Source organism: Sinohyriopsis cumingii, chromosome 14 (genome assembly GCF_028554795.1).
Source record: "Sinohyriopsis cumingii isolate HCF-2022 chromosome 14, ASM2855479v2, whole genome shotgun sequence".
In the NCBI taxonomy this organism is placed as follows: Eukaryota; Metazoa; Mollusca; class Bivalvia; order Unionida; family Unionidae; genus Sinohyriopsis; species Sinohyriopsis cumingii.
The window spans coordinates 120,087,740-120,231,918 of NC_142974.1; the positions used below are offsets into that span (position 1 = coordinate 120,087,740).

General features: G+C 38.0%; 1 protein-coding gene across 1 annotated transcript; it reads right to left on the reverse strand.

Annotated features, from left to right (window-relative positions):
* Positions 1 to 53,271: 53,271 nt before the first annotated feature.
* Positions 53,272 to 98,566, reverse strand: LOC149784712 (V-type proton ATPase subunit H-like). The gene is made up of 14 exons (XM_089932740.1): positions 98,429 to 98,566; positions 85,919 to 86,000; positions 82,460 to 82,565; positions 77,106 to 77,195; positions 74,534 to 74,647; positions 71,597 to 71,701; positions 70,884 to 70,981; positions 69,753 to 69,863; positions 68,668 to 68,752; positions 65,344 to 65,522; positions 63,636 to 63,761; positions 59,802 to 59,903; positions 57,670 to 57,783; positions 53,272 to 57,081 (listed from the first exon to the last, which is right to left on the reverse strand). Exons 1-14 carry the CDS (start codon positions 98,484 to 98,486, stop codon positions 57,006 to 57,008), a joined length of 1,446 nt encoding a protein of 481 aa, XP_089788866.1. The 5' UTR covers positions 98,487 to 98,566; the 3' UTR covers positions 53,272 to 57,005.
* Between the last annotated feature and the right edge of the window lie 45,613 nt (positions 98,567 to 144,179).

Here is a 144,179-nt window from a genome sequence, read left to right on the forward strand (position 1 = left end):
CACAAACACGATGGAATCGCCTTGACTTTCTCGCAAGAGGCTGTACGCCGATTGCCACTCTTTGTAACACCACACGATTCGTTGAGGGGGTCGATCGATCAAATGATGTTTATGTTCGATCAAACGTTTGACGAATTCGGTTTTGCCTGAACCGCTAGGTCCAGCAATGAGCATGTTAAAGGGATGGCGAAGATACAAAGCCTCCCAACTGTCACGATCTAAGTGTTCGTCGATGACTTTGACAGTAGAGGAAGAGGGAGCAGAGACAGCAGAGGTAGCCATAGTGTGAGAAATGTCACTTGTGACACGAAAAACAAACAAGACAAGAGTTTATATACTTTTTCAGAACACGTTTATTGAATGTTTTTTTCAAACATGAATACGAAAGACAAAAATACATAAAAGCCAAAGGCTTAAGTACAAGAATGAAAGGCACATGATAACCATGAACGTGGAATAAACACAAGTGTCTGTACAACATGTTTTGGGTAAAGTTCTAACCAGTTCTATAGTAGGGGGTAAGGTCACACAAGTGTCCTCCCGAAAGGGTCTTTCAGGCCTGTCCACGACAGTCCTGTCCTGGGTGACGGGTTCTTCTGGCACCGTCACTAACACAGGTTGAAAAGTAACTTTTTTCCTTGAATAACTCTCGTGCATACTGGGCCACCTCTTGTGTCCAAGCCTCAAAACCCTGGTCTCGGTGATGTCCAACATTTGACTCCTAACCAATCTGGTTTCTTCTTCGTCAACGACATGGTAAGTTACTTCAATGAAAAATGAACTATCGATCTTGCCTAGGGTTCCTTTTCATATACAGACAAATACCGACGTGACCGTACGGTAAGGTGAAGTGATTGGGAAGTCGCACTCGCTTCTGGTATACAATTTGATAGACTTTTTCCAAGGGTCGACTGACGATGTGGTGAGTGGGTAAACGTACAATCTTGTTCGGTTGATAGGTGGTCACTTTAAAGTTTCCATCCTCTCCCGATTGCAAGGCTTCTTTCAATACCCCAAAGTTGACCACTCGACTGGTACGATGATTCAGAGTCAGTCCTTTCACTTTGCACGTCGTGTGCACTTCTCCTTGTTTGTCCCGGTATTCGTAGCCGTAATTTTTGGGACCACCACTGACGAAACTTAGAATCTTGTCGTCGGGATGCTCGTCTGTCCAGGCTCCTAAACGGTCTCCTTCGATGTCAGGGTTCTGTTGACTCGGGTGATGGATGTAAATGCAACTGTCCGTGTCAAAGTACAGGACGCGTTCTTCTAACAGTTCTAAAGCTTCGTACAATTTTAAGCGAGCATGAGCTGTCACGTAAGCCGCAATGATGACATTTCCAAAAGGGTCGTCTTGTACAAAGTCCAGATCTTCTTCGTAATTGACCAAGATCAAATCCTCTCGAACGACGTCCACGTGTTTCATGTATTTGGTTTTGTCGTGAATCATCTGGAAGTAGCGGGAAGGTTCTGTCAAATATTCCGTCTTGGGTAAACACGGTCGTTGTGCCATTTTACCCCACAAGCAATTTAACATCACTTTGGCAAACGATCGCCTGCCTTCGTTTTTTTCGATGTGGTCTAAAGAGATGCCTTCTTGTGCATAGTATTTCTCTTTGAATTGTATTTGGTCTTCGGGAGTGTGACACCAGGAAGGATAGCCGCTGGCTTCTTGTTTCAGTTTCAAAAAGGCATCCACGTAGTCGGCGAAAATGCCTTTCTGAGTAGGGTCACCCTTGTGGTACTGTTGTGTCTTGGGAAAGTGGCAAATTTCGTACACTTCTAACAGTTGGTATCCCATGTCCAGAGCTTTGAACAATTCCACGCTGACCCAGGTTCCCGTCAAGGCACGTTCTTCCTGGCTGTGATGGCAAGGTTGGTCCTGGTTGCACGTTTCGGCACAAGTACGGCACAAGGGAAACATCAGTTTGCCTTGACAATGGTGAGGTAAGACGGGATGGTATAGGTTCGTGGGAGGCAAAACTTTACACTTGATCAAGCCTTCGTATTGTCGAATGTTTTTCAGGTCGATGTGTTCCGTCAACAATTGCGGGTGCCCTACGGGAAAGCGACAATATTTGCACACGTAGGGATACAGCGAACACACGTCCAAGTATTTGATTTCTTCTCCTTTCTCTTCGTCGGCTTGGTACAGCAAACAGGTGGCATTGGTCCTTCCTCCGTACAAACTATCCCTCGGGTTCAGCGGGTCCATGAACTGGTAACTTTCCACGAGGCGTTTAAACTCGGGATCGGTTTTCAAACGGTGATCGTACTCGTGTTCCCACATTTCCACCACTTGGTATCCTTGCTGTTCTAACTTTAGGCGTCGCTGACAAGTGTCCTGGTACAAGTCTTCCATGGTTCGTTGCAAAAACTGATTTTTAGTGTCACGATGAGGGTAACAGACGGGACATCCGTGAAATAAGCACCCGTTAAACTCGTACACGATCTTGGGGTTTTCCAAGTCCCAGCCATCTACCGAATACGTTCCGATGGTCTTTTCGCCTCCTCCGTTGCGGGCATGCTGAATCCATTTGTCTTCCTTGTCGCACAAGTAATGTAACCAACGTAGGGCTTTGACCGAGTATTGACGCTTGACATAGTGGGTCGTTTGAGGACTGATGACAGCCACGGTGTTTTCAGGCATGAATCGTTGGCGGTACACTAAGGAACACGCTTTGGCAATGGTGCAAGCTTCTTTCAAAGGATCGACCCCTCCGTGTTCCATGAACAGTTCTCGAAATTTTCCACAGCAACGTCGTAAAATGTCCACGTCGGAACGACAATACTTTAACATTTCTTCCTGAAAGTCGAAGGGGTCAGAGGCATGAGCCTGGTACCAAGCGTAGAAAGCTTCTCGTTGTTCGGTACGCATGTTGTCGGGGTCGTAATAGTGAGCCTCAGGTAAATGGGGTAGAACGGCATGTTGATTGGCTTCCGTATTGAAAAAGTGTGGAAAGTACCCTTTAGCCATTTCTGTCATTCCAAACGTTTTAGGCATTCGACTCAAAGGAATGGCTAAGTAACTCATCGAATCTTTAAACTGTACTTGTCCCACTTGCATGAAAATGATTTTGGCTCCGTTCAAAGTGACTTTAGGACGTTCGGTGCCTTGTTCCGTATAGTATCTGAGAAGAAACTGTCCATCGTATCCGGAAAAATTGTGAGCCATCACTGTGGCATGACGATGACAATCTCCGTAACGTTCGATGTCCTCTTGGCTCCACGTCTTGTCGATGGGGTCTAAGACCCATTGGGCAAAATCGGTTAACGTGTTTGGTCCCCGAAAGATTTTTTCACGCCCTCCGGGAATCTTGCTGCAGTGAGGGCAATGACTGAAGATAGGTTCTTGAATGCACTTCTCGCACGCTCGATGAGCCACGCAGAAATTAGGAATGTGAATGCCGGTCTCTTGCATGCATTCGAAATCGAAAAAGATGAAATTGCCTTTCTTCTTGTGACCGTCCTCTTTCTCTAGTGGGGGTTGGTATTTTTGCACGTAGCATTGGTGTTCCAAGTCCACGATGCGGTGACAAATGTGACATTTTTTTTTTCCTGAACATACGTGTGCCTTGGTACTATTGGTACGTATGCATTGTCTACACGTTGGGCACAATCTCAAGAGTTGACAAGCACATTTCTGCTGTGAACCTTGCGTCTTCAGATGTTGTTGGTAACAGGTAGGACTGACAAACGTGCGCAAACAAGTCGAACAAGGCACTGGTCCTTCGCTCAGACAGGGTGGAGAGGCCAAACATCCTGGGCATTTCATTCCACAATGCTTGTGTTGCTCTCGATTGTTATAACCATAGTCACATTTCTCACAATAATAACTGTATCCCAGGAATCCAGTGATACTGGTAATGGTATCGAAATGGTCATCGTGATGATAGACATGAATGTATTTTCCGTCCTTAAAATCTTGGCCTCGAAACAACAGAGTTCCACGCATTTCTTGAGGGTGCACTTTCAAGGTGTAACGTGGAGCTAGGGCATCTTGCAATTTTTGCATCTCAGGAATGCCACAGGGTGTGTCTTTGGACAGTCCGGCTTGTTGTAACAGGAGTTCTGCTTCATTTCGTTGTTTGGCTCGGTCGGATTGTTGAATAGTGTTCCAGGTTCTTTTCCATTCTACCGTGTCGTTCTTGTTGGCATAGGTTCGTCCCACCACGATGGCACGGGCTAAACACATCTGGTCTTGAGGGTTGTTAATTCGGACGAGACTCTTTTTGGTGTTGCGAAGGTCGTCCACCAATAACATCTTTTTGTGTCCTGTCCCTTGAGGAGGAGAGACGTGGGCCATTTTCAGTGTGGCTTTACCATCGGTGATGTCAAACTGGTCATTAGATTGTTGCACCTGTTGTATCTTGTCCATGACTTTGGAAGGGGTCAGTTCTGCGGGTCTGCTAAACTCGATCCAAACAGGGGATTTCAAACCGTCGTGATCTATGGATAGTGTCAAGCGATCGTCTTCTTTGGCTTGACATTGTCGCTTGAGTGCGGTGAGCAAAGAATCCCACATCTCGGTGATAAACCCTTCTGCTTTCTCCAATGGTACGTCGGCCTTGAAATCTTTAAACTTCACCGTGTAGGTGTAAGCCGTGGTTCTAAATTTTCTAGAGGAGCGCTTTTCCGTCTCTCGAATGGAATAGTACTTTTCAGGGTTGACTAAGGGTGGTGAACTTGGTTTAGAGGGTTCGGATTCTGGTTCACTCATGTCCTCTTCAAAATCACTGGCATGAATTTGTGCCAAGATTTCAGCCCTGGTACGAGGCGATAGATCACGTTTCTGCCTCTTACTTTCTTCCTCTTCTTCTTTCTTCTCGAATGAATAGGATCGTTTCATCTTGAGTGCAAAACGTCAAATGACTCAAGTTTAAACACCATAGACTAATTTATAGTCTTGGCAAACCAGCGTATATAAAAGGGTGTGTGTCTTGTCCTTTCACTATTCATTTCACTCTCAAGCCGAGCACAACGATGGAAGAGACTACCCAGATGGAACGTTTCGTCAGAGCTTTGCGAGGGGTCATTAGAAAATTCTCTTCAGACCAGCCGACGGACTACTCTCCTTCCTTTCGAGATAAAAGTCAAGATACTTGCTATATCTGTCAGAAGAAAGGGCATTGGTCTTCAGAGTGTCCAGACCGTCAAAAAAGAAAGAAAACAGGGGCTAAAAAAGACAAAAGTCAAGATACCTGTTATTATTGTAAAGAAAAAGGACATTGGTCTCCAGATTGCCCAAAAAAGAGACAAGAGGAGTCAGAAGAAAAGAGGGATTCTTCAGAAGAAGAGAGGGATTCTTCGGAAGAAGAGAGGGATTCTTCGAAAGAAGAGAGGGATTCTTCAGAGGAAGAAGAGGAAGAAAAAAGACAATTCTATTTAAAAGAGGCAAAGAAACAGGAGAAGAAAAGAAGAAGGGAAGAAAATGAGAAAAAAACGGTGAAGAAATTCAAAAAACAGAGAGACTAAATAATGAGAAAGAAGAAGTGTACGAACTTTTTAAAGTGTTCTGTGGTGAATTGTGAATTGGATTGTAAAAAATGGATAAAAGAATACATGAATGATATAAGGTAAGTGTCTTTGAGTTTTGATTTTAAAATAAGAAACTACACTCAAGCACTCATACACAGACACGTACTATAAGGGTAAAATGGGTGGGGTTTATTTTTGAGTTATTGGCAAATTGAAATTGTATTTCTTTTCGAGAAATGTGGGTGGCCCTGAAAAGGGCCTTTTTTCTTTATGGTGTAGAAGTGAGTTTAACCAATCAACTTTAACTGCCTTAAGCCTTTGCCACGGCCAAGGCCTACTTCTGATGATTGGGTTGAAATCACTAAGGGTGGTAGGACAGGCTTAGTCACAGGGTTGGCGTGTTTAGCTCGGGAAGGTCGTATTCTCTTCGGTCGTGATAAAGAAGTCTGATACATTTGTTTCAGACTTCTTAACTCCGCTAAAATGTCCAACAGTACCGTAGCCGTTTGATTTTCACCCTCTTGTTTCTTTGCTGCTACTTCTTCTTGCTGTTGTTGCTGTTGTTTTTTTCTTACCTCTTCTTGTTGCTGTTGCTGTTGCTGTAGGAGAAAAGCTTGTTCCGCTTCCTTTTGTCGTTGCATAAATTTCTCCAATTCTTCTTTCTGTCTCTGTCTAAAATTCTCCATTTGCGGTAATGAAGAAGGTAACGAAGGTTCCGGAACAAATTCTTGCGAGGTAAGAAAATCCACAAAATCCCAATGTACCTCTTCTGAAAGTAAGTCCGGGATCCCTTGGGCAGTCTCCCCTGCTGGTGCACCCCAATGGATCGTTTTCTGAGTTTCCGTCATGTTGAATCACTGTCGCATAGATTGACTGCACACAAGCGCTAACGAATCTATATAGACCACGTGACGTCACAGACTGCTCTCTTCGGATTGGATGCGAGCTGACTGAATTTTGTAACGCGTGTTCGGATTGGTGAATGAATTCAATCTGTTTCAATCCTTCCTGTACCTATAAATAAGCGCAGTTCACTGCATTGATTCACCTATTCTCGTCGCTTCAAGATGTGGACCACAGTTGAGTCATCCACCCTTGTGTCTTCCATGATGTTTAGGACGGACATGCTCATGTATGTCAGGTCCAAGTGGACTGTTGTTGATAGGACAGATACTAGTCAATGGATGAGGAGAGTTTACATAGAAAGACAAGGATGTCTCAAGAGGGTACTTGTGTATGGACCGGCAGTTAGAAGGAGTTTAAGAAGAAGAAGAAGAAGATGTGACAGATGCCATCTATGTTAATATTAATATTAACATAAACCCAAAGGTCCTTTTCAGGGCCAGCCATATTTCTCGAAAAGAGATAGCCTTTCCATTGCCTACCCCTTTTTTAAAAAAATTTAAAAAAAAAAAAAAATCCCATGTTCAATTTCCCTTGACGCTATAAAGTCCCATCCTGTTTAAATTCCTTTGACGCTAAACCGTCCCACGATTTTTCTCCATGTTAATTTCCCTTGACGCTAATCTGACCCACGATTTTTCTCCATGTTAAATTTCCCTTGACGCTAATCTGACCCAGGGGTCTCTGTAATGCTAATTCCCATTGACGGTAAAGTGCCCCCATTTACTACTGATATTAAATATTTACAATCGTTATGAGTATATACAGTCATTAATTATTCTCTGAAAAGGTAGAGCACACACCTGAAAACACGTTCTCAGTAGTGAAAGGGGCCACCATAGGGACAATGGGAATTAGCATTACAGACCCCCCTCCCCCCCCCCCGGGCCACTATAGGGACTATGTAAATTTAACATGGGAAAAATTGCTGGGCCACTATAGGGACAATGGAATTTAACATGGGAATAGATTTTGGGCTTGTTTAGGGACAAGGGGAATTTAACATGGGAGAAAAAAACTACTTTAGGGACAAGGGAAATTAACATGGGAAATAGATTTTGGGCTTGTTTAGGGACAAGGGGAATTTAACATGGGAGAAAAAAACTACTTTAGGGACAAGGGGAATTTAACATGGGATTTTTAAAAAAAAAAATTAAAAAAGGGTAGGCAATGGAAAGTCAATCTCTTTTCGAGACCTATGAGTGGCCCTGAAAAGGGCCTTTGGGTTTATGTTAATGTATCCATTAACATAAAGGGCACCGCATTGGTCTTCTTCTTGTCCTTAGGCTGCGTCTCACTGTAGGACCGTAAATCAGGACTCTTTTGAGGCATCCTTGTCTTTCTACGTAGATCCGACGTATCCACAGACTGGTGTCTGTCCTGTGGACAACTGTCCACTTGGATCGGACATACATGGGTATGTCCGTCCGGAACATCATCGAAGACACAAGCGTAGAAGATTGCACATCGGTCCACATCTTGAGGCGCCGAGAACAGGTGAATCAATGCAGTGAACTGAGCTTATTTATAGGTAGAGGAAGGATTGAAACTGATTGAGTTCATTGACCAATCCAAACACGCGTTACAAAATTCAGTCAGTCCTCATCCAATCCGAAGAGAACAATCTGTGACGTCACGTGGTCCATATAGATTCGCTAGCGCCTGTGCGGTGTCAATCCATGCGACAGTGATTCAACATGACGGAAACTCAGAAAACGATTCATTGAGGTGCACCAGCAGTGGAGACCACCCAAGGGAACCCAGACTTACTTTCAGAAGAGGTGAATTGGGATTTTGTGGATTTTCTTACCTCGCAAGAATTTGTTCCGGAACCTTCGTCACCTTCATTACCACACGTGGAGAATTTTAGACAGAGACAGAAAGAAGAATTGGAGAAATTTATACAACAACAAAAGGAAGCGGAACAAGCTTTTCTTTTACAGCAACAACAGCAAGAAGAGGTAAGAAGAAAACAACAACAACAACAACAAGAAGCAGCAGCAAAGAAACAAGAGGGTGAAAATCAAACGGTCTCGGTACTGTTAGACATTTTAGCGGAGTTAAGAAGTCTGAAACAAATGTATCAGACTTTATCACAACCGAAGAGAATACGACCTTCCCGAGCTAAACACGCCAACCCTGTGACTAAGCCTACCGTACCAACCTTAGTGATTTCAACCCAATCATCATCATCAGAAGTAGGCCTCGGCCGTGGCAAAGGCTTAAGGCAGTTAAAGTTGATTGCTTAAACTCACCCCTACACCAAAAACCAAAGGCCCTTTCCAGGGCCACCTACTTCTCTCGAAAAGAGATACACTTTCAATTGCCAATAATTCAAAAAAAACCATTTTACCCCTATAGTACATGTATATGAGTGCGTGAGTGTACGTTCTTATTTTAAAATCAAAACCCAATAACTTACCTTATATAATTAATGTATTCTTTTATCAATAGTTACAATCCAATTCACAATTCACAACAGAGCACTTTAAAAAGTTCATACACTTCTTCTGTCTAACTGTTTAGTCTCTCTGTTTTTTTAATTTCTTCACCGTCACAGTCTTTTCTCCTCTTCCTCCTCACTTTCTTCCCTTCTTCTTTTCTTCTCCTGTTTCTTTTTCTTTACTTGGCTGCTTTCTTCCTCTGAAGAATCCCTCTCTTCTTCTGAAGAATCCCTCTTTTCTTGTGACTCCTCTTGTTTCTTTTTTGGGCAATCTGGAGACCAATGTCCTTTTTCTTGACAATAATAACAGGTATCTTGACTTTTGTCTTTTCTAGCTCCTTGTTTTCTTTTTTGATGGTCTGGACACTCTGAAGACCAATGCCCTTTCTTCTGACAGATATAACAAGTATCTTGACTTTTATCTCGAAAGGAAGGAGAGTAGTCCGTGGGCTGGTCTGAAGAGAATTTTCTAATGACCCCTCGCAAAGCTCTGATGACATGTTCCATCTGGGTAGTCTCTTCCATCGTTGTGCTCGGTTTGAGAGTGAAATGAATAGTGAAAGGACAAGACACACACCCTTTTATATACGCTGGTCTGCCATGACTATAAATTAGTCTATGGTGTTTAAACTTGAGTCATTTGACGTTTTGCACTCAAGATGAAACGATCCAATTCATTTGAGAAGAAAGAAGAAGAAAGTAAGAGGGAGAAACGTGATCTATCGCCTCGTACCAGAGCTGAAGTCTTGGCACAAATTCATGCCAGTGATTTTGATGAGGACATGAGTGAACCAGAATCCAAACCCTCTAAACAAAGTTCGCCACCCTTAGTCAACCCTGAAAAATACTATTCCATTCGAGAGACCGAAAAGCGCTCCTCTAGAAAATTTAGAACCACGGCTTACAAATACGCGGTGAAATTTAAAGATTTCAAGGCTGAAGTACCGTTAGAGAAAGCAGAAGGGTTCATCACCGGAGTGTGGGATTCTTTGCTCACCACACTCAAGCGACAATGTCAACCCAAAGAAGACGATCGCTTGAGACTCTCCATACAACACGACGGTTTGAAATCCCCTGTTTGGATCGAGTTTAGCACCCCTGCAGAATTGACCGCTTCCAAAGTCATGGACAAAATTCAACACGTACAACAATCCAATGACCAGTTTGACATCACCGATGGAAAAGCCACACTGGACATGACCCACGTCTCTCCTCCTCAAGGGACTGGACGCAAAAAGATGTTATTGGTGAACGAGCTTCGCAGCATTAAGCGTAGCCTCGTCCAAATTTACAACCCTCAAGATCAGATGTGTTTAGCCAGGGCTATCGTGGTGGGACGAACCTATGCCAACAAAAACGACACGGTAGAATGGAAATGAGCCTGGGAGAGTATTCGAAAATCGGACCGAACCAAACAACGAAGTGAAGCAGAACTCCTGTTGCAACAAGCCGGACTGTCCAAAGACACACACTGTGGCATTCCTGAGATGCAAAAATTGCAAGATGTCCTAGCTCCACGATACACCTTGAAAGTGTACCCTCAAGAAATGCGCGGGCCTCTGTTGTTTCGAGGGAAAGACTTTAAGGATGGAAAATACATTCATGTCTATTATCACGATGACCATTTCGATACCATTACCAGTATCACCGGATTCCTGGGATACAGATATTACTATGAGAAATATGACCATGGTTATAATAATCGAGAGCAACACAAGCATTGTGGATTGAAATGCTCAGGATGTTTGGCCTCTCAACCCTGTCTGAGCGAAGGACCAGTGCATTGTTCAACTTGTCTGCGCACGTTTGTCAGCCCTACCTGTTACCAACAAGATTTGAAGACGCAAGGTTCACAGCAGAAATGTGCTTGTCAACTGCTGAGATCGTGCCCTACGTGTGGACAAGCCATACGTACCAATAATGCCAAGGCACACGTATGTTCAGGAAAGAAAAAATGTCACATTTGTCACCACATCGTGGACTTGGAACACCAATGCTACGTGCAAAAATACCAACCCCCACCAGAGAAAGAGGACGGTCACAAGAAGAAAGGCAATTTCATCTTTTTTGATTTCGAATGCATGCAAGAGACCGGTATTCACATTCCTAATTTCTGCGTGGCTCATCGAGCGTGCGAGAAGTGCATTCAGGAACCTATCTTCAGTCATTGCCCTCACTGCAGTAAGATTCCCGGATGGCGTGAAAAAATCTTTCGGGGAGCGAACACGTTAGCCGATTTTGCCAAATGGGTCTTAGATCCCATCGACAAGACGTGGAGCCAAGAGGACATCGAACGTTACGGAGATTGTCATCGTGATGCCACGGTGATGGCTCACAATTTCTCCTGATACGATGGACAGTTTCTTTTGAGATACTATACGGAACAAGGCACCGAGCGTCCTAAAGTGACTTTGAACGGAGCCAAAATCATTTTCATGCAAGTAGGACAAGTACGGTTTAAAAAGATTCGATGAGTTACTTGGCCATGCCTTTGAGCCGAATGCCTAAAACGTTTGGAATGACAGAAATGGCTAAAGGGTACTTTCCACACTTTTCAATACGGAAGCCAATCAACACGCCGTTCTATCCCATTTACCTGAGGCTCACTATTACGACCCCGACAACATGCGTACCGAACAACTAGAAGCTTTCTACGCTTGGTACCAGGCTCACCCCTCGGACCCTTTCGACTTTCAAGAAGAAATGTTAAAGTATTGTCGTTCCGACGTGGACATTTTACGACGTTGCTGTGGAAAATTTCGAGAACTGTTCATGGAACACGGAGGTGTCGATCCTTTGAAAGAAGCTTGCACCATTGCCAAAGCGTGTTCCTTAGTGTACAGACAACGATTCATGCCTGAAAACACCGTGGCTGTCATCAGCCCTCAATCGACCCACTATGTCAAACGTCAATACTCGGTCAAAGCCCTACGTTGGTTACATTACTTGTGCGACAAGGAAGACAAATGGATTCAGCATGCCCGCAACGGAGGTGAAAAGACCATCGGAACGTATTCGGTAGATGGCTGGGACTTAGAAAACCCCAAGATCGTGTACGAGTTTAACGGTTGCTTATTTCACGGATGTCCCGTCTGTTACCCTGATCGTAGCACTAAAAATCAGTTTTTACAACGAACCATGGAAGATTTGTTCCAGGACACTTGTCAGCGACGCCTAAAGTTAGAACAGGAAGGATACCAAGTGGTGGAAATGTGGGAACACGAGTACGATCACCGTTTGAAAACCGATCCCGAGCTTAACCGCCTCGTGGAAAGTTACCAGTTCATGGACCCGCTGAACCCGAGGGATAGTTTGTACGGAGGAAGGACCAATGCCACCTGTTTGCTGTACCGAGCCGACGAAGAGAAAAGAGAAGAAATCAAATACTTGGACGTGTGTTCGCTGTATACCTACGTGTGCAAATATTGTCGCTTTCCTGCAGGACACCCACAATTGTTCACGGAGCACATCGACCTGAAAAACATTCGATAATACGAAGGCTTGATCAAGTGCAAAGTTTTGCCTCCCACGGACTTGTACCATCCCGTCTTACCTCACCATTGCCAAAGCAAACTGATGTTTCCTTTGTGTCGTACTTGTGTCGAAAGGTGCAACCAAGATTAGCCTTGTCAGCACACCCAGGTTTAACGGGCTTTGACGGGAACCTGGGTCAGCGTGGAATTGTTCAAAGCTCTGGACATGGGATACCAACTGTTAGAAGTGTACGAAATTTGCCACTTTCCCAAGACACAATAATACCACAAGGGTGACCCCAGTCAGAAAGGCATTTTCGCCGACTACGTGGATGCCAGTAGTAAGGTGGGTCACCCTAGCATCAATGGGAATTATCATTACAGAGACCCCTGGGTCACTCTAGCCTCAATGGAAATTTAACATGGAGAAAAATCGTGGGTCACTCTAGGCTCAAGGGGAATTTAACATGGGAAAAAGTCTTGGGTCACTCTAGCCTCAAGGGGAATTGAACATGGGATTTTTTTAAAAAATTTTTTTAAATTTAAATTTAAATTTAAATTTAAAAAAGGGGTAGGCAATTGAAAAGTCATTTTCTTTTCGAGAAATGTGGGTGGCCCTGAAAAGGGCCTTTGGGTTTCTTCTAACACTTCCACTTCTTCAACCATCTTCTCGCTTTTGTCACTATTCCTGTCTTCTTTTTCTCCTTTTCTGGCATCTAGTCAGGATGACCTAGAGCTCTAAACTTTTCCTGAACTTTTATCCAATTCTGATTCAACCTCTCAAACTCTGCCTGTTTCTTTTTGTTTTCCACATCTTTTCTTTCTTCCCTCCATTTCTCTTTAATCTTCTCTACTTCTTCCTCCATTACTTTTCTCATCAGATCTTCCCCTTTCTTCACCTTTTCCAATCCCCATTTTACATTTCTCCACTCTGTCCAGTACAATATTTTTTCTAGGAAGCACCGGACTTTGATGAGATTATCCAGTGCTTCCTTCAAACTTCCCACTCTGAAGTAAGGTGGGTTAATGAAGCCTCTTGACTTATTGACTTTTTCTTCAATCATCCCTGCTATGATATCTCTTGCTGTCTTTAGGCCTTGAACTTGACTCGTTACAAAGTCTTTCATATCTCCATGCCTCCATTCCTCTTCTATTCTTCCTAAAACATATTCTACATCCATTATCCAGAAATAGATGTCTCTCAATAGATTAAATAGAACTGATACTTGAGTCATTTTGTCTCAGTTATTCCTTAGAATGGTTCCAACATCAAATTTTGTGGGTTCTTATACTTAAAGCGCGTACGTGAAGGAAAACATCCCCCTAAAACATAAAATTGATCTTACCTAGATCATGACCAAACAACGCGCGGACGTGAAGGAAAACATCCCCACTTTTCTCATTTCATATAATAAAACCCAAACTATACTCTCCACATACGCTAAGAAACAATAAAGAAACTACTATTCACACAAACTTTACTTGAGCAGTTACAAACACAAACACAAACACTCCCACTATTAATAAAGAGTTAGTGTTTATATTCACACTACTCTACCTACACACATTGGCAAATTGATCGTTATTTCTTTTCTTGAGTATTGGGTACCCCTTAAAAGGGCTGTTTTTTTGAACTCCAGATGCACCTATCTAATGATGGCACCTTCCTGGCCTGGCGCCACACACGCATCTTCTTCCCCAGTCTCCTTTCACCTTTCTTCTGGGGAGCGCAGAGGGAGGATGATTCGCTTCAACACCCCAATCCTCTGTCTCGGGAATGTTGTACGACATCCTCTCTCCTATTTTCTTTTCCTCCTCTTCCCTCTGTCTTCTCTCCTCCTCTTCCTTCTTTATTCTTTCCTCTTCTACTATAGCCTCCGCGGCCAGTTCATTTAACAGGCGCCTGACATATTCCAGATGTATCTGGAGTTCAAGAAGTTTGCTTATTCTGCTATTCATTTTTGGTGTTGATCAATCAACAAGGGTAGTTAGACTGCCGAACGAGTTTCAATTTATAGTGAAAGCGCGGACGTGAAGGAAAACATCCCCTAAAAACATAAAATTAATCTTACCTAGATCATGACCAAAAAACAATGCGCGGACCTAAAAGAAACACTCACTCACTTTTTTAATGCTACCCATCACTATTTTAAAATTTTTTATAAATCACTTCAATAGACTATTTACATACGCAAAGCAATCTAACCCCAAATGTACACTTCAAACACCAAAAAAAACATGATTTTAATCTACTATCCACACCAACTTACTTGAGCGCTTACAAACACAAACACACAAACTCAAAAACACATACCCTCACATTTTTTAAGAAAGAGTTAGTGTTTATTTTCACACTACTCTACCTACACACATTGGCAAATCGATCGTTATTTCTTTTCTAGAGTATTGGGGTAGCCCTGAAAAGGGCTGTTTTTTTTGTTTGCTATGGCAATCTTTTTTAGTTTCTAAGAATGCGATGTCCTCTGAGGATAGACTTTCTGGCGATAGGTCTGCTTCTTCGGAAAGAGAAGAAGACCTCTTTGGTGTCGATACCACAATCGACAAAGCCTCTGTCAGCTTCAGGTTGCTGCTGCTGCTGTTGTTGTTGTTGCTGCTGTTGCTGATGTCTCTGAAGTCTGTACTTCTCTGTCCATTCATCTTTTTCCCTGTTCATTTCTTCTCTGAAGAGCTCTTCTATCAGGTCTTCAGTGACTTTTAACATTCTCACATTCTCTATTTCTTCTGGCTTCGGTATCAGACTGTGTCTGACCCTATGCAAATTCACGTAGGCTTCGTTGAGCCTAGCTAGTTTGGAGCACATCTTCTTAGGAGGATGAGTCGACAATGGATGGGTAGACTGGAAACAACCCCGGTTCTTAAAGTCAAAGCGCGGACGTGAAGGAAAACATCCCCCACACGGTTTTCGAGCCGCAACGTTCAGTGAGTGTCATGAGAGGGATAGTAAGAAATGAGCATCAATCCAACATTCTTAAAGCTAAACAAAAGACAAAGGCATTTTTTTCAAAACACAACATTTTTTATTCAAAAATCACTTAACACTAAACAACAACTCTAACATTTTTAACAATAATCCAACAATATAACATCAAACAATTTTTTCAAATCACAAACATTTTTTTCTCAATTGACAATCTACTTTAAACAGGGCTGACAACGTTGTGAATGAAATTGTGATTTCCACTGTTGGAAATCATTAAACCATTGATGGACACTACGTTTCCTAGCTTGAGACAAAAGATAAGCATAATGGTCACAAAACCATCGATCTACTTTCACATCGTTTCTAGCAGAAGAACGAGGATCAAAATGAGTCACTAAATGTTCTAAGGAATAGCCCAGGCTGCGATGATGCAGAAAATACACACAGTACTGTCCACACACCAAGGAATCTGTGCCTTGTAATTTCACGTTATTGAATCGGGTAGTCTGAGCATTTCTTCTCATAAAGTCAATGATATCGTCTTCCAAAGGGGGCAATCCGTACGAATCGAAATATTCCACACATCCTTCTTGAGGAAATTAGACGGCTACCCAGTGGGTTCCTGGGAGATGACTGTCGTCCGTGTTGATTACGTAAGCTTGATGGTCTTTAGGTTTGCGATGAGGGAGTTCATCTTTAGCACAGACGACAGGATTCCAAGAAGCCGTATACGAACTGTGGTTCAAAAGGTAATAAAGTTCCCAGGTATCCATGTTTTGTGTGTGCTTTTTTTCTTCTTCACAGGTAATAATAAGTCGTCAATTCGATCCTGACTTTTTGCTTGAAAATGTCTGACGAATAAACGGTTATTCGTTCTGTTTCCTCACTCTGATTCAGGAGAGCTTCGATACGATGGATCTCTTGAGTGGTTAATGGTGGACAAGAATGTTCACGCAAGTCTTTATACCACTGATGCAACACGTCTTTGTTCGAGATGAGACTCCAAGCTTCGTCCAGATACTCGTCCAATTTTTCTTCTTGACTCAACATCAGGCATTTATCGTGTTGAATTTGACTGGGATGATCGTTTTGACATCCATAGCAATTTTTCTTGATCAATTCCGTCATTTTTTCCACCAAGTGTTTGGCAAAACAGGAGACTAAATGGGCTTCTTGTTCTGGCCATCTCGACTTCATCATGATCACTTCTTCTTCCACAGTCTCCTCACATTTCATGTCCAAAGTTTCTCCACTAGGTAAAGAGGGACAACAGTCTTCGATGGTTTCTAGTAATCTAGGATGACTTCTCTCAAACTGTTGATTTCTATCGTATTATCGAATTCTGCATACAGGATGACGTTCACCGTTTCATCAGGGTCTCGGTCTTTAAACTGAATTTCCACACGAATCTGGCCGGATTTTATAGGGTGGAAATGTCCCTCGTCGCTGCCTTGGTCTGGAGTGAAATCGAAAGCCCACAAAGCGTAGCCTCCTGCATAATCCTCGTACGTAATACCGTGATTGGTATTGGTTCCTAACTGTCCGGTGGCTTCGTACAGGGACAAGTACGATCTCAAGTAATTCTTCTTGGTAAAGTCAGATTCAAACGGTCGGGTACACAAGGTTTTGCCATCGCGACTGACTTCGATTTTGGACACGCCAAAGTGTTGAAAGTAGAAAGGATTTTTTTCGGCAGCTCCGTTGAAGGCTGTATTCTCGACGATACCAACGATCAAACGTTTGGGTAGCTGTCCTTGGAACAGATGATCTTCGATCATGGATCGCTGTCCCTTGGGAATCGTGAAGGTTTTCACTTCCACGCGTCGTATGGGATACTTGGCGGTCGTTCTACTCAACGTCTGACTGATGTCGTTTCCCACTTTAGGTAACACTTCCACACGGCGTACGTAGAGTCTGGCCTCTTGGATTTTGGTTTTGTAACCGTCACTATCAGCCAATAAATGGAAAGCGGCACTGCTACGATTCAGTCTCAGGCGGACATCCACCCCGTTCAGCAAATACTTTTCTTGCAACCACATGTCCAAATGCAAACGATCCATCATTTCTAAACTTGTGTCGACTCCCGTGATTCTCTTTCTTCGTTCTACAAATCCATCATTGTTGTCTTTCTTTTCATCAGTTTCAAATATTTCAAACTTGGTAGGTTCTTCAGCTTCCCATACCACACAGGCATTGAGATGAGTGTTCTTGGCATCTATTCCGTACGTCAAGAAATTTTCCAAGTAGGCACGATAAGGGTAAGTATCCATGCTGCTACTGACCAGTTTGTTATTCAAGTACAAGTCCACTCCACTGAACAAGGAATGCATGAAATTGTTGACGGGAGCTACTGCTTCATCGTCTATAGCACCTCCAGTCTTATCTAGAATTTTGACTTTCAGGTACAAGTAACTGCTATTCAGATCGATGTAATCTTCGGGCTGTCCTTTGATTTCAAACTCGATGGGAGCGGAATCAGTCAAAGAGGAGACGGGGTGAAATTCCACCCACTGGGATTCTTGCATGGTCATCATGGTGGGGGGCATGACAAACAGATCCAGTTCCGACTTGGAACAAGCGCAAGACTCTCGGTGCATCATTTTTTTTGTTCTTTCTCAATAATCGAAAACGTCTAAGTCTCGAACGGTTCTTCTTTTCTTGGCCTTTCTCGCTTGAAGTCTGGTGAAAGGGTGTTTTCTTCGTCGTCTCTTTCTGCCTTGTCCTTGCTGAATGCCTGACTCTGTAGCGTGCAGGGCATTTATAAGTGTGTCTCGTCGGCCTAAAATGTCTTTGCCCGTTTGCAACAAGACATTTTTGCCTGCCCTCATGAAGGCTTCTTTAGGGTTTTGTTTGTCGATGATGACATTTTGGAGAAATTCTTTGCCTTGCGTCAGTGCCGCATCTTTCAAGGCGTGCAATCCGCGTGTCACCATCGGTTTCAACACCGGGGGCACCGAACGAAACGCTGATTTTAACATGTCTCCTAAACCGTGTCCTCGCTGTCGTGCAAGCCCTCGGTACACTGGATACATGACTTACGAGTCGTGAGAGAACCGTTTTCGAAAATGGAGTTTCACCGTGACTTTTCCTTTGGTGAATGGAATATTTTGTCCCAAATCTCCTTTTATAGCAATGTTGACCGTGTCCAAATACGACTTGCTGACAGGCAAATAGAGAAGGATGGACAAATTCGCGGTGGACGTGATAAGTGTTCCCACCTTCCTCGTCAGCGTTCGTGGCAGAATCCACTTTGAAAGGAATGACACGCAGTAACGGTACGGAGGTGTCTCCCACCACGTTGTACTCCACCACATCGGAATACACGTACATCAAATTCAGTCCTTGATTTAGTTCTACCGGGGCACGAAATAACTTGCTAAAAGACTCGTTGTCGTAAACGATGGGTAATTCGTTTTTCTTCATCATGGTCATTCTCATGTCCATGTCTCCGCCCAACATGTCAAACAATTCAGGACAAAATAAAATGGGCACGATTTTACTCCCGTCAAATGTCATCGAGAAGCGACGAGCTGCTTTGTGGTATTCCATGGTGACACTTTTTTTGGCATCCTCCAAAGCTTTCAGAAACACGACATTAAACCTGGAGGCTATGGTGCTGACCAAATGTTGACCACTAAAATAATAGCCTGGAGGAATGAACAAGTGATAGGTGGTGTACTTTTGATTTTGTGTACGGGTTTTCTTGTCATATTTGCCCTGGGTATCCAAGCACTGTTGCACTCGCTCGTCATAAACTTCCACATCAAATTTATTTTGATTGGGAAGGACATTGAGGACTCGGGTCGGGTGAATGATTTCTACTAAAGCCACTTCCCAATGGGCTTCGTGATCTAAGGGGATGGCCTGAGGTAATTTGGCCGTGTAACAGCACAACGTGTTGTGGGGAAACACCTCCATGGAACTGTCACTGGGTAAGGTTAAGTAAAATTGGTTTTGGTGACTCATAATTCCAGAGTTCTGTGGCTGTCCGAGGGGTTACTGGACGTCAGAGGCGTGTCTCCGCCCAAAATGGGGTTCTGGTTGTTGTTGTTGCAGTGGTGACTGACACTGGCACTGGACACAAGGTTCCCGTGGTTCCTGTTCGAAGTGAATTTCAGGGAGAGATTGGGAAGCAGGTAACCGATGCAACTGCTCAATAAAATGGTCCACAATTGTTTGTCTCCTTGTTGCAAACTCAAATTGGCAATGGCTGCCCCGATGACACAATACACCACGAAGATTTGGCAGAAAAAAACGATTTGCGTTTTAGGCACACGTTCTCCACACCACACCCACAAGGGTTGTTTTTGTAAATCTTGCACAGAAGAACTGGGTGAAGGAGGAGTGGTCGACGTAGCTGCGTCTGTGTGAAAGGGCATGATGGTCACTTCTTTTTATAGTCGATGACTTGCGAAGCGTCGATCCAAGAATCAAAACTGGGTGGATATCCTTTCCAACGTACTTTGACTTCTTTGACACGTCGTTTGCCCACTTTACGGGTTCTGCGTTCGAGAATGCTTTCGATGTCGTACACGTCGTCTTCTTTTTTGGTGACACGTTGTAACTCGGGCAAATAAAACGTTCCTTTGAGCACTCCTCCGTTCATGTCTTCCAATTTATAGACGACAGGATGACGGCCATGCACTCGTCCAGTGACACGAAAGAGTTCGGTCGTCCAGTTAGGTAAGTAACCTTTGTCGAAAGTGCGTTTGGTTTTGCCCATGCGCACCCAATCTCCTACGGCCAACATTCCACTTTTCTTGGGGACAGCCCTCGTCGGGGACGTACCGAACAGGCGCTCAAACACCAACACTTCGTTCTCGGGAGTCACGTCTTGCGGGGCACGTCCGATGCTTCGATGGTAAGATTGGTTGTACGCTTGCACCAGGTGCGGTAAGATGTCGATGTACTTCAGAGTGTGGTGATGCGTAAAATATTTCCACATGCGTTCTTTCAAAGTGCGTTGAAAACGTTCCACGATGCTGGCTTTGGTTTCAGGATTCTCGGTGGTAAAAAAATGAATGTCACGTTTCTTTAATTCTTTTTGGAAAGCTTGGTTCAGAAATTCGGTGCCTTTGTCCGTTTTCCATCGAAGAGGGTGACGACCGCTTTGTTTCAACACCCGTTGCAGGGCTCGCACTAACTCGCTGCTCGATTTGGAAGTCAAGGGCACGACCCAGGCAAATTTGGAAAAGACGTCGATGACACAAAACAAATATTTGTAGTCACGATTGTAGCTGGCCAAATGAGAGACATCGGCTAAATCGGCTTGCCATTGATGATCGATGCCTTCCACTCGGGTGCGACTTCTGGCAAACTTGCGTCGAATGGGTTTGTGTAAAGTGTAGGTAGCTTGTTCTTGTAACCATCGTTGCACTTGAGGTAAACGGAGACTTTTCAATCGAGTTTTGGCAGCACGATACAATTTTTGAACTCCTGCGTAACCTGCAGGATGAGAGGGATCGTAGTAAATGCTGGCTAAGACTTTTTCCATTTTTTTGTGTTTGTGTGTTAATAAGACACCCACTCTTGGAGGATGATACTCTTTTTCTCTTGGGGTACTTTCTTGGATTGCAATGCTTTGCGTGTGCGACCGGCAATAGGTGTTGAAGAGGAGGATGTCTGAGCGGGGGATATCGGTTCTTGTTTCACTTCTGTCTTCACTTCTGTCTTCACTTTCTTTTTCTCTTGTGATGAAGAAGGGGTGGCCATCATCTTTTTAATCCATCCAATTCTGGAGGTAGGTGGTGTTGTTAACTTGCGTACTTTTTCTGGTGGAGTTTGAAACCCTTCTTCTTCTTCTTCTCCTTTTTTTGTCTTGGTCACTGGTACTGGTGGTACTGGTACTGGTGATGGTGCTGGACTTTTCATCAAGGTCTTAAAATCTTTCAGAGTGGGTAGAACTGTTTCGTCTAAAGCTTTCTGGTGAAAGAGTTGCAGTCGTTGCAAGAGTTGACCGTACTTTTGCGATTTTTCTGTTTCGGACAAATCTTGGCGATCCATCAAGGACTGCAATTCGTGTTGTAACTGGGACATCTCGCTCAAATTGGGATTGGGAGGTAAATGCGGGGTGCGTTGTTCTTGCCACCAATGGTATTCCATCCATCGTTTGTAAGGCACTAAAGCTAGTTTTCGTCCTTCCATGGGGTTGTCAGGGGTCGATTCTGAGATCTTGGGACTTCAGAGGGCCTTTATATCTTGCTCCCACCAGTCCTCCCAACATGGTTCCCAAGACTCCTTTCAGTATGGGGCCTAACAAGAGAGGTACAATACCTCCACGTTGCACTAACATCTTCTTTTTTTGACGAATGGGAATTTTCTTTTGAACCATTTGGCGAAGAACGTGACGATGTTTGCCTAAGCATTGTTTCTGGTGTTTGGACAAAGGAATCGTGTCTTTCAAAACGTTCAAACAACATTCGCACACGGTATCGATGACCTCTTTGGAGGCCGTTTGAATGAGTTTTTCTCGTAGGGGTGGATAAGCTTTGGACAGGACAGATAACATGTCCCCATGTTTGGCTAAACGTGGTGGCAGTCCTTTCCTTTTCTTTCCTTGGGGTTTTCTGGAGGGTGACATCTTTGAGTCTTCAGGAGCACCAAAAAAACACTGATACCCTACTTGGTCACAGGCCTTTTTTTATACTGGAACGCGTCGCCACTGATTGTCTTTACGTCGTATCAGTTTGAGGACAGGCATGACACGTCGTGCAGGGGTACGTAACGGACTAAATCGAGCCAGTTCTTGCTTGGACAAATCCAGTAAACTTTGTAACATGCCCGATCTTTCTTGGACTTTGATTTTGGGAGAAGGTACTTTGTGAGCAGCAGCCACTGTCACTAAATTGGAGGGTCCTGCCACTGGGGAAGTTCTTTTTGGGGTCATCAACGGAGAAGTTCTTGGTGTGATCAACGTCTCCAAGTATTCTTCAGTTCTGGGTGTCATTAACGGAGAAGTGGATAAACGTGAGGCTGCCGGAGACGCAGTCACCGCTGTGGCAGGTCGTGGTTTGCGAGTGTAAGGTTGCGTCCTGGCCGAAGTGCCTCTCTTGCGACTAGTTTTCTTCTGTGGACTTTTCTTTTTCTGGGGACTTTTTTCTGTTTCTTTTTCTGGGGGCTTCTTTTCTTTTTCTTGGGTGGTGTCTGGTCAGAGGAGGGTCCTGCCACTGGAGAAGTTCTCCTTGGGGACCTGGTCTTTTTCTTTTTCTTCTTGGGGCTTCGTTGGACTTTTGTCTTGGGTAGCACTTTGGGGGCATTAGGATCCCATCTTAAGAGTGAGCGAATGATGACCCCTCCTAGAGTACCGCTCCCTCCAGGTTTCAAAATGATTTGTTTTTTGGTTTGAGTGTCGATGCGGGGATCGGCCAGTTGGACCAAAGCGACTTTGTTTCGATCGAAAAAGCGTTTGGTTTGATGAGGAATCTGAATGATTCCTTGGAGTATTTGACGCGCCGTCACCGTGAACCATCGTAAGACTTCTATGAGACTAGCTTCTAAAACACGAGCTCGTGTTTGTGGATTTTTTTTCTCGACTGATGCCATACAAGGCACAAATCAATTTGACGGGAAGATGCGACTGAAGGGACGTCATGTTCACACTGTGTGAGACAGACGAAAAAGGGTCTGAGGTTTTTATAGATTTTTTTATGGAGAGTGAAATGAAGTCGAGGACGGAGACGTGTACAGGACAGGTCCTCCGTCTTGGCACCAGTGGTGAAACAAGTGGGGACGAAATCGCAAATCCTCGGGAGTCGTAGGTTTCAAATCGACGAGTAAATAGGCGTGTGGTGTTTGAGTGGCATCGTCGTACGCCTGAGTCAGCCAAGTCGTTCCTAACTGTTTGGCTAAGACTTGCACTTGCGATTTATCTCGAGGGCTTTTAAACAAGACCACGTAATGCGCATTGAGACTGATGGTGCGATGGGCTTTACTTTGTTGAAACAAATTTTGGGTGATGTAAACGACACTGGCATTACGGTGATGCCCTTTGCGCGTGAACCACAATTTAATTTCTTCTTCGTCTTCTCCTAACATGTCGTCGAAAATGACCAAATGGGTTTGACGGGAGTCAGAGACGATGCCGTCGTCTTCTTTAGGAATGCCTTCCACAAACACGATGGAATCGCCTTGACTTTCTCGCAAGAGGTTGTACGCCGATTGCCACTCTTTGTAACACCACACGATCCGTTGAGGTGGCCGATCGATCAAATGATGTTTATGTTCGATCAAACGTTTGACGAATTCGGTTTTGCCTGAACCGCTAGGTCCAGCAATGAGCATGTTAAAGGGATGGCGAAGATACAAAGCCTCCCAACTGGCACGATCTAAGTGTTCGTCGATGACTTTGACAGTAGAGGAAGAGGGAGCAGAGACAGTAGAGGTAGCCATTGTGTGAGAAATGTCACTTGTGACACGAAAACAAACAAGACAAGAGTTTATATACTTTTTTCAGAACACGTTTATTGAATGTTTTTTTTTTCAAACATGAATACGAAAGACAAAAATACATAAAAGCCAAAGGCTTAAGTACAAGGATAAAAGGCATATGATAACCATTAACGTGGAATAAAAACAAGTGTCTGTACAACAACAACATGTTTTGGGTAATGTTCTAACCAGTTCTATAGTAGGGGGTAAGGTCACACAAGTGTCCTCCCGAAAGGGTCTTTCAGGCCTGTCCACGATAGTCCCGTCCTGGGTGACGGGTTCTTCTGGCACCGTCACTAACACGGGTTGAAAAGTAACTTTTTTCCTTGAACAACTCTCGTGCATACTGGGCCACTTCTTGGGTCCAAGCCTCAAAACCCCATTCTTTCCAGGCACGGACATCTGTCCAATGGGGATGTAAGTCACAAGCTACACACACATCGTCATACACGTCTTGGGTAGCTAAAAGTTGACGAATCTTTTTTTTCCTGTTGAGGTCGAGAAGTATCCAGATGAAAACGCAAGGCTTTGAGCAAAAGGAGTTTTTCGTGACCATTTAAGGCCATTGAGGTGGTAAGTACTGATCGTAAAGAGTCCACAAAGAATCGGCTGGCAAACGAAATCCCAGAAAACAAGTCACTAAGACACACACCACTTGTCGACACAAATTGAATGGATACAGTTCTTGTAATAATCGATGGTAATGATCCACGGTTTGAATATGGTCATTGAGTTCCTTCCACGGAATCTGTTCAATAATATGTGACATAATCCGTGGCATGGCAACTTGATTTTATAGTGTCTTTGTTTCGGAAGCAATAAAGGTAATTTCTAACTAAACATGTTCGTTCTCCAATAGGGAATTTAAATGTTACATACTGTAACTGAAACGTCAGAGTTTGTCTAGATGTTTCGTCTTTTTCTAAGCAGATTCCATGTAACAAATGTTGGTAATCCTTTAACTCGTCTTCCTCAATACGTTGCAGTAAGTGAATCTCGAAGTAACCAAAATTACGAACGTCTAGTCCATCATCATCCCCAAACTGAAAGTGTTCAACAAGGTCTGACCACTGAAAAAATTTCTGACGAATTAGTCCTCTTATACCATTCAAGTACCAGTGGTTAAAGATCTGGTGACGTAACGGATGCAATTGTTCTTTACGTTTCACTTGTATTTTCACCAGCTCTCGGTAAATCCTTTTTCTCAACTCCTCAGGCAAGCCCAAAATGTTCTCTTGTAAAGTATCCATAAGTATATACACTGTTTTTGGAATCGTTGGGTGGTGACCAATAGCCTCGTTTAACTTTGTGCCTAATGTAATATCCACTCATAATCAGTCTTCTTGTACTTTGGAACAGAGCATAATTTAAAAACGGACGAATCACTTTGAGTTTGCGTTTCACTTGTATTTTGATCAGTTCTCGGTAAATGCGTTCTCTCAACTCCACAGGCAAAGCACGAATGTTCTCTAACAAAGTATCCATGAATAGGTCATACTAAATCCTCTTTGGTCTGACACAAGAAATGTACTCTTTGCACAAACATGGTTTTACTTCAGTGTCGAATTTAAATCGTTTAGTCACTAATTTGCATATTACAATTCGTTCAGAAGTTTCCTCTTTCACTAAGTTGACATTGTGTTCAAGATGTTGGTAATTCGTTAACTCTTCCTCTGGAATTCGATGCAGTACGTTTACAATGATGTAGGTAGAATCGTCCATAACAAACCAATCCTTTTTAAAACTAGAGGATCGTCGATCAATGTCTGTCCGATGGAACACTTTCAATTGAATCAATCCTTGTATAGCCTTCAGGTACCAGTGGTTCAAACACCGGTGACGTAACGGATGCAATTGTTCTTTACGTTTCACTTGTATTTTGACCAGCTCTCGGTAAATGCGTTCTCTCAACTCCACAGGCAAAGCACGAATGTTCTCTTGTAAAGTATCCATGAACAGATTATGGTAAGAAGTTACTTCAATGTCTCGGTCCCACTAAGGGTAAGTAATGACAATTCGGTGACCATCGAGCATGTTCTACGTAGGCCGAATCTTGCGGTTCCCAGTGGTGAAGTGATACACCGCAACTGAAGCACTTGACTTTATCTCCTTCGCCCAAGTAGAAAAATCCGGCTCTGGCTAATTCTTCGGGGGTCGGTCCTCCCAGATACTTAGGCCATTTTCCTTTGAACGATTGAAGACGATTTTCAACGTCGCAGTATTCCGACAAACGCACAGGAAACGAATATTCGTCTTTCACAGGTTCGTTTCGATGAGGATTGAGTGACATGGGCAGGAGTTTGCTCAGGGCTGGATGACATTCGTAGGGGGGTAGACGTGAAGGTGAACATTCCCCTTTAAAACGAAGCCCAGTAAAATGTCCAAGAGGACGAGCGGCATCACTTTCGCATCCCTCAGGTTTGACACGCACAGCATCTTTTTCCATGATAGGGGTAGTGACACTAAAGTTCCCATGATGCTTTACGGCATCGCTCAGGTCACAGCGTACAGCATCGTACCCATCGCAAGGCTCACAATCGCATTCCACTTCAGAAGCCTCACACTTGAATTGTGCCTTTCTAAACAACTTGTTCTGTGTTTCTCTGAAAGTATTCATCTTGTTCGCTCGGTCTTGGTAGTCACAATGAACTATCGATCTTGCCTAGGGTTCCTTTTTATATACAGACCGATACCGACGTGACCGTACGGCAACGTAAAGTGATTGGGAAGTCTCACTCGCTTCTGGTACACGATTTGATAGACTTTTTCCAAGGGTCGACTGACGATGTGGTGAGTGGGTAAACGTACAATCTTGTTCGGTTGATAGGTGGTCACTTTAAAGTTTCCATCCTCTCCCGATTGCAAGGCTTCTTTCAATACCCCAAAGTTGACCACTCTACTGGTACGATGATTCAGAGTCAGTCCTTTCACTTTGCACGTCGTGTGCACTTCTCCTTGTTTGTCACGGTATTCGTAGCCGTAATTTTTGGGACCGCCACTGACGAAACTTAGAATCTTGTGGTCGGGATGCTCGTCTGTCCAGGCTCCTAAACGGTCTCCTTCGATGTCAGGGTGATGTTGAATCGGGTGATGGATGTAAATGCAACTGTCCGTGTCAAAGTACAGGACGCGTTCTTCTAACAGTTCTAAAGCTTCGTACAATTTTAAGCGAGCATGGGCTGTCACGTAAGCCGCAATGATGACATTTCCAAAAGGGTCGTCTTGTACAAAGTCCAGATCTTCTTCGTAATTGACCAAGATCAAATCCTCTCGAACGACGTCCACGTGTTTCATGTATTTGGTTTTGTCGTGAATCATCTGGAAGTAGCGGGAAGGTTCTGTCAAATATTCCGTCTTGGGTAAACACGGTCGTTGTGCCATTTTACCCCACAAGCAATTTAACATCACTTTGGCAAACGATCGCCTGCCTTCGTTTTTCTCGATGTGGTCTAAAGAGATGCCTTCTTGTTCATAGTATTTCTCTTTGAATTGTATTTGGTCTTCGGGAGTGTGACACCAGGACGGATAGCCGCTGGCTTCTTGTTTCAGTTTCAAAAAGGCATCCACGTAGTCGGCGAAAATGCCTTTCTGAGTAGGGTCACCCTTGTGGTACTGTTGTGTCTTGGGAAAGTGGCAAATTTCGTACACTTCTAACAGTTGGTATCCCATGTCCAGAGCTTTGAACAATTCTACGCTGACCCAGGTTCCCGTCAAGGCACGTTCTTCCTGGGTGTGCTGACAAGGTTGGTCTTGGTTGTACGTTTCGGCACAAGTACGAAACAAGGGAAACATCAGTTTGCCTTGACAATGGTGAGGTAAGACGGGATGGTATAGGTTCGTGGGAGGCAAAACTTTACACTTGATCAAGCTTTCGTATTGTCGAATGTTTTTCAGGTCGATGTGTTCCGTGAACAATTGCGGGTGCCCTACAGGAAAGCGACAATATTTGCACACGTAGGGATACAGCGAACACACGTCCAAGTATTTGATTTCTTCTCCTTTCTCTTCGTCGGCTTCGTACAGCAAACAGGTGGCATTGGTCCTTCCTCCGTACAAACTATCCCTCGGGTCAGCGGGTCCATGAACTGGTAACTTTCCACGAGGCGTTTAAACTCGGGATCGGTTTTCATACGGTGATCGTACTCGTGTTCCCACATTTCCACCACTTGGTATCCTTCCTGTTCCAACTTTAGGCGCCGCTGACAAGTGTCCTGGTACAAGTCTTCCATGGTTCGTTGCAAAAACTGATTTTTAGTGTCACGGTCAGGGTAACAGACGGGACATCCGTGAAATAAGCAACCGTTAAACTCGTACACGATCTTGGGGTTTTCTAAGTCCCAGCCATCTACCGAATACGTTCCGATGGTCTTTTCACCCCCTCCGTTGCGGGGATGCTGAATCCATTTATCTTCCTTGTCGCACAAGTAATGTAACCAACGTAGGGCTTTGACCGAGTATTGACGTTTGACATAGTTGGTCGTTTGAGGACTGATGACAGCCACGGTGTTTTCAGGCATGAATCGTTGGCGGTACACTAAGGAACACGCTTTGGCAATGGTGCAAGCTTCTTTCAAAGGATCGACCCCTCCGTGTTCCATGAACAGTTCTCGAAATTTTCCACAGCAACGCCGTAAAAAGTGCACGTCGGAAAGACAATACTTTAGCATTTCTTCCTGAAAGTCGAAAGGGTCCGAGGCGTGAATCTGGTACCAAGCGTAGAAAGCTTCTCGTTGTTCGGTACGCATGTTGTTGGGGTCGTAATAGTAAGTCTCGGGCAAATGGGGTAGAACGGCGTGTTGATTGGCTTCCGTATTGAAAAAGTGTGGAAAGTACCCTTTAGCCATTTCTGTCATTCCAAACGTTTTAGGCATTCGGCTCAAAGGCATGGCCAAATAGCTCATCGAATCTTTAAACTGTACTTGTCCCACTTGCATGAAAATGATTTTGGCTCCGTTCAAAGTCACTTTAGGACGTTCGGTGCCATGTTCCGTATAGTATCTCAAAAGAAACTGTCCATCGTATCCGGAGAAATTGTGAGCCATCACTGTGGCATGACGATGACAATCTCCGTAACGTTCGATGTCCTCTTGGCTCCACGTCTTGTCGATGGGATCTAAGACCCATTGGGCAAAATCGGCTAACGTGTTCGGTCCTCGAAAGATTTTTTCACGCCCTCCGGGAATTTTGCTGCAGTGAGGGCAATGACTGAAGATAGGTTCTTGAATGCACTTCTCGCACGCTCGATGAGCCACGCAGAAATTAGGAATGTGAATGCCGGTCTCTTGCATGCATTCGAAATCGAAAAAGATGAAATTGCCTTTCTTCTTGTGACCGTCCTCTTTCTCTGGTGGGGGTTGGTATTTTTGCACGTAGCATTGGTGTTCCAAGTCCACGATGTGGTGACAAATGTGACATTTTTTCTTTCCTCGACATACGTGTGCCTTGGCATTATTGGTAAGTATGCCTTGTCCACAGGTAGGGCACAATCTCAGGAGTTGACAAGCACATTTCTTCTGTGAACCTTGTGTTTTCAAATGTTGTTGGTAACAGGTAGGGCTGACAAACGTGCGCAGACAAGTCGAACAAGGCAATGGTTCTTCGCTCAGACAGGGTGGAGAGGCCAAACATCCTGGGCATTTCCATCCACAATGCTTGTGTTGCTCTCGATTGTTATAACCATAATCACATTTCTCACAATAATAAACATATCCCAGGAATCCGGTGATAGTGGTAATGGTATCGAAATGGTCATCCTGATAATAAACATGAATGTATTTTCCGTCCTTAAAATCTTGACCTCGAAACAACAGAGGTCCGCGCATTTCTTGAGGGTGCACTTTCAAGGTGTATCGTGGAGCTAGGGCATCTTGCAATTTCTGCATCTCAGGAATGCCACAGGGTGTGTCTTTGGACAGACCAGCTTGTTGCAACAGTAGTTCTGCTTCGTTTCGTTGTTTGGCTCGGTCCGATTGTCGAATAGTTTTCCAGGCTCTTTTCCATTCTGTCGTGTCGTTCTTGTTGGCATAGGTTCGTCCCACCACGATGGCTCGAGCTAAACACATCTGGTCTTGAGAGTTGTTAATTCGGACGAGACTTGTTTTGGTGTTGCGAAGGTCGTCCACCAATAACATCTTTTTGCGTCCAGTCATTTGAGGAGGAGAGACGTGGGCCATTTTCAGTGTGGCTTTACCATCGGTGATGTCAAACTGGTCATTAGATTGTTGTACGTGTTGAATCTTGTCCATGACTTTGGAAGGGGTTAGTTCTGCGGGCCTGCTAAACTCGATCCAAACAGGGGATTTCAGACCGTCGTGATCTATGGATAGTGTCAAGCGATCGTCTTCTTTGGGTTGACATTGTCGCTTGAGTGTTGTGAGCAAAGAATCCCACATCTCGGTGATAAACCCTTCTGCTTTCTCCAATGGTACGTCGGCCTTGAAATCTTTAAACTTCACTGTGTAGGTGTAAGCCGTGGTTCTAAATTTTCTAGAGGAGCGCTTTTCCGTCTCTCGAATGGAATAGTACTTTTCAGGGTTGACTAAGGGTGGTGAACTTGGTTTAGAAGGTTCGGATTCTGGTTCACTCATGTCCTCTTCAAAATCACTGGCATGAATTTGTGCCAAGATTTCAGCCCTGGTACGAGGCGATAGATCACGTTTCTGCCTCTTACTTTCTTCTTCTTTCTTCTCGAATGAATAGGATCGTTTCATCTTGAGTGCAAAACGTCAAATGACTCAAGTTTAAACACCATAGACTAATTTATAGTCATGGCAGACCAGCGTATATAAAAGGGTGTGTGTCTTGTCCTTTCACTATTCATTTTACTCTCAAGCCGAGCACAACGATGGAAGAGACTAGCCAAATCGAACGTTTCGTCAGAGCTTTGCGAGGGGTCATTAGAAAATTCTCTTCAGACCAGCCCACGGACTACTCTCCTTCCTTTCGAGATAAAAGTCAAGATACTTGCTATATCTGTCAGAAGAAAGGGCATTGGTCTTCAGAGTGTCCAGACCGTCAAAAAAGAAAGAAAGCAGGGGCTAAAAAAGACAAAAGTAAAGATACCTGTTATTATTGTAAAGAAAAAGGACATTGGTCTCCAGATTGCCCAAAAAAGAAACAAGAGGAATCAGAAGAAAAGAGGGATTCTTCAGAAGAAGAGAAGGATTCTTCAGAGGAAGAGAGGGATTCTTCTGAGGAAGAAAGAAGACAGGTGAAGAAAAAGAAACAGGAGAAAAAAAGAAGAAGGGAAGAAAGCGAGGAGGAGGAAGAAGAGGAAAAGAGTGTGACGGTGAAAAAATTAAAAAAACAGAGAGACTAAACAAGGAAACAGAAGAAGTCAATGAACTTTTAATTAAAGTGTTCTGTTGTGAATTGTGAATTGCATTGTAACAATGGATAAAAGAATAAATTAATGATACAAGGTAAGTGTCTTTGAGTTGTGATTTTAAAATAAGAAGATACACTCACGCACTCATACACAGACACGTACTATAAGGGTAAAATGGGTGGGGTTTTTTTTTGAGTTATTGGCAAATTGAAATTGTATTTCTTTTCGAGAAATGTGGGTGGCCCTGAAAAGGGCCTTTTTATTTTGGTGTAGGGGTGAGTTTAAGCAATCAACTTTAACTGCCTTAAGCCTTTGCCACGGCCGAGGCCTGCTTCTGATGGTGATGATTGGGTTGAAATCACTAAGGGTGGTACGGTAGGCTTAGTCACAGGGTTGGCGTGTTTAGCTCGGGAAGGTCGTATTCTCTTCGGTCGTGATAAAGAAGTCTGATACATTTGTTTCAGACTTCTTAACTCCGCTAAAATGTCTAACAGTACCGTGACCGTTTGATTTTCACCCTCTTGTTTCTTTGCTGCTGCTTCTTCTTCTTCTTCTTCTTGTTTTCTTCTTACCTCTTCTTGCTGTTGTTGCTGTAAAAGAAAAGCTTGTTCCGCTTCCTTTTGTCGTTTTATAAATTTCTCCAATTCTTCTTTCTGTCTCTGTCTAAAATTCTCCACGTGTGGTAATGAAGGTGGCGCAGGTTCCGGAACAAATTCTTGCGAGGTAAGAAAATCCACAAAGTCCCAATTCACCTCTTCTGAAAGTAAGTCCGGGTTCCCTTGGGTGGTCTCCACTGCTGGTGCACCCCAATGAATCGTTTTCTGAGTTTCCGTCATGTTGAATCACTGTCACATGGATTGACACCGCACAGGCGCTAGCGAATCTATATAGACCACGTGACGTCACAGATTGTTCTTTTCGGATTGGATGCGGACTGACTGAATTTTGTAACGCGTGTTTGGATTGGTCAATGAACTCAATCCGTTTCAATCCTTCCTCTACCTATAAATAAGCGCAGTTCACTGCATTGATTCACCTGTTCTCGGCGCCTCAAAATGTGGACCGATGTGCAATCTTCTACGCTTGTGTCTTCGATGATGTTCCGGACGGACATACCCATGTATGTCCGATCCAAGTGGACCGTTGTCCACAGGACAAACACCAGTCTGTGGATACGTAGGATCTACGTAGAAAGACAAGGATGCCTCAAAAGAGTCCTGATTTACGGTCCTACAGTGAGACGCAGCCTAAGGACAAGAAGAAGACCAATGCGGTGCCCTTTATGTTAATGGATACATTAACATAAACCCAAAGGCCCTTTTCAGGGCCAGCCATATTTCTCGAAAAGAGAATGACTTTTCAATTGCCTTCCCCTTTTTTAAATTTATATTTAAATTTAAATTTAAAATAAATTTTAAAAAAAATCCCATGTTCAATTCCCCTTGAGGCTAGAGTGACCCAAGACTTTTTCCCATGTTAAATTCCCCTTGAGCCTAGAGTGACCCACGATTTTTCTCCATGTTAAATTTCCACTGAGGCTAGAGTGACCCAAGGGTCTCTGTAATGATAATTCCCATTGAGGCAACGGTGACCCACCTTACTACTGATGCCTTTTTGAAACTGAAGCAAGAAGTCAGCGGCTATCCTTCCTGGTGTCACACTCCCGAAGACCAAAAGACATTCAAAGAGAAATACTATTATCAAGAAGGCATCACTTTAGACCACATCGAGAAAAACGAAGGCAGGCGATCGTTTGCCAAAGTGATGTTAAATTGCTTGTGGGGTAAAATGGCACAACGACCGTGTTTACCCAAGACGGAATATTTGATAGAACCTTCCCGCAACTTTCAGATGATTCACGACAAAACCAAATTCATGAAACAAGTGGACGTCGTTCGCGAGGATTTGATCTTAGTCAATTGCGAAGAAGATCTGGACTTTGTACAAGACGACCCTTTTGGAAATGTCATCATTGCGGCTTACGTGACAGCCCATGCTCGCTTAAAATTGTACGAAGCTTTAGAACGCGTCCTGCACTTTGACACGACAGTTGCATTTACATCCATCACCCGAGTCAACAGCACTCTGACATCGAAGGAGACCGTTTAGGAGCCTGGACAGACCAGCATCCCGACGACAAGATTCTAAGTTTCGTCAGTGGCGGTCCCAAAAATTACGGCTACGAATACCGGGACCCACAAGGAGAAGTGCACACGCAGTGTAAAGTGAAAGGATTGACTCTGAATTATCGTACCAGTCGTGTGGTCAACTTTGGGGTATTGAAAGAAGCCTTGCAATCTGGAGAGGATGAACACTTTAAAGTGACCACCTATCATCTGAACAAGATTGTACGTTTACCCACTCACCACATCGTCAGTCGACCCTTGGAAAAAGTCTATCAAATCGTGTACCAGAAGCGAGTGCGACTACCCAACCACTTTACTTTGCCGTATGGACATGTTGGTATAAAACATTGGTTGTAAGCGGATAGCCACCAACCAGAAGGATGACTTCGCCACAGCAAGAATCGAGTGAGAAACCCGATGAGAACTCCAAGTTCAAAGCCTACCATTTTCCGGTTTTCTTGCCTGACTATTGTGATTGTGCCCGTCGATTGGACACGCTTCAAGCATGGCCTACGGATAGGAAAGGATTACCGTCTTCACATATTTTAGCTAGAACAGGATTTGTCTACTTGGGACCTGAGTCAGGATTGGGATGCGAAGTACAGTGTTTCGCTTGCGGACTGAAGTTGCGAATGGATCTATGTATCTACAAAGATTCAGCTATTCTGGAACATACTCGATGGTCTCCGTACTGTCCTTACCTTTCTATGGCCTTTCCACCCATGACACTACGGTACAAAGATGACGGCACCTTAGAGACGGTACCTTCCAAACCTAAACATAAAAAACATAAAAAAGGAACGATGTACAAGCTTGAGACTGCATTGCGACTAGTATAAAAAGGGACTATGGTCAAGATCGATAGTTCATTGTGACTACCAAGACCAAGCGAACAAGATGAATACTTTGAAAGAGACATCGTTCCAGTTTGGGGATTGTAAAAAAGTTGTATCTTCCTCTAGTGTGACTAATATTGGATGGATAAGACCCAGGCATTGCGACGGAAAATGTCCGGAAGGAAACTGCGATTGTCCATGTGGTTACCATTGTAATTGCGTAACTGAGTTTGCAGACGAGTGCGATTGTGAGCCTTGCGATGGGAACGATGCTGTACGCTGTGACCTTAGCGATGCCGTAAAGCAGCATGGGAACTTTGTTCTCACTACCCCTATCATGGAAAGTGATGCTGTGCGTGCCAAACATAAGGGATGCGAAAGCGATGCCGCTCGTCCTCTTGGACATTTTACTGGGTTTCGTTTTAAAGGGGGATGTTCACATTCACGTCTACCTCCCTACGGATGTCATCCAGCCCTGAGCAAACTCCTGTCCATGTCACCAACCCCTCATCGAAACGAACCTGTGAAAGACGAATATTCGTTTCCTGTGCGTTTGTCGGAATACTGAGACTTTGAAAATCGTCTTCAATCGTTCAAAGGAAAATGGCCTAAGTATCTGGGAGGACCAACCCCCGAAGAATTAGCCAGAGCCGGATTGTTCTACTTGGGCGAAGGAGATAAAGTCAAGTGCTTCAGTTGTGGTGTGTCACTTCATCACTGGGAACCGCAAGATTCGGCCTACGTAGAACATGCTCGATGGTCACCGAATTGTCATTACTTACCCTTAGTGGGACCGAGACATTGAAGTAACTTACCATGTCGTTGACGAAGAAGAAACCAGACTGGCTAGGAGTCAAATGTTGGACATCACCGAGACCAGTATTTAAACTTCACTTGAAAAACGATCTTGAGTCATTACCTAAAGAACTGCAAGAGAGGATTTACAAGGAAGTTTGGCAGGGGATTACCAGAGTGAAATCTCAATGGGTCACTGTAGAACTTTTGTGCCGAGAAATTCACAAGAGGAAAGTGAAAAAAGTCAACCAGTGTGTTAGATTTCTTTGGGTCAAGTGTGCATTCGTCCTATTATATCACTCTAGACCGTTTACATCAAAAGAGTTCAGTGACATTCTTGGACGTTACCCTGAATGGCAGTGGTCAGAAATTACTCACTATGTGGATTACTTTTGCTCTAGGAGAAGATTGTGCATTGTACGGACTGACCTATTCATGGATACTTTACAAGAGAACATTCGTGCTTTGCCTGTGGAGTTAAGAGAACGCATTTACCGAGAGCTGATCAAAATACAAGTCAAACGTAAAGAACATTTGCATCCGTTACGTCACCAGATCTTTAACCACTGGTACCTGAATGGTATAAGAGAATTGATTCGTCAGAAACTGTTTCAGTGGTCAGACATTGTTCAAAATTTTGAGGTCGCCAATGATCGACATGTTCATAATTTTGGTTACTTCGAGATTCACCTAGTGCAACGCATTGAGGAAGACAAGTTAAAGGATTACCAACATATTTTACGTGGAATCTACTTAGTGGAAGAGGAAACTTCTAAACAAACTCTGACGTTTCGGTTACAGTATGCAACATTTAGATTCCCCTATAGAGAACGAAGATGTCTGGCTAGAAAGTACGTGTATTTCATCCGAAAAAAAGAGAATATAAAAACAGGCTGCCATGCCACGACTTATGTTACATGTAATTGAACAGATTCCGTGGAAGGAACTCAGTGACCATATTCAAACCGTGGATCATTACCATCGATTATTACAAGAACTGTATCCATTCAATTTGGGTCGACAAGTGGTGTGTGTCTTATTGACTTGTTTTCTGGGATTTCGTTTACCAGCCGATTCTTTGTGGACTCTTTACGAACAGTATTTACCACCCATTCAACATGAAAGTGGTGCCTTTAAATTTTCACGAGAGACTCCTTTGCTCAAAGCCTTACGTTTTCATCTGGATACTTCTCGACCTCTCCGGGAAAAAAAGATTCGTCAACTTTTAGCTACCCAAGACATGTATGACGATGTGTGTGTAGCTTGTGACTTACACCCCCATTGGACAGATGTCCGTGCCTGGAAAAAAATGGGATTTTGAGGCTTGGACCCAAGAAGTGGCCCAGTGTACTCGAGAGTTGTGATCCTTCCTTTCAACGTCCAAAGAAAAAAGTTACTTTTCAACCAGTGTTAGTGATGGTGCCAGAAGAACCCGTCACCCAGGACAGAACTGTCGTGGACATGCCTGAAAGACCGTTTCGGGAGGACACTTGTGTGACCTTACCCCTTATAGAACTGGTCAGAACTTTACCCAAAACATGTTGTACAGACACTTGTTTCTATTCCACGTTGATGGTTATCATGTGCCTTTTATCGTTGTACTTAAGCCTTTTGCTTTTATGTATTTTTGTCTTTCGTGTTCATGTTTAAAACATTCAATTCACGTGTCCTGAAAAAAGCATATAAACTCTCGTCTGGTCTGTTTTCGTGTCACAAGTGACATTCCTAACGCTATGGCTACCTCTTCTGTCTCTGCTCCCTCTTCCTCCACTGTCAAAGTCATCGACGAACACTTAGATCGTGCCAGTTGGGAGGCTTTGTATCTTCGCCATCCCTTTAACATGCTCATTGCTGGACCTAGCGGTTCAGGCAAAACCGAATTCGTCAAACGTTTGATCGAACATAAACATCATTTGATCGATCGACCACCTCAATGCATCGTGTGGTGTTACAAAGAGTGGCAATCGGCGTACAGCCTCTTGCAAGAAAGTCAAGGCGATTCCATCGTGTTTGTGGAAGGCATTCCTAAAGAAGACGACGGCATCGTCTCTGACTCCCGTCAAACCCATTTGGTCATTTTCGACGACATGTTAGGAGAAGACGAAGAAGAAATTAAACTGTGGTTCACGCGCAAAGGGCATCACCGTAATGCCAGTGTCGTTTACATCACCCAAAATTTGTTTCAACAAAGTAAAGCCCATCGCACCATCAGTCTCAATGCACATTACGTGGTCTTGTTTAAAAGCCCTCGAGATAAATCGCAAGTGCAAGTCTTAGCCAAACAGTTAGGAATGCCTTGGCTGACTCAGGCGTACGACGATGCCACTCAAACTCCACACGCCTATTTACTCGTCGATTTGAAACCTACGACCCCCGAGGATTTGCGATTTCGTACCCACTTGTTTCATTACTGGTGCCAAGACGGATGACCTGTCCTGTACACGTCTCCGTCCTCGACTTAACTTCACTCCACAAAAAAATCTATAAAAACCTCAGACCCTTTCCGTCTGTCTCACACACATTTTGAACATGACGTCCCTTCAGTCGCATCTTCCAGTCAAATTGATTCGTGCCTTGTATGGCATCAGTCGAGAAAAAAATCCACAAACACGAGCTCGTGTCTTAGAAGCTAGTCTCAAAGAAGTCTTACGATGGTTCACGGTGACGGCACGTCAATTACTCCAAGGGATCATTCAGATTCCTCATCAAACCAAACGCTTTTTCGATCGAAACAAAGTCGCTTTGACCCAACTGGCCGATCCCCGCATCGACACTCAAACCAAAAAACAAATCATTTTGAAACCTGGAGGGAGCGGTACTCTGGGGGGGTACATCCTTCGCTCTCTCTTAAGATGGGATCCTAATGCCCCCAAACTTCTCCCCAAGAAAAAAGTCAAACGAAACTCCAAGAAGAAGAAAAAGACCAGGTCCCCAAGGAGAACTTCTCCAGTGGCGGGACAATCCTCTTACCAGACACCACCCCGAAAAAAGAAAAGAAGCCCCCAGAAAAAGAAACAGAGAAAAAGTCCCCAGAAAAAGAAAAGTCCACAGAAGAAAACTAGTCGCAAGAGAGGCACTTCGGCCAGGACGCAACCTTACACTCGCAAACCACGACCTGCCACAGCGGTGACCGCGTCTCCGGTAGCCTCACGTTCATCCACTTCTCCGTTGATGACACCAAGAACTGAAGAGTACTTGGAGACGTTGATCACACCAAGAACTTCTCCGTTGATGACCCCAAGAACTTCCCCAGTGGCAGGACCCTCCAATTTAGTGGCAGTGGCGGCTGCTCACAAAGTACCTTCTTCCAAAATCAAAGTCCAAGAAAGATCGGGCATGTTACAAAGTTTACTGGATTTGTCCAAGCAAGAACTGGCTCGATTTAGTCCGTTGCGTACCCCTGCACGACGTGTCATGCCTGTCCTGAAGTTGACACGACGTAAAGACAATCAGTGGCGACGCGTTCCAGTATAAAAAAGGCCTGTGACCAAGTCGGGGTATCAGTGTTTTTGGTGCTGAAGACTCAATGATGTCACCCTCCAGAAAACATCCTTCTTCTAAACAGCCCCAAGGAAAGAAAAGAAAAGGACTGCCTCCTCGTTTAGTCAAACATGGGGACATGTTATCTGTCGTGTCCAAAGCTTCTCCACGTCTAGGAAAAAACTCATTCAATCATCCTCCAAAGAGGTCATCGAAACCGTGTGCGAATGTTGTTTGAACGTTTTGAAAGGCACGATCCCTTTGTCCAAACACCAGAAACAATGCTTAGGCAAACATCGTCACGTTCTTCGCCAAATGGTTCAAAAGAAAATTCCCATTCGTCAAAAGAAGAAGATGTTGGTCCAACATGGAGGCATTTTACCCCTCTTATTAGGCCCCTTACTGAAAGGAGTCTTGGGAACCATGTTGGGAGGACTGGTGGGAGCAAGATATAAAGGCCCTCTGAAGTCCCAAGATCTCAGAATCGACCCCTGACAACCCCATGGAAGGACGAAAACTAGCTTTAGTGCCTTACAAACGATGGATGGAATACCATCGTTGGCAAGAACAATGCACCCCGCATTTACCTCCCAATCCCAATTTGAGCGAGATGTCCCAGTTACAATACGAATTGCAGTCCTTGATGGATCGCCAAGATTTGTCCGAAACAGAAAAATCGCAAAAGTACGGTCAACTCCTGCAACTCCTGCAACTCTTTCACCAGAAAGCTTTAGACGAAACAGCACTACCCACTCTGAAAGATTTTAAGACCTTGATGAAAAGTCCAGCACTATCATCACTACCACCACCACCACCACTACTACCATCCCCAGGGGTCACCAGAGATGCTACCCCACGAAAACCTGAGGAAGAAGAGATGCGAGAAGTGTTTCAAACACCGTCAGCAGCTCCCATTTCAAGTAAGATTTCAGCATCCTTGTTGACCCCGTCCCCCACACCCCAGCGACGAGAAATGAAAGCTTGGGTTAAAAAGATGATGTCCACTCCTCCTTCGACAGAAGTGAAAAAGAAAGAAGGGAAACCAGAAGTGAAAAAAGAAAAGAAGACCAAAGCCATTCCATTGCCACCTCCACCACCACTACCTTCGACTTCTACTCCCGTAGCCCATCGGACATGTAAATCCGTTTCTAAACTACCCTTTCGACCCACCCAAAGTAGCATCACCGAAGAGTGGGTGACTTATTAACACACAAACAAACACAAAAAATGGAAAAAGTCTTAGCCAGCATTTACTACGATCCCTCCCATCCTGCAGGTTACGCAGGAGTTCAAAAATTGTATCGTGCTGCCAAAACTCGACTGAAAAGTCTCCGTTTACCTCAAGTGCAATGATGGTTACAAGAACAAGCTACCTACACTTTACACAAACCCATTCGACGCAAGTTTGCCAGAAGTCGCACCCGAGTGGAAGGCATCGATCATCAATGGCAAGCCGATTTAGCCGATGTCTCTCATTTGGCCAGCTACAATCGTGGCTACAAATATTTGTTTTGTGTCATCGACGTCTTTTCCAAATTTGCCTGGGTCGTGCCCTTAACTTCCAAATCGAGCAGCGAGTTAGTGCGAGCCCTGCAACGGGTGTTGAAACAAAGTGGTCGTCACCCTTTTCGATGGCAAATGGACAAAGGTACCGAATTTCTGAACCAAGCGTTCCAAAAAGAATTAAAGAAACGTGACATTCATATTTTTACCACCGAGAATCCTAAAACCAAATCCAGCATCGTGGAACGTTTTCAACGCACTTTGAAAGAACGCATGTGGAAATATTTTACGCATCACCACACTCTGAAGTACATCGACATCTTACCGCACCTGGTGCAAGCGTACAATCAATCTTACCATCGAAGCATCGGACGTGCCCCGCAAGAAGTGACTCCCGAGAACGAAGTGTTGGTGTTTGAGCGCCTGTTTGGTACGTCCCCGACGAGGGCTGTCCCCAAGAAAAGTGGAATGTTGGCCGTAGGAGATTGGGTGCGCATTGGCAAAACCAAACGCACTTTCGACAAAGGTTACTTACCTAACTGGACGACCGAATTGTTTCGTGTCACTGGACGAGTGCATGACCGTCATCCTACCGTCTATAAATTGGAAGACATGAACGGAGAAGTGCTCAAAGGAACGTTTTATTTGCCCGAGTTACAACGTGTCACCAAAAAAGAAGACGACGTGTACGACATCGAAAGCATTCTCGAACGCAGAACCCGTAAAGTGGGCAAACGACGTGTCAAAGAAGTCAAAGTACGTTGGAAAGGATATCCACCCAGTTTTGATTCTTGGATCGACGCTTCGCAAGTCATCGACTATAAAAAGAAGTGACCATCATGCCCTTTCACACAGACGCAGCTACTACGGCTACCAATCCTTCACCCAGTTCTTCTCTACAATATTTGCAAAAACAACCCTTGTGGGTGTGGTGTGGAGAACGTGTGCCTAAAACGCAAATCGTCTTTTTCTGCCAAATCTTCGTGGTGTATTGTGTCATCGGGGCAGCCATCGCCAATCTGAGTTTGCAACAAGGAGAAAAACAATTGTGGACCATTTTATTGAGCAGTTGCATCGGTTACCTGCTTCCCAATCCCTCCCTGAAATTCTCCTCGAACGGGAACCACGGGAACCTTGTGTCCAGTGTCAGTGCCAGTCACCACTCCAATAACAACAACAACGACCCCATTTTAGGCGGAGACACGCCTCTGACGTCCAGTAACCCCTCGGACAGCCACAGAACTCTGGAATTATGAGTCACCAAAACCAATTTTATTTAACCTTACCCAGTGACAGTTCCATGGAGGTGTTTCCCAACAACACGTTGTGCTGTTACACTGCGAAATTACCTCAGGCCATCCCATTAGATCACGAAGCCCACTGGGAAGTGGCTTTAGTAGAAATCATTCACCCGACCCAAGTCCTCAATGTCCTTCCCAATCAAACTTTTTTTGATGTGGAAGTTCATGACGAACCATTGTAACAGTACTTGGATACCTATGGCAAATATGACAAGAAAACCCCTGGCACAAAAAAATCAAAAGTACACCACCTATCACTTGTTCATTCCTCCAGGCTATTATTTTAGTGGTCAACATTTGGTCAGCACCATAGCCTCCAGGTTTAATGTCGTGTTTCTTAAAGCTCTGGAAAGTGCCAAAAAAAAAGTGTCACCATGGAATACCACAAAGCAGCTCGTCGCTTCTTGATGAAATTTGACGGGAGTAAAATCCTGTCCATTTTATTTTGTCCTGAATTGTTTGACATGTTGGGCGCAGACATGGACATGAGAATGGCCATGATCAAGAAAAAGGAGTTACCAATCATTTACGACAACGTGTCTTTTAGCAAGTTATTTCGTACCCCGGTAGAACTGAACCAAGGACTGAATTTGATGTTCGTGTATTCTAATGTGGTGGAGTACAACGTGGTGGGACACACCTCTGTGCCGTTACTGCGTGTCATTCCTTTCAAAGTGGATTCTGCCACGAACGCTGACGAGGAAGGTGGAAACACTTATCACGTCCACCGCGAATTTGTACATCCTCACTATTTGCCTGTCAGTAAGTCTTATTTGGACACGGTCTACATTGCTATAAAAGGAGATTTGGGACAAAATATTACATTCACCAAAGGAAAAGTCACGGTGAAACTCCATTTTCGAAAATGGTTCTCTCACGACTCGTAAGTCATGTATCCAGTGTACCGAGGGGTTGCTCGACAGCGAGGACACGGTTTAGGAGATATGTTGAAATCGGCCTTTCGTTCGGTGGCTCCGGTGTTGAAACCGATGGTGACACGAGGATTGCACGCCTTGAAAGATGCGGCACTGACGCAAGGCAAAGAATTTCTCCAAAATGTCATCATCGACAAACAAAACCCCAAAGAAGCCTTCATGAGGGCAGGCAAAAATGTCTTGTTGCAAACGGGCAAAGACCTTTTGGGCCGACGAGACACACCTACCGAGTCCGGCATTCCTACTTCCCTGACGCCACAGCAAGGACAAGCAGAAAAAAGACGACGAAGAAAACACCCTTTCACCAGACTTCACACTTCTAGAGCTAGAAAGACAAAGAAAAGAAGAACCGTTCGAGACTTAGACGTTTTCGATTATTAAAGTCTTGAGACACGGAAAAAATCATGCACCGAGAGTCTTGCGCCTGTTCCAAGTCGGAACTGGATCTGTTTGCCATGCCCCCCACGATGATGACGATGCAAGAATCACAGTGGGTGGAATTTCATCCCGTCTCCTCTTTGACGGATTCCGCTCCCATCGAGTTTGAAATCAAAGGACAGCCCGAAGATTACATCGATCTGAATAGCAGTTACTTGTACTTGAAAGTCAAAGTAACCGAAGTGGACGGTGACCCTCTCATTGATACGTCCAGAGTAGCTCCCGTCAACAATTTCATGCATTCCTTGTTCAGTGGAGTGGACTTGTATTTGAATAACAAACTGGTCAGCAGCAGCATGGAAACTTACCCTTACCGAGCGTACCTGGAAAATCTCTTGACGTACGGAAAAGAAGCCAAAAACACTCATCTGGATGCTTGCGTGGTATGGAAGCCTGACGCATTAGGTGCAAAGTTCGACAGCACTACAATTGATGGGGATGGTCAAAATGTATCGGGATTTATAGAACGAAGAAAGAAAATTGCACTAAGTCGTAGTTTAGAAATGATGGATCGTTTACATTTGGACATGTGGTTGCAAGAAAAGTATTTGCTGAACGGAGTGGATGTTCGCCTGAGACTCAATCGCAGCAGTGCCGCTTTCCATATGTTGTCTAATGCTAACCATTACAAAACTGTCATCCAAGAAGCCAGACTTTAAGTGCGACGTGTGGAAGTGTTACCTAAAGTAGGTAACGACATCAGTCAGACGTTGAGCAGAACGACCGCCAAGTATCCGATCCGACGAGTGGAAGTGAAAACCTTCACCATTCCTAGGGGACAGCGATCCATGATCGAAGATCATCTGTTCCAAGGACAGCTACCCAAACGTTTGATCCTTGGTATCGTCGAGAACACTGCCTTCAACGGAACTGTCGATAAAAATCCTTTCAACTTTCGACACTTTGGCGTGTCCAAGATTTAAGTCAGTCGCGATGGCAAGACCTTGTGTACCCGACCTTTCGAGCCTAACTTTACCCAGAACAATTACTTGAGATCGTACTTGTCCCTGTACGAAGCCACGGGACAGTTAGGAACCAACACCAGTCACGGTATTTCGTACGAGGATTATGCAGGAGGTTATGCTTTGTGGGCTTTCGATTTCACTCCAGACCAAGGCAGCGACGAGGGACATTTCCACCCTATAAAATCCGGCCAGATTCGTGTGGAATTTCAGTTTGCAAACCGAGTCCCTGATGAAACGGTGAACGTCATCCTGTATGCAGAATTCGATAATATGATAGAAATCAACAGTTTGAGAGAAGTCATTGTAGATTACTAGAAACCATGGAAGACTGTTATCCCTCTTTACCTAGTGGAGAAACTTTTGACATGGAATGTGAGGAGTTTGTGAAAGAAGAAGAAGTTATCATGATGAAGTCAAGATGGCCAGAACAAGAAGCCCATTTAGTCTCCTGTTTTGCCAAACACTTGGTCGAAAAAATGACGGAATTGATCAAGAAAAATTGCTATGGATGTCAAAACGATCATCCCAGTCAAATTCAACACGATAAATGCCTAATGTTGAGTCAAGAAGAAAAATTGGACGAGTATCTGGACGAAGCTTGGGGTCTCATCTCGAACAAAGACGTGTTGCACCAGTGGTATAAAGACTTGCGTGAACATTCTTGTCCACCATTAACCACTCAAGAGATCCATCGTATCGAAGCTCTCCTGAATCAGAGTGAGGAAACAGAACGAATAACCGTTTATTCGTCAGACATTTTCAAGCAAAAAGTCAGGATCGAATTGATCACTTATTATTACCTGTGAAGAAGAAAACACACAAATCAATGGATACCGGGGAACTTTATTACCTTTTGAACCACAGTTCGTACACGGCTTCTTGGAATCCTGTCGTCTGTGCTAAAGATGAACTCCCTCATCGCAAACCTCAAGACCATCTAGCTTATGTCATCAACACGGACGACACTCATCTCCCAGGAACCCACTGGGTAGCCGTCTAATTTCCTCAAGAAGGATGTGTGGAATATTTTGATTCGTACGGATTGCCCCCTTTGGAAGACGATATCATTGACTTTATGAGAAGAAATGCTCAGACCACCCGATTCAATAATGCGAAATTACAAGGCACAGATTCCTTGGTGTGTGGACAGTACTGTGTGTATTTTCTGCATCATCGCAGCCTGGGCTATTCCTTAGAACATTTAGTGACTCATTTTGATCCTCGTTCTTCTTCAAGAAACGATGTGAAAGTAGATCGATGGTTTTGTGACCATTATGCTTATCTTTTGTCTCAAGCTAGGAAACGTAGTGTCCATCAATGGCCTAATGACTTCCAACAGTGGAAATCACAATTTCATTCACAACGTTGCCAACCCTGTTTAAAGTAGAGTGTGAATTAAAAAAATGTTTGTGATTTGAAAAAAGAAAATGTTTGATGTTATATTGTTGGATTATTGTTAAAAATGTTAGAATTGTTTGTTAGTGTTAAGTGATTTTGAATAAAAAATGTGTTTTGAAAAAAAATGCCTTTGTCTTTTGTTTGGCTATGAGAATGTTGATTCATGCTCTTTCACTTCATACTATCCCTCTCATGACACTCATTGAACGTTGCGGCTCGAAAACCGTAGAGGGATGTTTTCCTTCACGTCCGCCCTTTGACTTTAAGAACCGGGGAAGTTTCCAGTCTACCCATCCATTGTCGACTCATCCTCCTACGATGTGCTCCAAACTAGCTGAGCTAAACGAAGCCTACGTGAATTTGCATAGGGTCAGACACAGTCTGATACCGAAGCCAGAAGAGATAGAGAATGTGAGAATGTTAAAAGTCACTGAAGACCTGATAGAAGAGCTCTTCAGAGAAGAAGTGAACAGGGAGAAAGAAGAATGGACAGAGAAGTACAGACTTCAGAGACAGCAGCAACAGCAACAGCAGCAGCAGCAGCAACCTGAACCTGACAGAGGCTTTGTCAATTGTCGTATCGACACCAAAGAGTTCTTCTTCTCTTTCCAAAGAAGCAGACCTATCGTCAGAAAGTCTATCCTCAGAGGACGTCGCATTCTTAGAAACTAAAAGATTGCCATAGCAAACAACAAAAGAAACACAGCCCTTTTCAGGGCTACCCCATACTCTAGAAAAGAAATAGCAATCCATTTGCCAATGTGTGTATGTAGAGTAGTGTGAACATAAACACTAACTCTTTTTTATAGTGTGAGGGTATGTGTTTGTAAGTGCTCACGTACGTTTGTGTGGATAGTAGATTAAGATCATGTTGTTTGCTGTTTGAGGTGTGGGGAGAGTAGATTTGGGGTTTGATTGGATTGCTTTGAGTATGTGAATAGTATATTATTTGTTTAATAAATTTTTTTAGAATAGTGATGGGCAGTATAAAAAAGTGAGTGAGTGTTTCTTTTAGGTCCGCGCGTTGTTTGGTCATGATCTAGGTAAGATCAATTTTGTTTTAAGGGGATGTTTTCCTCCACGTCCGCGCTTTTAGTATAAATTGAAAATCGCTGGGCAGTCTAGCTACCCTGTTCATTCGTTAACAAGACAATGAATACCAGAATTGTAAAGCTTCTAGAACTCCAGATGCACCTGGAATATGCCAGGCGCATACTAAATGAACTGGCCGCGGAGGCCATTGTCATAGAGGGAAGGATGAAAGAGGAGGAGGAAAGAAGAAAAAAAGAAGAGGAAGAAAAGGAGAGAAGAAATTTCAGAATCCCAGAGACAGAAAATTGGGATTCTGAAGCCACTTATCCCGCCTCTGCACTCCCAAGAAAAAAGGTAAAAGGAGACTGGGGAAGAAGATATGTGTGTGGTGCCAGGCCTGGAAGGTGCCATCATTAACCAGGTGTCATGGAGTTCAAAGAAAACAAACAGCCCTTTTCAGGGCTACCCCAATCTCTAGGAAAGATATAGTAATCGATTTGCCAATGTGCGTATGTAGAGTAGTGTGAATATAAACACTCTTTTTTTCCTAGTGTGAGGGTATGTGTTTGTGTTTGTGTTTGTGTTTGTAAGCGCTAACGTAGGTTTGTGTGAATAGTAGATTATGGGTTTGTTTATTGTTTCTTAGCGTATGAGCAGAGTATAGTTTGGGTTTTGTAACCGCTCACGTACGATTGTGTGGATAGTAGATTATGGATTTGGTTTTAATGATTTGCGTGTGTAAATTGTAGATTTGGGGTTTGTTTATTGCTGGTTCACGTATGTGGATAGTAGATCATATGAAATGAGAAAAGTAGGGGATGTTTTCCTTCACGTCCGCGCGTTGTTTGGTCATGATCTAGGTAAGATTAATTTTGTTTTAGGGGGATGTTTTCCATCACGTCCGCGCTTTCACTATAATAACCCACAGTATTCGTCGTTCAAACCATTCTACAGAGAATAAAAAAGAAGATGGTTTCAAACCAACTTGATAAAATAAAAACATTGCAAGACGTCATGGACAATTTGGGTATGACGGAGCAAATGTTAGTGAGGCTAAACGAGGATCACTATTCTTATAGTCCCCATCGAGTGAAGATGGAGATCAACAATTTAAGAAAAGTAAAGGACATGATCAGTGCTCTGATGAAAGAAATAAAGGAGGAGAAGGAGGATGAAGAGGAAAGGATAAGGATGAGAGAATGGAACAAAAAAATTGAAAAAGAAGAAGAAAATGAGACGAGGAGGAAAGAAGAGGAGGAAAAGCCAAAAGAAGAGAAAAAGGAGGAAGAAAAGAAAGAAAAGAAGAGAAAAAGTGTAGGACAGAAAATAAGAAGTTGGTTGAGAAATAGAAGAAATTAGAAGAAGAAACCCAAAGGCCCTTTTCAGGGCCACTCATAGGTCTCGAAAAGAGATTGACTTTCCATTGCCTACCCTTTTTTTATTTTTATTTTTTTTTAAAAATCCCATGTTAAATTCCCCTTGTCCCTAAAGTAGTTTTTTTCTCCCATGTTAAATTCCCCTTGTCCCTAAACAAGCCCAAAATCTATTTCCCATGTTAATTTCCCTTGTCCCTAAAGTAGTCTTTTTTCCTCCCATGTTAAATTCTCCTTGTCCCTAAACAAGCCCAAAATCTATTCCCATGTTAAATTCCATTGTCCCTATAGTGGCCCAGCAATTTTTCCCATGTTAAATTTACATAGTCCCTATAGTGGCCGGGGGGGGGGGGGGGGGTCTGTAATGCTAATTCCCATTGTCCCTATGGTGGCCCCTTTCACTACTGTTCTCTCCTCAATACTCAGATTTTAGGGTAATCTGGGACAGATGCTCCGTGATCGATTCCGAAAAATTAAAAAAAACTACGGCTCGAAGCTGCAAGAATAGTTACAGCATTTCTAAAATACACAAGAGGGAAATCTCTCTATTTTGAAACAGGGTGGGAAAGTTTGCAGTCGTGGGAAATAAATATACAAAAATGACTAACATTCTACAACATTAAAATAAGCGAAACTCAAGACTCTGAACTCCCTCCCCCGTGTCCGAACAAACAAATTATAACCTTCGACGTTCAAATAATATGGTCATTTGTAGTTTGAGGATAAATTCCACCAAATCATCTTTTAGACCTTCAACAAAATATCTTTGTGGAACAGGAAACTCTGTGTAATATGTCTAACAGTGCTTTGAAAAAGTTATTACGTCCCAAAAATGTATATAGAAACTGCTAAGTTTTATTAATCGAACACTGGATATTATCCATACCAGATTACGACACAATGTAAGTTCATTAAACGCTGATCTTCACCGTGTTCAACTTGCTGACACTCCTTTATGTTCATGATGTGGGATCAAAACCACCATGCACTTTTTTCATGTTCTGACCCACATACAGTACTCAGCGAGTTGAGTTGATGAGAACATTAATTTAAGTTGTTAGAACATGCGCCCAATCCCATTTTACCATACTATGACGATAAAATGTGTTATTGTAAAAAAAAAATTAAAAAAAAATATTAAATTGTATTCACAGTGAATCTACCAAATTTATCATAATTTACAATGAACGACTGTTTGTAATTAATAAACTACTCGGGACCTGCGACTTTCTGCTCTTTCGGACATCTATTCCCTTCATTCATTTTGCTATTGCTCTTGCCAAAATCACCTGATAGCAAGCAGTTTTGAAAGGTTTATAGGACCCAAACCAGCAACCATTAACTGCTTTAACTGCCACACCACCGAAGATCTACACTATGTATTCAATATATGCCCAAAATATCAACCCCCTAGGAAAATATTTATCAAAAACCAAAAAGAGATTGGATCACCACACACATACGCAGAGTTACTTATGGACTGCTAAAAAAATAATCAGCATATAAAAATATAAATAAATTCATAGACTCAGCAGGACTTAGAAACAAAATATAATTAATATCCCCACAAAACCAAAAATCCCAGCAACTAGCTAAATAAATGTAGAAGCCCCCACATAAAAACCCATAACAAATCATTCAATTTTGTCAAAATATTAATAAATAATTCACTTACGAAGTACCTATCAAAAACCAAGGAAACCGCAAAATCGGATGTCCTAGATGTCCTTAACGAACCGAGTAATCAGCTAGGACTCCGGTCCTAGATGTCCTTAACGAACCGTGTAATCGGCTAGGACTCCGGTCTCTTGCTAAATAAAGTATAAATAACATTCAATCTCTAAAAACACTAATTAATAAATAACTTAAAGAGGCAATATCTAAAAATTTATAAATAACATAACGTAGGAAGCACACCCTAAACACCTAGACTAGTAATACCATAATAACCTTGAAAATCTCTCTTGATACATGATTTATACTAAAAAAAAAAACTCTATAAACAGCATAGAACACACACACACGTTTTAGAACAATTTGAAAAAAGAAAAAGAAACCGCAAGAAACAGCAGGCAAATGCAACAAGAAACCAGCAATGTGAAGTAACCAGGACCGTTCCCGAGCTCTCCTTCCCACTAATGACAGCCAACTATTCAACTGTAAGGGACCTTTATGGACCCACAAATTGAGGTAAAACTCTCAGGGTTCCTTGAGCCCATAAAAGCCTGGGGGAGGTGGCACCATTCCCTTCCACAGGAACAACTAGCAGGCTGCGGTGCAGTCAGAAAAAAAGTGGCACATGCACTATAATTAAACTCAACAACAACAACAACCTAATAGGTGAATTGAAGGGGGGGGGTATTAATAACAAGAACAACATTCTTTGTAGAATTTCCACTTCTTCGTTTGGTGCAAGTTGATGTGTTACTCGAACATCTTCTTTAGACATGCCATCAAAGGAATACGCTACTTCCTAAAGGCAGATGTGATGTTTTCTAAACGTCGCTCTTCTATTATCACTCTTTAGTTTCCTCTTTATCAAATATTAAATGAATTACAGATTGCTTATTCTTACACATTTTCTCGTAATGTAGTAATTATTACCGATAGTGATCATATCATTTATATATTTTGGTACATCGTTAATTATAAGTAGTTCGTTCCACACAGCATCGCGAATTTTGTTCTATCTGTAAGGGACCGTCCATTTAGTACGTACGCATGGAAGAGGGGAGGACCCAAATGCATACGCTTGCGTAGAGGGGGGTGGTCTACTGATAATGTACGTACGCATAGGAAACGGGAGGAGGGTGAAACCTTGATAATAATTTGTCTAATACGTAACCTGTTCGACTGGGTTCAGTCGGCCTTTGAAATTTAGCCCACACTAGACACACTTTTTAAAGTTACGCAGCTTATTTCTTTGATGCAGCCAGACATTTAACGTCGGTGGACTATCTGTTTTATTAAACATATTAATATTATTAATCGTTGATCGTTTCTGCGTGGATTAACTATGGGCGGGGGAGTGCGTCAAGCGTACGTACGCAGGGGGGTGGGGTGATTTTTGTGTACTTACTAAATGGATGGCCCTTAACAGTAAACGTTCAGGTTAGCGTCATTAAATGAAGTTAGAAGTACCTAATTCACTTCACACAAAGTATTTAAAGTGAATTAGGTATTTTTAGCTACATTTAAGGACGCTGACCTGAAAATAAATGTATCGAGTTATAGACAAGATACACGACGCTATGTTCAACGAACTATAACAGATGGAGCAGATAGATTTATATTAACGCATTTAACCATGTACGCATTTAACCATGTACGCATTTAATCATGTACGCATTTAACCATGCATTTAACCATGTACGTATTTAACCATGTACGCATTTAATCATGTACGCATTTAACCATGTATGCATTTAATCATGCACGCACTTAATCATGTACGCATTTAACCATGTATGCATTTAATCATGTACGCATTTAACCATGTATCTCACCTGTCTGCGTGGGTTCGAGTCTCGGATTCGGCCAATGTGGGTACGTAAGAAAGCTTGCCAGTAGCTTCTCGTGGGTCGTTGGTTCTTTCCGGGTTTTCCCGGGTTCTTCCTCCGCCATTACTACTGGCCGCCATGTATAGCCTATCGTGTGCTGAAAAATTGGTGTTAAACCCTACAACAACAACAACAACAATTTAATCATGTACGCATTTAACCATGTACTTAATTATCAGTTTATCATTTATCACGACACTGCCACATTCCGGGAAGATTTCAAGGTTTCAGTACAACGGCCCTTACTCTCTACCATACTTTTGGCTACGTTTTTCTTTTCTTTGTTTCTTTGTTCGTTTTTTTTTTATTTTCGCAATACGCTTTGTGTAAACAAGGCCAAAATTATGTGACTATGCTGGTGTCAATGTAAGCCATCATTAAGTAGATAGTCTTATTCAGACAAGCAGGAAGTGATTCGATACAAGATACAGGAGACTTGTAGTTGGTTAGGGGTCAAAGTGCTGTTGTTGTCATTGTTGTTGTAGGGTTTAACGCCATTTTTCAACACAAGATAGGCTATACATAGCGGCCAGTTATAAATGGTGGAAGAAGAACCTGGAAAAATCCTGGAAAGAACCATCGACCCATGAGAAGCTACTGGCAAGCTTTCTCACATATCCACATTGACGTCTGTGCAACCGGTCTTCATGTACGACACGATGGAAAACAACAAATACGCTGCTGATAACCATTCCTTTATAAGTGGATTTGGCCATAGCTTGCCAGTAAATTTCACTTTAGCTGTGTCAACATCAGCATGACATGAGATGTTGGACCAGACACTACATTCTCAACACAAAACGTAAGTCACTGTGAAACTAAATTGTCGAAAATGATTCTCCACCGAATTTAAACTCGTGTATTCTGTGTACCAAGGAGTCACCTGACAATGGGGACATGGTTTAAAATCAGCTTTATATATGGTAACATTTATCTTAAAATTATGGTCCATCTAGGATTAATTGCTTTAAAAGATTAAAAATGTAACCTTGAGCCAAGAGGAAGATTTCTCTAAAAAGTGCTCATTGACCACACGTCCTAATGAAAGCAGACACTTTGGTTCGAACTAGAAAAGAACTCATTGGTCGCCAAGACACCTCTATAAATTCACTTCATATTCCTGGCAACATCGTTCATTCCTCCTCTACACCACACCAAGGAGAAGGCAGAAAGAGACAATAGAAAGACCTTTTAGATCACAAAGACATGCTCAAAAAAAAGAATAAGAAAAGCAGAATTGACTGATATTTTGACATTTTTTTTATCACTACAATAGATGCAGAGATTTTTGCAAATGTTACTTGGCAGAACTCAATCTGTTTGTGATGCCACCAAAGATGATTATTAAGCAAGAATCCCAGTGGGTAGATTTCATCTGATGTTGTCTTTGATATCTCAGCTCCTATCAAGTTTGAAATCAAAGGAAAACTCTGAGAATACAACAATCTGAATAACACATACTTGTGTCCAAGTTCCTAAAACTGACAAAACCAATCCAGGTGTTGAGGCTAAAATGACTCCAGTCAACAACTCTATGCATTCATTGTTCAGCAAAGTTGGTTTATTCTTGAATAACTGGTCAGCAACAACAGCATGGACACCGTAATTAAATATATACTGATAATATTATTAACATATTATAAATGTACCTGAATCAACTGGTGGTATTTGCGAATATGTGAACAAATGAACAAAAACAGCTGTACTGTGGTACTATGTAACTGCAATATGCCACCATTACTGATGTATACACGTCATATGATGTGGTAACATATTTGTACAAAATATCTGAAATTTCATCAATTTACATAAAAATGTTGTACACCAAGCATAGCATGTTTGACTATACCACCAATAAAACCCGTTGATAGCTAACAAAATAAGGATAAAAATCCACAAATTCTTGAAGGCTATAAGACAGTTTGCAGTGGAAGTTAAAACTGTCTATATTCAGAATATGGCATGCCACCTAGAAGAGTTATGGGAGGTAATTTGCAACAATTGCAGCCCTATGTTTATACAAAAATAGACCAATAGACTTTTTCAAGTATATGAGAGTTGTTGTTGTTCTAGGGTTTAACGCCATTTTTCAGCACAAGATAGGCTATACATGGCGGAAAGTATAACTGGTGGGGAACGAACCATGGAAAACCCAGGGAAGAACCACTGACTCACGAGAAGCTACTGGCAGGCTTTCCCATGTACCCATGCTAACCGAGCCTTGGACTCAAACCAACGCAGACAGAGGTGAGATAGCAGTGATTCGGAATGGTGAGCGCTTTAGACCACTCGGGGCCCCAATATATGAGAGTGCTGGATATATGAAGCAGCAGAAGCAATTTCTAATGTTAATGTGGTTGGGTCATGTATGTGACAGAGACAGATAATACAGATGCCTTATGCGGTATTATACAAGTCTGGTTCTATCTGTTTTGATTCTTTATTATTGCCCACTAAAGTTTAGGCACAAAATAAGAGCGAAAGAGATAGACATATAGACAGTGAGGAATATCGCATTATCAAACCCAATACAATGAAATAGTTAATATCCTTTAATACAACCTCAGTACTAGATGACATTCCCATTCATGCTTGATAGAGAGAAAGTGAGAAGTGAAATTAGTATTAGAAGAGTTTGTCCTATATATACACCACTCCCTCAATAACTCACGCCCTGATAACTCTCAAACCCACTTATAATGTGGGGTCAGGCATGGATTCCTTTTTTCAACCAGAAAATACCCTAAAATTGTTCCCTATTTGTTGAACTTTTAGAAAATCGCGATCCAAATTGGTAGTGGAAACTCTATGTATCGCTCGTTTTATCGTTGAAAATGGTAGATATGACCTGAAAATTTTAATCAACAGTATGAAATATTAAATTTAAAAATTAGTCATACAAATTTTTACATTTTCTTTCCAAACTACATTCCTAGTACATCGCAAGTAACGATATGTAAGAAAATTTTGATGAATGAAAATGTCATTTATTCCAAGTGGAGGCAGTACTTTAATAAATAAATACAAATTAAAGAATATTTTTATCTACTGAAATTTGTGTTCTAGTTCTATCTTTTAACTTTTTTAAGTGTAATTGTCATAAATGCAATGTGACCTCTTGTAATTAAACGTAAAATGTGTCACTCTACCATAACAGCTATGTCCGTGAGTGTCTCTCTGAGAACCTAATTAAGTGTCAACTGTGTTTTGGTAACTGACTTCCAAAGCATTTTTTGCATCGTTACCCTGAATTAAAAGCTGTCCTCCTTTGTATTATCATGTTTAATTATGTCTTTTGAATCAAATAAAGGAGGTGGAATACAAGAAAAGCTAAAAGGCACAAAAATCCTACAAACTTAAAATCTAATAGGCCCCAGTCGCATGTCGGGTGAACTCACTTCATCTGATCAATCATCCACTTATAAATGTTATTGTGTATGTAACATAAACTACCTTAAATTAACCAACTCTTTCATAACTGTGATCACAGTTAAGGCAGCCAAACAAAATGAATACTTCGTAAAATAAAGAGCTTGATTTTACAGATATGGATCATTATAGGCAAGCGAGTTTCAGAGAATTCTTGAACTGGCACTTAGAGGTATCCTCAAAGATGATAAGAAGTTTCATTATTATTTCCAATGAAATCATGACATCAATATTGTACTAACTGAACAATATAAAAATTGAGTTTTGATGTAGACAATTGTCTCACGAAATAAATGTTGCATGTTTTTGAAAAAAGAATCTTGTTAGGTGGTGTATCAACAGTTAGTCTAGTTCCCTGCTCTGTGGACTCCTGATTTGGCTGGATAATATTACACATCACTAAGGGAACCAGACTCATCAAGAAAACAAAAAGCAGTGAAGTAATACACATATTTTTTGCGTTCATGTGATGGTTGTTGAAACCGGTTGAAAAAAAACTTGGATATGTTGGATATTTTGAAAATAAATGTTATTTAAACAGAATAACGAACAACTTCATTAGAAAAAGTGTATTATTAAAAATTATTATCGACATGATTTTAAAATGAGGATTCAGTTAATAAACAGCCCAGTTCCCTAATGTCGCTTCCCCACCCCCCCATTTTCTTGATGTCAAAGTGATTTTTTTCAATTTTTGTAGGTTCGTCAGCAACTCGCACCTCACTTATAGTGCAGTCGATGTTTGTGGACCCTGTTGTGCGTGAGTTGTCAAAGGAGAGGTGTATTAGCAATGAAAGTAAAAGAATTAGCATTACATTCTCTTTAATGTATATCAATGATATCTATGTTTAAAGTAAACTGGAATGTTTATTTATCAAGTACAATATATTTACACAAAATAATCTTCCTATTATACATCTGTGTAATTTAATTTGACGATATAAGTGATAATTAAGACTGTATTAAACCATTACATGAATGAATTGCTCAGCTGAATCTCACTCTACTGTATATACTCAGGTACAAGTCAGAGCCTACCTCAAGCTGTATAGACCCAGATCTACTGCCATGTAATACACTGGGTGATTTGGGATTATGCAGTTTGTTTGAAATAATCAGCAGAACAAACAACATATGCTGCAATAGATTGGAGCCTATATTGATTGCAGTTTGACTGAACTTGTATATGCAAGTATTGATGGTACTTTTCTGACAAGACTAATAACAATACATGATAATTAATCACTGAAAACAACTTATCATCTTTCAAAGAACATCTGATTATTTAAACAAGAATATATTTTGAGTACAAACTATAGAAAAAAATGCCCAAAACAAATGGACATAGATAACCTAGTAATCTTTGAAATGGGTATTACACTAGAAACTAAGTGATTGTGAAATTTTTCTTTAATTCTGATTCTCTTTTTGAAACTTTGATACACTAACTAAAAGTAATGGACTGTAATGCCATTTACTGCAAAAGCAAACAACATGGCAAATTGAACCTTGCTATCACATACAAATTATCAAACAAAAATATGCCCACAATGTTTCGAAAATAATATAACACTAACCACATGTTTAATTTAAAATATTCCACTTATATCTCATCTGCTGATGCAAATTTTCAATTCCAAAAGACATTGCCATTACTTCAGAAACAGAGGGAGTGAAAGAATGTTAAATGGAATTCTTTATTAACCGTACATTCCATATAGAAATCCCTCCCATGGTTTGTGATTTACAACCATAATGAAAAATCTCTGACCAAAATATTACCCATTGTAGACATCAGTGCTGTAATCAGAATGAGTGATACCTAAATATTATCTATGCCAAGGCTGGCACAATAGTAAATTGTTTACAATGGCTACAATCGGAATGAGTGATACCTAAATATTATCTATGCCAAGGCTGGTACAGCAGTAAATTGTTTACAATGGCTGCAATCGGAATGAGTGATACCTAAAAATTATCTATGCCAAGGTTGGTACAATAGTAAATTGTTTACAATGGCTGCAATAGGAATGAGTGATACCAAAGTACTACCTATATCAAGGCAGTATATTGTTAACAACACTGCTGCAAGTAGAGTAAGTGCTATCTATATCAGACATTCAAAGTCTGGTTATATAAATATATACAATTTCACATCTTTAATTAACTTGTGTCCAATTCATTTTTCAAGAAAACACATGATATTTTTCAAGAATAAACCCCAATTTTAATATGCTAGTATAGCATTATTCTCCACTTTTAAAAACTATTGCAAACTCTTGTACAAGGAACGTATCTGTCTTGAGTAATATTACATGCTATCATGGCAACTTATACCTGACTTGCTTAACATAAGTGTTTATCTACCAAATTCACATCAATTCAGACCCAAAAGTTCTACTGTATAATGCACCAGCAAATCTGTGTCTATGCCGTCTGTATAGTTGCATCAAATTTATATGATACTATATATTATGGTACTTTTATGATCTCATTCCAAAACTGCAAAATCAATAACAATTTCTCCAGTGCTAAAATAGTGCACCATACCAGATTAGTTCTAATAATTCTTAAATTCAAAGTAACACTTTGCTTACAAATCTTAATTATTGAGAGTAGTTAGTTTTTATTTTCCAAAATAATACATTACAGTGAGCTAAATTAATGCTAAAATTCAAATTTGTCTTTTAAATATTTGTATCCAGTCAGTGCCAAAATAATGTTGGGAATTACACATAACTACAGTCAAGACACATTTAATTATACTCAATTGCACCTTACACAAGCATCAATAAGAATTAACAATACATTAGCTTTGTATTATACATGACTGTGAACTACACTAGGCTTTGGCTGATGCAGTAGCTGGATTATCCTTTTGTTCTGATGACTGATTAAGTTGCTTTCCTAGGTACTCCCTGTAACAAAAAAGACAAATTTTTTTAAAGTGAAATTTATGACTAGTGTATATATTTTAAGTGCACAGTATATCAAACATAGGCATTCTCATGATGTTCAGCCTAATATCATATTCTGATCTTTATCACAAAAGTCATTCAAACATTAATATGCAGAAATAAAATTAATTATTCATGGGCAAACGTCCTGGTCAAATGTTATGGCTAACTCAAGAAATGCCTTGAAAAGATGAAAATCAATTGTAACCAAGACCTTTTTACAGAAAAAGAAACTGCTTGCAACAAACTGGTTTTTATTTAATTTAAAATGTGTCATAAATTCTGCATTTTACTGAAATGCTGCTTTAATGCACTCTTGAAAAGGACACACTTAACTTTCTTACTTTCACTTCTGCAATATGACTTTTCCGAAGCATAAGATATCATCACAACTGAAGCTCTTCTGTTAAAGCATTAATATTGTTTCATAAACCAATGATGTCCCAATGACTTTTCCGAAGCATAGGATATCATCACAACTGAAGCTCTTTGTTGACTGGGCATTACATAGAGCAAAGAGTAGAGCTATTTCATTATAATAAGACATACCAGTTGTGCACCATTAGTTTCTGCACAGCTATCAGGGCTTCATATCTCACATTAGGATCCTCATGGCTCAAGTACTGCATAACAAGCTGTTTGGCTCCCAACTGTTCTATAACACTGCAACAAAAAGATTCATCAAGTAATGTGACAAAATGTTTCATAAACCAATGATGTTCCAAGTTTAATGAAGTTTGGTTCACAATGAAAATGTTGATTAGAATGCTATTGGAAATGACATAATTACAAGTGTTGGACGATCCTTAAGTATAAAGTCTAATGCATTACAAGTGTACAGTGCACACTTGCTTATCAGCCTGGTCCAATTGCAAATTTACAGACCAAGTTCTGCTGTTGCATAACATACTGGTAGATCTGGGTCTATGCAGTTTGCTAGTAGTCAGAAGAACAAACAACACAGATCCTGTTCTGCTGGCACATGGTGTGACACCAGATCTGAGTCAATGTTGTTTGCAAATGGACCCAACTGACAAGAGACCCACACCATTTTAGTCATTTCTCTAGCATTTTAACCACTGTACCTCCTCATGACAAGATGTTCTACTATACTTTATGTTGTATGATACATGCAGTAGTTACCCACTATATTCTGTGCTGTATGATGCATGCAGTAGTTACCCACTGTATTATATGCTGTATGATGCATGCAGTAGTTACCCACTGTATTCTATGTTATAATTTACATTTAGTAGTTACCCACTGTATTCTATGCTGTATGATGCATGCAGTAGTTACCCACTGTATTCTATGTTGTATGTTACATTTAGTAGTTACCCACTGTATTCTATGTTGTATGATGCATGCAGTGATTACCCACTGTATTCTATGTTGTATGACGCATGCAGTAGTTACCCACTGTATTCTATGTTGTATGATGCATGCAGTGGTTACACACTGTATTCTATGTTGGATGATGCATGCAGTAGTTACCCACTGTATTCTATGTTTTATGATGCATGCAGTAGTTACCCACTGTATTCTATGTCGTATGTTACATTTAGTAGTTACCCACTGTATTCTATGCTGTATGATGCATGCAGTGTCATGCAGTTGTTACCCACTGTATTTTATGTTGTATGTTACATTTAGTAGTTACCCACTGTATTCTATGTTGTATGATGCATGCAGTAGTTACCCAATGCATTCTATGCTGTAGGATGCATGCAGTGGTTACACACTGTATTCTATGTTGTATGATGCATGCAGTAGTTACCCACTGTATTCTATGCTGTATGATGCATGCAGTGGTTACCCACTGTATTCTATGTTTTATGATGCATGCAGTTGTTACCCACTGTATTCTATGTTGTATGATGCATGCAGTAGTTACCCAATGTATTCTATGCTGTAGGATGCATGCAGTGGTTACACACTGTATTCTATGCTGTATGATGCATGCAGTGGTTACCCACTGTATTCTACCTTGTATGTTACATTTAGTAGTTACCCACTGTATTCTATGTTGTATGATGCATGCAGTAGTTACACTCTGTATTCTATGCTGTATGATGCATGCAGTGGTTACCCACTGTATTCTACCTTGTATGTTACATTTAGTAGTTACCCACTGTATTCTATGTTGTATGATGCATGCAGTAGTTACACTCTGTATTCTATGCTGTATGATGCATGCAGTGGTTACCCACTGTATTCTATGTTGTATGCTACATTTAGTAGTTACCCATTGTATTCTGTGTTGTATGATGCATGCAGTGGTTACCCACTGTATTCTATGTTGTATGATGCATGCAGTGGTTACCCACTGTATTCTATGTTGGATCATGCATGCAGTAGTTACCCACTGTATTCTATGTAGGATGATGCATGCAGTGGTTACCCACTGTATTCTATGTTGTATGATGCATACAGTGGTTACCCACCAGCAAATTTATATTAACATCTAAAACATTACTGCAGTAAATATTGCAATGACTTCCTTTATAAAGCTTTTTCTATTAATGTTTTCAGAATAAACACAAGTGGAGCAATATCCGAGGGAGGTAATTACAATAAAGCCTAATCATTCACTTAAACTTTAGTTAACTCCCTTAACATAGGCTTGAAAGGCAAGTTATTACTATGGATAATGCCACTGAGACGGAAAGAAATTGACTTACTTCTTTCCTCTAGGATAATATCGCACAAATTCCCCAATGTCATGTGCTGCTACTGACAAAATCAGTGGGTCTCTGCTTTCTTGTAACAATTTAACCAGAATCCTAAGAAAAGAGAAAAACAGTGGAGCACATAAAAACAAGAAAAGTATAATAACACCTATTAATATTTTCATAAAAATCACTATGAATTTTAACTGGCTGAACAGGTTATGAGCATGCCACAGTAATGTGATACATTACTTTGCTCATGATGATTTCAGCTCCACAAAACAATGCATAGTGTAAGCATATATCAATATTTCACAGCTCAATAAAACAGTGTACTGAACTCAAATTTAGGGACCCCATGCAGCCGAGTGATCTAAGGTGTTTGCCTTTACATATCACTGCCATCTCACCTCTGTCTATGTGGGTTCGAATCTCGGGCTCAACCATTGTAGGTGCATAAGAAAGTTTGTCCATGTTTGCATGTAAATTTTATCATAACTAGCTCAGAACAACTTGAAATGAATTTTCCACATGGTTGCTGAGGAACACAATTGCAAGGGGAAACAACCAAGACAACACCAAGATAGAGCATGTCCTAGCAACATTCTGCCCAAGTATGATCAAACCTGGCTCATCGATTTTACAAAGTAAAACAATAGGTTTTTGATGGAAGGGAAGTCACACCATTGACTGGAAATGTGTGTAGGACATAATTTTAATAAAACATGTCCTAACAAGCAGTTCTTTCTAGTAAAATTGATTCTGGATTAGTCAATCTTGAGATGAAAACTGGTCAACAAGTAAGTAAGTTGTAACCAGGTTGAGTAATATCGGCCCACTTGGTCCTCTTTCTATATAACCTGGCTATAATACTATAAGAACACAGCCCATGCAACTTATCTCCCAATAGAGCCCATGTAAATTTTCTTCCAAACCTAAAATCATGTTAAGTTTGCTTATTTTACTACAGCCTGATAACAATTCTGTATAAAGATAAAGGTGTTGATTAATATCCAGTCTCTACTTCAAAATTAAAGTCATCATTGACCCTAATGATAATAAACAGCATATAACAAAATATGGCTCAAGAGTGGTAACACATTCAGCAGAACTGATACAAGAGCATCTCATTAATTTGCACTAATCCTGTTACACTAATCCTGCTTAATTTAAAAATAACCTCAATCAACCTGATGCAAAATTGCCTTAAAAATATGCATCGGTCTTGATTATTATTGAAATATCCAAGATCTTGACGATATAAGCATATATTCAATGTTTAATCAAAATCAAATCAGAAAAAATGTGTCACCCAAGTGGTAGCAAGCTCAGTCAATCAGACGCAGTATCACCTCATTAGTATGCATGACTCTTGCTCACTACTGTCTAAGATCTTAATGACATAAGCTGTTATGATAATGTGATATCTAGATAATGTGGCGGTCCTGAGTGGCTGAGTGGTCTAAACTGCTTACCATTCTTTATTACTGCCATCTCATCTCTGTCTGTGTGGGTTAGGGTCTAAGGTATGGCTAATGTGGATATGTGAGAAAGTTTGCCAGTAGCTTCTCGTGGGTCAGTGGTTCTTCCCAGGCTTTTCCCGATTCTTCCTCCACCAGTTATAAGCCTATCTTGTACTGAAAAATGGTTAAACCCCACAACAACAACAATCAGACAATTTGTAGTTTGTGACATTTTTATCATGTTTATAATATTTCTCATTCCCAGCACCATCATAACATGCATTTTTGTCCATGAAGCTATTTCAGATGATTATGAATGAACCCTTTTGATATAGGTTTATTCTGTGTTTACATGTCCCAGTGTTCATTCAATTCAGCAGTTATGATCTGAATGTTTGCTGTGTGGAGCACATGTTGCCTCAAAAATGTGTTGTCTGCAAATACTGCAAAATGTATTTTAATAGACTGCGCATTTCTATGACAACACAGCTTGTCTACTTGCATCTTAAGCATATGATGCCTTGTATCAATCATCTGGAAATCATTAAGTTTAATTCTACAACATGTCTCATGTTTACATGCTGACATCAGTCTGCATAGAATTTTTAGTGCTCTAATTTGATTGGTCAATATTTCTTTATTGCCTGTTTGTCACAGGCGCATAATTTAGATAGTTCAAACGCAGTCAGACAATCTTTGTCACAAACAATTTTGTGTCAATGGTGCATAATTCAATAAAGTCTTCATTATTTTGAATGACTGAACCACTTTAATGTCAGATGTGATCACAGTTAAATTGCTAAAATTGTCAAATTAATTCTCTGCACGAAATAATAGTTGTAATTTTGTGATCACCATCTAAATACTCCCCAAAATCTTCTAATAACTTGCTTTATATTCAATGCGCCTATAATATATCATTCTAAATTCACTCAAATTGACTCTTATTTTTATAGAATTATACATTGTTCGTGTGAAATTGATATAAAAGAACTCTCTATTCTGCTTGTGAGCAAACTACTGCACCAAGACGGATATCACATAAAAGCAGTACGCCTGACATTTTGTATACTCTTGAACCCAAAGCAGAAACTTTGTGAACCAAAACTCTTAGTACTAGAGTGTGATGCACAGCACCAAAAACTTCTAGAACTGAAATTATTTTTTACTGTTTCCACCCCCTCCCACTGAAATGACTAATGATGGTTTGAACACCCAGTGTGCATGCCTCAATACTAACCATATTAACCCTGCATACAAAGGAATGATAAGATGCACTTGAGTATTTTAGTTTTGATTGCTAGTTAGTTGCTTGACACACACGTCATCCTCACTTACTTGTATGCTTTAGCTATGTATGTCTGTATTAAATATTTAGAAATACTTTTCAGTTACAACAGCATATGTAATTCTTTGCTGCTTGCTACCTGTCACAACTCTGTGTTACCAACTTTTACAACCAAACTCTTGTGTTACCAACTTTTACAACCAAAACCTTGTGTTACCAACTTTTACAACCAAAACCTTGTGTTACCAACTTTTATAACCAAAACCTTGTTACCAACTTTTACAACCAAAACCTTGTGTTACCAACTTTTACAACCAAAACCTTGTGTTACCAACTTTTACAACCAAAACCCTGTGTTACCAACTGATGCTGCTTTAACTAACAATCTGCTTCTGCTCATAATGTATTTCATATCATAGTTTAGTTCATACATTAGTATGCCACCATATTAAAACAAAACAAACAAAAAAATGTATGTGACTTGATTTGTATGGCTTACCTGTTATCAAATACTGTTTCCTTTATTTGACACATGTTAGAATAAGATAGTATATTCTTATATGAGAAAAAAAGGTGGTGACAAAATAGACCCATGCCAAATCTGTTACCTGGGCATGTGGGATGATGTGACAAAGCATATATTCCAGGTGTGATTAAAATCAGGTCAGAAATACGGCATACAGAATGATAACTACCTTGATCAATCAGCTGTAAGATCACCTCATTAACATGTATGGCTCTTGGTCATTATCAAAGTTGTCGAAAATGTTGCTGGTAAACACATTTTCTAAGTCGGAAATATTGACTTCTGAATGGTAACAATCATTTCCTGATGGGATGTAAGCTATAATATAAGATCACCTGACTTTTCAGCCTGGTGAGATGTATTTTGGTCCCAATGATGTAATTTCTCACAGAAATGTAATGAAAAAAAGACCTCATTAACTGAAGATTATATGTTTTTGGAATACAGTTTGCACCTCCACAGTGCCTGAAAATGAACTAAACACACAACCAAAGGCTGACAAAATTACAAGGTTAACACTATAAGCCCTACCACTGTTGTGGTAAGACATAGAAACAGAAGTCTCTTACTTTAGGAGTTCATAATTCTTTTCATTCAGTCTAATAGCATTTTCTCTCCAGAACCTTTCAGACTTGTGTACAGGACCCCATTCCAAGCGACCAGACTTCACTTCAGAGGCATACTCATCGAAGGAGCTGAAAGACAACATATTTACATTTGATAATAAGTCCCTAATTAACCCATCACAATAAACCCAAATTTACCCATCACAACCAGATCATACTTCAAAAACAGCAGAGACCCAGTTCTGCTGTCACAAAATGTGCCACCAGATCAATGTCTGCTGCTTTCCTGAAATTATGAGCTCATCAAATAGTGTAAACTGATCTGGCTGCATATTCTGTGTTGCAGACCTACACTATGATGCCTGAAGATGGATTGACCAGTAAATACATAACGAATAATTTACAATTATGAGCAATACAAGCCGTAACAGTAATGATGAAATGAACACCTGAATTATACTCCAGTAAATACATTAATGAATAATTTACAATTATGAGTAATACAAGCTGTGACAGTAATGATGAAATGAACACCTGAATTATACTCCAGTAAATACAATAATGAATAATTTACAATTATGAGTAATACAAGCTGTGACAGTAATGATGAAATGCACACCTGAATTATACTCCGGTAAATACAATAATGAATAATTTACAATTATGAGCAATACAAGCAGTGACAGCAATGATGAAATGAACATCTGAATTATACTCCAGTAAATACATTAATGAATAATTTACAATTATGAGTAATACAAGCTGTGACAGTAATGATGAAATGAACACCTGAATTATACTCCAGTAAATACAATAATGAATAATTTACAATTATGAGTAATAAAAGCTGTGACAGTAATAATGAAATGAACACCTGAATTATACTCCAGTAAATACATTAATGAATAATTTACAATTATGAGTAATACAAGCTGTGACAGTAATGATGAAATGAATACCTGAATTATACTCCAGTAAATACATTAATTAACAATTTACAATTATGAGCAGGGCCCGGAGTGGCCGAGTGGTCTAAAGCGTTCTCCGTTACGGATCACTGCCATCTCACCTCTGTCTGCGCCAGTTCGAGTCTCGGATTCAGCCAACGTGGGTATGTGAGAAAGCATGCCAGTAGCTTCTCGTGGGTCGGTGGTTCTTTCTGGGGTTTTCCCCGGTTCTTCCTCCACCATTAATACTGGCCGCCATATATAGCCTATCATGTGCTGAAAAATGGCGTTAAACCCCACAACAACAACAACAATTATGAGCAATACAAGCTGTGACAGTAATGATGAAATGAACACCTGAATATACTCTCTGAATATTTGTAGCCTGTAATAAATTAATATTCAAATATTCACAGTTATAAGAAATATTTATGATTGTCACTGACTTGGGTTCAATCAGAGGTAACAAATCAGATTTTTTTTCTAAATTCTATAAACAATTCAGATCACTGATATATATATATATATATATATATATATATATATATATGGATTTGTTTTCCAGTTTAATTAAGCCTTCTAAAACTGACTCAATAAGGCAGGTTTGACTATATAATTAGCACTGTAAGGATGAGAATGAAAGTACTAAAGCAAACTTCATGCATAAATCTTAAGTATTTCCCCTGATTTCACTATTAAAAAAACTCTACAATAAACATAAATAATATAAAATCCTTTAATTCTTAAATCAATGAAATCCATACCTCATATCTTGAACAGATTCCTGGAGTTTTTCCTGCAAAAACTGCAAATCTTCCACAATGTCTGGATCATCAAATTTACGGGCCTCCAGCAGCTCTAATTGTTTAAGTACCTTGCACTGCACCATGGCAAGGGCATTTTCCTGAACAATCTCCCTTTCTTCCACCTTCTCCAGCTGATTCTGATTTTTGAAAGATGATAAATGACACAATTTTGTATAAAATTTATTAAACAATTTGCCATTATATTACAGTGAGTGGTATGCCACATTATGAAAAGTGTTATATAAATGTAATGTCTGAGAAACACCAGATAGGAATACTATTTATCACATGGCAATGTATGTTGGCCATACTGTGTCATATGATATTTATGACATATATGTGATAAAGATTGATAACAACAGATGTGTAACAAAAAAACTGAGACAAAATAAATTAAACAAATAATACAATTTTAAGGTTTAAAGTTAAGGTCTCAGAAATAACATGATGCCATCAAACACATTCCATTCTGTTACTCTGACAATAAAAATCTCTTGTCAATGGATGAAGTCCATAATATGTACTGACCACAATTTTTTTGGACAAGATGGAGTTTCATGTGATGTGATAGACAGGTAAGGCTAACACGATATGTACTTTCCATAATTATGGAACGGCATAAAATAATATTTTCAGAGTAATCATCTAAAACAACTTTTTCAAACGCTCACTCTGTGACATTTTCTACCTCAGTGTAGTGAGTAATGGAAAAAGACCTGGAAAGTTTGTGGGCGTGGTATTCTTTAAAACATTTTAGGCCATGCTCACAGTCTGACATCATGACAGGTATTAACTAATCAGAAGTTGTCATTTGTTCATTGTATTAAATGACTGATATGGCATTTACTAAAAAAGGTTCCTTTCATTTTAGTAATGCCTGTAATCATTAACTGTGTTATTTATAATTTCCATTCATGAGTAGCATTTCTAACCACATGTAGGTCATTCTCCAAGTTTCTACACTTTATTCAAAATCAAACAAGTTTTGGCATGGTGCACAGAATAAGGTCTAAGTAAACTAAATGGCATCATTTCCCTGCCTACAAACTTAACAGGCCAGTAAAACATCAGCCTCACATAATAAAAAAAGAACCCCACTCCCCCATTTTCTGTGTTTTTCATTCATACAGATCAACAAAGCTATTTGATAAATTAAGATTGTTTCTGCTAAATGATAATTAAAAAGAATTTATACATGCATTTGTTTTATTTCAATGCCTTAAAGAAAAAAAGATACATTTATACTGCTTTAAGTCAGAAATAACTATATGGTATCTGGTAGCTTTCATATCCATTCTTTGAGTTAAATCGGAATATAAAAAGAAACGAGAGAAAGTATAAAATATTCAAACATTAGTATTACCAAAGACAAAAGAAAGCATAATAAATTATACTAGTACATGAAAATTAGATTTTGATACTTAATCAAACAGATTCTTCATTCAAGTGAAATGTTTTGTTGAAAAATACATATGTTTGTCTGGTAAATAATTGGCTTGATTGATAAAAGTTTAAGTAAAGTCTAGTGGTTGAAACTTGTTCATAAATGATACTGGCTGAAACAAAGGAGGTCCATTGTTTTCCAATCTAGTTAGGAACTTCACACTTCAATGTGATTGAACACAACAAATGTTGACATTACTTACTATATATACAGAGCACTGGGCAGCTGGTTACATGTTCGGTTCACATGTGGAATGATAACATTATCTGAACTGACAGAGATCTAAATTTGATCACTTTTAAGAGACAGTGTTAGCATCATGATTGTCAGAAAGCAATTGTTTTAGTAAATTTACAAACAGTATTTTAAGGAAGAGACCATACACATGTAGTTAATAAATGATCAGCTGATTGTTGTTGGCTGAGTTAGCTCCCTTATATTTTGTTTATAAGTGATTGATCTTGACAGATTTTTTTAATTTGTGCCCATACAGGCGTTAGTACTGTTTTTACCACTGAAACAACTGCCTTTTGTTGTTGGCATAGTTTTGTTTTATTTGTCTGCACGGGTTAATCCATGAAAGTAAACACCTACAAATATGCTGTTTTTGAACCACAAATTTAAGTACCAATAAAAATGCCTCTTTCCTATGCAAAACGTCATAAACTGAGACCCATAAGGATAAAGGATACTACAGTATGTAGCACTGATACAAATAAAACAAAAGAACGCAACTTTGATAAAAATGAAACAAGAAAGAATCCCAAACTTTCAGGATATTTATAATTTGATTGTTGTACCAGCCTACTAAATTTCAAGGATACAAATATACTCCATACATAAAATCTGATAGGGGGTCAGACCTTTCAAGTTTTTCCACTATATGCAGAAAGAAATAACATGATAGTACTTGCTTGCACCCAAGCACCTGAACTTGATTCTCTATTCCAACATATCTTATTGTCTCCTTTTATCTTTGGGGCAAAGGGTGATTGTGATATCTCTTTAAACTCAAGTTTCTTTTTCAATAATAATTTCTCATCTTTTCTGTATGCAAATGATTTTAAAAAAACTTGTTTACCATAAGAAACCAGACTAATACTCAAAGCTCAAAGGGAAATCCCAGCCTTGGTCTGTTCTTTAGAGGTTCCTCATCCAAGGAGGTTAGTGGTTTGATTTCGAAGTCTTCTGGTTTTGTCTGTTTCAAATGTCACTGATTCATTTGACTGACTGATTGGTGCATAATGGGCACACTGTCACATGCAAGACTATTTATTATTAAGACATTGGGAATAAGTACACTGCCAATGTTCACATTACAAAAACCAGGCCGGATTGATCTGGACAGGATTCAAACCCAGAATTCCTTGTGAAATGGCTTGCTAACAAATGAATCACCAATGGTGTCCATTCTGTCTCTGATCAAGAGAATGTTGCATGTGTTGTCAAAATATTTTGTACACTTGACATAATATATATAATTATGAATGAATGAAAACTTTATGTGTTGTTCTAGGGTTTAACGCCATTTTTCAGGACAAGATAAGCTATACATGGCGGCCAGTATAACTGGTGGAGAAGAACCCTGGAAAACCCAGGAAAGAACCACCGACCCACGAGAAGCTACTGGCAGGCTTTCCCACATACCCACGCTAGCCGAGCCTTGGACTCGAACCCACGCAGACAGAGGTGAGATGGCAGTAATCTGGAACAGTGAGCGCTTTAGACCACTCAGCCACTCGGGGCCCCTAAAACTTCATGTGTGTGTGTGTATATATATATATATATATATATATATATATATATATATATATATATATATATATATGAAAACTTACCCTGAAGGTAGCCAAGACTATTCTGGATACTTTCTCTTTTACAGATTCACTCAGAATATCTGCTAAAAGTGGAATCACATTAAACCTGTTGGGAAAAAGGACAAATGGAACATAAACAAATAATTAGGATTTTATATGAGTATTCATTTTAAGTTAAACTAAATGATGCAAATATTATAATACTGCATGCCTAATAACTAGTCAAGTTCTGAAAACTGTTATTGTTATTATTACAAACTATATCTGGTATAAGGAATTGAAAGCTGATAAATGTTTTTATTGATTTTTTTAGCAAGTAACTTCACAATGGTGTAAAAAAACATTAACTGATGACAAACATATTGTTTGAAATTTTAGAAAAAGATACAGATCAAATGAAATCATGCACAATTCAGTGTTAACTTAAGTAAGAACACTTGCCACTTAGCCAGTCATTTTAGCTACTGAATTAAAAAGTAGGTCACACAAATCTGCTACAACATGCTTAATTTAAAGTCTACATAACTGTGTCAATGATCTTAAAGCTTGCATTGAACAAACAATGAAACTCCAGAACTCAAGCTCCAACTTAAAACTCTAAAATCAGATATGATACATCTGTCACAGAAAGGCAGTCTAACAGATGGACTCTATGCAACTGGCAGTCTAATAGAGGGACTCCATTATTGTCAGTCTAACGGATGGATTTTATGTAATTGGCAGTCTAGTAGAATAAAATGCAGCGATGTTATTGGCAGTCCAAGAAAAGGAATTTATATAACTGGCAAACCAACTTGGGGTGCTAAGTTACTGAAAGTTGAATAGAGTAAGAAGTAGTGAGGTCATATGAATCTGTTATTTATTCTACTTAAAGTTACTGACTGTCAAAGTTTTTGGGACTTCAAAACAGCGTCTCAGTTTCCTGCTCAGACGGTTAAAAGAACACAGGACTAGGTGTTTTGATACACATGGTTTACAAGCAGAGTCCCAAGCCTGTTCTACCCATTGGTATGTATCAGACCTGATCCAAAAACATAAACACTGGCCATGAACATCACAAGCACACTATATTAGTTTAGAGAGAATATTTATAACATTAGTCTTACTTGCTCATCCGCTGTGCCAGAGAGATGTTGAAAGTCAGACACCAAAGACAAAAGATCAACTGATACTGAATCTGGAACCCTACTTTGCTGCCAGATAGTACAGAAATAATGCTGCAAAGAAAGAAATACTGAATTGAAGCCATGATGCAAAAAAGGTAAATACAGAATTTACTTACACAAGTATATTTTAGTGAAAACAAAACACTGAACATTGCAGATGTACCAGACAAATTTTACGAAATGGAGATTTACACTAAAATCTAATTCAGACCACTGATTACACTGGGAAACAGTGGATTTAGTGATTTATGAAGTGGTCTCAAGTTAAAGGATCATTTAGATCTTTCATAGTAAATAGGGCCAGCAAATGTGGTTCACTGACTAATTTACTAAGTCTCATAAAAATCCTGATCTGGGCCAAACCCGGACAGGTCAATATCCAAATGAGACTGTCACAACTGTATTTTCATTATGTCTTCAATATAATTCCATAAGTCTGTAACTTAAATATCATTTCGTAAATACTTCTTGTTAAGTTGCAAGGATGGCAGGTATGTGGTTTGAGTAGAATAAAGAACACTTTAACCCCTGAAATACCTTGAAGCAAATTCAAAATTATTATCAAATTTACGTTGAATAAAGAAGAAATTTTAAGCACCTCTGAATCTTGCTTTATAAAAAATCAAAATGAATGTGGGGGCCCCCGAGTAGCCGAGTGGTCTAAAGCGCTCTCCATTACGGATCACTGACATCTCACCTCAGTCTGTGTGAGTTCATGTCTCGGATTCGGCCAATGTGGGTAAGCTTGCCAGTAGCTTCTCGTGGGTCGGTGGTTCTTTCTGGGGTATTCCTGGGTTCTTCCTCCACCATTATTACTGGCCGCCATGTATAGCCTATTGTGTGCTGAAATATGGCTTTTAAGCCCACAACAACAACAACAAAATGAATGGCTATGTTCATGCGACCTATCCATAATGAATGTTCATGTATATCACAACTATTTATTCTTTATCTTGGTTTATATTAAAAAATAACAGCACGATTTATGTGACTGCTTTTCCTTAAAATTCTTATGGAATTAGATCCCACTAGGCTGTTCTTCAACACCATAAATTGGGAAGAAATACTTACGTAGAAATACCATCCACAAGGCTAAACATTTTTCTGTAGTTATCTATCCTTAACATCATCTGTAAACATCTGGCTGCAGTCTGCATGTATTCATTGCCCTAAAAATAACATGAAAATCAAATTGTTATGAAACTGGCTGCAGTCTACATGTATTCATTGCCCAAAAAATAACATGAAAATCAAATTGTTATGCAACTGGCTGCAGTCTGCATGTATTTAAAATTGCCCTAAAAATGAAAATCAATTTATTAGGCAACTGAACTGGGATCAAATGACCATGCTACAAATCTTTAAACTGAATTAGGATCAACTGACAATGTTACAAATCTTCATGAAATTGCACTGTGGTCAATTATTAAATTTACTGATGATTTAAGTATAAAGAATGCCCTAACTAATTTAATTAGGTCACTATGCTGTCACAAATTTATTTAAGTCACAATACTTTTTCAAATTTAATTGGGTTTTTGTAACAGCTTAATAAAGTACATAAAACAAATACAGTGACAGTGTAAACAACAATATGCAACACCTGAACACACTTAGGATTATTTCTGTCAAAAGAGTAAAACTGTCTTGTTCATAATATCACAGCAGTGGGAGAGGCCCGCTAACACAATGTATATATTTCCCCTACACATCAGTGATTTGGCTGCAAGAAATGTTAGTTTAATAAACATTTACTGGTGTGTTGGAATTAAATTATATCTTACTGGAAGTCTCAGCTGGTCCTTCAGCCAGTTGAGATAGAACTTCAGATCATTGTTTTCCATTCCTTCTTTGCTCCAGCATGCAATTTTGGCAATGATTCTGCTTGTCTGTTAAAGGCAAATAAAATGGCGTTAGATTCAAGAGTAAATAATACAGTTACGGTATATCAGTGCTGCCCAACCCATGGCCCAATTTTAAATGGCCCACCAGAGCTCGAGGGGACCCGAGGGGCCAAGTGGTCTAAAGCTCTCTCCGTTATGGATCATTGCCATCTCACCTCTATCTGCGTGGGTTCAAGTCTCAGATTCAGCCAATGTGAGTATGTGAGAAAGCTAGCCAGTAGCTTCTCGTGGGTTGGTGGTTCTTTCCAGGGTTTTCCCAGGTTCTTCCTATACCATTAATACTGGCCGCCATGTATAGCCTATCGTGTGCTGGAAAATGACGTTAAACCCTACAACAACAATAACCAGAGCTAGAGCAGCTATATAGTCGTTGCTTTTCAGTTTACTGCTGTGGCCCTCAGCTTCAAAAAAACATTTTGCAGTGGCCCATGGTGTTAAGAAGGTTGGACAGCACCGTTGTATAAACTTACTTATAAGTATAGTCAAACTGCAAACAACACACCTTGATCTGTTGTTGCATAATGCACCCATAGATCAGGGTTTAACTTGTGTTGTTTTATTGAATGCTCTTTACAAACTGCAGAAACCCAGGTCTGCTGATGTATTCTGTGATGTCAGATCTGAGTCTATGCAGAATGCAACTGGACTTGGATTTATAAGTGGTTTGTGTGTGTGTAATACATGAAAGATACACATCTCTCAACTAAATCCTAATATGACATTAGAAATGTTTGTTAAAATATACAAATCAACCTCAGCATCTCACACTGCATCATAGCATAGTAATGTCACTGTCACACTGCAGCATTCAATTTAGTAAAAATACAAAACAAATGCAGTATGTCACAATGTACTATTAAACCTATCTAGCAGCTCTACATATCAATGTTGTTAATTAATGCAAAATATATTATAGATACCTATATAACTATTATACGACAAGATATGATCATCAGGAATCCTTGCTTCAATATTTCCAAATCAAGGCATCTCATACGGAATGGATAGCTCTGTCATTAAAAATTTTTAAAAAATGTATAAACAATTCTGGGGAATCAGTAGGTATCACAATACTTAAAAATGCGGTTAATGCATTCAAGTAAAAAAATATTTAAAATATAGCTCTCAAATCAGTTATTTCTGCTAGACCTTAAAAACATTTGTGATTATCATGGACCATGTATAAGAACAACATCATTCCCAAGTTTCCAGAAATTGTTAACCTTAATTTGACAGTTTGACAACTCGTGTAAGGATATTGTCAACAAAGGTGTGTGAATGCCAATTTCTGAAGCAGCTTATCAGTCCAAAAGTGCTGTAGACAATTTATTCAGCCAAATATTGTGTGAAATTACAAGAAAACCGTACTTTAATTTGCCATATTAAACCAATAAGCAGGCTTGTATTAATTTTCCTAAAGATGTAGTGAAATTTAAAATTATATAACAATATACAATACCCCTTCTGCCAAAAATCAATGGTCTCTCGAGACATATGGTCTCTTATGACAGGTCATAACACCATACAACCAATAAATATGTACAAGGAGAGCCTGGTCTCTCAAGACAGGTGGTCTTTCATAGCAGTGGTCTCACAAGACAGATTTTACTGTGGTAGCAATCAAGGCTCATTGAAAAAAAATTATGACTATCTTTTTCCATTTCCTGAATCTTATATTCCTTCAACATCTTTGGCAAAACAGTACCTCGCAAGAGTCCCTCAGAGATACTAATGTACTCCAGTCCAAAGCAATGAGCACAAGAGTTCATAAGAGAGACTAATGCTCTACAGGTCAAAACAATATCTACATGGGTTCCTCAAAGTGACTAATTCTCTACAGGACAAAACAATAACCACGAGAGTCCATGAAAGAGACTAATGCACCGCATGCTGAAACAGTGATAACAAGAATCCCACAAACATTTGAATGCACTTTTAGGGCAAAACAAGAACCACACAAGTCCCTCCAAGATACTAATGATCTACATGACTAAAACAATAACCACAAGAGTCCCACAGAGAGACTAATGCCCTACTGGATAAAACAATAACCACAAGAGTCCCACAAAGAGACTAATGCCCCACTGGACTAAACAATAACCACAAGAGTCCCTCAAAATGACTAATGCACTACAGGATGAAACAATAACCACAAGAATCCCTCAAAAAGACTAATGTACTACAGGTCAAAACAATAAACACAAGAGTCCCTCATAGAGACTAATACACTACAGGATGAAACAAAACCACAAGAGTCACTTTAATGGACAAAAAAGTAACCACAAGAGCCTCTTAGTGAGACTAATATTCAACTGGTTAAAACAATCACCACTTGAGTCCTTGAAAGAGATTAAGAGATTTTGTGGTGTTTCTGGACAAGCCATCCATAGCTGTGGGACATGTTGCCCACAGAAGATTTTTGTTGTTGTTGCTGTTGTAGGGTTTAACGCCATTTTTCAGCACGCGATAGGCTATACATGGCAGCCAGTATTAATGCTGGAGGAAGAACCCAGGAAAACCCCGGAAAGAACCACCGACCCACGAGAAGCTACTGGCAAGCTTTCTCACATGTCCACATTAGCCGAATCCGAGACTCGAACCAATGCAGACAGAGGTGAGATGGCAGTGATCCGTAACGAAGAGCGCTTTAGACCACTCGGCCACTCGGGGCCCCGCCCACAGAAGAAACGATAATCATTTATATAACACATCTTCACCTGACATCAATATTGTCTGCCAAACTTCAGAACAAAAGTCATCAAAAAACTAAGGGACAAGAATTAACAAATGTACAGCACAAAGATCAGCTACACTAACCTGATTAACAATAAACCTGTCATTTCTATCCAGGAGGTGCAAAAAGGGGGACCAAACTGATTCTTTGTTCTTCTTGGCATACTCCCTCAGGATTTCAACCCTGGATTTGTCCTCCTGTAAAGAATCAAAGTACTGACATTAGATTTAAGGCCCAGATAACATTTTGTACATTTTTATAAAATCTGAAGTAAAAAGACAAGGCAAATTTTGAGTAACTCGGATGCTTCCCCCTAGGGAATCCCTCCCTATACAGGATGTTGCAATTCACCTGCATGTCAGGTCCAAATGCAAAACACACAGACCCTGATCTGCTATTGCAAAATGTACCAGCAGATCAAGACCCATGATGTTTGTTCTATTGATTACTCATAACAAACTGCACAGACCCTGATCTACTGGCTCATTATATGATTGCAGCTTTGGCTCAATGTTGTTTGCACCTGGAGCCAACTTGTAAGCTGGTATAAACTACTATCACCCCGATGTTGCACTCCCTCCACCCCTGACCTGAAACCACAACAATTGTTCTACTCATGACTTCAAACCATTGTACATCTGATCTTGATCTCTCCCTCCAAGGAACCCCAGGAAAATGTGCAAAATCAAACCAAAGCTGTCATTTTTTTTTTAGGAAAAGTCAACTGGGTACCTGTCTATCCTAATGACTGGTTACCCTGGTATCTGATCAAAATGAAATCATATTAAATGTGGACCTGAGCTGCATTGTTCATACATGCCAAACCCTTAGGAGGTATAAGAGTAATTATTACCAATGTAAGTGGCAAAACAGAGTAATTTGAACATAGGAAGAGTAGTCTATATATTACATGACATAATTACAGAAAACCATATGAAAAGCATGCATTTATTTTTGCTACTTGGCAATGCCTGGATCTGCACTTAATTAAAATTCTCCTCATAAATTGGCTAAATTAATATGGATTAGTACAAGAATATAGATATGAAACGAATGATAAATTACATATATACAACATTCACTTTAACTAGTCTAAACATTTCCATGTGTAATTTTTGTGGAGTAGTCATACATTTCAGTCCACAAATTCAGAATGCTATATTACATCACCGTCAAATTCTTCTTTAAAATTCTGTGAAGTGCTAATAACAAGTCCTTTTCCTTGTGTAGCATGTTCTTCAGTTCCACAGAATCCCTCTACTCTAACATTTTTCAGTCATATAACATTCCAGAGTCACATCAAAAAAGCCCATCTCACTTAATATTTGAGGCCATGTTTTTTTACAAGATAGACTAGTCTGCTATTTATGTGTGCATCAAACTATATGAATCTGTGACACATAGTTTCCAATTCAAGAAACCAATCTGTTTTCTTGGAAATGTGTCATGTATAGTTACTGTAAATAAAAAATAAGGAAACTGTTTGATGTACATAGCCAAATGGTTGCACATATCGTAAATATAAGATCAACAGATGGTGGTCCATGAGGATATATGTACAGCAGCCAATAATCACACGACACAAGCCTCAAAGTGTACTCGTTATTCTGTGTCTCACTCACTCCAGACATTGCCAGGTATTATCTTTGATCTGAACTTAGAAGAATGTTGGGGTTTTTCATATGAACCCTACGGCTAATTTTATTACCCAGGTATTTATGAACAGGTGGATACCTGATAACCAATTCTCTAAACATTTCATTTATCCTGACCAAGGGACTACCTCTGCAACTACAATTTGTTTATTTTCATTAATGAAGAATGCTTATTTCTCAAACAGAGTCTAGATTACTGACATCTGACTGCATTATGTTACTGTGGTAGATAGCCTTCAATACTTTACCTGTAGGACATCATCCAATACTGTTAAGATGTACTGCAAAACTTTACCTGTAGGATGTCATCCAACTTTGTTAAGATGTACTGCAATACTTTACCTGTAGGATGTCATCCAACATTGTTAAGATGTACTGCAATACTTTACCTGTAGAATGTCATCCAACACTGTTAAGATGTACTGCAATACTTTACCTGTAGGACATCATCCAACATTGTTAAGATGTACTGCAATACTTTACCTGTAGGACGTCATCCAACACTGTTAAGATGTACTGCAATACTTTACCTGTAGGACGTCATCCAACACTGTTAAGATGTACTGCAATACTTTACCTGTAGGATGTCGTCCAACATTGTTAAGATGTACTGCAATACTTTACCTGTACAATGTCATCCAAAACTGTTAAGATGTACTGCAATACTTTACCTGTGGGACGTCATCCAACACTGTCAAGATGTACTGCAAAACTTCACCTGTAGGATGTCATCCAACATTGTTAAGATGTACTGCAATACTTTACCTGTAGGACGCCATCCAATACTGTTAAGATGTACTGCAATACTTTACCTCTAGGACGTCATCCAACATTGTTAATATGTACTGCAATACTTTACCTGTAGGATGTCATCCAACACTGTTAAGATGTACTGCAATACTTTACCTGTAGGACGTCATCCAACACTGTTAAGATGTACTGCAATACTTTACCTGTAGGACGTCATCCAACACTGTTAAGATGTACTGCAATACTTTACCTGTAGGACGTCATCCAACATTGTTAAGATGTACTGCAAAGTTTGGTCCTTAGCTATGTGGCTCATTAGGCTAAAGAATGTCTTGGCAAACTGCAAAAAGATAAAATAGGAACAATTACAATTAAGCAGTTCAGATGTGTATCTCAACAAATCATTCTATCATGCTTAGCTATATCCATTTACCCACTACCCAATATCAAGTCCATAAAACAAATTTTGAATAGATGTATGAAGCAAATCGATTTTAATACTGAATACAATTTTAAAGTTCTTTGGTGTGAGCTACAATTATTTTTAAGATTAAACCCAGAGGCAATATTCAAAAACCGCACTACCACGTACCAGGTAATTAGTGTAATCTGCTTAAATGTTGGATATCTGTCCTTTACATTAGTCATCTCACAAGTGGCCTTTTAAATCTCTATCCACAGAGTGGAATTGTGGGTGCATTGGTCTAAGGCACATTTCCACTCTGTCTGCATTAGTTTATATGTCTTGGCTTGACTAATGTGGTCATGTGAGAAAGCCTGCTTGTAGTTTCCTGTAAGTCGATGGTTTTTCCTCCACCAAATTTACTGACAACCATGTATAGCCCATCATATGCTGAAATGCAACACAAAACCTATATCCACAGAACTCAGAAAATATCCATGCATTTTATACCATTATGCATCAGGGGTGCAGAAATTTTGTCAAATTGTCAACAGAAAAGTAAATTAAAAAGTTTTTTTGTCCCTATGAAGTCCCATTTGTCAGTAGTTATACAGTTAATGATGACAGGACTGTTGTTAACAGAAAAGTAAATTAAAAAGTTTACTTGTCCCTATAAAGTATAAAGTCCCATTTGTCAGTAGTTTTGCAGATAATGATAACAGGACTGTTAATATGTTTACTGTTATTAAGCTGTATGCAGCATGGATCTGTGACATAAAATATACTTGATATTTCAAGTTGTGTTACACTTTTACTTTCATGGTCCGAGTCTACAAATCTACCAAGAATGCATTTTTGGTCTGTAACTCCTGAATCAGTACAAACATTTGAATGGATGGATATGATTTTAGCTTTAAATATGTTATCCATGACATTTTTCAGTATGATGTCAGATGTTCTGCCCAATGAAAGTAGTTGTTGCCATTCATTACTTTTCCCCCAAAGAATCTGAATATTCCCTTTAATTCTTATGTACTATAATTCAAACACATGGTTCCCACGCTTTTTTAAAGATAATTTCCAGGGGTTTTCCAGCATGAAAATAATTTTGTTACGGTTCACATATGACCATCACTGAAGGAAATTATATTTTAGCTTATAAAACATGCATTTTTGAAAACAAAGAAGTTCCTATTTCAAGACTACCAATACATCTAAGTCAGAAAAGTTGATCATGCACTAAACCACAAAATGTATCACTTGAAACAAGTTAGACAAATGTATATTCCTGTAAATTGGCATGTAAAGTCATATCAGGAATCAAAATTCTAACTTTACTTTTGTTGATTTGCATTATGTTGGTACAAATAAACATGAATTAGTTTTGTTTCCTTTCAAACATTTAATTCTAAACAAGTAATAATGATCAGTTGTAAATAAAGATAACAATCTATATGCATGTTATACAATATAAACACTTTCTATCACAGTATAAAAAACAAGAAATGGAAAGTATTAGAATCTTATCTTGCAAAATAAAAGATTAAAACCTGAATTAATCTGTATGAATAAAATCCAAAATGATTTTTTTCTTCTTCAAAGAACATAAACTCCTGAAGAGAATTCGGTTAAAATCCACGATTTAAAAAATCATTTACAAAAGGATTGATATAAATTTTGACCAAAAAAAGTCAAAATTATATACTACTGTATAAACAAGGATTGAATTTTCTGTAAAATCAACGTATTTTTGCTTGTAATGTGATAAACCAGTCACAAAACAGGTATTGATACAGCAGCTCATATCATTTTGTGATTTCAGTACATGGGACAAGAAGCTCCCATTTCTCCTGCGCAACCATTTGTCGCAGTGTAATAGTTAGCAGCAAAGTTCAGTTCGGCATTCCAACATTTTGGACTATAAATTTGACTTAAAACAACTGGTAGTCCATTGTCTAATCCTGGTTTCCTCCAAACATACCCACAACATTTTTCCCATGTGGACATTTAGGTTGGGATGTGGGGTCAGTGCAATTACCTATAGAAAAATTGGAATTGGATGGTGCAGTAGCAACATATGGTAGTTGCTTACCAGTGGGTCTAGCAAGCTTAAATGATGTTACATCGAGTAATACCTGCATCAAATCTATAGGAAAATGATTTATGTTCTCAGAAATGGTAACAATTAAAATTGTTATGTCTTTAATTGGCTGACAGACTAGATGCAACTACAGCATAGATGAAACCTGACACAGTACTCATCATTTGCATTACTGGTCACATGACAATGCAAATATCAGACTACAACATCAGAAGTGCAATAGTCACGTGATGTAAACAGCCAACTCCTAACGTTGTTGCCCAAAAATTAAAATATATAAAATGTAAGTCAGATACATTTGTAAAAACCAGAAGGAACATTATGATTCTCAAAATATTTATTTCCAGAACAATGACCAGAAACCTGTCCCTGTAGTAGCAATATGGACAGACAGATTCATCAAGCACAGAGCTCATGTCAGCGTGTTAGTCACATGATACAAAATCCCATGTAGTTCTTGGAATAAAGATATAGAGAATCTGGTGCTGTTTTTTTTAAAATTATTATCACAAACAGTATAAGACTTTCATTAATATCTGTATTTTTTTCTACATTTGAAATGCATTGATAGTACGTGAATACAGAATCTAATATGTCATGAACATGTGTGAAATGTGTGCAACTAGCAAATCGTGAGTACCAGGCCAAATTTCATCAATGCCATAGTTTCATTTTGTCTTTCAGCAGATTAAAGGCTTACTATATAAAACTTAATTTCTGAGAAAATAAATAATTTTCATATCGATTTCATGCAGGTATGACTCAAAGCAACATTTAAGTTTGCTTGGACATTTAGTGAATGGCTAAATTTAACTCACGATCAGTTCAGTTATGACTCAATTATTTAATCATTTCTGGCGTCAAGTGTTGGTGGAAAATTCCTGTTTTTTTTAAGACTTTCATCAATATTTGTAAAATTCAAGGACTTTTCCCTGTCAATTTTTTAAAAATCATTTCTCTCAACTTTTTCCAGATTTCCCAATAGCAAGGGAACCCTGCAAACACTTTAAGATATCAATTGTCCCTTTCGTCCTGACATGTTGCTTGTCAGACACCATTTAAAAACAAATAAGCAACAGCCTGAACATGCAGATATTCAGAATAAAAAAATGCATGCAGTTTACAGCATCTGAGTTAATCAGGTAAAGTTAGTCTGGTTCCCTGACCAATTCCACTGAATCTAATATGCAACCCAAATCTCAACCAAACATAAACAACAGAACATCTTTATCTTTCTGTGATTGTATTTCCATAATCTGTGCTTTTTTTATTCCTTAAGTCCGTATTTTAAGGGTATTACAGTAAAACTTATGGTGAAATCATAAGGGTTGGCAGGATTGGATCTACTGCCCTTTCAAGTTACTGCCATGATTTACTTGTCCACAGACATGTAACCTTGCACAAGTTGCCTGTCCATAAGAACAAATTACCAACCTGGACAATATGGACAATGGATTTCTGTTTTTATAGAGAGAGAGAGAGAGAGAGAGAGAGAGAGAGCTTTTCGACCTCCAAACTTATGCATGACTTCTGCTAATTGGTCATAATATGAAAACTTGTGTGCACATGTACAGACCATCATTAACCACACCCAGGACTTTGAAGTCTCTTTATTGCTGTAGAATAGAAATGCACACAGAGTTCACTTAATCCTTAGCCTATATGCAAAACAAAAATTCTGCAATGTCCAAAACTGAAATGGGTAAACTGCCCATCCCATCCAAAAAAGACCACAAACTGTATTAAGATGGGAGTGATTTTAAGCAAGAAATAAATGCAGGGCTTGCAAATATCATACATTGTGTTTGCACATTAAATTGATTGTTTCATATGATCTTTAAAAAAATCAGAGCGAATCCAGAAATCACTCAATCAAGAAAATACACGAAAAAAACAACCAAAAATCCGATCTGCAGGCAAATAATGTGCCAGCAGACCTAAGTCAATTACTGATCACGAAAAATTACTCTGTTCAACTACTAAAAATAATTACTCTAAACTGTAGCGGCATATTGTGCCAGCAGTGTCAACTTCTAACAACCAATGTCCCGATCTATACTGAGCAAACCAAATCTGTATAAATTATGGTTCACATCAATAAGCCCTGCCTTTGTTTCCTTCTATAACCCTTCTTAATTTTAGAAAATTCATTCTATTTATTTCAACTAAGACACTGGTAGGGGCATATCGGAGCTCACACAATTTGGAGTCAAATGATTCATTTTTCTGCACAAGATCGGCCATATATGACAACCAGTACATCTGTTTGGAGGAAGAACCTAGAAAGACTCCAGTAAGAACCACTGACCCACTGGAAGTTACTGGCAAGATTTCTCACACATTTGGTCAAGACAAGACTCAAACTTACACAGACAGAAATGTGTAAGTAATCTGCAAAAGGTGAGCACCTTAGACTGTTCAGCTACCAAGTCCACATGGGAATGAACCTCCCAGGATGTGAGCTGCTAAACACACATGATTTTGACAGTGTTTATGACATCAGCAGTGTGCACTTATTATGTTGATACTATCTTCTTAATAATTTCGTAAGCAAAGAATGTTAATATTACATAAAATACAGCGTTTACCTTATGTACTCAATTATGTGTCAAAACCAACTGCAAGCAGCACATAATGTGTCTACAGATTTGGGTTTCTGCCTTCTAATAGAAGTCATCTGCAGAACACAGACTTTGATCTGCCAGTACAATATGTGATGGCAGATCAGGGTCTATGATTGCTGCTGGATTAGACATGTATGCAAGTATATAAGGTAAGCCACAATGGTCAATGCTAACAAGACCCCCAGCACTTATGATGGCAAGTTTCTGGAAAATACTTCACTCTAATGAAGTACTTGAATCAAGACGTGGTTGGCAATTGATTTTATTTCTAATATCGAGTTTTGACCAAAGCGAGGGGAGTGCATTACTGAAGCATGTATTGTACTGAATATGGTAAAAATCTTTAATATAAAGGCAATTATCATCTCATGTTTGATGACATTTTCACTGTATTTGCTTCTGTCAATGAAAAAAGAATTCTCTTTTTTCTATGGGTTCAATTAAGAACAATAAACACTAATTCCTAAGTAAAATACCTGCATACGACCAGCTGGATCCTTCAGCATTGCTGCTCTGCCTTCAGGAGATGTACTATCAAACTTAGATATGAAGTTATAATCCTCTACAGATATCATCTGTCCCCTGCAAAAAAATAAAAATACAAGCTTTATGTTTTATTATTAATTCATCTATGACATTGTAGTGGGGAGATGCCTCTGATAGTTTTATGTAAGGCATAATACACCTCCCCCTGTCTGAAACACTGATTTTAACACTCCAGCCACTAATGAGCATAAAAATGGAATATGCCACAATTACAGAGCTTGAAAATAATGTTGATGGGTCCAAGACATGTCACCCAATGAGGGAGCCCTCTGAGGGAACCAGGTCCAACATGTATTATCCAAGTTGCTGAACTGTTGTGAGGAACATCTAATTCAATAGAAAAGCACAGTTATATGCATGAGCTTCAATACATGAAGAAAGTAGTTACTTGTAAACAATGTGTGTGTGTGTGTGTTTTGGATCTTTAACATAGCTTTAACAAATTTTCAGTCATATCACTATGATATCTGCAGTGTGGCAGCTTACAGTGATGTCTACCACTGGTGCTCATGCCAAAGGCATGTAGCATGATGTTCCTTCCACCTGGTCAAATTATCCTGACACCAGGCCAACCAGTCCTAACACTAACCTCGTAATGCTAAACACATTGCGAGGCAGCTTTATAAATTTTTGGTATGATTTGGCTGGGGTCAGAACCTGGGACTTCCCATATCTGAGGCAGACGCTGTAACCACTATGCCACTGGAGCAGTCCCATCACATTTAAACAATGTGGTTTCCTTTCTTTACTAATCTGAATAAAAATGGTCGAGTAGTCTTAAATGGTCTTTCTTTTCAATATCACAGGACTTGAGTTTAATATAACTGAAGTTAAACCAACCTTAAATTTTGCTTTACCATGGTACAATGCGTTGATTATGTTGGAACTTTAAAAAGATTGAACACATTTTTCCTGTGTCCCGATCACATTCAAACCAATGTCATTTTGTTTTCCAATGTTCTTTAAATGCACAAACATGGCGTTCATCATACTTTGAAATCCTTATTTGGCTTATTCTTCTTTGTTTGTAGTCCATTTTATTCATTTTTGGATTACTGCAGCTTTTCAGACTTGCTGATGGATGAGAAACCGATGGATAAGAAACCGATGTTAAAATAAACTCATGGCTCTTATTGATCATCTGTTCTGTTCATTGGCATGGAACAACATGCTGCAGGTTGGTTCACATTTTAGTGTTGTAGTCAGTGGCTAATTCAACCCCACAGTATTGGACCAGTCATGCAATATGCATGAAGACATTTTTTTTTTGAAAGACATCACATCAGAAATATCGAGTCTCTCATTGAATAAGGTTTCAAGTGATGACTTTGGAATTGTCTCTTTCCAAATAATAAGGAAAAACCCTTTTGAATGAATTCAGACTTTAGCTCTTGGGACTTTGATAGTTATGTGGAAAGGAACTTGAATTTAGAGTTAAAATAGCATTGGCTCACATGCTTTTCTATACATGTTGTTCCAATCTGGCTATCATGTAAACAGCAAATTTTTGCTTGGTTTTGATAACACTGTACATAATTTTGCATATATATATTTGTTGACATTTTACACTTTGCTCAACAAGGAATTCAGAGACTGCTGAGGAATACTTTTAATTTCCATAATTTAGAAAAGTGGGAGGTCCAACAGACTTTTAACAAGTTTATCTCTTGCATCCAACTGTGAATAAACCTTGGACCACTGCTTTACCATCTTCACCCAATGATTTTAAAAGAATTTTTTAAAACCTTTTTTAAATGCCCCAAACGAAAGTATTTATAATTCCCAGCGATTTTTTTCAAACACTTATAAGCTGGGACAGGAGTATGGCAAAATACCATGGACATTTGAATTAAATGGACAAATAATAGATATATTTCATAGAGTCTGAGAATATTAAAGCATCACTATTTTTAACATGTTGGAATTTTATTGTTTTCACCAATGTCTCCCCCTTTTTTTGAACTTTTATTCAGATACAAGTTGTTCTCTGCCTTTTTTTCTCTCATGACAGACAAAAAAGCATAGAACTTGTTGGTCTACCTGGTCAATGCAACGCTATACTTGTGTTTCCAGTGATAGAATTTGTTGACAAAAAATGTAAATTAGCTATTTTAAAGCACAGAAAAATACTATAATGTTAATAACACTCCCTTCTACTGTCCCATTTCAAAGAAATCCCAACTAAGATCTTAGTGAATACTTTGTTCAAAGTAGATTTTAATAACACTGAAAATGTCTCATACCTCATGGAAATTTATGCCCAAAAGATTATATATAAAATACACATTCAAATACACTTACCCATGTATTATTATAAGATCATGGCAAAATGAGAAAGCAAAATCCAGTATAGTAATGAAATTATCAGACTGAGTCTTGATTCTCGGAGTCTATCTCTCTCTGTCTAAGCAACTTGTAGTAGAAATATGAAAGCAGGACCCTCTAACATCATGTAAAGACCCTAGAAAATTCAAATTCATGGGAGCACATAACTCTTTAAAATAACACACAAACAGAAGCCATGGTATTCCTGTCCCCACACTTCTCCATACCCTGTGACAGACTAAGCTCTGAAGGACAAAAAAGAAATTATTCATAACTAAATGCAGCACCTATACAAGGTAGACATTACCCTAGCAATGGAACCATGAAAAGGCATGTATTTCACTGAAGCACATTTCCCTAATCACGGTGCAAAACCATTCAATATTAACAAGGAATACACAGAAATCGCTCAGACAAAACAAGGATGAGGGAATAAACAATCAACACAAATAAATATTGTTCTCATAAAACATACTGCCCACCCCTTTAAATCATGAAAATTCCCCCCCCCCAAACAATATCATAAAGGGAAATTTCTTCTCTTTGAGAAAATCATGGAGATATCACGGTGTATAATCTATGACTCTGCTTATATAAAATTTGAAAATTATAAACTTACACTTTAATTTACAGTAGTAACCTGTCATCAAAGACCATTTCTTCTGTCAAAAAATAATGGGCACTCAAGAGAGCTGGTGTATATGGAGAACCCAGTCTCTCAAGACAGATGGTCTTTCAAGATAGGTGGTCTCTCAAGACAGTTTTTACTGTATTGCTAATATGGGGGTCAAAACTGTTAAATCATGTATTTTTGTTGATATTTTTTCCATGGTTCTGCATCACTGTGTGTTTAAATTCATGGATAGCAAAGGGAGATAATACCTCTGTTCAGGCAGATCACCTTTTTCAGATTTTCAAATTCAAGGTGTGCTAAGAACAGAAAATCCATGAAAAAGAAAAATGTAGCTTTTGCATCCATACATCATTATCTTCCATTTACATGACATTCTACACCAATGAATCTGAAAGTGCAAGTTGTTGTATGAGTGGTGGGCAAGACCTACTGTAGGTAAGACTGCCAGTTGACCCTGTTGGATCGAACATCATTGGCCCTCTGTTGCAGAAGGGAGGTGGCAACCTGAGCTCCTGAAAAAGACATGATTTTTCATTATTCTGTTTTGCAATTAAACATAAAATTATGAAAAATTATACATTTTGTTATGTTAGGTTTTAGCTTCTCAAAAGGGACTTGTCCATGCCAAGCTCATTGATATAGTAATACAGGTCAACAATCAGTCAATTCTTACTATAGAGTGACAAACTGTACAGACTCTTGCACTCTTTTATTTTTGTTATATATATATATGTGTGTGTGTGTTGTGATTTTTCTATCAATCTTTGCATCATTCTGCTTAATTGATAATATGAACAACAATTAGTACAGATGTCTCGCAAGGATTTTAAAACTAGGAGTCCAGGTCTCCCATTTTGGTAAAAACAGGAATCCCACCATCAGAAGTTGCAGTCCCTTCTTTTCTACAGAATCAACATGGACGTGAGTGCATCTATTTTTAGTTGGAGAGGTTTTCGAAATGTAATCACTCACAATAATATAGCTTCATTACAACAGTCCACTGACAGGATCGCAAATTTATGGTTTATTTATTTGTATAAATACTTGTAGTAATTTTAGGCAAATAAATAGTATCTGAGTTTCTGTTTTTCCCCTATTTTTGCAAATACGTGTCAAGTCAGAAACCAGCTTAGACCTTAAAATGCATCTCGCGAATTCCACAACATAGCATTGTCCCATATGTTTCTGACCTATATAATTTGTATTTTAAACTTAAATCTTTAATAAAATAATACATAGGCTTTAGTTTCAATGATTTGTATATTTTTTCTGAATATATTTGCTTGATGATTTAAGAAAACAGACAATCTAATAAACTGGTACATCCCAGACTTAGCGAAATCTGCCATTATTTCCCGTTAGGCCTACTGGTTCATTTACAGTTTCGAACTAATTTTATGATGAAATAGTGTGCAAGAGGCAGTTAATATATATCAAGATCACCGATTCTGATCTTAAAACACAAGTTTGTATGTTTTATCATCAAAGGATAGCATGCAGGAGATTGATAGTTGCTACCTTACTCAGAAATGGGTTAATGGTCAATCAGCTATCAAAACATAATGCTTGTGAATGGGCAAGAGTTTGTTTTGTCAAAATAATTGATATAAAAACTAGGCTTAGCTACTGATGCCTTGATGAATACATTTTGCTACAACACTAGAACTAACTGGGCTAAGGCGAGGGGCATTTAAAAAAAAAAATATGGTATGGTCAGTCAATGTACCTCTTAAATAATCAGAGGGCAAAATCGTTTTGACTTTCCTAACAGAAGAAGGCGAAGTTTACATTTGTAGGCGACTTGTCAACCACTTACAAATGGCATTTTGTTTAAATCTCAACATGTCTTGATTCTGAGGTCACATGCACTGCTTATTCCGCTACATTTGGAAATGAACACAATAACTAAAGCTAAAGTTGTTTATTTGATGTACTTTTATAAATGACCACATGTACATCTCTGGGTCATTCTGCCTCTGAATTCAATCACTGTAAATATCAGTACATTTTCCCAACCGGCCACCAGGCAAGGCCTTTGAATGTGCTGCCCAGCTATTGCATCATGTTCTTTTTTATGTACTCTTATAATATGGCAACAAGTATGTACATCAATGGGTCTTTCAGTCACTAAATTCTGTCATTGTAAATATCAGCACAGCTAATTGATCAACACATTGTCCCACAAAGCAGGACTGGAAAGTCTTTGAATTTTACTGCAGAACTATTATATCTGTATGGAGGACTCCCACCTCAGTGATTTTATGTGTCCCCCCCCCCCAAAAAAATGGCATCCAAATATGCGTAATTAAGCGTTTCCAAGATCTATGAAGTATGAAACTTGTTCTCCGTGTCATCCAAGGTTTTTAACGATCATATTTACAAAACTTTTATGTGTGGTCTACAGAATCATGTCATTCACATGAACTGAAATCAATAATTCAGAGTTTTTTTCCTTATGTGCAATGCATTTTTTTATTCTTAGCAATTTAATTATGAAATATTCGGGGCAATTTCTTTTTAACTGAAAAACTATAAATACAAAATATAAATTCACAATAATTATGAATAATAGCATTGAATATATGAAATACAATAATTGAATCAGTTGTTAATAGTTTCTCTTGCTTTATTCTTCACAACCAAATACGCATCAAATATTTAATGTCAATAAAATACCACAATTTATTTCTGTTCTGATTCCACTTACCTTTTGATACCTGTGGAGTTGTAGGAAAATTAACTGTTACTGGGAGAGAAAACCTACGCAACTGAACTTCTTCTTCATTTGTTTCCAAACCCTTCCCTTTTCGCAATTCTTTAGGTTCCTCAATAGTGTATGTCTGTGATCGTTTCATGCTTAGTTTCAAGTCATATACTTTATTACCAGTTTTTCTTGCTATTACATGCACAAGAAAACTGTTTTAAAATCTGTGATTTCTGACCAAGTTTCTAAATAAATTTCAGGTTCATTATAATCTATTTAAACAAAACATGCCACAAGTTTTACAAAACATTATTAGTTTACATCAATTCTGATTTTCAGTGACCAGTTATGATACTAAAAAGAGAAAGTTTCATTTTCTATAAATCCTTATTGAACGAGTTATTGCCAAAGTTCATACTAAGAATTTAATTAGAAAGTTTCCAATCTGTACATACGTGCCTGCTCTATGATACAATGCAGCTAACAGTTCATGAAAGCAGTGGTATCTTTAATGCTAATCACAACCTATGGAATTATGAATAAATGCTGCATCACATACAAAAATCATTTACATCATAACATAGTTTGCCTTGCTTGTCAAATCACACAAATTATATTTAACAGTTACACTCCAATGCACTTTAGCTATTTATAAACCAATCTGTACTGTATGTAACAGTTTATGTGTCACTATTTCTCAAAAACCACAAAATATTAAAAGAGTTACTTTTCTTCTCAGGTGATTTTATATTTAAAAAAACTGAGGTGTAAATTTGCAGATGCTTTGTTCATGTATTTGACTTACAATATCATAAATAATAATTAGCTTACTTTAATGAAAAACAAGGAAAATGACGGAGAAGATACAAAAGTATCTATAAGGCCTACAACTCAGTAAAAGTGCAGGAAGTAAAGACGGTTACCCTGCGGATGGTATATACTTCCTTGTATACATGGACATATAGTAGCCCTTGGCTACTTTTACAGGGTCTTTGAGTAAGCCTGGGAAGTACGTAATGTATATATGTTAACCATACCAAAACTGATTTTACTAAACCAGACTGAGTTAGGCATTCAACAGAGTACAGAGCTGTTGCATTAGTGAAAGGAAAAAAGAACATTTATTCCCAATTAGACAGGTAAGGACTTTTATTTTATCACCAAAAAAAACCTGAAATGTTCACAAACAAGAATGATTACAGCAACAGAGTAAAGTGGATGAAACTTAAATGTAAAAAGTAACACAGCATTTTTTCATTAGAAAAGAAACACATCACAACATACGATTTACTGGATATAAAACATTTTTTACTAGATGGAAAATATGCAAAATATTTTCACTGGATAGGAAACACATCAAAACATATTTTTTGCTAGATAGCAACACATCGCAACATAGTTTTTGCTAGATAGGACTTTTTTTTAAAACAGCATACTTCCATCCAGCCATATAAATAGATTACCTACAATCTTCAAACTGTATAAATTAAAAAAAAATTTTGTAACAAATTTTCTATCAATAGAATGGCCACTAATTTTCTTCCTCTAATTTCCTGTTTTAATTCTAATTATTAACGGCATTTATGAATACATGTCTTTTAGCATAATAATGGTACTATCACATTTAATATTGCCGATTTTCATGAAATACTTTTATAAAATATTCTTTGCTGTACACATCTTAAATTACAGACCTAGAGTTTTCCCATGTCAGACATATTTGCAATTACCTCCAACGAAAAGCTCTTTCTGCCATCTTTTTGTGCCATACTCACATATAAATGTATCAGTGAAATTCATTTTTATGAAATTAGATGATTTTAAACTACCTCTTGCCTAAGAAAAGTAATGTACTGTCATAAGTAGTCATTATAAAATATACATGTGAGATAAATGTTTCTACCGTTTTGTAAAAATACATGTGAGATAAATATTTATCTTGCCCAAAACATAATGCACATGTAAGACATTTTCATATGCTACAGTATAATGCATGAGATAAATCATATTTCTCTTGCCCTATAGTATAATGCATGAGAGATAAATCATACTTCTCTTGCCCTATAGTATAATGTGTGAGATAAATCATACTTCTCTTACCCTATAGTATAATGCATGCGAGATAAATCATACTTCCTCTTACTGTATAGTATAATGCATGTGAGATAAATCATACTTCCTCTTACCCTACTGTATACCATATATACCTGCTTATAATTTGAGTCCAACTTTAAACTTCACAAATCCAGATCTGCCATCATACAATGTACCAGCAGATCTGTGTCTGAAGTTTGTTAGTAATATAGTAAACTGTTAAACAAGCAACATAGACCCTGATCTGCTGGCACATTATGCAACAGCAAATCAGGGTATATTGTTGTTTTCAGTTAAACTAGACTTACAAGCGAGAAAAATAGTATATAGTTTTTTTTAAATTAATGTTATTAAATTAATGTTTCAAACAAGATATCACAAACCCTTCTGTCATAAAAAATTTAATCAACATTTTGAGAATTACATGTTATCCCAGACTTGGAAATCTCAATCAATATTTTGAATAACAGATGTTATCCCAGACTTGGATATCTTATTTTGAGTATTACATGTTATCTCAGACTTGGAAATCTTACTCATCATTTGGGTGTGTATTACATGTTATCCCATACTTGAAAATCATATGCAACATTCTGAGTATTACATGTTATCTCAGACTTGGAAACTGCTGCAGGCTCAAAACTGACAACTAATTTGATTGGTCTGAATATTTTCAAGCATGATTTGGAGTTTAAAAAAGTTTAATTATGGCTTCCATCAAGTCCCTCACTGAATGTTGGTTTCCACTGAAATAGACACGTATGCATGCTGTGATGCAACTAAGTGAGTAAACCTGTTTAGAAAGGGATGCTGCTGTTGTTGTTGTTGTGGGGTTTAATGGCATTTTTTAGCACACGATAGGCTATGCATGGCAGCCAATATTAATGGTGGAGGAAGAACCCGGGAAAACCCCGGTAAGAACCACCGACCCAGGAGAAGCTACTGGCAAGCTTTCTCACATACCCACATTGGCTGAATCCTAGACTCAAACCCACGCAGACAGACAGAGATGAGATGGCAATGATCCGTAACGGAGAGCGCTTTAGACCACTCGGCCACTTGGGGCCCCACAAAGGGATCCATCCTGTGACTGAGTTCCAACTGAGAAGATATTGGACTTTGTAAATGATTATGGTTTATTCTGAAAAATGCTGATCTGTTATTTTAAGAATGTTACTCATTGTTCATACATCTTTACTAATGTATTTTAACTTATGGCAAATATTTACAACTGGTTGGATTGTTTTCTCTTTATTATGATTTTGGCAAAAGTATTCGTGATTTTTACAAACTAAATGTACCAGGGCAGCTTTTGTTCAGTAGTGTATAAACAGGACAGTGCTGATGTAATGTCCAAATATAAGAAGTCATGGTGGGAATAATTAAATTTAAGTACAGACTTCATGCATTTCAAATGGTTAGTTTTAAATAAGAAACTACAATTTCACCAAATCAGGATTCAATAGATCAATTTATGTCTATATTTAAGTTCAGTTGTGGTCGACTTCAATATACACTATACTGTGTACCTAACTTAATGACACAGAGCTGAAACCCACCATTGCAAAATCCTCTTCAATATACAGTGTACCTAATTTAATGACACAGACCTCAAACCCACCATTGCAAAATCCACTTCTGAATCAATATACTGTGTATCTAACTTACAGACACTGACCTCAACCCCACCATTGCAAAATCCACATCAATATACCGTGTACCTAACTTAAAGACACACACTTGGAACCCACCATTGCAAAATCCACTTCAATATACCGTGTACCTAACTTAAAGACACAGACTTGGAACCCACCATTGCAAAATCCACTTCAATATACTGTGTACCTAACTTAAAGACACAGACCTGAAACCCACCATTGCAAAATCCACTTCAGTATACTGTGTACCTAACTTAAAGACACAGACCTGAAACCCACCATTGCAAAATCCAGTGGTAAATGAAGATATGCTGCAAAATGATCTAAACTGGGGTGGGTGGAGAAATCAAGTTGAGTTTAATTTTTTTGTGCAAAAGAATAATAATTTTGTTGTACTTAAATTTGTTGATTCAGGAGGGAGACTTTTTGTTTCACACAGATGATTCAATCTCGAATGGACCTTTAAACTTGTACTGCGTCCACCATCCAACCTACACAAATTTGGCACATTATGTTATTCTACCTGTAATTTCTAACAAACAAACTCTGAAGACCTGTATGACAGTGCATACAATTTCAAGGGTGACAATTCTTAAACCAATAACAAAGGCAAATCAAAATCATTGTTGGGCAAATAATATTGAATGTAAGTAGCCCAAGTTGAACATATATTAAAGAAGAAATAACACAAATTTCCTTTATACACACAGATGTTAGTCAAAAGTAGACCTGTCACCCACTGATTATGTGATGGCACATCTAAGGTCCATGCTGTATTCTTCACTTTACTGAATTGGCCGATGTAATATACAGATACATATGGTACTACAAGTCATTGATATCTTGATCAATCATATTTGACAGTGAATGATTATATACACGAGGACTTTAACAGGATGATTTGTTCAATCAATTAAAACTGAATGTATTACTGGTCACTTCTTGTATAATGAGGTCATCCTTTCAAAAATTCTTACTTGCTTGTCATCTGTCCATGAAGAGTGTAAAGATATGTAGCTTTTCTTTCCAATTATATGACTTTAACAAATGTTAAACATTTCTGGTACAGTTATGTCAAAAATAAAGGCTTTGAAATTCATGGAATTTTTTAAAAAGGTCAAAACAAGTTTACTGTAAACAGTCAGAAGACGGCAAAATAAATGTAATGATGACATATGCTGGTTTTGCATGACACTGAAATGAATGTTAATTATTAATTTCCTTTGTACAGATAAAATAATCATTTGGACAGGGAGTTTAAATGTCGGACTTCAAGAACATTTTAACGGTCAGTACGCAGTATTCAGTGTCTGAGGAGGAAAACTCACAGTATTCCGTGTCTGATGAGGAAAGCTCTAACTCAGAACTTCAAGATAACAGTGATAATTCTGATGAGTTGGCACTAGATGGTAAGATAAATAATGAGGTATCTGCTAACCATAGCCAAGAGGAAAATGAGGAATCTGTTAACCAAGGCCAAGAGGAACATGAGGTATCTGCTAACCAAGGCCAAGAGGAATATCAAGTATCTTCTAACCATGGCCAAGAGGAAAATGAGGAGGAAACAAGCAAGAACAATGGGGACATGCAAATTGGCCAAATGACTGGACAAAATCTGACATGGCAACCATCTGCAAAAGGCTTATACCTTCGAAGACCCTGCATAACCAGAAAGGTGGCTGTGGTTAAAGCCAATGCTACTTATTTCAGATTTGCATCAGTTTCCAATCAAACAAATAGGTTTTATGGACAGGGCTGCCCTGGAATTAAAGTCCGAGCAGTTCCTGTAATGATTTTTACAGTATCTTTTATGTTTTTGATCATCTTTCTTCATCTCTGGACAAAATTCTATGCCAAAAAAGTTAAGTAAATCTGTCACATAGGTCAGTGATTCGTTTATTAAACTGTGCAGAAATGCAAGACAGATGATAGTGACTGATATTTTGTATATAATTTTTTAAAGTTCTTTAATTAGTGCTGTGCATTGTAGTGCATATTTTACATAGTCATATCCAAAAATATGGATCACCAGTCACATCAAAGTAACAAAAGATGATTCTTCAACAGGTGGCTGCTTAAAAATAAATTTACATTGCAAATTATTTTTAAGACTTCAGTAGAGTTAACACTTAATACAGCTAAGACTGTAAATCAAACAGTTCAGTCAAATCTGAGCACTTCAAAAAATTTGATTACATGTATTCCAATTCTTTTAAACTAACATATTTCTGACATATTCAAATTATTTCTTAAATTCAAAAGTTTTAATTTTTTTATGACCACATAAAGACTGCCAAAATTCTCTAAAATTTAAGGACAGAGAAATATAACTTTTGCTTTCTGTGTCAGTATAATATGATGTACATGCCAGTGAATGAATAAATGAATGTTCTTGTTGTTGTAGGGTTTAATGCCATTTTTCAGCACACAATAGGCTATACATGGCGGCCAGTATTAATGGTGGAGGAAGAACCCGGTTAAACCCCAGAAAGAACCACCGACCCAAAATGAACGAATGCATGAACAGGATAAGTAATCAGTTATTATAATAACGCCCATCTATGATTTAAATTTAACCATCAGCTTAATGATCATTTTGACATTCTTAACTTTTAATCACAATGACATAACCATAGCAAAAGTTGTTGTTGTTGTAGGGTTTAACGCCATTTTTCAGCACACAATAGGCTATACATGGCGGCCAGTATTAATGGTGGAGGAAGAACCCGGGAAAACCCCGGAAAGAACCACCGACCCACGAGAAGCTACTGGCAAGCTTTCTCACATACCCACATTGGCCGAATCCTAGACTCGAACCCACGCAGGCAGAGGTGAGATGGCAGTGATCCGTAACGAAGAGCGCTTTAGACCACTCGGCCACTCGGGGCCCCTCCATAGCAAAAGATTATAACAGCTTGCTTTTCAATGCCATTGAAAATACAGAGCCTTTTGGTCTGTACTCAAAACTGCTGATGGAATATACATATAGACAGAATTTTCCTTAATGCCAATTTCAGCCTCCCCATAACTTTGTTGACTGATAACTTTAATATAATCAGCATAATTTATCTCCATACAGATTTAAATATTGATAAAAAATTATACATGAAAAAATACAATTTTAATTTTTTTAAATCTTTTAGTTTTCTACTGGTATTTTGTAATAAAAAGAAAACCATTGATTAAATATATGGTATAGGAGGTAGTAAACCAAATATAATTGTCAATCCAATGATCGAAAGACAACCCTTATCCATTTTAAGTTGTGTATACTAGAAACATAGTTCTGCTGTATACTTGTTATACCATCATATTCTTGAAGTTTGTTTTCATATCTATGTTCTCTTCAAATTTTGCATACACAAGGACAGATAATATCATCATATTTATGGTTAGCATATACAGGGACAGATTTTGCAGTCACAGACATATTTGTACTTTGCCAATCTCTATCTCCCTTGCATCAATTAAATAATTCTATATTGTGCAGCTTCATCTGACATTAAACTAAAACAAAAATTACATTCTTGTTATTCTATTTTTTTTCTTCAAAACTGAGCCTGTACAAAATCCCTAATTTAGCCTCCATTTTTAATTCTTACCTGTCACTATTATTTTTCTTTCTTTTATTTCAGAATTTCTTCAGTTGTGATTAATTCAGTATGTTGAACATTCAACTTTTGTTGCATCTCAGTTTCTTTACAGTGAAGTGTTCAATGATTGCTGACACTGCCCCCACATATACTGAATTTTAATATTTTCATAATCAGTCTTTATTTTATAGCATTTCATGTTCACAGTTATTTGAAAGTAGTTACATAGCCAGACTTTATGCTCTACATTAGCGGTGTTACAACTTTACTTTGAAGGAATGCAATATAGCCAATATTGTGCTGATGTTACAATTAAACGTGTGCGCCTTTTCATAAATATTACCTCAACTTGTAGAATTGCTTATATCAGTGAAAGAGTAAGTCATGAGCAGAAGATTCAATGCAAATGAAACAACCATTAAGGACTAACTGTTATCTGGAAGAATGCAATTTTGTCGAAACAATAAATAAAGCAAAAACTGCATCTAATATATTTGTGAATAAATAAGGATTTAAGTGATAATATACACGATTTGCACTGTGTAAGTACTGTGCATTATAGTTCAGCCTGGTCTCCTGGGTAAACTCAACTGGCCTTCAAATTATGAAGTCTGTATTTACCTTTATTAAATTTCCTGTTGGAGAAAGCAGAAATTACGCAGATGCACAATAATAACAAAATCAATCATAGTAATTTATAATAGTTTAATAAGTGTCATGACACTGAAAATGACTTTTTTGCATATAAGTCTTAGGACATGGATTAAATTATTTTTTCATGTACCAAGATTTACAGCCATTACAGTAGTCAATAAAAAGACTTAAAACCTGTAAAGTTTAGACACTGGCCGACGGATAAGATGACCCTCCCCCCTTTCTTCCAGGCCTTTATTTTTTCCTAAATAATTTGGTTTGTCTAGGGACAGTCACATTGCAAGAGTTGATCTCCACTAAGAACACATTTCTGACTCGGACAATGGATTTTTGCACTGCTAAGGCTTCACATGTAACCTAAACACTGTCCACAATTCTATGAAAGCTGATCATATTTTATATGACAGTTCTTCAGGATGAGCATATAAAAAAACTAGTTTCTGATCCTCTATGGAGTCTTATAATATAAGAGTTCAAACCAACACAAGTGATCCTGTGTAGCAAATACAGGCCAAATTTCATGAACATCTTCCATACCTGGTTCTGCATTACACCTTAGAGCATATTTTTTTTAGTCAGACTATACTTACTCTGATGTATTTTTTCTCACCAAATCAAAAAGATGTGTTTTCAAGATCCATTGACATATCTTTCAGTCTAATAAAATGAAATGGTAGCTGAGGAGTTCCAATGTTGGCTGAATTGTTGTTTCTGTTGTTGTAGGCCTTAACACCATTTTTCAGCACACGATAGGCTAAACATGGTTGCCAGTATTATCGGTGGAGGAAGAACCAGGGAAAAACCCCAGAAAGAACCACCGACCCATGAGAAGCCAATGGCTAGCTTTTTCACATATCCACATTGGCTGAATCCGAGACACGAACCCACGCAGACAGGTGAGATGGCAGTGATCCATAATGGAGAGTGCTTTAGACCACTGCCACTCGGGGCTGAATTAGGACCAATGTTTCATTAATGAAATGAACCTGTCTAATCTGTAGTACTAAAAGTGTCCAAATGTTCACAGTCATATTCTTTTCATTAATTAAAAACCAATTTTGGCATTCATCAGCAACCCGTTCTCTTTGACCAAATGAAATGGCTCCCAACAGTCTGCAAAATCAACCACCTGATTGTGCTTGGATATATTTCAGTAAAAAAAAAAGGCATAACATTATGCATATAACGACTAAAGCAATTAAACTTTAATCTGTGTAACTGCATCAAAATTGACTGGCAACCATTTGAGATATTCTTGAAAGATAACTGTTAACATGACGTACATTTCTTGTTCAAACAATAATAAGTCATCAACGTCTTGCCCTGTAAGACTCACCATATATACATATATGTGTTTTGTTCACCTTTTTCACTGACATTTGTAAACCCCTGAATATCACCTGGTTTCTTTGTTTAAAGGTATTAACCAACACCTCTTACATCATAGTTGCATGAAACTGTCCCATTTATGGCAAAACCATTGATATCCAAATCTGTGCTACTTCTAGATACAAATTTTAAGGTTCCTTCAGCTGTAATAAGCTAGAGGCATCAGAAAAAAAAATTAAACTATATGTTAGTGTGGCTGAAATGAATAAAATAAGTATATATTACTCATGGAACCCAAATATTTTGCATGAGTTTGCATGGTTGACTGACCTTGCAAAATCCTACACAGCACCACTGGTTTTTGCTGAAGTTGCCACTTCCCATGTTTGAGTAGAATAGTGATTTGAAGATGCATATGGGGATACAGGTTGGAGATAAATCTATAAAAAGTGATGCCTGTAATAAAGTTTGTTTTCTACTCAGTCGGAGCCCCATATTTGGCACCAAGGAGATTTTCACTGTCTTGCATTCCTTCAAGGATACACTTCATTCCCCCGTCAGTCAACAGGGGAACGCGCAGCACAACCCCGTTATTTAGGCGCAGTAAGACAGCGACCAAGAAACATAAATATTAGGGTCGCTGTCTTAACATTGATGGACTAGAAAAGGGGAAAGTCAGAGAACTGCTGTTTTACAATTTCACAAGAAATATAACATATATTTACATAAAAAAATTATGTGCCAATGTGACATGAACTGAGAGATGGTGATATATCTTTTGGTAGGAACAGCGCGTCAAATATTTCAGAATCTAGCAGACATAATATATTTGAAGGAGAGAGAGAGCAGGGAGAAATCTCACTAACTCAAACTTAAATAGAACTCTGTTATATATTCACTAATTTTACCTTTCTCTATGTCATCTATATTCGCAATAACACCTTCTATGTTCCCTAAATTAGCCATTTTCTACACTTTTCTTCAAATTTGACAAATTGTATACTCAAAGCAGCCGATCTTAAACCGGAAGCTACATTATCATGTGAGACAAGCTTCCGAATAAGCCGCTTCCTGTTCAACCGTATTGCGTAGATCGTGGCCATGAAAACATGAAACCGGAAATATGATGTGCCTCTACTATAACCCATTTACGACTGTGTCTATAACACAAGAAGAAAAAGAAACGTTTAAAATGAGCAGTAAAATGTAAATGTTAACCGCTCTTATTCATTGGCTTGGTTTAGAAATTTGTTTATTTATTTCGTCCCGTCATCCTTTCTGCAGTCATGCATACAAAAATAAAATACAAAAAACAACAAGGATTTAATTGTTTTCAATGAATCAGTGCACATACAGAAAATATGATTTGTGTTTGTTTGAATAATAATGCTCTTCAAAATAAACGTTGATTTAAGTGACTTTGATACAAATTATTTAATTCCTAGCTATTTCTAGAATAATTAATGTAATAACGTCACTCACTCGTACTCGATGCGACAGGTACGATATACGGTAATATAAGTGAAAAAGTATCAAAGTTTCAATTTACCTTAATTTGTAATGACAGTTTTTAAACAAAATTAATAGCATTCAAATTAAATTATGATGATAATGATGAAGATGATGATGATGATGATGATGCGTTAGGTCGTGGGTTCGATCCCCGGCCGAGTCATACCAAAGACTTACGAAATTGGTACTTACAGCTGCCTCGCTTGACGCTCAGCATTAAAAAGTTAGTGTTAGGACCGGTCGGCCTGGTGTCAGGATAATGTGACTGGGTGGGACATGATACTACATGTCTGACATGATGCCCCATTGCTACACATGACTATAAACTGCCACATTGCAGACATCGTAGTGATGTGACTGAAATTGTTTTAAAGCTACGTTAAAAATCCAAATCACACACACACACACACACTTATTATTATTATTATATGCAGTGGCCTTAGCGTGGTGCGAAATGTGCAAGAAGATGGGTGGGGGTCAAAATTTTGGAGTTTATTTAAAACAGCTTATAATTATAGCAGATAATTTAAACATAAATTTGATTTTTAAAACAAACCTGTGTTTATCTCCGAATTTCTCACAGAATTTCTTCAGTGATGCAGAAATTAGATTTGGGTCGTTCATTGTCCTCATTTCGCACCGGGTCCACACACACACACACACACACACACACACACACTTTGTGTGCTTGTCGTTTAGAACATAGGGCGTTCAAGACACTGTGTTTGATACTTTTGATCTATTTATAAATCTATCCGTCTTATATGGATAGCAGATATAATTATTTATTAAGATGAATAAAATTTAATGAGTATAAATGAGATTGCTGTATGAAGTATAGAATTGTGAAACGGAAAGGCTATTCGCATCATTTCTGTCAACAGGAATAATAATATATTTGGCCTGATTTGTTTTAATCTTATTCTGAATTTTACATGCATAGAATATTCAATTTAGTAAGATGAGGATTTATATGAAATAATACACATGAAAGCAAATAGGATTTTCACTAAACCGTTCCATTACTAGAGGTCCCTTCTTTGCTTAAGATGCTACAAATCAATATCTGAAAATGGAAATGGCATGAGAAATATATGAAATGGAAATGGCATGAGAAATATATGAAATGGAAATGGCATGAGAAATATATGAAATGGAAATGGCATAAGAAATATATGAAATTGAAATGGCATGAGAAATATATGAAATGGAAATGGCGTGAGAAATATATGAAATGGAAATAGCGTGAGAAATGTATGAAATGAAAACAAGGTGAGAAATACTTGAAATGGAAATAGCTGGGAAATATATGAAATGGAGATAGAGCGAGAAATATATGAAATGGAGATAACGTGAGAAAATTTTTAAATCGACCTAGACTGAGAAAGAAACAAAATGGAAATATCGTGTGAAAAATGTATGTAAGGGACATAGTGTGAGAAATATATGTAATGTACATTGAGTGAGAAATATAGGTACAAATTAAAACACGGTAATGGAAATGTTTTAAATGTCTAGTGACAAATTTAATATGAAATTTAAGTCATGTTATATATGGTGCATATTTGATTGATATATTCTAATGAACCAAACCGAAAAGAATAAAATGCCGATTCACGCATTCATATACATACAGACCGTATTATAGCATCTATAAAACGAAATGTCTAGTGAAGTATATTTGATGGATCCGGTTTTCATTTTTTAGTAGTAGTTTTCACGAGTTTTGCATAAATTTTCGCTTCCTGTTCTCCTCCGTTAGTTCTTATCGCGGCAACACTTGTCTGACCGTCCGTAGAAGTGATGACTTTGTGTCTATGTTAATGTAGCGTCCGAACCGTTTGAACAAATGTATGCGTGGTTGCTCTCTCATTTTTATCCAGTCCATTGTAGTTGACTGAAAATGTTTAGGACTGTCGGCAAGCCTCGGTTCTACAGTACTTATGCATATTCTGGCTTGTTATAACTTCACTCATAATCTCACTCGAGCATTCATAATCTCACTCGAGCATAAACATATTTCAAGCCAGGAAGGCTATGCCGCTTATCACACCTGTCAGAAAAAAGGAAATAAATCAAAATCGCTTAAATAGAAGTTGTTTTTTATTTAATTAAAAAAAATCTTGTTATTATTAATAACACATTTACAAATCATACTTTTGGCGTGTTCACCAGTGTATGAGCCGAAAACATGTGAATTTCATATTTTTAAAAAGCATATTTCTGTTTTTCTAGTAAACATTTCTCTACCTACTTTATTGTAGTATACACCAACCATTCAGGCAGCTTACACCAGGATACCGATTTTAAAAACGGAAAGCATCAAGGATATTTGTTATTTAAAAAAAGCATAAAACTTATAGTCTGAATTACCTCCCCGTTTGTTTGTAAACCACCCTCCCCATTTAATAAACGAAAAGGACAAATGAGATCAAAGATACACCAAGCATTTAGTCAGTTCATTCATTGATTTATAATTTCAAACCTAATTAGGATGGGGGTGGGAATGGATAACAACCTTATCGTATGGGCAGTCAGCGTAATTGATGGAGGAAAACCTAAGAAAACCTCTTTGTTTTATTAATGGTAAATTATATATATAATTTTGTGCCAGCGTCGGGATTTGCTTTTAAGATACGAATAATGTATTCTTACAGACACATATTTTACTCTCTCTCTCTCTCTCTCTCTCTCTCTCTCTCTCTCTCTCTCTCGGTTGACGAGAATATAAAGCAGGACCAGAGTTAGAGCTCCAGTCATTTAGTACACTGTCATCGATACACGCTGGCTATACACTATCACAAAAACACGTCTTTATTTTATGATTGTTTCCAAAGCCAGTGTTCTATGAGGACTCCAAGACTGAATTTATGAGGAAAATATACACAATGTTGTCCATACACAGTAGAAGCAGATCCATCTAATCGCGCATTATTGAACAGGCTAGATAATGCATTTCTTCTCATAAAGTCGACGATATCCTCCATGAAAATTGTACGATGTGTTCGTTTGGAAATCAATGGGCTACCCATTGCGCTATTAAGGAATAAATGACGTCTGTCTTGATGACATAACCTCTAACGTCTAAAAGCTAGTTTTTGAAGCGGAGGTCCGTCATTATTACATACACATTTAATCTTACATGGTTGATCTAGCAATAGATAAGGCTGTTCAGTCCATATATCCGTATCACTCACCCTGGTTCGAATTATTTATTTGTCTTCATTGAAGTCCGTAAATACGTTAAGACGCATTGAATCGAACCATTTTATACCATTTGTCTCTTTCTTTCTATCGTGACACTGGCGTCAGACAGGGATTAATACACTCACCAATGATCTTCTCCCTAGTGATAGACTGGGTGCTGAAGAAGGAATAAAATGGACTTTGCCTCAAAAAGCTGGACTATTTGGACTTTGTACATGATATTGTACTGCTGTCACACACATACTCCAGCACATGCAATTTAAACCGAGCTGAGGCTACGTCATCGTAGCTATGAAAGGCCCCATATTCCAGTGGAAACAAAGTGGAATGATTATGATGACGATGACGACGATAAACGCAATATGGATGTGAGAGGATCCAAATAAAGAGAACATACGCATGTTAAAGGTAGTTGTAATCAAATTCTAATAAATGACACTCGTTACTGAAATAGTCGTTCCTGCTACATGACCTGTATGACTGTTATTATAGGAAATCCTCCTGCTGTTTCGAGCCCATTTTTAAGGGGTGCGCGCGCCGGCTCTGCAATTCCATTCACTCAGTCACCCACACATCCTCCCGATACATGGGCTGTTAAGAACATGTTTCCCATTGTAGGAGAGTTTATATACGAGATATTCAAACTTGAAGAAAATGTCAGAATTAAATATTACAATACACGTTATTATCTACATACAATAAAACATGGTCGCGAATATCAAGGATATAGTGTGGGCTATTAGCCCCCGCCAATTAAATAAAAGAAAAAAGTAATTATCCACACTAAGCAATTTCTCGTTCTTTAAATAAACGATCCCCATTCAGAAGCATTTATATACATGTGCACATTTTAACAAATTTAGCGATTTTCATTTTGTTGACAGACATTACCATGGTTTAAATAAATGCGCACACGTGCAAGTTTATATTTACTTAGATGTTGTAATCTGTCGGCCGCTATCTGTCATGGAACATATGGACTACTTTCATAGTTCGTCCCACAGAATCGCGATTTCTCTTATCTGTAACTCACTAAATTTACTTGTCAGCGCGATTAAATGTAGCTATAAGTACATAATTCTGAAACGAATTGGATATTTGTAGCTAAATTTAATGACGTTAACCTGCAAATTTAATGGGTTATAGATAGGATAAACTGTGGAACGAACATGTAGTTTTAAAATGTAGGTTGTATGGAGGAATGTAAAAGAAGTCATGTGTGATCTCTTTGTAAGAAAGGAATTATAATGTTGAGAAAGTGTTATGTATTTATTAATTTATTGGAGAACAAATTTGCTAATTTTGCTAATTGCAATAGAGTCAATGACATATATCCCTTTCATTGGACCACCAACACCGAAAGACGAACACATTCTATAATATGATTTTGTCAATGGATGTAGAAACATGCAGAGGGTGGCTGATGCGAACTTAATGTTGAAAAAAAAAAAAAAATAATAATAATAATGAGGACTTTGTATAGCGCCTAATCTTTAGAAGCTCTAAGCGCTTTACAACTTTAGACAACACCTATAAGATAAGAAACATAATAATATTATTACAAAAACAAACAACATGAAATTAAAAAAATTAAAAAAAATAATAAAAACATGCTGAGAATATTACAGGTAGGAAACATCATTAGGACTTTAAGTTTGTTCTTGCTGTCGAAATAAGTGAGTTTTGAGTGCCCTCTTGAATTAGTACTAATATTAGTACTCTTACTCGTACCTCGTGGACAGGGTACTAACATGAGCATATACGTGTTAATGGAGCAAGCCGGGTGTGAATCACACCCGGCGCTCTTTTAGCCTAATAATAACACTTTAAACATATTCCTTGCATGTAATCCCATAAATTGAGTAGTCCTTTTATTTAATACCGGAAGTATCGAAAATCATTGTAGAATTAGTTCTAAAATCTCGTTTACCTTTTATAGCCGATATTTTCGTTTAGATCGTACGCCAACTTACTTCAAATAATGATTACTTCCGTTCTCAGCCTCGTTTCTTTGTGTGCCATATAAGGATATTGACGCCATATTTGGAAATGTAAACAAATCGTAGTAAAAATTTGGCGCTGTTTGGGTCAGAAATTCTGCGCATTAAAAGTAAATACGGTTTATCGGCAAACTTTGAAATTCCACCAAGAAGCTATTATTCGCACTTGATTGATAATAATATAGCGTAGAATATCCAAAATATGGTCTTGCAAGCCTTACGTAGAAAAGGGGTCAAGGCGAGAGTTTCGCGTTATCTGTCATGGCGGACAGGATAAGGTTAGAGTAACCATGCCAATTTATTTTATCGTGTAAGGGCTTAATAAATTCAAAATAAGCCAAACTTCTTTTACAACATGATCATACTTATGTAGTTGATTTATACACTGTTTGTTTTTCTGACTTTAGTGATGATTGTTTTTGCTCCATTACATGATATGGGATCAGTTCGTAGCCTCAACCACAACAATTCAATGTGATCACAGTGTCTTTGTGTCTAAGTTCAGTGGGCAATACTCCTATGATCCGTTTTGACGCTGGACCCTATACAAGAAGCCCGCAGAATTTACTAAAAAAAAAATGTTTTCTAATGGTGGTGGTGGAAGGTGATAAACATATATTGGTCAGCTATTAAGTGTTACGGATGTAGGTCAAAACATATTTGAGGTGAAATGGAGGAGGGATTGGGGCCAAGTGATATGAATAATCTGACAATGTTGTCACTCGCTTTGATTTTTTTTTTCTTCAAGTAATTGCTATTTAAAAATATATAAAAAATTAAAAAATAATTACAGTATGCTCGCGTTAACCACCAGTGGATGCAGCGAAACAGATATTTGACCTTGACCTTGACATTCTTTAAAATGGAAGAACAAATAAGGGTAGTCGCTGGTGACAAACGTTTCAAATGTGAAATATGTATGAAATTGTTTCGGTGCAGCTCAAATTTGTTAAGACATTTGAGGGTACACACTGGTGAAAAACCATACAAATGTGAAATATGTGGGAAGATGTTCAGCCACAGTTCTTATTTATCAAAACACTTGAGGATACACACTGGTGACAAGCCATACAAATGTGGCATATGTGGAAAAATGTTTAACATTCTTTCGAATTTGACAAGGCACACGAAAATACATATTGGTGATAAACCATACAAATGTGACATATGTAAAAAATTGTTTGCGCAGAGTTATACTTTGACAAAACACATGAAGATACATACTGGTGATAAACCGTACAAATGTGAAGTATGTGGAAAATTGTTTGCTGAGAATTTTACCTTGTTAACACACTCGACAGTACACACTGGTAACAAACCATACAAATGTGAAATCTGTGGTAAATTGTTTTCTGTAAACTACATGTTGACAAAGCACATGAAGATACATACCGAAGATAAACAATACAAATGTGAAGTATGTAGTAAATTGTTTAGCCAGAGATCTAATTTGTCAACACACTGTAGGACACACACTGGTTGCAAGCCATACATATGTGAAATATGTGGAAATTTGTTTAGCAACAGATCTAATTTGTCAAAACATTTGAGGATACACACTGATGACAAGCCATACAAATGCGAAATATGTGGGAAGTTATTTACCAAGGACTCTTATTTAACGGCTCACACAAAGATACATATTGTTGACAAGATAGATGTTATTGACAATACCGATATTGTTGATAAACAGTAGCTCTCAGAAAAGTTGAAAATACTGTCGTGACCAATACAATACATGCACTTCACGAAAACGAGATTGGATAGAGGGAAGAAGAAAGATAGAAAATAAAAAATTTGAAATCCATGTACAGGGAAAAAAGGTGGGAGAGACAAAGTTTACAAAGATAGTTTGAGAATTCCACTTTAGAGTTTACCCATCTAGGAGTGTCAGCAGCTTTTACTGAGAGACAATATGCAGTGTTGGTGGGAAGAAACTATAGTAACTGTTTTTTAAATTACAAGAACAGGTAAATTAAGAAAAGGCCTGTGTTTCAAATGATGCATAATCCAGGAGTTGGTCAACAGGACTTTTTACTAGATCACAGAAGATTTTGTACATTATGACTTATACTTGTTCTTTATTCCAGTGACTTACAAACCAATTGCATCAAGCATACAGAGGGCATACTGCATACGCTGGTTGGTCAAATGATTTTTTGTTGTGAAGATGTAATGTTTCTTTCTGTGGAGCAGGATTCCAGATTCATCCTTACTTTCATAAATTGGAGGTACCTAAATGTGGAACCATAAAAGAGGCTGAGTTTAAATTTACCAATGTATTCCAAGAACATCAAAATGAAAATGTTACATTGGAAATGAAATAAAACTTTTTGTTGGCACAAGTAAGGTGTGTAAATTGCTTAGAACACAGGAAAAAAAGTGATATTATAAATTCAAAATTTAGAGGGGCCAAAAGCTATCTGATTTTTGTTGTTGTAGTTTTGCAGTTGAATTAGATGTGGATGACACTCTTGTTAATTGAACACTACATTAGTTAAGGTGGAATGCCATACCCCATGTGTTTTACCATCAGGCCAGTTTCTCAATAGTGATACATTTTTCAGTTGATTATTGCTGTCCAGCAGTCCTTTGGTAGTTCTGTACACAGCAAACCTTTGGTGGTTCTGTACACAGCAGTCCCTTGGTGACAGAAACAGCATGTCACCACAATCTACTGGGACTGTCATGTTTTTCAATCTAGAACTGCTTGCTGCTGTCTCAAAGATACATTTAGGAATGCTCAGATCCATAGATATGTGGAACTACAGTTGCCAGAAAGGTGAAGATTGCAGAGAAGATGCTACTGAGGATTCTGATAAAATGATTTTGATAAATTGAGTATGATTAAGCAGGGCTTGTATTTTATACAATGCAGGAGAGCTGCAAACAGCTCTCTTGGTAGAGTTGGGGACAGTTATTAAACTTGTTTAAGATATTTATGACATCATTGTTTACGGCATATTATCATTTATGGCATGTGTCATATACCAAAATGTCGGAACCTGTAAACATATCAGTGTTTGTGAAATTGAGAAGTTTGCTTAGAAATCATCTGGAAGTCTTTGTTTTGAACATCAGGATTGAGGAGAGTGATGGATTGCTGTCCTGGAAGCAGTTTAAGGCATTTGACAAATTGTGAGAGTGATCGCACTCCACAAAACACGATGTCTAATTAAGTCTGTATACCATGCATGTTCTTGGACAAGCGATAATAGATGTATCAATACACATGAAGAAAGACAGCAATAATAAACCATGCAAATATGAATTAGGTTGAAAATTGTTTTGTGAGAACTCTAATATGAACAAGTCATATGAGGATTCACACTGGTGATGAGAAACCAAAGAGTGACTGTCACTGTTTTAGAATTTCTATATTTTTGTAAGTTCGTATATATCTGTACATGCAGTCTGGTCACCTAGACATTGCAACTTTTCTTTTTTTTATATATATCAAAACCATCTTTTGTAATATATACTCCCATATAAGTCAAGTTCAACAGCAAATTCCACAGACCCAGATCTGCCATAACATAAAGTGCCATCATTCATGGGTCTATGCAGTTTGTTATGAGTAATCAGTACATCAAACAACATAAATCTGATTTCCTGTTGTATTATGCCATGGCAGATCAGGGTCTATATTATTTGCAGTTGGACTTGACTGGTAATATATGATAGGTAATTTATATCTACTGGTAATGGAATATAGTAGAATTTTTAAATTAAGAGTTCAGATAAAAATTTTCTGGAGTACTTGGGGAAACATTTTAAATCAACTGAAGTTCTGTTTAAGTTTTGAAGTGCAGGCACTGAATCTAAAAATGGTGTATGTTGAGCTCTTGAAGTATCAATCAGACTTTAGCTTGATTGAAATGTTTAATGGCTATTTCAGATTTTCAGTTACCAAGACCTACTAATTTGGCCTTGTTAGACATTTAGAGCAGAAATCAACTGGTTATAGAATTAATGGAAGGAAATGACAAAGTGTTACAGTTTTAATTAAGGTAATTAAAGAATAAATAATAAAAATGATCTGGTTATTTATAATATTATGCCCATTTCTATAGAACATAAATGAAAAGTCATGGGGTTCATTCTCAGGTAAAATTCACTTAACTTCTTACATACATCAGTGGTTACCAATCTTTTTATGCTGCGACCCTACAGAATATTTATCTTGAGCCACATGACCCTGTTTCCACACTTTGATAACTTTTGCCACACTCAAAAATCATCCTCGCAGCCCACTGTAACCCTCCAGGGGCTTAGGAATCACTGATATACATGTATTGCCTGATTTCAAATTCATGTTGAATATCCATAACTTTTTTCCTGATGATATTTTATATTAATAAAACATTAGCAGAGATACGGTTACACTGGTACATGCCAGTTTTTACTGGTAATATTTGTCTCTATACTGGAGAAAATCAAGACTGTTGGTATTCATGCACTAACAAACTGTACATTGTATTTCAAGTCTTGAAGTTAACTGTCTGGATATCAAAGTCTGAAGCTGACCTGTTCTTTCCATGCAGTTGTAGTCCCATATTCCCACCAACACTGATTAGTGATTGACCTGTTCTTTCCATGCAGTTGTAGTTCCATATCCCCACCAACACTGATTAGTGATTGACCTGTTTTTTCCATGCAGTTGTAGTCCCATATCCCCACCAACATTGATTAGTGATTCACCTGTTCTTTCCATGCAGTTGTAGTCCTATATCCCCACCAACATTGATTAGTGATTCACCTGTTCTTTCCATGCAGTTGTAGTCCTATATCCCCACCAACACTGATTAGTGATTCACCTGTTTTTTCCATTCAGTTGTAGTTCCATATCCCCACCAACATTGATTAGTGATTCACCTGTTTTTTCCATTCAGTTGTAGTTCCATATCCCCACCAACTTTGATTAGTGATTGACAGCAACAACACAGTACCAAAAGAAGGGCTTATCTCTCAGATGGGTTCAGTTGGTGCATTGGTAAATACATATGGTATAATTCTGGTATCTCTAGTCTGTTAAAATAGACAACTTACTGTTAGGGGTGGAGATCCCATAGTTACCAAATTACTGAAACATAGTGTTTGGTTGATGCTGAAGTGTAAGAAGTGGGGAAACTTAGAGGCCTTTTAGTTGCTGTCCAAAGAATGCCTGCTTCAAAGTGATAAGCTGACTATCCCTCCAGTGCTGTTGCGTATTGTCAATTGCTGTTGGGGGAAACAATGACACCACTCTTTCTGCTCCATTGATGTTGATTCAATCTTTTTTTAATTTTTGTTCAAAACAAATTAATAACCACATGTTTGTTGGCTGCTGGACCGGCTTGGTTTTGATTTTGCTTCTTTCTATTTATATGTGACTGTAAGTCATGATGATCTGATCTTACTTTTTATAGACTTTGCTTTGATGAGTTTGGCTTATTAGCATTTGACCATGTACCCATATTTTTACATCGTTTTGGTATGAAATAGCAGTTGTTGTGCAACTCTAGCAGAATCTCTGCAATTAGCCATATCTGCAATTATGGTTGATGGATTGAGAGAGATTTTATTAAAAATTAATATTTTTCTCCATGTTCAGAGTTGTAACTGAGGTTGATTGTTGGGTCATGCAATGTTAGACCCTGAGTGTGGGGCCCAAAGTAGCCAAGTGGTCTAATGCGCTCTCCGTTACAGATCACTGCCATCTCACCTCTGTCTGTGTGGGTTCAAGTCTCTGATTCAGCAAATGTGGGTATGTGAGAAAGCTTGCCAGCAGCTGCTTGTGGGTCGGTGGTTCTTTCCGGGGTTTCCCAGGGTTCTTCCTCCACCATTAATAATGGCTGTCATGTATAGCCTATCGTGTGCTGAAAAATGGCATTAAACCTTACAACAACAACAACAGACCCTGAGTGTGGGATCATAGGTTTCATTTAGTTGTTTTATTCTGTGTCTTCTAATTTTTGGCAGGTTTTTCATGTCGGGGGAAAAATCTAACTTTTACTTCTGTTTTTCTTGAGTGCACACATGTCCACATCTTTGTTTGTGCTAGAAATGGCCAGCAAAGATGATGCAAACTTTCAGGTGTCAGTTAATTGCATTTCAAAACAACATATTTGGCAATGAATTGCGGTTTATAGAAGTCAATAGTGTTGCAGTACAGTCATAGCTAGTGTAACATTTTTTTGAGGATGAATTCATGGCAAAAGAGAATTAATTTCAAGGTGAAAGTCTTAAAATAACATACACAATTTGGCAATTAATTAGCAAAATAATTCAGATAAAATGCGAATTATTATAATAAACAACTAGTATATGATGGTTGTGCACTACAGTTAAAAGAGAGAAGATCTAGAATGGATAATTCCATAATGCCGATATTTTCAAGTGAGCCCATTATTCCAACATCTAATTGTGGGTTTGTTGTTTATATTGATTAATTTATTAATTAACTCAAGTATTTGATACACCAAATATTGGACTAATATAAATGTTGAAGATAAGAATGACATTGGGTACAGATGGGTACAAAATTAAAGCAGCGCAAACAGTTTTTCTCAGTTTTTATTTTTACCATCACTAGCATAGCAGATACAGTATAGTATCTTTGTAAAGTTTAAATCTGTGTCCATAGATTTTGGAGAATCTGGTGATATGGAGTTCCCTGCCCTTGAGATCCTAGGTGTAACCATGTATTAACTTGGAAACATTTAGTAAGCTCTAAGTGATATCAAGTCACATATAAAGATATTGGTAGTGTAAGAACTGGCAGTCTCACAATGGAAAAGGTACTATATACTATGGATCACATCACATCTGACAGATGTCTTTAGCATACACTTTATATCTATTTGTAACTAGCAAACATGTTGATTTCATTTTTAAGTTGCCGTAGCACAATTCGCAAGGTCACCAGATGGCAACCAGTTGACTATTTACACTCGCTACTTCTGAAATTTCCTTTGCTAATCTGATCATTTGAGTCACAAATTGGAGCACTGATGATTTTTTTATTATTGGCTAAGCATAAAAAATAATTGCTTATAATTCTGTTTACTGTCCAATCAATGCTGATGGCTTATAATTCTGGCTATTGTCCAATTAATGTTGATTGCTTATAATTCTGACTACTGTCCAATCAATGTTGATTGCTTATAATTCTGGCTACTGTCCAATCAATGTTGATTGCTTATAATTATGGCTAATGTCCAATCAATGTTAATTGCTTATAATTCTGGCTACTGTCCAGTCAGTGTTAATTGCTTATAATTCTATCTACTGTCCACACATTATTAAAAATTTTCTTTGTTGCTATTTAACTGCACATATTTTATTCTTATTACAGAGAAACTTGTGGGGCCCCGAGTGGCCGAGTGGTCTAAAGTGCTCTCCGTTACGGATCACTGCCATCTCACCTCTGTCTGCGTGGGTTCGAGTCTCGGATTCGGCTAATGTGGGTATGTGAGAAAGCTTGCCAGTAGCTTCTCGTGGGTCGGTGGTTCTTTCCGGTTTTTTCCGGGTTCTTCCTCCACCATTAATACTGGCCGCCATGTATAGCCTATCATGTGCTGAAAAATGGCGTTAAACCCTACAACAACAACAACAGAGAAACTTGTCTTGAAAGAACACTGCTATGAGACCACCTGTCTTGAGAAACCAGGTTTCCAATGTGTATATTTATAAGTTATATAATGTACTCACCTGTCTTGAGAGATTGTTACTGTTTTTGTAGAAGTGATGATCTTTCAAGACAAGTTCTGCTACTATGGTAAGCATTATGCACAGGTCATGTGTGTGATCAGTTATTCTTGAGTTATTGATCCATGTACTTGTGTACAACCATTTCCATCAGTAACCAGTTCTCATGATTTTCAAATGATATGTATTTTTAAATTGGAACTATTTCTGTTTTGTTTTAGCCTTTAGTCAATTTAAAAATTTGAACCCTGTCTTAGTCATACCAATGATGTATAAAAATGGTACTAGCAGCTGCCTCACTTTGTGCTCAGCATTAAGAGGTTTTGTTAGGACTGGTCGGCCTGGTGTCAGGATAATGTGACTGGGTGGGATATGATACTATGTGTCTTTGGCATGATGCCCCAGTGCTAGACATAACTATAAACTATCACATTGCAGACAACATAGTGAGATGATTGAAAAATTGTTAAAGCTACGTTAAAAATACAAATCACACACATACTTTAAATATATGTCTGATGAACAACAATTAAATCAATTTGCAAATGCAGAAAGTGGACCCAAATTGCAATGAATGCAGTCATCCTGTTTACATTGCTTTTCAGAGTGGCTTGCCCTGAGATTCTTATAATGATGCTGTTTTTGTGGGTTAAGCACATTTATTTCAGCACATGACGGGTTTTACACAGCATCCAGTATATTGGGGAAAACCATTGGAAGAACCACCAACCCACAGAAAGTTATTGGTAGGCATTCTTATATGCATACATTGGCCAAGCCTGAGACTTGACCCACACAGACAGAAGTGAGATGGCAGTAATCTGTAAAGCCATGTGCCTTAGAACACTCAGTCACTGGATCATCAAATAATGCTTGTAAATAAAATCTACTTTGCCTGAGGAAACTTTGATTGTGATGATGCAATGCAAGGTTTTTATTTCAAGTTATTCAAAGGCTATTAAATTAAAATTGTTTATCCCATTGTAGGCCCCTTACCCTTACGAGGATCGTCAACTTACTGTACTTTTATTATCAGTTATAAACTTTGTGTATAAAGCAAAGCATTTGACATATAAGAGATTGCCAAGGCTATCTATAATTATAAATCACTTAGCTTCAGCATACATGTGATTCTGTATGCAGTAGATAAAAAATATGATTTTTAAAGCCATCTGATATAATTACTCTTTTGAAGTTGAAACACCAACAAGCTTTTGATTGATTATCTTTTTGTCATAATCTTTTTGAAGCAGGATGATTTTTGAGGTGTTATAAGTTATAAATGGATCAATGGTGGTCCACAACGACTTTTGAGTTTTTGGTTAAAACTTAGCCATCATGTGGTGGAAGTGATATAAATAGGAGAGACTGATCTCAAAATGTAATTTTTTAAACTTCTGTTCATATTTAAAATATAGCAATTGAGACATTGTGTGACAAATAATACTATTAAGAATTTAGGGCCTTTTGGTAACATGGAGTTGGGGTCAGGGCTTGTAGAATTTGAGTTGTCGCTTATCAGAGGTCTCAGAAACACTTGATCACAGGTATTTAGATGCATCTTTTTTTTACCTGGATGCAGAAAATCACTTATATAGGAGTCCTCCATATGCACACATTTGCCGGATGGCAAATTCAAGACTTGCCAGTACTGCTTCAGCCATCTGCTGTGTTGATTAAATGATCATTTTAGCTGATATTTACAATGAGAAAATTTAGTGGCTGGTTAAATAACCCCCAGATGTACATGTTGTCATTGTAAGAGTACCTATGGAGAGCATGACCCAATATCTTGGTGGCAAGTTCAAAGACTTGACTAGCTGCAGAGTGGTGGAAAAATGTACTGATATTTACAATGACTGAATTCAGAGGCAGAAAGACTCAGTGATGTACTTTTGTGTAAGTGTACATCAAATGAACAACTTTACCTTTCGTTATTGTGTTCATTTCCAAGTGCAGCCAAAAGAGTTAGACTAAATGCTGTTTGCAAGTTTGGATAAGTATTTTGGGGCAAATTGACGAAGATTGTAATGAGATTAAACAGTGCTAGAAGTTGCTAGAACTGATATTTCACATGGAACACTATTTGTTATACTTAGCTTAGTGCATGGAGTAAGATGTTTCCTTGGCCTGACATAATTCACTCTCACTTTAATGGACAAACAGCAGTTATATGTCAGTGGTGTAATGAAGTTAGAAAATTAAAATCAATGGCAAAAACTGGTTCTACTCAATATGGAAATTTATCCACTTCACAGTATGATTCTGGTAGAGGACTGCAACTCTTGGACTCCTAGTTTCAAAATCCTAACGAGACCTCTTAACTTATGACATTTTTGAAAAGTCATCAGACCAGTCCTGTGTCTGAAAAAAAATCTTTTAGCACTGTTGGTGGCGGAAGAAACCAGGAAAAAACCCAACAACCCATGGGAAGCTGCTGGCAAGCTTTCTCAGATACCCATGTTGGCAGACAGTGGTGACAAGTCAGTGACCTGTAAAGGCTAGTGCCTTAGACCAATTGGCCACCTGGGGCCCTGAATAATGGATTGTAAGGATTCAAATAAATTGAATAATCACCATTTAAAGGTATGTGGGATCAGATTCTTAAAACTGACACCAATTTCAGAAATAGCCCGTACATGATCTGTTTGACTTGTTCTATATTACAGATTACACTTAAATGATGGTTTATTATGACAGATCGATGATTTGACAATAGTGTATTGACTCGATGGTCATAAACTAAACAACAGAAAAATTAAAATCAGTAGTTTAGTAAAATGTGGCAAATAATTTGTTTCTCTTGAATGTAAGTTGAAAATGTAAAAGGAAATGAATAGTAATATGAATTAAATCCCAAATAATCCTAAAAGTTCTATCACAAATCCATAGAGTGTTCCAATGAAATCTAGTACAGGATGTGCTGATGTGCCTGTAGTCTTAGATGAGTGGATGTTTCAGCAATCTTATATCATAATTATATATCCAAATTGACCTTCAGTATATCCACAGTAATCCCAAAATAATGAACTAGTCCAAAATTCAATGAGCACTTTGCAATTCCAATGAATAATTATTAAGTAAATGATTCCTCTCAAATTATATCTGTACACAACTGAACATAGTGGAGGAGCGAATAATTTTGTTTACTTCAGAATGTTATAAAAATCTAAGACTTTCTAAATTTTGTAAATAAGGCTGGACCTTGACCTCAGATCCAAGTAAACATTGTCGTTATCTTAAAGTATAATCAAGACTCATGGACAAAAGATAGCCACGTAAAATGTTTTTTACAAATGACCCTTACAATATAAAGTCGCGGGCAAAAGTTAAATCCATAGTACATGTATAGATGTACATAACAAATATCCAGATCAAACTCAGAGAAAGCCTTGATTACTTTCATGATTTACATTCATGTATTCACCAATCTAATTTAAACACTACTACAACATAATAGGCCATTGTTTATTTGCCAAACAATCGCAGGTGCTTATATGTATATTAGAACATTGGATGACCCCAGATGGCTGAATGGTCTAAAAGTACTCGCTTTTACTGATCACTGCCATCTCACCTGTTTGCATGGGTTTGAGGCTAGGGCTCAACCAATGTGGATACGTGACAAATCTACCAGTAGCTTCCCCAGGGTTTATGGAATTTCCCCAGGTTCTTCCTACCAGCAGTTATGCTGGCCACTATCTTATGCTGAGAAGTGGCATTAAACCCAAAACAACATCATTAAAACATCAGTTTCTTTGAAGTAGGCCTTTCAGAGGGGCAGTTATGCTCACAAGATAAATAAATTGATAAGGATTAACTGTCAATCAGTCACACTTTGCTATCCTGCACATTGGCCACTGTTGACCAAAATGTAAAAATGGGATAGCCTACTAGGGGAAATGAGTTGAATCATGGGGACACAATACAGGGAGAAAGGGTGCATCCTTCGAGAATCTCACATATATTTTGACCCTGAAGTTTCGGTCTGTCTCTGAGAATTTTTGGGTCAGTATCCTTTTTTTTAACAAAGAACAGTAATTTTACTGACATTGATATTTTGGTAATGCTGTGGCCATCAGATGACCATGGTCAGTGGAATGCACTAGGCATTGCTACCATATAATGCATAGTGGATTAGTGTTGATGGAGTTGTTAAACCAGTATTATGCCAAGGTTACTATTGCTGTGCCGTAAGTTGGTGCAGCCCATGTGTCTGTTACTATCACATAAGGGGACTTCCATAAAGTACACAATCATGCAACAAATTGGCTAGATTTGACCCCTTCCCTTCCTTTCCATTGCACAGCATACACTTTTTTAAACCCATCCCACATATGTACACTTGTGCATCACATCTCCTGTTCCAATAGGACAATCACACTTTTAAAGATGAAGTTTAATACATTCATTAAAAATAAGCAGCTTTAAGCTTTAATGCTATATAACAAAACTTAACCAGAATGATTGTTAATGCTTAAAAACAAAAGTGATTAAGTTTTAACATCAAAACTTAGCTTGAAATCATAATAATTGAACTTACTGGTACATTGCTTTTGTATATGGATCCCTAATCATGAGGAATGTACATACCTATCAAGTCACCCATCCCCCTTCCCATACATTGACCCCCTATATACATGTGTGCACTTTTGTCGACCCCCTCCCACTTCCTCTATGTAATTTATGAAAGTCCTCTAAGGTGATGCTGCCTGTGCGTCTGTAACTGACATACGATATTGCTGCCTGTCTTTTACTGTGCTTAAGTTTGTGTAGCCCGTGTGTGTATTACTTTGCCATAAATTGATACAGCCAATGTGTCTTACGTGGTGTAGTATATTTGATAGTAGTTGTATTGCGTGCTATCAGATTGTTCTCAGTTTTATCAATACTTTCAAAACTTATTATAGATGAACTTTACTGTTAGTTCATGGATAAAAGGATTCATCCTCCACAGCTTACTGCGTATTCATTCATCAATATAAACATGTGCACACCTCACATTTTTAGATTTCAGTAATCTAAGTCATAGCAGGAAAACATGGATGGTTTGAATGCACTCCTGTTCCCTTGAGAGATTCCATCTTAACCAATATACCAAGCATCCTAAGATTGTGTCACAGGTTAATGTTTTACCTTTTTTAAATGAACCACATACAATCATATACACACAAATCTTTGATAAAACTAATTGTTCCATATGGTTTTAATGTGATAATTATTTATTAATTGATATAATACATATAGATATTGCATAAGCCAACTGGTCTAAAGTTCTTGCCTTTACCAATCACTGTCATCTCACCACTGTCAAAGTGGGATCAAGTCTTTGGTTTTCCCATTGTGGGTATGTGAGAAAGTTTGCCATTAGCTTCCTTTGGGTTGATGGTTCTTATCAGATTTTTCCCTGGTTCTTCCTCTAACAGTTATACTGGCTTCCATGTATCACATCTGAAAAAATTGCTATTAAATCCACAACAACAGCAAAAATTATTTTCTCTGGCTAAAGTACTGTATTGTTGGTGACAGGGCCGGAAAAAAAGGGGGGGGGGGCCAACCGGGGATATATCCCTTGGGCCTGGGCTGAACATCACTTTTTAATTTTATTAAAGAAATTTTTTGTTTGAACAAGAACTAGGAGAGGCCTGGGTGTGTCTTACCCCAGGGCCTGTGATCGCTCTCTATGGCCCTGGTTGGTGGCCTGGTCACATTGGTATCAAAGGTAATGAAAGAGCTGGCAAAGCGTCTAAATTTCTGAATGGAAGATCCCTTATACTGACTTCGAACACTGTGTAAGCTTGAATGTTTTATATATTAAGCAAAATATGTGGAATGAGAACTCCACAAACTGTGTAACATGAAACCCATAATTTCTTGTATAAAGCAAAACAAAGATGAGATGGTACTGTGCCAGTGACATAAAAGACACACACACACACACATTCCTTCTGTAGGGTGAACCTTCACTAGAGTGAATACCATGCCAACAGCCACTGGTGGTGGAATACATTGTTGTTCTGCTTTGAGTTAGAAGCTCCTTTTGATACACCCATTATCAGTTAAATTGTTATTTCTATTTGTCATTTTAACTTTAACATCCCAAGATGCTTTTTTAATGGATAGTGTCTATTTTGAGGTTATGTTATATGTATCCTAATTAAGAATTTGATATAAATTATGAACACTGCATATATCACATATACATGTCCTTGCTTATCAGTTATATTCGTAGCCTAATTAACAAATATATGAGATAAATTATGAACATCGTATACATTGTACATATACACTTGTAATTTGAGTTCAAACAGCAAACTACACAGAAGCAGCTCTGTTGTCACGTAATGCACAGATATATCTTTTTCTATGCATTTTGTTAGAACAACTAGTACAACAAACAAAGTAGACCATGATCCACTGATGCATTATGTAATGAAAGACCAAGGTCTATGTTGCTCGGAGACAGACTTAACTTACAAACAAGTAAATAAGGTAGATAGGGTTTTTTATTGAGGTACAGTAATTTTTTCTATCCTAATTGGTAATGTGAACAGTGATGCAAATTAGTGAACATTGTATCTAGTAAATGGTGAGCATGGTTACAGTCTTATGTAATTGCATCATTATCATAGAAAAGCTTTATGTACGAACTTTGGTATCATGTATAGCATGTCCTTGTTTCTAAGTCAAATTGCATATACCTGGACTTACCATCACATACACATGACCAACACATTCCTTCTGTAGGGTGAACTTTCACAAGAGTGAATATCATGCCATGGATCCAGGTCTATGCAGTTCATTAAAGGTAATCAGTGGGAAAGAAAACATAGACTCTAATTTGCTGGTGCATTATGTGACATCTGATCAGTGTCTACATTGCAGTTTGACTTGACATATAAGTGAGCATATATGGTAATTCAGTGTACAGTTATGATAGTGTTACTGTATAGTAAGTTTAATATTTGAACACATTACATTTTTATATTCACACAGTAGTGAGTTACAGTAAATCCATGGGTGTTTGACATGGGAATGATGTGTGCCTAATCAACACATGATCGATGGGTTTTTGAAATTGTGCGATTTTGTAAATGCAGGATTGAAGGTGTCACAAATTGTTAATGAAAGTGTGTGATTTTATATATGGACATTAGAAGTTATCAGAAATTGCTAATGAAATTGGGGGGTGGGGGCCTGAGTGGGGGAGTGGTCTAAAGTGCTCTCCATTACAGATCACTGCCATCTCACCTCTGTCTGTGTGGATTCAAGTCTCAGATTCGGCCAATGTGGGTATGTGAGAAAGTTTGCCAGTAGCTTCTCATGGGTCAGTGGTTCTTTCTGGGGTTTTCTCAGGTTCTTCCTCCACCATTAATACTGGCCACCATGTATAGCCTATTGTGTGCTGAAATATGGCATTAAACCCTACAACAACAACAACAACTAATGAAATTGTGTGATTTTGTACATGCAGAATTTAAAGTGTCAGAAATTACTAATGATATTGAGAGCTGTACTTTATTTCCATATTTTGTTCTTTTTTTAAAATACATGTATAAATAAATTTGTTGTTTTCATAAACTGATTTTTTACCCTGATTCAGTCCCGCTTGATCTGTTCACAAGACAGTTGGCATCCACTGTATGTCAACACTGCTTCTTTCCATTCAAGTGGATTTATAAGCAAACATATATCAAGCAAAACTGGTTTGTGGACTTGTTTCAACAAGATTTCAGACAAATATTGGCTATGAACAGATGTATGCATAGTTATGAGTTGATATTGAATATGATTGGTTATGAGTTGATATGGAATCTGATTGGTTATGAGTTGATATGGAATCTGGTTATAAGTTGATATGGAATCTGATTGGTTATGAGTTGATATGGATCTGATTGGTTATGAGCTGATATGGAATCTGATTGGTTGAGCTTGTTTAAATGTAGAGTCTGCATTATGAACATATGTTAATGAAACTTGAGGTATTGGCTCATCTCTGGCAGAGGGTAATAAGGGATTACATAGTTTGATGTACAAGTATTGGCTTGTCTCAGGCAGAGGGTATGGTAGTCAGGGATTACATAGCTTGTCTCAGGCAGAGGGTATGGTAGTCAGGGATTACATAGCTTGTCTCAGGCAGAGGGTATGGTAGTCAGGGATTACATAGCTTGTCTCAGGCAGAGGGTATGGCAGTCAGGGATTACATAGCTTGTCTCAGGCAGGGGTTATGGTAATCAGGGATTACATAGTTTGTCTCAGGCAGAGGGTATGGTAATCAGGGATTACATAGCTTGTCTCAGGCAGAGGGTACGGTAATCAGAGATTACATAGTTTGTCTCACGCAGAGGGTATGATAATCAGAGATTACATAGCTTGTCTCAAGCAGAGGGTATGGTAATCAGGGATTACATAGCTTGTCTCAGGCAGAGGGTATGGTAGTCAGGGATTACATAGCTTGTCTCAGGCAGAGGGTATGGTAATCAGGGATTACATAGCTTGTCTCAGGCAGAGGCTTTGGTAGTCAGGGATTACACAAGCAGAGTAAGCTCAATTCTATGAAGATTATTGTTGTTCTCATTTGCCATTGTATAGAACTTGATATCAACATGTCTGATGATGATGCATCAATGGGGACATAAAGAATCAGCTGATATGCGTCAATGGGGATATCAAGGATGCATCAATGGGGACATAAAGAATCAGCTGATATGCATCAATGGGGATATCAAGAATCAGCCAAGCATTAATGGGGACATCAAGAATCAGCCAAGCATCAATGGGGACATCAATTTGCTGATTTGCTTGTTTATGAAGCTTGTGAATTCTAATATCTGTCTAGTTGGGAAATATGGTAGTACAAACATCTCATGGTTGAACATCAGTCAGTTATTGGAAGTATATAAGCATTATAATAAAGAATTATGGATTCCTTAGGTACATTTTTATTTTACTAAGCAATGAAATTTTAGATGTGATAAACCTATAGCTATTGCATACATGTTTTTTCCACTTAGGACTTTTGTCTTTGATTACTTGTAATAACTTGTCATCCTTTACATTTTCAACTGCCTTTTTATTAATGTAGAGCAATATACCTTTTTTTACTTTACAAGTTGTTTTAGATGTTCCCATGAACATGCATTTGCCTTAGATTCACTTACTTTGTTTTGACCACTCCTCAACTGATGTAAGGGGTGGACTTTGTTTGCATTTGGGGTCGCAGACATTCCTACTTAATGAAGAAATTGTTGCATCATCAGCAAACATGACAATATTTCATGTTTCATGATGAATACAGAGTGGAAGATCATTAATATATAAAAGGAAAGAGGGACCCAGTACAGAAGCCATGTGAGCCCCATGCCTCGTATACCATGGCATAGAGTGGTCATTTCCTATAAATAATTTTAGCACACTTTAGTTTCTCTGGGAAGACACCTGGAATAAAAATATCTCAGAGGCTTAACCATTAGATGCTGTATCTGGTGCCAAGAACTCACTGTAAGATGTTTGGTCACTTCTCACCTTTAGCACACAGTGTATTTGTGTTGATTTTGCTAAGCGCGTAGACAACGTCACTTTCACTCAAAATAGTTATGGCAAATTGTAGATCATCAGGATTTCTAGTCTTTAAAGAAGTTAAGATGGGGTTCATGTCAGGGTTACTTCTATTTTGTTCATCATCAGAGTATATACTTTCTACATTGGTAAAAACTGGTTAAACATATCAGCTATATCTTGCTCCAAAGAAGCACTGATGTTGCTATAATTCAACTGAGTTGAGATTGAGTACTTGTTTGATTGAATGAGTTCATTCATATAATGCAAGAAGGAGCTAGGATGTTTCTTTTCATTAATACCAGTTGCATAGAAACTTTTCCTAGATTCATGTATCAAAATGGGTAAGTGTTGTACAGCAGCTGAAGCAGCTAAAACTGGCATAGTTTTCTATACGTTTATGTTCATTAAGTTTGCGTGGAATGTTCTACGTGCATACACCAGTCAGAAGTGTTTTGATAAGTCTGGTTTTTCAAGCATGTTCCAGACATGAGGAGAATGAGCATACATTCATAAATGGAACCACTTCTGATTAGCACAACATTAATAGATACTGATCACTGTTTGGAAACATAAAAACATTACAGTGTTTCCTCGGTGTAAGGCCCTGCAATATATGAGCGTTTTTATTGGATGCAGTGTTCTCCTATTGTAATCCCCTTCATAATGCACCATGCTGCAAGCCCCTCTCAATCTATGACAGTCCCTTTAATGGTATAGACATGGTCCACTTTAATGGTATAGTCAGGGATTGCTTTGATGGTCTAGTTATGTTCCACTTTAATGGTATAATCAGGGATCACTTTAATTGCATAGATATCATATTAATGGCATAGTTGGGGATTGCTTTAATGGTATAGTCAGGGATCATTTTAATGGCATAGAGATCACATTAATGGCATTGTAAGGGATTGCTTTAATTATTTTCATCCAGTATTGCTTAATTTTTTCACTTGATTTTAGGCTTCAAAAACCGTTGAGTCAGTTATTTTGTGTTATGTATATCCATAAAATATATGTTACTAGAATTTTCACTTTATTTTGATATTACTTAAATTATTGGTTTAACTTCTTTCTCTTACATATCTTAAGGCCTAGAGTCATGACAGTTGTGATTCTTCTAATTATGGTATATACCAGTTGTTGCAACAATGAACAAAAGTCACCATTCTCACATCTTCAGTTTTATGATAGCTAGTGTATCCTATTAGTTTTTTTTAGCTTGTAAAAGACTGAACATAATCTGATAAACCTATTTATAGAAACGTCATATACAGGTTTTGATACTAAGGTCTCTAAGATGTAATGCACAGGACTTTGGTTTGTCCAAGGACACAGCATGGTACCCAACCCATGGTACCTGACCAACTCTGGTCCATTAGTAGAATTCAAACCTGCACCAGTTTGGTAGTGAGTCCAGCACCCTAACCGCTGCAATCTAAACATTTTCATGGTTTTTGTTTGATGCCATACCACAGAAGTCAAAGAGAAACTAAATTTTACTTTTATGGTATACAGTGTTATCCAATTACGAACCATGTGTGTGTGTGTGTGTGTGTGTGTGTATATATATATATATATATATATATATATATATATATATATATATATATATATATATATTGAAAATTTAAAAGTAACTTAAAGTATTGTCCCAAAAGTATTAAGCATTCCAATTATGTTCTAGTGGTATTCCGAATGGATTCCATTACTGAACGTGCTGTGATGATCCAATGGTCATGAACCTGCTAATATGCCAACAGTTTTTGATGTTTCACACTCTTATAATTGAGAATGTCCTTGAATGAATTCACAATAGTTCCAAAATTGTGATTTTATCCAAAGGTATTTTAGCACTGCCTAATTCAAATGAATAACTGAAATAAACATATCAAACAATAATTGAACACAACTGAAAGACTGATTTATCTACAGAAGTATAAGACAGGAATGAGTAAAATAACAATTAAACACAACTTAGTAATTCTTAGATAAACAACCCTTATAAAAATTCAAGACAATAGTATAGGATGAGGGTCATAAGTTAATTTCCACAATATTTAATACTGTAAACAAGGTCAAGCCATTCACTGATTTGTTTCAGCACCAAATCAATAAGAAATTGGACCGATGAATTTCCAAATAAACATGTTTACCAAACAATATTATTTTATTTTGAAGTGCAAACCAATAATCATGAACAAAATCACCTATTTCATGTTGTTAGTACATACGGATGGAGGAGGAGGGGGGAAACCCAAATGCATACACTTTATCTGATAATGTACTTGTGCATATGAAACGGGGTTGGGGGTGAAACCTCGATAATAATTTGTCTAATACGTAACCTGTTCGACTGTCCAGTCGGTCTTTGAATTTTAGCAGACACTAGATAAACTGTTTAAAGTTACGCAGCTTATTTCTTTGATGCATCCAGACATTCAATGTCGGTGGACTATCTGTTTTATTAAACATGTTAATATTATTAATCCTTTATGGTTTCTGCATGGATTAAATATAGGCCGTTCTATAGAATTGGGGTGTGTGTGCGTCAAGCGTATGTACACGGTGTGTGTGTGTGTGTGTGTGTAAAAAAAGTACGCATGTGTACGGGGGGGGGGGAGATGGGTCAAGCTTCGCCAGATTTTTGCGTATCTACTAAATGAATGGCCCTAATGATCTGGTTTCACAGCTAAACATTTTTTTTTTCATTCTGCAAATTCAAGCAAACTATGTGTAAATCCAATCAAATCCGTCTTTGTCCCCATCTTATTCACATGCACACACACACATCACACTAAGCAGGTAGACATGTGTTGCACAACGTTCAGTTTAGGACAATACGGAGTTTAAAACTTTGGTCACAAGTTTTGACTTCATATGTAGGAGGATTTTCACTAAGAATGGTCAACTTTTCATTGTGGCACGTGTCTTCAACTATCTTATATCTATTTTCATCCAATTGCATGATAACTTTTTGTGCGATGTTCAAGTCAGGGAACAAATTTTTAATACTATATCTGTACAATTATTTGCTACTGTAAACAGGAGAATATGTTCAACTAGTAGGTTGGCAGAAGTGTTGCAACGTTTATATATTTATCCACATCTAATGCAGCTTCAACAAACATGGATTTGTGTGTGTGTGTGTGTGTGTGTGTGTGTGTGTGTGTGATTTGGATTTTTAATGTAGCTTTAACAATTTTTCGCTTATATCGCTACGATGTCTGCAGTTGCAACGTTTATATATTTATCCACATCTAATGCAGCTTCAACAAACATGGATTTGTGTGTGTGTGTGTGTGTGTGTGATTTGGATTTTTAATGTAGCTTTAACAATTTTTCGCGTATATCGCTACGATGTCTGCAGTGTGGCAGTTTATAGTGATGTCTAGCACTGGGTCATCATGCCACAGACATGTAGCATTGTGTCCCACCCAGTCACATTATCCTGACACCAGGCCGACCAGCCCTACCACTAACCTCTTAATGCTGAGCGCCTAACGAGACTGCTGTTAGTACCATTCTTTATAAGTCTTTGGTATGACTCAAATTTGAGGATTTGATTTATTGGACTACTCCAGCACTACCGAGTTACATTTTACGGTCATGAAGGTTATTCCATTTTCCCCTGCACTACTGAGTTGTATTTCACAGTCATGAAGATTATTTTAACACCCCACCCCCCCAACACACACACACACACACTATTGAGCTGTATTTTACAGTGGTGAAGATTATTCCATGTTTCATTATGCCTGCGTGCCATTTTTGGAAAGCTCATCATTTTAAAAGACTAGTTTAAATGTAGGGAAGGTATTCAAAGGAGTTGTTGCAGAGAAATAATATATGGCAAATATGAAACGTCTAAAGGGGTCACTACTGTTGCCCTAGAGTTATTTTTCACTTTACTGGGAGTTTTCTATGTAGTTGCATTATGCTTTCATGCCATATTTTTTAATTTTGTCGTAAAAAGACCGATTTAAATATAGAAAAGGTCTTGAGCGGAGATGTTGCATGACACGATTATTTTGGAAGATAGTAAATGTTTAAAGGGATTTTTGCTATTGCCCTATACACTTATATTTTACAGTTGTGGGGGGGGGGGGTATTTCAGGTTGTTATATGTTTGCATGCCATTTCTAGAATGCATGATGCTTGTTTGCCATTTTTGGACATTTAGTCCTAGAAAGACTTTAAAGGTAAGAAAGGGAGATGATGTATAAAATTAATATTTGTAAGATATTAAAATTGAATGGGATTATTAATATTACCCCTTTCAGTTATATTTCACTGCTATTGTGGTTACTGCAAGCTGTTGTATGATATTTACATGCCATTCAGGGGACAGGGATTTAGTACTTGAAAGAGATTTAGAAGTGGAAAAGGCCTTGAGTGGAGGTGTTGCATAAATTGAATATTTGGAAGATAGTAAAAGTCTATAGGGACTTGTTACTATTGCTCAATATGGTTATATTTCACAGCTATAACGGTTATTTCAAGTTGTTGCCTGATACTTGCTTGACATCTTTGAGAATTTAGTCATATAAATAACAATTTAAAGATAAGAAACGTCTTGAAGGGAGTTGTTTCTTATAATTAATATTTGGAAGATATTAAAAATTAAAGGGATTGCTTATCGTCCATTTGAGTTATATTTCACGGCTATGGTAGTCATTGAAAGTTGTTGCATGATGCTTCTCTGCTATTTGCTATGTAAATTTAGTCCTAGAAAGACTGATTTTAAGGTTAAAAAAGGTCCTGAATGGGGTTGCTGCAGAAAAATAATATTTTGGAAGATAGTAACTGCCGATATATTTATATGTCACAGCTATGGAGATTATTCACAGCTATGGGGATTATTCAATTTTGCTGCATGATGCTTAGACCATTTTGTGGAATTTAGTCATAGAAGAACCGATTTAAAGGTTGAAAAGGTCTTCAAGGGAGATGTTGCATAAAATTAATATTTTCAAGATACGAACAACCGAAATATCGCCCCGTAGGGATATATTTCACGATATGGGGGTTATTAAAAACTGTTACATGATGCTTGCATATCATTTTTTGGAATTTAATCCTAGAAAGACTGATTTCAATGTAGGAAATTTATCTTTATCGATAGTGGTTGAAGCTGTTCGAGCATGGTGTGCCCATGGACAGTACATATTGCATGCCATCCATCCCAGGCTCCTATGTATGTTTACTGCACACACCAAACCACACCAGCGATTCACAGATGAAGTCATGAAATGTAGCCTTTTTCTTCTGGTGTGAATGGTATAGCTGGTACCTGGTGACTGAACCTGAAATGGGAAAATTTAACAAACACATACACTAGCCAGGGCCGTAGAGAGCGATCACGGGCCCTGGGGTACACCCAGGCCTCTCCTAGTTCTAGTTCAAACAAAATTTTCTTCTATAAATTGAAAGTGTTGTTCGGCCCGGGCCCCCTGTACGGGCTCTGGCTATTGGGATATATCCCCGGTTGACCCCCCACCCCCCACCCCAATTGTCGGGCCTGACACTAACACGTACTGTACAGGGCAGATGGCAAAATGAAACAAGTATACATACTCTAACATCTATAGAATAGGTTAAATGGGATAATGAAATAAGCATGCATACATTAGCATCCACTGTATAGGGTATACTGTAAATCTATACATTAAGTGCCGTCACATAGGCAATAGTTGCTAGAATAAAAGAACAGTGATAATTGAAAATGTTTTAACCTTTAATTAACACATCAAGTTAACTTTTCTAAAAAATGAAACGGTTAAAAAGCTTCATTCAACTGCAACATAAGAAAGGACAACTGTCAGCTTATATTACAGAGAGCTCCTAAAATATCCACCGTTCTGTAACTAGATATTTATATGATAAAAATATGAATGTTCAAAAATTAGGAATGACACACATGTCCACAGTCGTTCATACACGATAAAAATTGGCCATACTTCATTGGGCCAGCGCTGATAAAATTATGTTTTCACTCACTTGTCCAGGACAAGTGGTTTCGGAAAATTCACTTCTCCCACATTAATTTTCACTTGTTCCAAACTAGCAATCGCATGCCAAGATTTGATGAGGTGCATGTGCTTAAATCATGTAATTAACAAAGAAAATAATATGCAACACAATTACTTTTGTATTATTATAGGATTAGCATTGTTCAAATTTTTTAAGTTAATACTACATATTTAGATACTTCAGGTGTATATATTTATGCTGCTGGATTAAAAGAAGTCTGTCTAAATTTTTGTCACCAGCACAAGCGCTAAACAATGAAAAGATAGCAGCTGTGTCTGGGTTGAAGTCCTCAATCTCTCTGGTCCATTTCCTTAAATATTTATTAGAATTTGTAAAGTCTCTTGGTTCAGTGGATACATTAAGTTCATTGAACTAAATCTTCATTCAGACTTAGGAGTAGATGGGCTTATAGCAGGAAGCTTTAATTAAGTTCATTGAACTAAATCTTCGTTGAGTGGATGGGCTTATGGCAGACATGATTTCTAGAAAATTGGATAACATATCGAGAGAATTCACTATGGTTCAAGGACAGAAAATCACAGAACTGAAAGGAACAGACAAAAAAGTTACAGAACAAAACGTCTCAATTTGAATTTTTATTGTCACGAGTTACACTTGGGTCATAAAGTCACAATTTGAATTATGTAATGATGCAGGCTGTTATATGAATGACACTAATTACACCGTCCTCGAAATATTAACATAATAAACGAAGTATCAACCGTATAATATTTGATATGTTCAAGATATTGTATAGCAGCTTTTAACAAAATACGAGTATACAATGCACCAAGAAAATAATCACAATTTTGTAACCGTCACGGTTAATGCATAATTCACCAGTGATTCACTGGTTAATACAACCGTAATCTAATAATTCTTGGTGTATTCCTTTATTTCCTGTCAGTCAAATGTTCATAGCAACGCCACGAAGAAACTTTTGAATGGTCTTCTAGAGTAACATATGATACGCAGACAAAATTATGTGGTCTCTTTTGTGGTAGAATCACAGTAGCTTGTATAGCTGCTTACAGAACAGTCATGCACGTACTATATTTGTATAGTCCATGAATGACTGATAGGTAAATTGTAAGCAATGTTACTAGCCCATGTGAGTAGAACTAGGTATTGTGGTACTCTTGTTACAACTTTGGTTCCTACTCCTTGGTAAAACTAGACACTGTAGTACTCTCATGACAACTTGGATCCCTAGTCTCTAGTAGAAGTAGACATTATAGTACTCTCATGACAACTTGGATACCTATTGTGCAGTACAACTAGGCATTGTAGTACTCTCACGAAAACTTGGATTCATATTGTACAGTTGAACTAGACATTGTAGTACTCTCATGACAACTTGGATTCATATTCTGTAGTAGAACTAGACATTGTAGTACTCTCATGACAACTTGGATTCCATCTCTGTAGTAGAACTAAGTGTTGTTGTACTCTCATTATGACTTGGGTTCCTACTGCATCTTGCATCACTACTTTGCTAACAGTGGTATTTTCTCTCTGAACCAAGTTCATGCAGGTCCTTAGCGTTGTTTTTCTTTTTTAATTTAAAAAAACAACATAAATGTTACTAACATAAAGATAAATAATATATTCATATAATACATGTATCTTGGTACAATATTTCAACCAAAAGTCAGGCAAGGGTAAGATAAAGTGAAGGAAGAAGGCAATTGTTATGTGTATTTAATTTCCATTGTTAGTTAATTTTTGTATTTATTATATACTATGGGTTCTGTAAAATTGTATGTTGTGGCGGACCATGTCCAAAATACAATTTTATACTCGACCAGAATCATTGATTTTTTGGGGTGTTCATTCTGTAAACAATTAATACATAGTTTATATTTCTCTGTGAGAACAGGTTGAATGTTAAAATTATTATTTTAGTCTGAGTCAAGGACATTATGTTTATGATGTTCTTTTTAGTAACATAATCTTCTATACCATTCGGTAAACTTCTTAAACTACCCAACAGAACTTCTGAAAATAAATATGTAAAAGAAATAGAAATACATGTGAAGTGTTTAAAAGAATTGAAACACATTTGTGTCAGTATTCTTTACAGATATGATGTGTGCATCATTTACAAATACATGCGTGGGTTCGAATCCAGGATTGGGCTAACGTGGGTATGTGAGAAAGCTTGCCAGTAGCTTCTCGTGGGTCGGTGGTTCTTCCCGGGGTTTTCCCGGGTTCTTCCTCCACCATTAATACTGGCCGGCATGCCTATCGTGTGCTGAAATATGGCGTTAAACCCCACAACAATAACAACGACAACAACAACAACAAAATACATTCAAAAGTCCATAAAAAGATCTTATTCTGCATAATTTAACTTTTATACACAATTTATTTGCTAATATAGTTTTCCAGGTTACGCTAAAATTTATTATCGTGTGCGATATCTACACTAATTGCCTTGGGAAAATGAATCATATAGTTATAGAACAATACAGTTATGTACCTTATGTCCTTGTGTACCGACCGCTCCGGTGGTTAGAGCGTCCGCCTCGGATGCGGGAGGTCGTGGGTTCGATCCCCGGCCGAGTCATACCAGAGACTTAAAAAATGGTACTAACAGCTGCCTCGCTTGGTGTTCAGCATTAAGAGGTTAGTGTTAGGACTGGTCGGCCTGGTGTCAGGATAATGTGACTGGGTGGGACATCATGCTACATGTCTGCGGCATGATGCCCCAGTGCTAGACATCACTATAAACTGCCACATTGCAGACATCATAGCGATATGACTGAAAAATTGTTAAAGCTACGTTAAAAATCCAAATCACATCACATCACATCCTTGTGTACCATATGCCCTTTATGTAATGAAAGAACAAACATATTTTGCATACAGATCCATATTGTTACGACTCTGAGGTTTTAAAATAAGATAAGAACAAAAACCAACACGTTCTGCAAAATTCAATAAAAATAATTTATTTCCCTAGAATATAAACTGAAAATATAAACAGAACTTACAGTATTGTGAATTAAATCCCAAATTATTCCTCAAAGCTTTATCACAAGCCAAAAAGTATAGGGTATTATAAATGAATTAGAGGTAGTTTCTAAATTTAATTTCAACTTGAATATGCTGATGTGCCAGTGTCCTAATTGTCTGAATGTGTCACGATAATATAATGCAAATTATCCCTGAATGAACTCAATTTCCAAAATAGTATCTTAGTCCTACAGTCATAGAGCACTTTGTAATTCCAATGAACAATTTAAAGAAATTAAAATCTCTCGAATGAATACAACCTGACTCCATTAAGACTGATGTTAACATACGGAATGACCAATTTCAAAACAAACAAAAATTCATAATAAAGACAAAGACACAATTTCAGAACCAGGATGAGAATCACTTTCCCATCAAATTCGTCAACATGCATCTAGAAATTCTTAATTTCTAAAATAATAGAATAAAATAGAGACAAACAGTCATACATATAAATATATTGTTATAAAGGATATACAATATATCAATGGAAAAAACAAACAAATTAAAAACAAAATTGTACAATTTTATATAGTACGTTTGGCATTTCTTTTATGAGTCTATTCATGTTACCATGCACAATATCTATTGGAATGAAAGCAAAATCGAGTAGAGAGTGATTATTGGTGTTAAAGTGTGTTGAAATATTAGAAGAAAACTGAGAGTCTCTATATTTTTGATATGAAAGCGATGATTATTCATTCTCTTAGAAACTTGTTGAAGTGTTTGTCCAACATATTGCATGCTACATATTTTTTATATATGTTATTAAATAAATCACATCAGTTGATATGCAGTTAGTGTTATCACGTAGAAAAAATACATCTTTTGTATTAGCACTACTGAAAGAAATACTTTCTGTTATATTTGCATATTGAGAGCACCGGTGTCTGTTACATTTAGATGACAAAAAATGTCTTTTATTTTCTGTCTGTTTAGTTCTAATTAGAAACATCTTGCAAATTCTTGGGTCTTCTATAAGCGGGAATTGGTTTATTTTTGAAAAGTGATTTTAAGCTGGTTTTATTTGATAAATTTAGGAGACTATACTATTTATTAACTACACGACTTATATTAGGTAATGCAGGATTATATTGTATTGTAAAATGAATTACATTTTTCTCTGTTGTACATTCTGCTGTGTTTCAAGCCTCATGTTGAGTACTATTACGGGCTTTGTTCAGCGCAGAATCAATTGTATGTGTAGGATAATTTCTATTTGAAAATATGTTCGTTACTTATTTAACGAATTTTGTAATTTACAATCATCTGAAATAATGTGTCGGTATCTTTGGGCCTGGCTATATGGTATATCGTTGTTACATGACATGGAATGACATGAAGAATATTCCACATATTGGTGGATATTAGTTTCCTTGATTTGAATATTTGTAGATATAGTGTTATCAATTTTTTATATATTACATTTACATCCAAAAATAAAACGTGCATACCAGATGCAGTACAAGTAAATTTAACCTTCGGGTGAAAATGATTTAGGCGATCAGTACATTGTTTTCAGTTCAATGGTTCCAGATCATAAATATGTCATTTAAAAATCTGAATCAAACAGATGGATTAAACTTTTCGTTTTGAAGAAAATCTGTTTCTAATTTACCCATGAAAAGAGAAGCGTATGAAAGAGCCATATTACTACCTATTGTCTTTGAAAACATGTCGTGCCTGAAGAAGCATAAATGCGAAACTAGTTGAACAGAATTTTCGGCGTTTGTGTTGGGTTTTTATATAAATCCCAAATCTTAATTTCTAAAAGAAACTAGACCTTGAACTCTGATCCAAGTAAACATGTTTACCTCCAAGTAATAATTACCTTAAGATATAAACTAAGAACAACGACAATAATTAGGTATTTAACATGGTGTTTTCCATAAACAGATGTAAGTAGTAATGTAGGTCCCTAATAATGTGTAAATTGGTAAGTTAAGACAAGATGAGCCAATATTTATGTTTATTTAAGAGACAGTTTTACAAACAAACAATTTTAAATGACAATATTCAAACAATTTGACAAAAAGCATAATTTTAAATGGCAGATTCCAGACAGTTTTACAAACATATCATGATTTTTAAAGACATTTTCCAGTCAATTTTACAAATAATCATAATTTTTAAATGACAATTTCTAGACAGTTTTACAAACAAATGGTTTTAAATGACAATGTCCAGACAGTTTTATGAACAAATCATATTTTTAAAACACAATTTCCAGACAGTTTTACAAACGGTTGATATCTTTAAAAATAAAAACATGATTATGTCTTATGCTAAGAGCTACAAGGAAACATTCAAAAATAAAAGCTATTACTAAAACACAAAACCCATTAATGTTTCATCATGTGTGTCTTCAAAATGCTAGCATGTCAATATTTTTTATCACAAACGTTTCTGTTTTTTTCCCCAAAAAATGTTTTAATTTTTTGTATACTGAAGATTATACATATAACATGTACAAAGAGACAAAATACACTATAATGTACATCATGTTATAATATGTACATTTTACTTATAACATAATTTTTCTTAGTTACCAGTTGAATAATGTCTCCCACGTTTCCAATATCAACACAAGTGTTTCTTTATTTTCAGATCTGATTGCAATATATTTTTCCAAACATTAGTGATCTTTAAGAAAGACGTTTAACCTCTCTAATCCAGGCACATCCTTTATCATTTTACATATAGAGATGTAATATTTGTCTAAAAGAAATAAAAAAATATTGCTCATATATTTCATGTGCACTTGTATCTCCTGATATATTCATTACACTTGCACAATGTCTATGCTCAGTTTATTCTGAATCCACTGGGATGTATCATTCAACAGTCTGTTTATCACATTTATGAGAGGATGCTGTTATCTCTGAGGTGATTGACTATGGTGGTATTGTCTGGATCAAGTAAATAATAGCATACAATATGAAATTAATGGATGGAATAACTGAGATCTGAGCAGAGATATATAATAGAACAAGATGAGCCCCTGTATATAAAATATAACAATTTAATCAGTTGCATAAATAAAATGAAACTGAAGATGACATTTGAATGATTACACTTTCCCTAAGAAATAGAATTACAAAATTTATAAGAAATGCAATTAGCCATTCTGTTATACCAATGAAACAAGTTTCATCATGACCTCAAGTGAATGGTTGAACTCGTTTGTCAGCTGCCGGCATAACCTGAATGCTTCCGGTCCTTCCAAATTCAATGTTTTTGACAGGTCAGAGTCACTGTACTCCTTGTTGACTTTCCTCTCTATCTCCAGCCTCTTCTGGGTTATCGACCATAATGTGACTGTCCATTTGTTTCCCTCACTTTATGGTGTACATATGAAGCTATTATTTCCAACAACTAAAATGCAACAAAAATAATTGTCTGATTTTCTTTTCTGGCATCGAAAATATTTTCACTCTTGTTATGTCAGATATAATCTTACTGCAACTCAGCAGAGCTAGGCTAATATAGGTCAGTTTGCAACTGATAAAAAACGACCTTTGTTACCAAAAACATAATGCATCTCTAGTGACTACCATATGTAAGGTATGTTTTCGGACACGGTTTGTTTTTGGACACTGTGGTTTCTTTTGGGAAAATATAATATTTTAATGCCTTGCAATTTTTGGACGTTGCTGCACTATAATTTTTTCTACAATTTATGTTTTCGGACACAATCTAAGAAAATATACTGCATCGTTTTAAAGTAAAATTCACAGCGTGTTTGCTGTTCACTGATACAAAGTTCGCTTCATTTGGTTGCTAATTATTTAATGTGATCATGAACTTCCATGAACTAATATAATTTAAAATTCTTAATCGTATGTATGTATGTATGTATGTATGTATGTATGTATGTATGTATGTATGCAGATAGACAGACAGACATATCTATAAACTTTTTTATAATAAGCCATACACAATAAAATAACAATATCAAAGAATGAAACGAAATATGATTTAATGCTGTAATATATTTAAATATATCATTCATTTTCAAGTAGCTTGTCCATAGCCTCTTTTAGGTCATCAGGCAAAAATCCATCATCTGTATCATTTAATTGTTCCGCATTTCTGATCGGCGCATTTTCACTTCTGCTCAGATTGACACTGATGCCGCAACCCTTGAAAGATTTCATTTTCATTGTGCGCTTTTCCTTCAATGTGTCAATGGCATTTACAACCCAGTCCAATGAAGTATGTTTGCTGGCTGTCATGATCTTTCCGTTGCTGATTTCATCAGACGATTTTAACGCATTCATAGCATCCCTGATGTAGTCTGTCCAGCTGCGGCGGAGGTAGCTCTTGATAGATTTATTGATGCTCACATCAAGTGGTTACAACATGGATGTGCAGCCTCCAGGTACTATTGCTGGCACAACTTTTCCATGCCGCAACTTTTTATACACGTCATTAGTGATGTGAGCCCAGAACGAGTCCATAACTAATAGTGATCGCTCTCTTCTGGTGAATGGCAAATAAATTTCTTCAATCCATCACAGCATCAGCATTTTGTCCATCCATGCTTTCCCTTGAACTGCGATAATCCACCCGTTTGGTGCTTTTAGACCTATATGTCTCTTTCCCTTGAAAATAATCATTGGAGGTAATATGTCGCCAGAACTTGCAACTGCTGAAACGACATTATTGTCTCTTCTCTGCTCCAGCTGTACGAATCAGAAATCTTTTCATTCCCACTTTGTCCACCATTTTCCCTGGCACAAGATCAAAATACATTGGTGTCTCATCCATGTTAATAATATACTTATTGTCAAACTCCTCCCCTTCACGTCTATCCATCAAAAACTTGTGGAATGAAGCCATTTTTTCTTCCAAATCCTTGGGTAAATATTGCGCAAGAAAGGACCTGCTTCTGAGCACAAACCCATGTCTTTTCATGAAACTCTCTCTCCATGAATGACTGTCATGGAATTTGCTCTACGGAAATTATGTTGAGACATACTCCTTGGCATATATACATTTCCCTCAACACAGACTGGAATTTGTAAGTAACGCTGAGTGAGCACCCAATGAGTTATCTTATCATCTATAGCTTGTCCATACGAAAAGGTCATCCACACCTAGGTGGCGCTCTACAGTTGCGTATTTTGCATAGAGTTAGGATTTTAAAGAAAAAGAATTTCCCCCGGTTTCGTCACTGGTTATACTGGCTATTTAAAAAAAGACCTTGTATATCTTAGGTATAATTCAAACAACCTTTAATTCCCTTTATTTTGGTGTATGATTGATGGGTGTAATATGGGTTATAGAGTATACAGCTTGGCCTTACTCCAGATGTGCACCTTTCAAAACAGTGCTAGCTCCACTTAGTCATTTTCACTTCCTCAACTTCAGAGGTAAATTGGATAAAAAAAGAACCGATAACATTTTTTTAAACTTTTATATATTTGGTAATTCATTCATTGCACTTGCAGAAGCTGGTATTGTCTGGTCTGGCAAAATTCATTTTCTATATTTCAATAGCTGCTATAGATAGTGTACTTTAGACTAATTCAGGCTGATTTTTTAGCACAAGGGAGCAGTCATTTTAGTTAGCTGTGTGTTTAAATCATGTACAATTTCCCAAAGTACAATATCCCAAGAAGTATCATCCACATTACATTAATGTAGCAATAGATGAATGCCAACATTCTATCTACTTTGCATATTTTAAATGCAAACAACTTCACCTTACATACGTCACTCTCTCAAAAGTACATAATAACTGGTGAGCGCCCCCTTAAGCAAATGTCCGTTCAAGTTCAGATCTGCAGAAAAATCTGTTTTCATCCAGGTATTCACTGTGGATTTCGGAATCTCGAATTTTTCCGCTGTATGTCTAACTCCCAGAAGATTTGTATTGTTAACGATGTACTGCTTTTGCTTTATATTATGTTTATAGTGACCACGTACAGAACCGGGTGGAGTACTTTCCGGTTCAAGATAATCCAACTTTGCCATCTAGAGCAGATTTCTTCGTAGGTGGTATTTTATCTGATGCATTCTCAGACTCATTAATTCGAGGCCGCTTCTGTAGATGGCATCCTGGCCTCTTTGGAGACGATTTTTAGCAAGGGAGAGTCTCTCCACGAACTAGGCAGTGCTTCTTCGATTGTTGCATAACGTATGATAAATTTATCCATCAAAATTATTACAGTACTAACAATATTATGTTTCACAACATATATCCAGTACATAAAACTTAAATAACTTTTGATGTGTATCCTATTTATACTTTTTATTTGACTAGCTTGATTCAGCTAACAAAAATATGATTGGTTGTCAGTGTAGACATCGTTGCATATGAAACCACTTCAAACGGGTAATTGACAGGTATGGCTTTGATTAGAAACCTTGACCCCTGATTTATATCATTAAACAATACACCAGAGAATCGGTATGCATTAGTAAATTCAATGGCATCATGCAACAAAACAAACCCCTCACCTCTGAGGCATTATGCGCCAAGGTTTAAACATAGTCATTGTTCTATAGGTAATAAACCTCTTTGTAGATGATAAATATTGATTGTGTGTGCTACATGTTTGGTACATTGTGTGATCTTTTAACGAAGTCCAGATTGCTGCCTTTTATTTCTGAACACACCTGTCAAAGAAATCCCACACGTTATATTATTAACAATTATCACCTAGACACCTTGAAATCTCTGACATGCATCAAAACAATCTTTGAACAGTCGAAAGAGTGAACAACAACAAACAGATCATCTTTATTTTTTTTTAAAAATACCAAAACATTAATCATGCTTACTCGTATATTCCCATTGGAAGTTCATAACGAAGCTCTGATATACAAAATCATCATCGCTGTACGCGATTGACCTCTATATGTGGTACGTGAGTAAAGTTTCTTCTTCTAAGAGGTCGAGGAGAGCGGGCGTGCTTTTTTGTGAGCTCTTAAGAAGGGAAATGCCTCCTAAGCAAACATGGGGGAGCAAAGCAAACTGATTAATATTCAAGACAGGTCAGTTGTTTTTGTATTGTACTTAATCGTATTGTGTTTTGTTTCCCCCTTGTGGGGAACCAAATACTTAGTTTTTTCTTGTTATATTTTTTTAAACATTTCTTTTGGACCTAAATCTATGTTTGTGAACCCGGGACCCTGAGTGACACGAGCATCTGAATGGACAATCTAGTGTTAAACATACTGTACACAAAATTAGTTAACATTGACCGTCTTGTTTCTTTTGAACTGATGAAAAAGTATACTAACTTCTAACAATAGTAGTGTGAGACCTTGTGCGACAACAATAAAAAATCTCAGTACTATTCAAAAGATAAAATGGATCAGGAAAACATGGACTTAGGCATAATATGCGCCTCAAGCAAACCCTGTGGGTCAAAAGTGAGCGACTACTTTGAAACAAAAATGGAAAACATGGTTTTATTGGCGTACCCCCCACCCCACCCCCGGCTGCCAAACTATTAACTTTGGAAATATAACCAATGCTCCCAAGCAAGGGGAGATACTAACTGCCCTCTGCCCTCAACACAATGGGAGTAGATATCGGAAAGATCGACGGTGTGCAGAACGGAGGATATTATAAATATGTATTGTATCCTAAGGAATACGAAGTACCATTGCTCACATGGAAAACTAATGAGGTAAAAGGACTGACAGCAGAAGTGAAGACAACTCCGCCATTTAGCAGACAAATTGAAGAGAAGATGATGGAAGTCTTTATATCAGGATTACCGCTGAAAATCGATGCAGAAGAAATAAAGACGATAGAGAGAAAATTGGGAACTAAGTTAAAAGCACACAGATTGACAACCATATGGGGCTTCGCCCCCATAAAGTCAGGAGTAAGAATACTTATAATGCCAAAAGAGGAAGCACGAAAAATACCTACCGACTTCTATGTTATGAGGTTTAGTTGAAATCATGGTATAGAGGGTGCGAAATGGATAGACCATGCCCCAAATGTAAATCAGTCGGACATAATCCAAACCAATTGCAACGCCCAACCTACAGTACCAAAAGAACCCACATACGCGAGTAAAGCAGCAACAACAACACCAATAGTGCAACAACAACAAGAAGCACAAATAGCAGAATAGCACAGACCAGAAAAGAGAATGAAAAAACAAGCCCCCGTAGAGAAATTGAACAAAGGGAAATAACCAGTCCAACAGAACAAGTACAAGAAAACACCGAATGGGCAAACATACTGAGCCCAAATAGAACTGGCATCCAAGCCCCCCCCCCCCCAACAGCAAATTACCCTAAAAAATAGGTTTGCACTCCTGCAGGGGGAATAAAATTCACTACTGGAAGAGGAAGAAACGGATGATAAATTAGAGATCTCTGGGATGACCCTGATAACGTCAACACCAATACACCAGGAGAGAGAGCGGAAAAGGAAAATACCATCAGGCTCAAGTTCATCGCAGGATGGAGTGCTGGAGTAAATAAGAACGGACACTCCAGAAACAACGCATAATAAAAATGAGAAACTCTTACGAAATGTAACACGAAAGAGAAAGAAAGCAGAAGGGAGAAATGACACAGATGAACAAACAGATACGGATAACAGAAGCGACAGCGATAGCGAAAATGATAGTGAAATAGGAGATGAAGAAGACAGCGACGAGAAGAACGAAACTGGGAAAGAGATAGAAAGTAACATGGACGGAACACAACAAACGGAAAGCACAAAGGAAACGGTAACAGATATGGAGACAGTAAGCATTATAAATAACACAGATGAGACTGACGAAAACCTGACACATACACCACAAAACAGCACAATGGGGGGGGGGGGACCAAGCGCCCCCATAAATGAACAAACTAATTTGAAATAAACCATTAAACACAAACATAATCTTAGAAAGAAAAAAGAAGAAAAAAACATTTCAGTAACATAAATCAATTATTCATGCAAAATAAAAGCGGCTACCTGGGATGAACAAAACTGGAGGGAACAAACTTCCGTGTTTTGTCAATTAATGTAAATGGGATCAATAAAGAAAAAAATCTACAAATATATAATGAAAACCTAAAATTTAATATATTGCTTTTTCAAGAAACACACAAGGGATTTACAAAAGAACTGATATCATTATGTGAGGAAAAATTAAACGGAATCTTAATAATAAATAATTTTACTGGTAATGACTTGAAACGGGGAGTGGCAATTCTGATAAAAAATAAAAAAAGGGACAAAATGGGAAAGGAAAGAAGAGGGAATATTTTTTACATGGCGATTATTTGCATATAATAATAGCGGGAACACATTTTGTCAATGTCTCTATGCCAGCAAACAAATATAAAAAACAAGAATTCATAGAAAAACTATCTAAATATCTCGAAAAATATACTACGGAGAATGTAATTGGGGGGGGGGGGGGATTTTAATTGGGTGGGGGACTTAATAGACAGGACAGGAAGTTTAACAACAAATGATTTAAGATTCAAAATCAGAATTATAAATTTTTTTTAATAGACACAGATTTGTAGATACTTATAAAAGATTAAACATGATAAGACGGGAATTCACATATCTATATAAAACAAACAAAGGAAGCAGACTGGATAAATTTATGTGTACAAACTTCGATACAAAGATTTACAAAGAGGCAGGAATAGTAAATTTTAAAGTATCAGATCATAAAATAATATACTTAGAAATAAAGATACAGCATAGGAACAAATGGGGTAGAGGGACATGGAAATTAAATAATAAAATATTGGAAGACTCAGAATTCATCAAAGAAATAAAAGAAGAAAAAAAAATTGTAGAAAAAGGGAACATAGACAACATTCAAGAATGGGACAAACTAAAAACTACTTTTAAAAAAAATAGCAATTAAAAACTCAAAAATTAGATTAACTAAACAAAAAATGGAGAAAGAGGCAATAGAAAGACAATTAAAAAAAAAGAGAATACATCAGAGCTAGAACAAATGCTAAAAATTAAAATAAGAATAATATTGGAGGAAGAACAAAAAAAAGTAAAGAAATAAAAGCCGGGAAATTCACCACAATCTATAAAAAGGCAGAGGGTCTCTACAGAAGGGAAGAACTCAGAAGAGGTGGAGATAAATGTATAGACAGTCTAAAAATTGGAAATAGGAAAATAACGGAGGAAAAAGAAATTTTGGAAAATGTAAAGAATTTCTATACAAACTTATATAAATCGCAGGAAAAAGGAAATAATATAATAGACAAATAGTTATAAAATGTAGAATGCGAAGTGATCTCATCAGAACACAAAGACTTGTGTGATGATTTCATCTCGACAGAGGAAATAATGAACACTATAAAAATGCAAACTAGGGGAATTCTGCTGCGAGTTGTCGCCCATCTTAGAATGGTTGTACAAATATCATATTAAGAAACGACACCGTGACAAAAACTATGAGGGAAGGGATTATTAAATTAATATATAAGGGAAAGGGAGATAGAGAGCATCTAAAAAACTGGAGGCCCATCTCCCTCCTAAACACAGACTACAAAATTTTAAGTAAACTATTAGTAGAAAGAATAAAAAAGAAAATTGGAACAATAATAAATATAAACCAAACATGCGGTGCTAAAGGGAGGGATATACAGAACAACATATTAAGTATACAAACAATAATAGACTACATAAATGAAAGTGGGTTAAAAGGTGCTATGGTACTTTTTGACCACGAAAAAGCCTTTGATAGATTGGAACATAACTACATACAAAAATGTACTAAAAAAAATGGTTTTGGAAAAAAATTCTAAAATGGACTAAAATCCTGTACAATCAAATAACTTCAAGAGTGCAGGTTAATGGAGCCAGAACAGAGCAATTTGACATTAAAAGATCAGTGAGACAGGGATGCCTACTATCAATGCTATTATAAGTAATAGCAATAGAAATTCTTAGCAAGAAAATAAGACTGAACAGGAAAATAGAAGGTATTAAAGTTTCAAACATAAAGGAGGAAATAAAAATGTTACAACACGCTGACGATTACACAAACTTTATAAAAGACCCAAAATCCTTTATACACAGTAAAGTAATCTGTAGAATTCGGTAAAGCCTCAGGGTCGAAAATAAACCAGAAAAAACTGAAATTCTTAAAATAGGAAACTGGCATGGCAAACACTTTGGTTTACCTACCCAATTAATTAAAGAAAAAGTCAAAGCATTAGGAATCTACTTCGGGAAAGGAGAAGAAAATGAAAACTATAAGAGAATGATGGGGAAAATAAATGAAAATGTAAAAATATGGGCGTTGACTCCACTCTGCCTCCTGGAACGGGCCCAAATTGCCAAAACATACATGTATACAAATGTAAACTTCATAATAAAATCCACTGATATAGATAATAAAATATTAAATAAAAGTGATAATTCAATAATAGAATATATATGGGATTTTTTAAAGCATTACATAAAAAGAAACACTTTACAAATGGGGGGGGGGGGGGGGCTAGCAATACCGAACCCGACAATAACTAATAATACGCGAACATATTAAACAGATTAAAAAAATTATCGGCAGAACCAAAATCACCATGGGAAGGAATATACATATATTGGGTTTTTTTTAAGAAACATAAAAGACATACACCAAAATAATAAGTTAGTGAAAAAACTGGAAGTAACAAGGAAATTTAGAGGTATAAAAGAATTATTACAAAAATATAGGAATATCAAACAACTGTGGGAGATGGATGAGAAATTAACTTTCAAATGGCTAAGGGACACAATCACTAGCAAACAAATAAACAAAGTAGAACAGGAAAACTTATATGTTAATTGGAAAAGGGCTTGGGGAAATTAGATGAAATTAGGTTCGCTTAAATTACAAAGCCTCTGCTTCAAATACATGCATAATGCGTGGTTGACAGGAGAGGTTGCAGTGAGACGGCATATGGTCCGAGAACCGCCAAAATGACCACTGTGTAAAAAAGCAATTTTCAGCAAAAAACATACAATGATACAATGTGAAGAAAGGAAAGCCAAAAGAATAAAGCTAATAAGTGAAATATGTAAGAGGAAAAATGCAAATACCAAAACATAATATATTTAGATGGTAACTTTGATTTAAAAAAAAACACTATGCAGTAACAGAATACATAATAGATACAATGAAAGCCTGTGGACAGGTAACAGTCATAGGAAAATGAAACAAGTAACACTTTTTTAGATTAACAATTTATAGAGACAAAAGAGAGGGACAGCTATGATACTAACCCGAAAGATTAGTACCTGAAATGGACATAGCTGTTCTTGTCCCCCCCCCCAAAAAAAAAGAATAAAAAAAAAAAGATTCTTTTTCACCAAATAATAATATATCTTGCGGATTCATTTGGCTCAAGTAATAACTGAAAAGGCGGCCCAACTCGAGCGGGGAGAAATACAGAGAAATAAAAAGAGTGTGGATCCCAACTCGAGCTCTGCCGACCTTATATTTAAAAAAAAAAAGAAATTATAACGAAGAACGACACATACTAGCACACACATAAAACACCAGGCTTTATTTTTTTTACAAAAGCTAACGCACCGTTCTTCGGCAAAATTCTAAATTTATATAAAATAAAAAATTATAAAAATTATATATAAAAGAAAAAATTAAATTATTTTTATTATAAATATATAATATTTATTATATCCTCCTCAAAGAAATAAGACAACTGGGTAAAATTTGAAATAGATGGCTATCCCAACAAATACATCATATATCATACAAACAATAGAGCATTATACACATATAGCACACATGGGATATAGGGGACCTCTAGCTAAGGTCAACTAGAGTAACCAGGGATGAAATTTCGAAGAAGGTGAATGAAACCGATTCGGAAAGTCTAACCTGTAGAAAACACTATGGCTCTAAAAAATACCCCGACAAAATTTACTCTGAACAAATTTTTGTTCGGAATCGTTTTCTAAAGAATACAAACTACATATCAGGGGGCAAACACACACACATAAAACAACTTTACTCTTTGGTTAAGTGGGGGGGAGGATCTGTCTGGTGCCCCCCCCCCCCCAATGATGATGTACAAAATAAAACAGAAATTCCAGATCAACATTAAAAATAAAAAATGGCAACTGTGTGGCGGTACAAGAAAATAAAAACCGGGGTAAGAATCATTACAGTTGCCAAAGAGTACGCAGCCAAGCTGACATCATTTTTCTATGTTTTGGGTTTCCTGCTTAAAACGTGGTATAAGGAATGCGAATACGAGCGTCCCTGTACATGATGCAGGAAAACTGGGCATGTTCCCAGAGTTTGTACAAATCCGTTAGCCCCAAGCACATATGGAAGTGCAGCGGCTACAAATACAACAAAAACTGTTGATGATGAAATAAATGGCGAAAATTTGATTGATTTCGCAAATACGGACATACATGATCAGACAACCACACAACTAAATGATACAACAACGACACCTTATGGAAACACTCAGACACCCACAATAAATACCACCGGCAAAGATCTAGAGTGGGAAGACTTTGTCACCCCAAAAAAGACTTGCCGTCCAGGAACCCCAAAATACGAGGATGAAATATTGGGGAAAAACCAGTATTTTCTAATACAACTTGAGGATGAAATTATCTAAGAGAGTGAGGGGAAACAAGAAGAGACAGCTGGAATCAAACCCAAGACATCAACAT

Coding starts and splice junctions, on each gene's coding strand:
- LOC149784712 (XM_089932740.1), bottom strand. CDS start 98,486: ATGGCTAATTTAGGGAACATAGAAGGTGTTATTGCGAATATAGATGAC. Junction 69,864..70,883: donor CTTGTGGATGGTATTTCTAC/GTAAGTATTTCT, acceptor CTTTCTTTGCAG/CATTATTTCTGTACTATCTG. Junction 63,762..65,343: donor GAATCTGTTCAAGATATGAG/GTATGGATTTCA, acceptor GTTGTCTTTCAG/CTCCTTCGATGAGTATGCCT.